The sequence below is a fragment of the Puma concolor genome, chromosome A2 (assembly GCF_028749965.1).
Source record: "Puma concolor isolate L17-30 chromosome A2, mPumCon1.1.hap2, whole genome shotgun sequence".
Lineage (NCBI taxonomy): Eukaryota > Metazoa > Chordata > Mammalia > Carnivora > Felidae > Puma > Puma concolor.
This window is the reverse complement of record NC_141668.1, coordinates 156009793-156149834: the sequence shown is the minus strand read 5'-3', so window position 1 is coordinate 156149834 and position 140042 is coordinate 156009793. Positions and strand designations below refer to the sequence as shown.

At 53.3% G+C, this 140042-nt stretch overlaps 4 protein-coding genes and 1 long non-coding RNA gene across 9 annotated transcripts; 3 read left to right on the top strand and 2 right to left on the bottom strand.

Moving 5' to 3' along the window:
* The first annotated feature begins 7392 nt into the window (after nucleotides 1-7392).
* On the top strand, nucleotides 7393-23302 carry CCR9 (C-C motif chemokine receptor 9). 3 transcript variants are annotated; one of them, XM_086698433.1, is made up of 4 exons: nucleotides 7394-7522; nucleotides 12376-12636; nucleotides 15461-15505; nucleotides 20968-23300. In XM_086698433.1, the coding sequence occupies exons 3-4, from the start codon at nucleotides 15485-15487 to the stop codon at nucleotides 22048-22050; spliced, it is 1104 nt and encodes a 367-aa protein (XP_086554559.1). In that variant the 5' UTR covers nucleotides 7394-7522; nucleotides 12376-12636; nucleotides 15461-15484; the 3' UTR covers nucleotides 22051-23300. The 3 variants fall into 3 exon arrangements, with proteins under 3 accessions (XP_025772290.1, XP_086554559.1, XP_086554560.1); XM_025916505.2 differs by lacking the exon at nucleotides 12376-12636 and having other exon boundaries at nucleotides 7393-7522; XM_086698434.1 differs by lacking the exons at nucleotides 7394-7522; nucleotides 12376-12636; nucleotides 15461-15505 and adding an exon at nucleotides 17591-17931 and having other exon boundaries at nucleotides 20968-23302.
* Nucleotides 23303-35293: 11991 nt separating this feature from the next.
* On the bottom strand, nucleotides 35294-109356 carry FYCO1 (FYVE and coiled-coil domain autophagy adaptor 1). Of its 3 annotated transcripts, XM_086698430.1 has the most exons (18): nucleotides 109225-109356; nucleotides 98141-98278; nucleotides 94297-94403; nucleotides 92423-92548; nucleotides 88582-88688; nucleotides 86514-86657; nucleotides 83180-83270; nucleotides 79711-82005; nucleotides 78566-78658; nucleotides 77822-77940; nucleotides 75399-75566; nucleotides 72379-72528; nucleotides 71474-71691; nucleotides 67401-67542; nucleotides 49343-49438; nucleotides 46367-46577; nucleotides 40574-40683; nucleotides 35294-38630 (listed from the first exon to the last, which is right to left on the bottom strand). In XM_086698430.1, exons 2-18 carry the CDS (start codon nucleotides 98193-98195, stop codon nucleotides 38555-38557), a joined length of 4308 nt encoding a protein of 1435 aa, XP_086554556.1. In that variant the 5' UTR covers nucleotides 98196-98278; nucleotides 109225-109356; the 3' UTR covers nucleotides 35294-38554. The 3 variants fall into 3 exon arrangements, with proteins under 3 accessions (XP_086554556.1, XP_086554557.1, XP_086554558.1); XM_086698431.1 differs by lacking the exon at nucleotides 49343-49438; XM_086698432.1 differs by lacking the exon at nucleotides 86514-86657.
* Nucleotides 56906-62120, top strand: CXCR6 (C-X-C motif chemokine receptor 6). Its single transcript, XM_025916014.2, has 2 exons — nucleotides 56906-57173; nucleotides 60205-62120. The coding sequence occupies exon 2, from the start codon at nucleotides 60226-60228 to the stop codon at nucleotides 61249-61251; it is 1026 nt and encodes a 341-aa protein (XP_025771799.1). The 5' UTR covers nucleotides 56906-57173; nucleotides 60205-60225; the 3' UTR covers nucleotides 61252-62120.
* Nucleotides 101538-103394, top strand: LOC147583630 (uncharacterized). Its single transcript, XR_015248418.1, has 2 exons — nucleotides 101538-101857; nucleotides 101985-103394. It is a non-coding gene; the product is annotated as an uncharacterized LOC147583630 (long non-coding RNA).
* A 7574-nt stretch (nucleotides 109357-116930) lies between the features above and the next one.
* Nucleotides 116931-124719, bottom strand: XCR1 (X-C motif chemokine receptor 1). Its single transcript, XM_025916605.2, has 2 exons — nucleotides 124571-124719; nucleotides 116931-117963 (listed from the first exon to the last, which is right to left on the bottom strand). The coding sequence occupies exon 2, from the start codon at nucleotides 117944-117946 to the stop codon at nucleotides 116951-116953; it is 996 nt and encodes a 331-aa protein (XP_025772390.1). The 5' UTR covers nucleotides 117947-117963; nucleotides 124571-124719; the 3' UTR covers nucleotides 116931-116950.
* Between the last annotated feature and the right edge of the window lie 15323 nt (nucleotides 124720-140042).

Here is a 140042-nt window from a genome sequence, read left to right as displayed (position 1 = left end):
GCTCTCTGCATCCAGAGGTAGAGTCTCCTTCCTCACTACTTGAATCTGGGCTAAACTTGTGACTTTGGCCATTAGGATGTGACAGAGGTGACAGTGGCCAGTTCTGAACCCAGACCTTGAGAGGCTTTGTGCACGTCTGACTCTTTCTCTTAGGACCTCATCATCAGCATGTGGACAGACCCAGGCTGGCCGGCCGCAGGATGGGGGACCACGTGGATGAGACCTCAGGCCATCCTGTACAGCCAGCCCTGGTCAGCTTGTTAGTGGACACAGACATATGAGCCGTCCTGGCTTTGGTCAGTTGAGGGTGGTTGAGACCAGAACTGTCCAGCTGAGCCCAGGTTTAAACTGTAACTTACAGAATCAAAAGCTAAATAATAAACATTGTGGTAAGCCCCTAAACTGCGGAGTGGTTTGTTATTCAGCAATAACCAACTGATACACCTTGTTTATTTCCTTTAGAGCACTCCTCAGGAAATTCAGCTAGCTGCTCAAAGACTCTGCGTCCTCATCTTTAAAAAGGACGCACTCTTTCTTGTAGAATTGTTATGGGATTCCATGGGATGATGTTTGTAAAGCTCCTGCACAGACTAGGTGCCCAGGACATTTGTTTATTTTCTCTTTCCCTGGAAAAGAGCCGAGATCACAGGCAAGAGGAAGCCTGACCCGTTCTCCCCCAAGAACAGGAGAGAAAGCCCCAAGAAAGCCCGAGAGACCTTGGAGCCACAGGAAGAAAGGTTGTTGGAAAGGGGAGGCCAGACAGACAAACAAAAAGCAGAAAGAGGCCCATAAGTACAGAGAAAGGTGATGGTTGCCGGAAGGAAGGGGGTGGGGGGTTGGACATGATGGGTGAAAGAGAGCTGGGCGGCGGGGAGGGAGAAAGGGGAGCCCAAGGCCTGCTAATTCCATTGAATTTGAGTGATGTTCCTGTATTGTCATTTATGGGATTTCTCTGTAGTGTTTAGAAATGAAGTCTCTTAACAGAAAAATGGCACCTGCAGAATGCCAGGAGCCCCCTATAGCAACCCGGGGCATAGATACCAATGTCCTGTTTTACAAAAGAGTAAACTGCGGCTCTGAGACAAAGAACACGCTGTGAGTAAGCGCAGCGTGGGACAGACCCAGATATAACGGTAACGCTGTGACGACACCGTTCAGCAGCAGTTACCGCTCACGGAGCATGGGCCAGGGGCCCCGGCTGGGCTCTTGCCCGAGTTAGCTCTTTTTGCCCTGACGGCAACCCTCCCAGGGGCTGCTAGTCCCACATTTTAGGGATAAGGAAAGTACTTCCCGGGACACACGGTCCACGGCCGTCGCCCAGCACTGCTCTGCTAAGTGTGGACCTTTCACTCTCTTTCTGGGCCATCTGGGGGAAGGTTGGGGGTTGGTTCGAGAAACGAGGTAGGCAGTAGGAGCCTTAGAGAGGAACGAGAAATGAGCAAAGTCTTTGAAGGCAGCAGGAAGGAAGAACGGGTCGTCTCAGTGGTAGCGGCAGGACCGAGGAGCAGAAGGGGTCGTGTCCCCCAGCCTCTCCTCAGAGCTCCCTGGTTGGTGGACAGCAGATGTCTCCCTCTCATGTCGTCTGGCGTATAGGGGAAAAGGCTTCATCAATACACGTCAGAGAGGGAGACGACACTAGGGGTCCCAAAGTCCTACAGCATGAGATACGCTAAAGAAACCACTCAACGCTACTGAAAAACAAGTTCCGAGTTTAAAAACTATCAAGCAGGTTTCTTTTCTGCAGGGCTCCTCCGAACCTTCAAAATGCTGCTTTGCCCGTTTTGCAAACCGTTTCACATTCTGCTGAGCACCTACCCACACTCTGGGCCGTCGGACTCCGATAGGTTGTTCTGGGACATACTTTTTCGAAATGTGGTTCGCATCAAACACTGGATGACTGTTTCTTAGATGGAACCCTGCAAATAATCTGAGGCCCAGGATGGCGACTTAATTCGTGGTTCCCCGCCGGAGGCTCAATAAGGGACTGTGTGCTTGACAGGTGTGCTGCTGAGAGGGAAACGGGGGCCCGGAGGCCTCAGGCCAACGCCCCCCCACCCCCCCAGCCCCAAGAAGCTCTACTTTGGGCTCCGTTGTAGGGACCTGATCTTTTCATGTGGTTGTTTTGATGTGGCCATTTTGAAACTGAGGACATTTTGACACAGCTATTTTAATGCCCTGGAAATTTTCTGACTTTTAAAAAACACCAGCCATTTTGAACGTTCAAAAATGTACCACATATCAGTGCATCACGGGGTCAGGGACAGGGCGAGAGTCGACATCATGGAGAAAACAGGGGACAGGATGAAGCTGTGGGATGGGGGGCCCACTTTTATTTACATTTCTTATAAGGAAAACAAGTTAAAAGTTTAATGGTCTGGGGCGCCTGGGTGGCTCAGTCGGTTAAGTGTCCGACTTCAGCCAGGTCACGATCTCGCGGTCCGTGAGTTCAAGCCCCGCGTCGGGCTCTGGGCTGATGGCTCAGAGCCTGGAGCCTGTTTCCGATTCTGTCTCCCTCTCTCTCTGCCCCTCGCCCGTTCATGCTCTGTCTCTCTCTGTCCCAAAAAATAAATAAATGTTGAAAAATAAAAAATTAAAAAAAAAAAAAAAGAAAGAAAAAAAAAGTTTAATGGTCTGATTTTTTTTTAGGGTCACCCAAAAGCCCCCAAGTTTATAAAGCCTGTCAGTAATCCAGACCGTGTGGTATTGGTGGGAAGAATAAACGAATAGATCAACGGAACACAGTAGAGAGCCCGGTGATGAGACCCCCATAAATACAGTCAAATAGCAAATAATCATGGGTCGTCGGCAAAGTGTCAATAAAAACGACGCGGCATTACCACACGGCGACAGGAACGCTTGCTCGTGGCTGACGGGAATGCAAGATGGGTACAGCCGCTTTGGAAGACAGTTTGGGGGTTTCTTAAAAAGCCAAATGTGTTCTTAACGTCTCCTCCGGCCATCGAGCTCTTTGCTATTTACCCAGAGGAGCTGAAGATTGTGTCCACCCAGAACCCAGTGCATGGACGCTTACGACCGCTTTGCTCGTAACTGCCCAAACGTGGAAGGAACCACGATGTCCTTTGGTGTAGGTGAACGGGCAAACGAGCTGCGGTCCATCCAGATGGTGGAGTATTTTTCAGTGCTAAAGAGAAAGGAGCCGGGAAGCCTTGAAAAGACGGGTGGGGAACTTAAATATATTTTACTCAGCGAAAGAAGCCAATCTGCAAAGGCGACACGAGGGAGGCTTCCAACTGTAGGACACTGTGGAAAAGGCACATTAAGGAGACCACGAAAGGATCAGTGTTTGCCAGGGCTCGTGGGGAGGGAGGGATGAACAGGGGGAGCACAGAGGATTTTTAGGGCAGTGAGACTGTTCTGGACGATACCGTAAAGGCGCTTATGTATCATCACAGGGTTCATTTGTCCAAACCCATAGAGTGTGCAACACCAGGGGGACGCTAAAGTAAACTACAGATGTAGAATGATCATGATATGTCCATGTGGGTTCATTGACTGCAGTAAATGTACCCTCTGGGGCTCCTCTGTGGGAGAGGGGATACGTGGGGACTCTCTGTACCTTCCGTTCGATTTTGCCGTGAACTTAAAAGTGCTGTAAAAAATAGTCTTTTTATAAAAAAGAAAAAGCGCCTCCAGCACATCTGGCCGTAGAAGTTGTCATCGTTTATTGCACAGATCGGCCCTCCCTGCATCTGGGGTGTGGGGAGGGAGGGAGGCGGTGAGGACTCTGAATTCACCCAGATGCCTCCCCGGAGGCGGAAGTCGGTGGAGGGACAGTGGTGGCAGGGCCGGGGGGGTTCTGGCTCCTGCAGTGGCCCAGCTAAGGGGAAGCTGTGATGCCTCTGGCCGGGGGTGCTCAGCCGACGGCCCACACACAAACCTGGTCTCGCCGTTTCTCCTGAGGTTTCCCACACAACAGCCTGTGATCTGTTAGAAGTGGAACTTGGGTCGCGACGTTGCCTACATGAATCCCTTCGGGGACTTTCCATCACCCTGGGCATCAGATCAAAACTACGGCCTCCTGGCCTCCAGTCCCCACAAGATCGGGCCCTTCCTGTTTCTCTGGCTGCAGACACTTCCTGCCACCTGTTCCCCCCGCTGGGAATGGCCAACCCAATCCCCACCTTCATGGGAATGCCCTGGGATTCGGGTCTTAAATGTCGCCTCCTTAGTGAGCCCTACCTCATCACCCCTCACCACTCCCGCATTTCTGCCATTTTACACCCCACGCCATGTGCGTCGCTGTCTGCTCAAACCCACGTTTCCGCTCACGTGCCCTCTCCATCAGAGGCATCTGCGTGTTTCCAGGGCCTCCCCATGACCTTGCTCCCCCACCCCTGCAACATCCCATCGTTCGCCAGCTCCTGTGGGTCACACGTCTCTCCCTCCCTCTCATTCCTTCTGCTGCTGCGTGGTGTGGACCCCACACCTTCTCCCCCCCACTCCCTGTCCCCCTTCCTTCATCTCTCTCTCTGTGTCTCTGTCTCCAAACATGAGCAATTTAAAGAATCTACAGGTGTCCTGCAAAACCAATGGTGTGAAAGCCTGTGCTGGATTTAAGGCTGCCGGGGCAGAAGGGACTACCCTTCAAGCCCCTCTGTGCTCTAGGAGAGGAGAGTGGTCTGCCCTGGGCCGGCTGCCCCCGGCTTGTATCAGACTGAGCCATCCCAAGGTACAGATATTAGCTGCAGCGTCGACCTGTCCTGTCCTGGCCACTATGGTGGCCACTAGCCCCGTGGAGTTATTTGAATTTAAATTTAAACCCACGGCGATAAAGTAAATACAGTGCAATGCAACATATCAGTTTCTTAGGCACGCTGACTGCCGTTTAGACCCGCATCAGCCACCTGTGGCTGGCGGCTGCCTGCTGAACAATAGAGATCTAGAACGTTCCCGCCACCGTGGAAAAGCTCGATCATTGGATGCCACTGCTCGACACCCCCAGCACTTCCGTGAGGTTTGTCTTTCCCATTAATGCAGTCAAAAGATGATTAGTAAGCCCCTAGATGCACCACGGGCAAGACGCCACGGGCCCCCGTCCTCACGGAGGTAGCAGACAGAGAGAGAAATGCCCTCCGCGAAAGGGAGTCGGCAACCTCAGAAGCACCCAGCTCTGAGTTCTAGCTGCACGTGGCGAAACAGGGAGAGGGAACAGAAAAGTCAGGGGTGCTCCCTGCAAGGAATACACCCACGCTGGGTGGCGGCCAAAAGAATCACCTTGGTCTTGGCTCCTTTGAGAAGTCGGCTCTCTCTTCTCCTTCTTCACGCCTCCCTGCCTTCCCAGCCTCCGGCCTCCTCTCGGCCGCGCCTTGGTGCTGCCCGAGCCTCCCCACCTCACCTGGACCACGAGGGTCCACACGGAGGAGGACGTCTCCCCACGACAGCACGTTTAGCCCTCTCTTCTTCCCTGAACCCCCTCCCCGACTTCCCTTCCTCTCGCCAGCCTCACCCCACCCATCTGCCTGGTGGCCGGCCGTGTCTACCTGGGATGCCCTTACCTGGCGAAGAGACAGCTTGAGTCGGGAGGACGTGGAAACACGGCATCTTCTTCGCCCCGGGGGCCTCTTGCGTCTATAGCAGTGTCTCAGCCTCCTGGGACTCCCCCAGGCCCCCGTCCCAACCTGGGGACAAGAAAGTGCCCTGCTCCGCCTGCCCGAAAGACAGCCAAAGATCAGCTCAGGGAGCATTTCCCCCTCTCCATTGCCCCTTCCTTTTCCATCAACAATTGCCAATGTAGAAGTGAGAGAGCCAGAGCCCTTGGCTGGTGTACCCTTTTAGACAAGACGTTCAACGAATATGGGCCAAGAGCAGGGAACTCACGGCTCCCTCGAGGCTGCTGAATCAACCATTGCTTTCGTTCTTACAGCTCATGGTCTGTAACTTTCGGATGTGCTGTTCATTGGCCTTTCCCATTTAGATAATCAGTCCAGATGCATCGAATGCGTCACTTTATTCTGTATGAATGGATGGTGATTGAGGGGCCACGCGTCCGGGGAGATCCACTCTGCCAGAGGGCACCGGTGGGTCCGCAGGATGACAAAAGTACCGCAAAGAGGAAATCGGTCTTCACTCGTGATTGTATCCCACAACAAAAATGAGAGAGAGGCCTCTGTTGCAATAACGACAAGGAACGGACTGGGGTCTTTTCTCTGTTAAAGACAGTAGACGTTACGGGCTGTGGCTTCTAGGCCATGATCATCCCCTAAACACCCTTCAACTACCAGGCACAGCACCTGACCCTGGGGCCCAGAAGGGGGTGTGACCGTGTTGTGACGGAGGGCCCTACCATAGCTGTGGGCCAGAAAACTTCACCTGTGAGCTTCATTAAGAATATAACTTCATGTATGCTTAGGCTTTTTTTTTTTAATGCTTTTTTTAATGTTTTTATTTTATTTTTGAGTGAGAGAGACAAGGTGCAAGTGGGGGAGGGGCAGAGCGAGAGGGAGACACGGAATCCGAAGCAGGCTCCGGGCTCTGAGCCATCCGCACAGAGCCTGACGCAGGGCTCGAACTCACGAACCGTGAGATCATGACTTGAGCTGCAGTCGGACGCTCAACCGACCGAGCCACCCGGCTGCCCCTGTGTATGCTTAGGTTTTTAAAAAAAATGTCATCGAAACACCCAACCTTAATCAGATGAAACGTGTTGTCAGGGTCTACGTACCTGATGTATGGTAGTTACGTGAAAATAAAATCTTACCGTATCTGACCCCAGTTTTAAGGTGTTTGTGACCCTCCAGCATTCCCCGTGTTCCTGGGTGTGTATCACATCCATGATTTTCTAAAGGAGTGCCACCGTTCAATAGGATTTTTAGACATCTGTGCTGCCTGCCATGGAAGCCACCAGCTACGGGTGGCTATCCAGATCTTATAATGTGGTTGGTGCGACTACGGGACTAGTTTCATTTCAATTAGTTTGAACTGAAAAAGGCACACGTGGCCAGTAGCTACCGCATCGGCTGGCCCAGCTCTGTGGGTTGAGGTCCACCTGTCAAGGCCAAAAGGGGGTTACGTGGTAGTAGACGGTCCCACATCGGCCTGTCCAGGCAACACCGCCCGAGGAAACCTTGCACACCCACACCGGTAGCCTGGCAAGGCTTGTTTTTCCACAGCCCCTCTTTTCCCCTTTTCCCTGGAGTGGCCGTGCTGTCTAGGAAAAGACCTTTTTGTAGACCATCGGTCTGCGTGTGCGTCTTCAGAGAAGATGGTTTCCCTTAGCCCAGCACGTCTTGGCTTTTCACTTCTGGTTGCAAATCATCGATTCTGCTGATTGCTGAGGTTGCAGCTGGTGACTCCCTGCTCCCCACCCTCCCAGGCCACCCCACCAGTGACAACGCAGGTAGGGGTGGCCTGACTTCCTCTCTGGTGTTTTTACCGATATTGCCTGCACAACACTCGTAGAAGCCTTGCCCCTCATCCCAGGCAGAGAGCAGGCCAGCCCTTGCCCCCCGACGGAGCTGGTGGGACCCACCTTCTCCCGGAGCATCTCCCGCTGCCCTCCACAGTGAGTATCACCCTTCTCGGTGTCTCCTGTGCTCCCCACTCTTGTGTTTCCTCGATGGCTTCTAAAACCCAGGCTCTCACTCATTTGTTCAGTGGTCGTGAGCCCCAGGCACTTTGCTAGAAGCTTCCAGGAAGGCAAAGGCGAGTCCGGTAGCGGCCTGCCCAGGTTTCCAGGGATGAGTCAGAAGACTCCCTCCCACCCACACGTGTGAAGTAAAGGTTCGAGGCAGTGAGTTCTGTGATTTGTGACTTACAGGAGGGAGAAGCAGGTGCTCGGGACAGGTGACAAGAAGGGGGTCAGGACTGGGAAAGCGAAGCCCCCAGGAGGTCCTCGGGTCCGAGAGGCAGCCCCGCGGGACGGATGTTTGGGGCAGCCTTCTCCGTAGCAGGGAAAAATCGGAAACAAGAAAACTCCGCTCTAAGCGGTGACTGGTTAAGTGAAGGGTGGCATCGCCAGACAACAGAACACCCCACAGCCATCCAGTCCGATGACAGCCCCGCGGTCACTGGCGTGAAACGTGGACCAGAAAGAGGGGTTATGAGAACGCAAGATAGAATATGGGTTGTGTGGTCCGATTCCCTTCCCACTAAGGGTGCGTGTGTGGGAAAAAGTGCAAAGAAAGCGAACAGAGGCTGACCCAAGCAAGGGGTGTTTGAGCGGTGTTTATTTTCTTCCCCGTATACATTTGCTTTGGGTTTTTTTTGGTTTTTCTGGTACATTACGAAACGTGCAAAATCTCCTTTATAATCGGAAGAAAAGCAAAGCTGCTTCGTTTTCAGTGACCCATCCGTGACTGTGGCTGTGTCCTTCCCAACACCCCAACCCTCTCCAGTTCTCTGTTCGCTATTGCTCTGCACCTGCCGTAGCTGCTGGGCCGGAAGGGCCACTGAGGAGCCCAGAGCTGGAAACGCGGGGCAACCACCAGCCCCCCAGGGCCCGGCCCATCTCCTCCTCCCCCTGCTGAACAGGCCCAAGTCCATCTGCCGTTTCAGCCCCTGGAGCTCGACGCCTCTTTTCTCCATATCCGTCTATCTGCTCTGAAGGCTTCCTCCACACCCCCCCCCCCGCCCCCTCCCACCCCTCCCGGCCAAGTTCAAGGACTCCCCACTCACAGGCTGCAGCGTCTGCTGGGGGGCAGGGAGGCGGGCGCCCGACCCAGGCTTGGCGAGCAGCCGGCCCGAGAGACGGCTCAGAGACCCCACTTTTGTGCGGGGGGTGGGGGGTGGGGTGGGGTGGCGGGCAGAGCTACCAACAAATAGATGATTCAATCTCAGTGTAGCGAGTCGGACAAACGTGGAAGTGAGACCTGAATTCCTGACTGCCGTCAGTATCTGTATCCAATTCACTGGCTACAGGGAGCAGGGACGGGAAAATGCTGCAGCCGCAGACGCTCCACGATGGTTTTGTTTTATTTATTTATTCACTTACGGAGAGCGAGCGAGCAGGGGAGGGGCAGAGAGAGAGAGAGAGACAGAGGATCCAAAGCGGGCTCTGCGCTGACAGGCTGACAGCAGTGAGCCCGATGCGGGGCTCAAACTCACGAACTGTGAGATCATGACCCGAACCAGAGTCGGAGGCTCAACCCACGGAGCCAGCGAGGTGCCCCTCGGTGATGATCTTCGTGGTGATTATCTAAGGACGGCAGGGAGCAAAAACGCATGGCCGGGGGCAGTAATGGATGTCAGCCTAACTTTTCTCATAGGTTCTTTTTTTTTTTTTTTTTTAAATGAATTAGCAGCCCTCCCTTCCCCCCCACCCCCACCAAGGTTCCTGTACACGCTTCCTGTTTTCTGGCCTTCATGCCTTTGTTGATATGTTTCCCTGTCCTCGAGCAGGGTTCCCTCCCCTCATTGCATGTCTCCATGCTCTCCAGCCTTCAAGGGGTCAGCAAAAGTGTCACCTCCTCAGGGAAGCCCTCCCGAGTTGCACTGGAGTCATGACTTCTGCCTCCTAATTCCCAAAGCGACTCGTAGCATTTAGCCTTGCTGGTATTTTGCAGCGATGAGGAGCTCATTACCCTTGAACGTGAGCTTCTAGACGACTTGGATCATGTCTCATACAGAGTTCAAGCCAAGCAGGTGTTTCAGGTGTCAAGACACATTGCAGGGGTGAGCCGGGCGGGGGGGATGAAGCATGTTCCCTCTCCTTCCCACAGAGCTCTCTGCATTCCGCAAAGAGCATTGCACTTGACCTTTGCCACGGGGCCCTGCAGGAGGCTGGGCTCTCACCTCCATTTTACAGCTGAGGAAACTAGGCATGTCACTTCTTGCCAAGGTCTCCCAGGCAGAAAGGGCTGGACCAAGGGACACACGGGGGCTTTCAAACGGGGGTCCATCGTGATCCCCCCACCTCAGCCCATTATGCTATAGCACAGGGGCAGGCTTCGCAGATCCCAGCGGTTGCAGAACCGTAATGGGGCCACCGGGAGCACCACCGGGGAGAGACTGGGGCCGCACTGAGCCAGAAGCCAGAGAGCACTCCCAGCAGACCGGAGAGGGGCCTGCTTTCAGTACGCTTTGTTGTGTGTGGGTGTTTGCCTCCTTCTCAGGGCCGAAGAGAAAATGAAAGCGAGCTTGGAGACTTTGCAACTGGTGCAATGAAATCTTTGGAAAGTATTCTGATGGAGGAGAGAGGGGATACGTGGAGAGCCGTCAGCAGCGTCTTTCTTTTAAAAAAAATATTTTTTTAACATCCATTTATTCTTGAGAGAGAGTACAAGCCGGGGAGGGGCAGAGAGGGAGGGAGACACAGAATCTGAGGCAGGCTCCAGGCTCCGAGCTGTCAGCGCAGAGCCCGACGCGGGGTTTGAACCCACGAACTACGAGATCATGACCTGAGCTGAAGTCGGACGCTTGACCGACTGAGCCACCCAGGGGCCCCTATTAGCAGTGTCTCCGTGAGCCAGAAACACATTTATCATAGCAGAAAAAGAAACCTTCACGGAAAGCTGATGGAGGCTCTCAAAGTTGCAAACCGAAGCTGCCGAGAATTTGATTACTAGTCCTGACTGCCTTTCAGTCCCTTCACTGGGGCAGCTGTGGGTACCTCCTGGGGATGAGATCTGCAAACAGGTGTACGGAAGGGAAGAGAACTGGGGCTTCTTAAAAAAAAAAAAAAAGGTTGACAAGTTATTTTTATGATAGTTCTTAAAATAAAATTTCATGCACAAAGGAACATATTTAAATAGTTTACATAACCTAAAGGAAAAAAACCGAAAGTCTCACTTTCCACGGGTCATAATTGTTCAAGCTCCTTGCAGAAAATGTTTCAGTACTGATGAGCAGTGAAGTGTGTAACTTTTACATTATTTTTTTCCTTAAAGACCGTGCAACACAGTCTTCTACCTTGCCTTTCTACCTAATACTCTTGGTGACCTCCTTATAATCAGCGTGAGGTCTATTTTATTCCATTTATGGGTGACTTCTGTAGGTTTTTTTTTTTTTTTAATGTTCACTTATTTAGTTTGAGAGAGAGTGAGTGAGTAGGGGAGAGGCAGAGAGAGAGGGAGAGAGAGAAAATCCCAAGGAGGCTCCACACCGTCAGCACAGAGCTCGAGGTGGGGCTTGAACTCACGAGCCGAGAGATCATGACCTGAGCTGAGATCGAGAGTCCGATGTTTAACTGACCGAGCCCCCCAGGCGCCCCCGGGCTCCTTGTGTTTTATTGAAAGCTGTATCAGAATATTGCCAATTGTTGGGTATTTAGGTTGTTTCCGGTTTTTTTTGTTCTGCAAAAAAATTGCCACATACATCTCCATATACGTATCTTTATTTAGGCTCTTTTGTGAAAACAGCAATAGAACATGTTCCCAGCAGATGAAGTGCTGAGTCAGGGCTGTTGTGCTTTGTAAATTTGACAGATGGAGCTTAATACTCCGAGAAGGTTGCACAGGGCAAGAGGGCAGGAGAGGTGCAAATGTCAACCATCCTGTCTCCAGCATTGGGGAAACCCAGGAGGGCTTCATTAAGGAGGTGACTTTTTTTTTTTTTTTTTTTGCCGGCCCTTGAAGGCTGGAGAGCACGGGGACACGCAATTTATACTCCCCACAGCAATGTGGAGGTCTCTTCCCCAAACCCTTACCAATATCATCATCATCAGTCTTTATTTTCAACCTAAAACTAAGTAGCTATAACGAACCATAACCAAAGCCACTCTTTCTTCTTTATGTGGCTTCTTTCCTTGGGAGCTTGTTTTCGTTGATGTTATCCGGCGAATATTCAAGTCTTTATTTAAATTTCTTTTTTAACGTTTATTCATTTTTGAGAGACCGAGAGACAGAGTATGAGCAGGGGAGGGGCGGAGAAAGAGGGAGACACAGAATCTGAAGCAGGCTCCAGGCTCTGAGCTGTCAGCACAGAGCCCGGACGCAGGGCTCAAACCCATGAACAGTGACATCATGACCTGAGCCGAAGTTGGGTGCTCAACCGACTGAGCCCCCCAGGCTCCCGAATATTCAAGTCTTTTTATGCAGCTACTAGAAATATATGTGGTTTTTTCTGGCTAATTAATGTCTCGAAAACCAATCTCTCTGTTCCCCAAGCTGTAATAAAATTAAACGAGCTGAGTGAGGAAGATCCAAAGTTAACTGGGTATTTCAAAAAATGATTTATTGGTTCGGAGCATGATTCAGGGAGGAAAAAAAAGAGGATGGTAAAGTCAATGGGATCGTATGTAATTTGGGGAGTCGCCCTCTGAGAGGAGGTAAACACCCTTTCCTCATCAAACATCCACCCGCTAATTTCAGCAGCCATTGGCGAGTTTCTAATCCCAGGATTCCTTTATATATGTATTAGTTGGCACTGCGAGAAGAGGTTTTTCACCTCTTTGTTCGTGTTTTCATTTATTTTCATTAGTACGGACTCCTGGATCCTCACGTAGTTGGACGTGCTACGAGGATGGCCATCGTGATTTAATTTGGTGCCCAAGTTGCCTCTGATTTGGCTGGCGGGAGCCCCATCGAGTTGGCAGCTATGTCCTTTTGGCGGGTCCTCCTGGTCCTTGGAACACCTGCTTGCTTCCTGATGCAAAAAATCAGTTCTGGGTGCATCTTGCAATTGCCCTAGCTGTGGAATCAGACATTTCTCCAGAGTCCTGCTTCCTTTCGGTGGAAGAAGGTATTTAGAGACCAAGATCAGGGCACTAGGTGCTTGTCTGCTGGGTCATTGTTTTGGGGCCCTCGGGGGACAGTGCCAGGAAATGTGTGTGAAACACAAATACATGTGCGTATACACATAAATTATCTGTCTGTATCATCTATCATCTATCAATCTGTCAGTCTATTTATCTCTAATCTGCCTATTATCTATCTCTCCACCTATTATCTATCTATCTATCTATCTATCTATCTATCTATCTATCTATCATCTATGTATCTGTCATCTATAAATCTATCAATATATCTGTCTACAATCTATTATCTATCTATTTATTATCTATCTATCTCATCTATCATCTATCTATCAATCATCTATCTGTCTGTCTATTATCTATCTATCTATCTATCTATCTATCAATCATCTATGTGTCTATCATCTATCAATCTATCAGTCTATTTATTTATCTCTAATCTATTATCTATCCACCTATTATCTATCTATCTATCTATCTACTATCATCTATCTATGTATCTGCCATCTATCAATTTATCAATCAACCAATCTATGTATCTGTCTATAAGTCTATTATCTATCTATCTATTATCTATCTCATCTATCATCTATCAATCATTTATCTGTCTATTATCTATCTATCTATCATCTATGTGTCTATCATCTATCTATCTGTCTATCTCTCTAATCTAAGCTTGAAAACCCGAGTTCATCTTGAGCCCTCAGTTCCGTGAGAATGGCACGAGGCACTCCAAGGCATTTTCAAGAAGCAGCTGGCAAGAAGGTTTCAAGGAAGAAGTTCTGGCTGCCTTCCTCCCCACCTGCTAAAGGCCAGATAGGACTCTGAGGAGGGAAGTAAGCCAGAAAATTTCCTTTAGCTCTCACTCACTTTCTTTTCTTTACTTGAGTCATTTTACTGAGGTCCAACTACAAAAGACTACATTTATAGTGCAGACTACAAGCTCTGACATACGTATACCCGTGAAACTTTCACATAATGAGTATCATGAGTATATGTGTCACCCCCGAAGGCTTCCTTGTGAGCCTTTGTGCCCTCGCTCACCTCACACCCTCCCCCGCCTCTTCTCCCTCTCTCACCAGGAAATCACTGGTCTGTGTTCTCTCACGCTAGATTAGTTTGCATTTTCTAGAATTTTATGTAAGTGGAATCACGCTGTATGCGTGCTTTGGTCTGGCTTCTTTACGTAGCATAATTATTTTGAGATTCATTCGTATGACTGTGAGTATCAGTTGTTCATTCTGATTCCATTGTGTGGCTATGCCCACGGTCCATGTATCCCTTCCTGATAATGGATAGGGTATCCAGTATTTGGGTTATTTCCAGTAATTGCTATTGCAATAGAGCAGCTATGAACATTCCTGCATCAGTCTTCGTGTGGACACATGCTTGCGTTTTTCTTCGGGAAGGACATCGCAGGGGGATGGTTAGGTCACGTGCTGGGTGTATGTATAACTTTTTTTTTTAATGTTTATGTACTTATTTTTGAGAGAGAGAGAGAACACAAGCAAGGGAGGGGCAGAGAGAGAGGGAGACACAGAATCCGAAGCAGACTCCAAGCTCTGAGCTGTCAGCACAGAGCCTGACATGGGGCTTGAACTCACGAACTCTGACCTCATGACATGAGCTGAAGTCGGACGCTTAACCGACTGAGCCACCCAGGCGCCCTTATGTTTAACTTTTTAAGAAACTGACAAACGGTTTTCCAAAGTGGTTGTACCACCGTTAGGTGCTCAAAACCACCACACTCTCAGAAAAGGAGGATGAGTCACGATGTTGTGTTGTAGAAAGGAAACCCACAGGTGAGGGTTGAATCTATGAAGGAGAATTGTTTTATTCTGAAAACTTGGGGTGTGGTGCTAGATGTGTTTCTTGGGAACTTTTCCTTGCTAAAAATATAAAAAGAAATGCCCGGCTCAGGCGGAGACACGTCCTCGAGTGAAGTAAGCTATTGTTCCCTTAGTCGTACAGGGGTGGGTTTACAGAGATTCAAAACACATACGCACAACAGCCGAGATTTATGGAAGTCAGCTTGGAGACCCTTCGCATTAGGGAACTGCCTTTTTTTTTTTTTTTTTTTTTTTTTTTTTTGCTAAACCAAATCTGGGACTTCCAGGAAATAGGGCCCCTTTTCCCATCCTGGGCTTACAAATGAAGCAGGTAGGTAGGTGCTGGGGCCCAGAGAGGTCTCAAGCCAACCTCTGTCCTGTGATCTTCGGGAGCCCCCTGGTTGGTAAAATAAGGGCATTTAGCAAAACAGATCCTGAGAGTCGAGAGCAAATGAACTCAGGTAAAAAGAACGCTGGGAAAACATGAAGTCCCCAAAAGGGCTCTTAGGGGAGAGGTTTCTCTCGTTTCTACGTTGACAACCAAGATCATTTGGGAATCTAGAATATTTGGCTTGGTGTCAATGTAATATGGACTGTAACTCTCGCCTGGGATTTTTATATTTTTTGCACAAGGACAAACAGATATAACCTCCAGTCTCCATCGTTAGGCGTTTATTACTGTTCATTTATTTTTTTATTATTTTTTTTTTAATTTTTTTTTTCAACGTTTATTTATTTTTGGGACAGAGAGAGACAGAGCATGAATGGGGGAGGGGGCAGAGAGAGAGGGAGACACAGAATCGGAAACAGGCTCCGGGCTCTGAGCCATCAGCCCAGCGCCCGACGCGGGGCTCGAACTCACGGACCGCGAGATCGTGACCTGGCTGAAGTCGGAGGCTTAACCGACTGCGCCACCCAGGCGCCCCTATTACTGTTCATTTATAAGACAGACCTCTTTTTGATTTTTGCCTTCTCTTCCTAGAAGCAAGCTTGCATCTGATCCATCATGGTGCCCACAGAACTCACAGTGAGTATCGCCATGTTCCTCAGGCTCCTCGAAATGCACTGTCAGAAAGCGGTCCAGGCTCATTCTTCTGCATGTCTCCGTCCAGTTTTCCCAGCACCACTTGCTGAAGAGACTGTCTTGATTCCATTGGATTTTCTTTCCTGCTTTGTCAGAGATGAGTTGCCCATACTTTTGTGGGTCCATGTCTGGGTTCCCTATTCTGTTCCATGGATCTGAGTGTCTGTTTTTGTGCCAATACCATACTGTCTTGATGATTACAACTTTGTAGCATAGCCAGAAGTCCGGGATTGTGATGCCTCCTGCTTTGGTTTTCTTTTTCAAGATTGCTTTGGCTCTTCGGGGTCTTTTCTGGTCCCACACAAATTGTAGGCTTATTTGTTCCAGCTCTGTGAAGAATGTTGGTGCTATTTTGATAGGGATTGCACTGAATGTGTAGATTGCTTTGGGTAGTATCGACATTTTAACAATATTTGTTCTTGTAATCAATGAGCATGGAATAGTTTCCCCCCACCTTTTTTTTTTTGTGGAAATGCACTGTCATCTTGCCTGTTTTTTTTTTTGGGGGGGGGTGGTGTGGGAAGGAACCTGCTGTGGAGGAGAGATTTCTCTGTGTGGGTTCCCAGGGGTAAGGTCTCTACCGAGCAGTGCCCCATATGGGCGGCCAACGCCAGCACAGAGGGCTTTACAAACATGAAAAACCAGAAGAGCCTCAGGGTTTGTGGTGAAGTGAGAGGAACACACTATTTTAGATCTCATTAACAGGTAAGAGTTTTTATGATTGGATGTGTCTGTTCGGAAACTAAGACAAAGGAGGATATGGGACAACCCTGAATTTGTGGGTTTTTTAAAATGTTTATTTATTTATTTATTTTTGAGAGAGAGCATGAGTAGGGAAGGGGCAGAGAGAGAGAGAGAGAGAGAGAGAGAGAGAGAGAATCCCAGGCAGGCTCCTTGCTGTCGACACGGGGCTTGAACTCACAAACTGTGAGATCATGACCTGAGCCAAGATCAAGAGTCGGACGCTTAACCGACTGAGCCACCCGGGTGCCCTCATCATTTGTTTTGAATAAACCTGTGGTGAGCACATCAGTTCTGTCTCTTACACAACAGGACATAGGCTTTTCAAAAACCACATAAGAGCCTATATTTCTCTGAACGAGACAAAGAGGCTAACGAAAATACTGGGTAAAGCCATCATCCAGAGAGTCATTTGGGATTTTGTAGCCAAATGTAATCAAGGACAGAATCACATCAGATTGCTCCGTTTTTTGCCGTCCTCATAAACGCCTCACAGAAATATCTAACTGGTTTAATTTTGCTTTTCTCAAAGAGAAAGTCTGGGTTTTACAAGTCGGTGGTTGAAATCAAGCCTTCTTAGTGGGGCTAACAGACTGCCCTTCAAGGTACACTGGTCTATGAGTTCCAAGGTCCACGGAGCTTGGTGGTCGCAATTGTTGACCTTAGACAAGTCGGCGATGCCACGCTAATGATGTTTAGTATTGCATGTGTATTGCTGCATATACCTAACAATAAAAGAGACGATTAACTTGGATCTGCTGAAGTAAACGAGGTAAGTCTACTTTTCTGACCAGAATCAGAACCAGGAAGGGCTGTGTGCCGGTCAGTACCCAGGACGCTGCCTTCCTTCGACTTCACAGTGAAGGCAGAGCCATGTTTGCGGATGAGGAAACTGAGGCTGGGAGGGTGGGGGAGGGGTCAGGGTCATGGCGAATTGGAGGAGGAGACCCGCAGAATGCTCTCAGTGCCCATAGCATCCCCAGGGTGCTCCCTGTAGACAACTGTCAAAGGCGCTGAGATCCAGGTCTTACCGTTTGGAAGTCTTACTTCCTCAAGTGTGGGGACAGGGCGCCCTAGAGACGGAGGCCGGCCATTCCCGCTCCTCCTGACTAGCTCACATCCCTCCCTCCCTCCCTCCCTCCCTCCCTCCCACCATCTTCCCTCCCGCACCCCTTCCCCCATGCAGGTGCCCACTTTAGTGCTGAGAAGAAATAAGGGATGTGGCCTCACAGGACACGGGCTTTGCCCTTGGCCCTGTTCTCTGCCTAGAGGTGCAGGCGACGGGCCTGGGGCTGATAGAAGCCTTCCAGCCTTCCGGAGATAACCTGAGTCAATGCAGGAGGCTCCTGAAAATCTGGAGGCCTTCTTCCTGCCCCAGAAGATGCTTAGCCCTTGATGCTTGGCCCTGCTTCTTCTTCTTTTTATTTTTTAATTTTTTTTTAACACTTATTTATTGTTGAGAGACAAAGTGCAAGCAGGGGAGGGGCAGAGCGAGAGGGAGACCCAGAATCAGAAGCAGGCTCCAGGCTCTGAGCTGTGAGCACAGCCCTGATGTGGGGCTTGAACTCATGAACCGTGAGATCATGACCTGAGCCGAAGTTGGACGCTTAACTGACCGAGCCACCCAGGTGCCCCTCTTTTTGCTTCTTTAACCAAGCTTAGCCTGGGGTTTCTGTACGTTTCTACTGTGCAGAGCTGGCCTAAGGGCTCTTGTCTGGTGACAGTAATTGGGCTACAAGCTTGGCTGAGCTTCCCAATTAAAAAGGGGCCCTGATATGGTTCATGAGGGAAAAAGAGACCCTTCCCTATTCTTCAAGAGATACGAAAGCCTTTCTTCACATCTCCTTTGTATTTAAAGGCCTAACGTCTTGGGTAGGTCTTAGTGAGTAGGACACAGATGTCTATGAAGAAGCCCCTGGAGGCCCTGCTCTCAGGGGAGAGAGTGGACCCCACGAGGGCTCCTTAGACACCACCTTGATGGAGACTTTAGGAAGGGTGCCCGGCAGAATGTGGGAAGTTGTTCTAGGCATTGCCCAAACTAGAAGGTTCTGGCATGGGCTCCTGGATGGGAAATAGACTGGAAACATGCAGATTAGCCTGTCATTCCACCGATTATCTCCTGGGATCTCTTCCTGCTGTGCAAGGCTCTGAGAGCAGCCTGCCTAGGTAGCTTCTCCAGCAAGAACAGTGTCTCTAGGACGGCTCAGAGAGCAGGCGAGCTGGAAGGAAGGAATTCATTATCTCAGAGTCCTCATGGAAGCCTGAGCCCTCATCTGAGAGAGGTCTTCCTGCCCTGGAAATGTGAGGATTACGTCACACACGCACGTCACGGCGTCGGCACTGGGTCTGGCATGCACTAGGCACCCCAGCTATGGCGAATAAAATACGTTGGTAAATAGTGCCGTTTACGTCTGCTGGGAAGTTTTCGAAGGATACCGTGTCTAACATCCAAAGGATATATACCCATCGCGCATGTCTAGAGCTAGAAGCGCGAGTCCCAGCATGGTGGGGGGACACGTTTGCCCAGGACTCCCCTAGCCTGGGAGGTGGACTCTTCCTCATAAAGGCAGCCAAACCTTTCATCTTGTACGGATGATGTAGGCCTACCTTGGTCTTCACAACAAATGTGGCCTTGACGACACGTATACAAATCTAGGTTTTTTTTGTGTGTGAGTCAAACCACTTTTAAAATATGCCTGCGGGGGGTGGGGGGGAGTCCCTAACTAAATATAGTTCTATGCTGGACCACCGGGCCCTCCACCCTCAGCCAACCGGAGAACACACGCCTTGGGCTTCAAGCGGGACACATTCTGGGGGTCAGCGCTGGGGAGTGGTGGTCGTGCCCGCTTACTGGGCAGTGGAGAAGGCTGGGTCTCCTGGGGCACTGGAAATGCTGAGGTCCCCCCCTTCCCCCCGCCACCCCCTGGGGCTGTATCTGTGGATGGGGACGCTGTTTCTCTCCCGGATTTATAGCTTGGGGCTCAGGTGCATGTGACAGTCTCTTAAAAGTATTTGATCACCCCCAAAAAATGTAAAAAAGAAATAAAAGAAGGAAGGAAGGAAGGAAGGAAGGAAGGAAGGAAGGAGGGAAGGAAGGAAAAAGAGGGAAGGGAAGGGAAGAAAAGAAAAAAAAAGAAGAGAAAAGAAAAAAAGAAAAGAACCTCTACAAAAGCAGTTTCACGCTTACTCATTGTGTGGATTCACAGTTAACACCTGCTCATCTGCACGAGCGGATGACTTTTCCCCAAAATGTCACCGTGCCGACCCATTAAAGCTACACTGATCCCCATCTTGGGGTCTCTGTGTTCTTCATATTCTTCCTTCCCACCCTAAAAGTTCTTTTTGCTCCAAGTCTATGCAAGCCCCACCTCTCAGGGGACAACCTCCCTGGGGGGCCACGACGATGCCAGGCTGCCAGGTTTGGCTTTGGGAGAAGTCTCCTGGCATCCTCACCAAAATATGTGTCTCCCAGGGAATCTGTCCTCCCAAGACACTGGGTTTCTGGGTAATGGCTGAAGCTGGAGGGAAATCTTTATTTTTTTTATTAAAAAATTTTTTTAATGTTTATTTATTTTTGAGAGGGAGAGACACAGAGTATGAGCAGGGGAGGGGCAAAGAGAGAGGGAGACACAGAATCTGAAGCAGGCTCCAGGCTCTGAGCTGTCAGCACAGAGCCCGACACGGGGCTCGAAGTCACAAACCGTGAGATCATGGCCTGAGCTGAAGTCAGATGCTTAACCGACTCAGCCACCCAGGCGCCCCTTAGAATTCTTAACAAAGTTTGAATAAGGGATCCTGAAAGCTATATAACCTGTCCCAGTGCTTGTGCATGTATGTGAAAGGGTATGAATGAGTGTGTGCGTGTGAGTGTGTGTGTGTGTGTGTGTGTGTGTGTGTTGCTGTTTCAGGAGCAGAGGATACATAGTTTGCAGAAGGCTCAGAAGAATCTGGACCCAGAAAAGTTTAGGAGCCTCTGAGGACCTTTATGGAAGAATGGAATAGAGAGGAGAGGGGTGCCTGGGTGGCTCAGTTAAGCGTCCGACTTCGGCTCAGGTCATGATCTCACAGCTTGTGAGTTCGAGCCCCGCGTCAGGATCTGTGCGCACAGCTCGGAGCCTGGAACCTGCTTTGGATTCTGTGTCTCCTTTTCTCTCTCTGCCCCTCCCCAGCTCGCACTCTGTCTCTCCCTCTCTCAAAAATACATAAACATTAAAAACAATGTTTTAAAAACTTAAAAAAAATGGAATAGAGAGTAGAAATCAGAATCATTCAGAGTTCAATACAGGTTTGTGCCCATCATTGGTCCCAAGGGGGTCCTACCACATCCGATCACTTGTCATGTGTCCTGTAACTGTTCATGTGTGCCCTCCACCAGCAGGTGGGTTCTGCGAGAGCTGGAACCACATCTGACTTACCCACTACTGTGTTTTTGGCATGCACGCAGTACCTGACACGGAATAGGCGTGCGAGAGATAGTCATGGACTGTATAAATCTGTTGTGATGTGGGCAGATGCCCTCAGAAGTTCCTGCTTGCCCTGCATGCATTTCTCTGCCTCGTCGCAGATTTTGGGGGCTGGGAGGGTCACGGGGTCCGGGCCCCTGCCGTTCTGAGATCCTCTGAAGGATCGTCCTTGACCTGATGGTGTCTGGTGTCTCCTTGCAGGGTCTTGTCTCTAACATGTCTGACGATTACAGCTACCATCCCACGTCTCCTCTGGATGACTACCTAAACCTCCCTGAACTTTACTGTAAGAAAAACAACGTCCGGCAGTTTGCGAGCTACTTCCTCCCGCCCTTGTACTGGCTCGTGTTCATCGCGGGCGCCTTGGGCAACAGTCTGGTCGTCCTTGTCTACTGGTACTGCACGAGAGTGAAGACCATGACCGACATGTTCCTCCTGAATCTGGCAATTGCTGACCTCCTCTTTCTCGCCACGCTTCCTTTCTGGGCCATTGCCACCGCGGACCAGTGGAGATTCCACACCTTCCTGTGCAAAGTGGTCAACAGCATGTACAAGATGAACTTCTACAGCTGCGTGCTGCTGATCATGTGCATCAGCGTGGACAGGTACATTGCCATCGCTCAGGCCATGAAAGCGCAGACCTGGAGGCAGAAAAGGCTCGTGTACAGCAAAATGGTCTGCTTTGCTGTCTGGGTGCTGGCGGCCATGCTCTGCATCCCCGAAATCCTGTATAGTCAACTCAAGAAGGAATCTGGCATTACCATTTGTACCATGGTTTACCCTAGTGACGAGAGCACCAAAGTGAAGTCGGTGGTCTTAACCTTGAAGGTCGTCCTGGGCTTTTTCCTTCCTTTCGTGGTCATGGCCTGCTGCTACACCATCATCATCCACACTCTGTTACAAGCCAAGAAGTCATCCAAGCACAAGGCCCTGAAGGTGACCGTCACCGTCCTTACTGTCTTCTTCCTATCTCAGTTCCCCTACAACTGCATTCTGTTGGTGCAGACCATCGATGCCTACGCCATGTTCATTTCCAACTGTGCCATTTCCACCAATATTGACATCTGCTTCCAGGTCACTCAAACCATCGCCTTCTTCCACAGTTGCCTGAACCCCGTGCTCTATGTTTTTGTGGGCGAGAGATTCCGCCGGGATCTTATGAAGACCCTGAAGAACTTGGGTTGCATCAGCCAGGCGCAGTGGGTCTCGTTCACAAGGAGAGAGGGAAGCGTGAAGCTGTCGTCCATGCTGCTGGAGACGACCTCGGGAGCGCTCTCCTACTGAGGGGTCTTGGCTCCGACGTGGATGGCCCTCTCAGAAGTAATGAGAAATACAAGTACAGCTTCTCCACTGATGGGACCAGAGGGAAACCAATGAAGAAAAAGAAAAAGGAAGTGGGGGGAGGGGGGGAGAAAAAGCCCAGAAAGGGATGATTTTGGACAATTACTTTAGTTAGAATTTCCAAGTCAGAGTTTTCCACATGGACTGGCCATCCCGTGAGACCATGGACTGGCTCTTGGCTGCAATGTGTACAATTTTCAGAGAAGGACCAACAGACAGCTCTTTAGACCACCCTGGCTTCGTCCCTCGTCTGAGCATTAATGCAACTGGAAAAGGCGTTCGATTTTCCCAGTATACTGCGGATGGCTGTGGCTTCGGTTCTGAAGCCACCCCTTCCAAAAGGAGACACGGACCCACTGGCCGCTGCCACCAGGAGTCCACAAAAGCACAAGGTTTCCTGAAAACTTCCATCTTGGGGGGAATTTCTACCATGACTTTGGGGCCTGGTGCCCATGCCAGGTCTTCTAGATTCTTGATCAGAATCTTTTCAAACAACCTCAGATTGTCTCCTCTGGTCTCCTTGATCTGTTCTGGGCCAGGGAGGGACCCTGAGCCTCTTTTGAACTACCTGCTTGACTAGCCAGCGAGCCCCTGGACTAGTAGCCATATCCGAACATCATCCCTATTCTCTCGGTGCTCCCGTGTCCATTTCTGGGTCCTTCCGGGGGGGTTCTGTGACTCCACAGAGTCTGCACAAGGACTCCGTGTGTCCACTTGTGTCACGGGGGCGGTCAGCCTGTGCGGGGACTCTGAGAACCCGAGCGCCCTGGCTCTGTTGTGGGCTCAGTCTGCCAGGTAGCTTTTGTGATGGTCCACTTTTCCACTTCCCATAAAACGGGTTGGTTTTACGGACCCTCTTGTTTCTCAGGCGGCTGGAAGTAGACCTGCGTCCACGCTGCTCCTTTTCTTAACGGATAGCGCTCACATGTTCAAAAGCTTTCGATTTAGAGATTAGGCTGGAAAAAAGTAATAGAATTCACTTTCGCTTTGTTTCTTTTAACTATTTGGCTAGCACATTTGAAAACATTTTATAGGGGCCCCTGGGTGGCTCAGTCGGTTGAGCATCCGACTTTGGCTCAGGTCGCGATCTCACAGTTTGTGGGTTTGAGCCCTTCATAGGGCTCTGTGCTGACAGCTCGGAGCTTGGAGCCTGCTTTGGATTCTGTGTGTCTCTCTCTCTTTCCTGTTTGCGCTCTCTCCCTGTCAAAAATAAGTAAAAATTAAAAAAGATTTGTATGTTAGAAAAGTGTTTTTGTTTTTTTTTTTTAAATTTTTTTTTCAACGTTTTATTTATTTTTGGGACAGAGAGAGACAGAGCATGAACAGGGGAGGGGCAGAGAGAGAGGGAGACACAGAATCGGAAACAGGCTCCAGGCTCCGAGCCATCAGCCCAGAGCCCGACGCGGGGCTCGAACTCATGGACCGCGAGATCGTGACCTGGCTGAAGTCGGACGCTTAACCGACTGCGCCACCCAGGCGCCCCCTGTCTCTGTATTTTAAATGTGTCCAACTGAAGATCCAAAAGCCATGTTAGAGGGTGAGGAATAAGGGTGGGATAAGGAAATAAAATCTCCAAAATACTTTAGAGCCATCTTGGCTGCCTGGTCTTCCTCTCTCCTCTGGTCAAACTTATTTCCCAGGCTTGTCCCAGTTAGCCCAGTGGGATTTCCAAGGGGGGGGGGGGGCTATTCGAGCAGCCCACGAATCACCCTGGCTTTGCTACTTGCTCTAGAGGAAGCATCTGATTTTCTAGGTGTGCTATGAATTACTGTGGTTTCAGTCCCAAGACCATGGCTTCCAAAGGTGGCACCGAAGCCTGGACTCTGCCACCTCATCTTCCCCCTCCCTGTCCATGTCTCAAGTGTGCGTCAGTGAGAAATGAAGGGAGCAGAACATGGGCAGTGACACAAAGACCTTGCTAACCTACCCTGTGTGCAGGAAGCTGGAGGTAAACAAGCATTGGTCTGGGACCAGCCCAACGACATGGGCCCCAGTTCAAGAAACACCACTTACGGTAGGGGGCAGGGTGATGTCTCCAAGGCCACTGTACGGACAGAGCCATCGCTCGGCTACCATTTCCAGGAGACCCAGGCGGCTTTGAAGGAACCCAGGAGAATAAGCAACAACTATGGGCCAAACCTAAATAACATGGCGCAGTTAGGTGGAAAGAACACGACCTAGTTTGGCTTTGCCATTCAGTGCGCTTCTGATACTGTGCTTCTGATATGTGTCACGGGGGCCCTGGTGGAGCTGAGGAAGTGGGGAGAGATGGGGGGAGAAAGGGGTGAGCCATGATGTGCTTGCTGGCTCTACGCTGGCTCAGATTTACCTAAGAGACACTGTAATGGAGATTTAGTGAGAGTTGAGACATAATGTACATTTGGCCAATGCCCATGAGTTGGAAAAAAATGCCGGTGACTATACTTTTCCCCTCTCTGATTTTTAAGGAGGGGGATGTGGGACACCATGAGAATGTCAAACCCTGGGTCGCACTCGGACGCATGGTGGTCATGCTTGGTTCCAAGGGTTTCTTTTAGGACATGATTGTCACTATTGCATCATCCCAGACCTAACAGCTCCAAAGGAGGATTAAAGACAGGCTGCAACTGAATCATATGGCAAAGACTGAAAGTATGTTTTGTGGCAAACTGTTTTCATTTTTAAATGATTGCATAAATAGGACCGTTTTACATTCAAACTAATCTAGGTGTTGGCAGCAGATTTAAGCCACTCAACATTTTGAGAGAATACGAGGTGTGAGTACCTTTTGAAATAAAGATAAAAGAGGGTTATCATATATGATTACGTTTGACTAGATAGAACTTTACAAAGGAGAACAACCAAGAAACTGAACGAAATGTGATGTGTTTTCATTGCCAAAAGAGAGATTGTCTTTTTTACCAAAAATTTTTTTTAGAAAACTAATTTTAAGTCCATACATCACAACGTGTACATCCAAGGGGGGTTGTTGTTTTGATGTAGTCGACTTGGATGACTGGAGATTTGGTGTCTTGGGCTGTCTTTCAGGCCTGCAAAATGCTAAGTCACTCAGCAAACATTTGTGTCTATACTAGGAGCCAGACCCTCTCTACTCACCCAACAGGGTTACAATATGCTTTCCCTCAAGATGCTTATACTCTAGCAATGTGGAAAAGCCAAGCGCCATGTGGTCTCCAACATGGAAGATAGTATGGAAGGCTCTATCAGGTGATATCCCTTGGCTGACAAACATGAGGTGTCCTTGTATGGCTTAAAGACTGGTGTGTAGATAGTTCCCAGGACAAGTTGCATATGGCGACCTCGTTAGGTTGCCCAAGAGCAAGGATGTTATGTCCTTAGGGTAGTAATGCAGTCCTGTTGTCTGCGGGCAGCCTGAGAGGAGCCAGTGGTCAAGGGTGGGCGGGCTGAGCAGGACTGGACACAGTGCTTTCCCACGGCCTGGTGAGTGGCCTGGGTTGCTGCCTGTTGGCTTTTGCAAGACAGGTGTGCAGTTATAATGTCTTCCATTTGCCCATAGCAGTTGTTACAAATAGTCCTGCTCAAGAAAGCCACCAGCTCCAGTGGACTCCTTCCCTGGATCTGGTCCCCCTTCTCTGGAGGCCATCACCACTGCAGTGTGGTGGTGATGGGTAGTGGCTCCACGATGGGCTTAAATACCCAGCAAAGGCTGTCACGAAGCATGAAACCTTTGGACATCATCGACTTTTGGCTCCAAGAAATGAAAAGCTGTCACACGTGTCCACACGGCCCTTTTGTGTTTATAATCTTTGAATGCTGTGCTTGGTTCTCTAATTCTGATTTGGCCTCATAAGTTGGAGCTTCCCATGGGGTCCAGGGCAAAGGAAGGGCAAAAGTATCCCCCACCTCCCCTGGCTCGGTGCCTGAGGATTTCTGTCGCGCACTGGACTTGACCTCTCTCCATTGGAGCGTCTCCTCCTTCTCCTACACTCTGGTCAAGGGGCTCCAGCACACTCACCTTATTTATTTATTTATTTATTTATTTATTTATCTATTTATTTATTTAGAGAGGTCATGAGCAACAGAGGGGCAGAGGGAGAGGGAGAGAATCCCAAGCAGACTCCAAGCCCAGCACGGAGTCTGATGCAGGGCTTGATCCCATGAACCATGAGAGATCATGACCTGAGCTGAAATCAAGAGTCAGATGCTCAAGTGGCTGAGCCACCCAGGTGCCCCAACCTTATGCATGTTAGATGCTCAAGAGAAATCTCTCTTTATTCAAGTTGTTTATTGTGCACGATCAGTAAGCACCGTGGCTGTAGAGTGCGGTTGCCATCACAACCAAGAGGCAACGGTGCTTCTGCCATACCATCCTTTCTCCCCCATCCCGTCGGCCCCTCCCGTTGCAGTTGAGTGTGGTCTGAGCCTGCATCCTCCCGGACCGGGACTGTTTCTCTAATCAGGTCTATTTTATGGGTACAGGTGCCCCAAGAGCCAATGTCCCATTCCATGTCTTTCTTTGCTTTTATATCATTAAAACCTACAAAAGATATGCAAATGTATCTCTCCAACATTAGACTCTCGATGAGCTCTCTTCCACCCTTAACGTGCTTACTTGTTACACTCGATTGTGGTACCAGGGGCGAGGTAAGAAGTCCCTCTGGTTGGGTGGAGGTTCCCCATCAACTGAATTTCCCCTCAAGGGCTTGCAGCGAATGTGGTCCGCACATAATCGCCAGCTGGCAGCTCCTCCAGGGTCCGCCTGTGCTCACTTGTGCTGCAGAGAGCAGCTCTGGCCAGAGCCGTGTCACCCCAGGCCACTGCAGCCAGTGCCTGAGAGGCGGGGGATAGAGGGCGTCAGGCTGCTGGGCGCTCTGATAGGCGCAGCTGCTCCAGAGCTCCCTGCCTGCCTGGCCCGCTGGCGGAGGATCGTCAGCCTCGCATCGCCCTTGAGCCTCCTTCTGCTCAATCCCGTCTCTTCCCACCTCCTTCCGTGGGTGTTGATCCCTGATCAATATCTTGCACCTTGAACTCCAGCTCAGTGTCTGCTTCTAGAGAAGTCAGCCTGTAACAATCTTTCACCGGGGGCTACCCATCCTGAGAGCCCATCTAAGACCTGATGGGTGCAGAGCACGGGGTGTCCAAGAGCTACGGGCGGTGAGCACCTGTCACAGAACCCATCTCAGAAGGCTGGGGGCTCAGGCTGTGTCTGATCTTAATTGAGTTGTCAGAGATCTTGTGCACCGACGGTAGGTCAGGGTCTCGGTGTGCAGGACAGACACGGTCTTCCCCCAGCCCAGGACCTTTCAGCCACTGTCCCCTGCTCACTCTCTCCAGGCCTGGTAGGTACTGTGATTAACCTCATTTTACAGACGAAGGGACTGAGTCTCAGATGTGTTAGTACCTCGCCCAAGGTCACGCAGTTCACAACAGGGTATGCCAGGCTCTCAAGCCTTGGCTTCTGCCCCGTGTTGCCATCCCGCCTTGCCTGCCATGGTCAGACAAACCAGCCATTGCTTTGGAGCGTTGACCAACACTTGGCCAAATACCAGACCGAGTTCCAGGGAGCACAAGGACAGATGGACAGATACCATCGCACGCAATCTCTAACTGATGCCGTGTGACCGCCGAGGCCCAGCTGACACCTCCCTCAAAACATGGTCCGGGGGGCGAACCAGCAACAGACGATGTCATCAGCCTCACAGAATCGAAAAAGGTTCCCACCTGCTCCCTCTCTTCAGGCTCCACCCCAAACACATACAGCTGTGGACCCTCAAACTCTGCCGGAGGGGTGTGTGTGTGTGTGTGTGTGTGAGCGTGCACGCGTGTGTGTGTGCACATAGGTGCAAGAGCACTGTACCCAAGCCCGGGCAGACACCTGGAACACAGAGCATCTGGTGGTGGCTTGTCCTCCCTCCCCTGACCCCAGCTTTCCTGACTACTTCCTCCCAAATAGACCTGCCCATCTGCCCCCTGAATACCACTGAGCGGCCTCCATCAAGACCACATGGAACGGAGGAATCACCCAGCTGAGCCCTGCTCACACTCCTGATCCACAGAATCCTGGGATGTAATAAAATCGTTACCATTTTCTTAAGCCATTGAGTTTTGGGGTAATTGATTTTGTAATATTTAAAATTTTTTTAAGTTTATTTATTTATTTTGAGAGAGACAGAGACAACATGAGTGAGGGAAGGGGGCAGAGAGGGAGAGAGAGAGAGAATCCCAAGCAGGCTCCTCGTGCGGGGCTCGAACTCACCAACCGTGAGATCATGACCTGAGCCGAAGCCAAGAGTTGGACGCTTAACCGAGCCCCATGATTTCCTAATATTTCTTTGCGCCACCCAGGTGCCCCATGATTTCCTAATATTTCTTTGGCATAAAATTCTCTTTGGCTCACTCACAAGTCTGTGAAGAGAAGTGATTTTACAAATGGAGCTGAATGTGCTCCATTCAGCTGTGGTCTTGTTACGGCTGCCACAAAACTTAGTGATCTAAAGCAGCAATCACTTAATTGCGTTCCCCATTTTGTGGCTCACCAATTTAGAAACGACTGGGCATCTGGGGCGTGGCATCTGTCATGTGGTTGCAGTCAGACATTGGCTGGGGTTGCGGTCACCAGAAAGCTTGACCAAGAGCTCTCCATCTTTCCATCTGTATGTGGGCTGCAAGTGGGGCGCCCACAGATGGCCTCTTCAGCATGGGGGTCATGGTACTTGGTTTCCACGGCCCTTGGTTTTCCCTGGGAAAGGGTCCAAGAGCACCAGGGGGAAGTTGCCTGTCTTTTTCTGACCTGGCTCTGGCTGTTCCCCACTGGTCAGAATGGTGCCAGGCTGGCCCAGAGTCCTGGGGAGCAGCCACAGGCCCCCACCTCTTATGGGAAGAGTGCCATATAACTTTGGGGTCATGTGTTAAAACCACCACAAACTACTCTGTAAGTTGTCTTTCAACGACCCCAGTCACTCAATCCCCCAACTGCCTAGCTGACCAGTGCCCAGGGACAAAAGAGCCTAGGAGAGGAAGAGGTATATGTAGGCAACTTTCTCAAGAACTGCTGTCACATTTTTGAGTGATTCTTATGGGAACCGCTATGCAAGGACCTTTGTTTTGCAAGTGACCTCTACACCCATTGTGGGGCTCGAACCCACAACCCCAAAATCAAGAGGTGCACACTCCACTGACTGAGCCAGCCAGGTGCCCCAGCAAGGCCCTTTTCCGATCTTATGTGGTCTCCACAGCATCCTTCTGAAGCAGCTGCTGTCAGGTCTCCCATTCAACAGGTGGAGAAACTGAGGCACAGAGTGACTCAGTCACTTGCCTCAAGCCATAGCCAGTAGGTAGTGGCACCAGGAATCCAGGCATGTTTTTCTGATACTAGAATCTGACCTCTGAGATGCTCTGTTGCACTTTCTCCTCCATTGGAGTTCAAGTACATTTAAATTTTTGTTAACATTTATTTATTCTTGAGAGAGAGAGAGAGAGAGAGAGAGAGAGAGAGCGATCAGCAGAGGAGCAGAGAGAGAGGGAGACACAGAATCCGAAGCAGGCTCCAGGCTCCGAGCTGTCAGCACAGAGCCCGGTGCGGGTCTCAAACTCACGAACTGTGAGATCATGACCTGAGCCGAAGTCGGATGCTTAACCGACGGAGCCATCCAGGTGCCCCGGAGTTCAAGCACATTTAGTTCCGGTGGTCCATTCACACCGTGGAATCCAGGCATGGCTCTGTTCCCGCACAGGCCCTGAGTCAGGAGGGTGGGGTGGCCCTAGACGGGCTGGTCCCCGGGCAGGGGAGCAGGAATCCTGCCCAGGCTTCGGCTTCCTCCCAGGCTCTCCTTTCCTGGCTTCATGTGGTCACGCTTGCTGTTGAGTAGGTGACCCTTTGGGTGAACGTAGAGACGTTAACTTCATTATGACTCGAGCTTGTAGGAACTGGGCATTTGGTTGTTTACTGGGAAACTGAGTGTCGTCATGAGCTGATGTGAATTTGTCCTCTTTGGAAATTAGTTTTCAGGGGCGCCTGGGTGGCCCAGTCGGTTAAGTGCCCGACTCTCGACGTCGGCCCAGGTCATGACCTCAGGTTTGCGAGCACGAGCCCCGAATTGGGCTCTGCATGGACAGAGCGGAGCCTGCTTGGGATTCCCTCTCTCCTTTTCTCTCTGTCCCTCCCCTGCTCTCTCTCTCTCAAAATAAATAAGCTCAAAAAAAAAAAAAAAAAAAGAAATTTGTTTAAAAAATTTTAAAGTCAGACTGGTGTGTAACAAAAGTAAGTCTGTGGTATAGAAGGGTATAACGAGAAAAGCAAAATTGTGCCTCCCCCCAGCACTACCTCCAAAGCCTGGACAGACCCTCCCCGCCGCCCCCCCCCAGCCCCATTTCCAGGGGAAGCCGCTGTGGAGCGTCTAGCGCCCTCGTCCAGAAACACGTGTCTTCTGCGGTGTGGGTGTGCGCTTTTTCCGGCCACCCCCTCTGACGTGGTCTTCCTTGCTTTGCTGTCACAGACGATGAGTCCTTGGAGAGTCTCGTGTGTGCCCTCATGGACCTGGACGGGCGTGTCTGGAGAAGATGGCAATTTTCCCGAAGGAGGGGAGACTAGGGCGAAAGGGAAAGTGCGAGAATGGGAGACGGTGACTCGGGTGGTCTCCACCCCTGTTGGCCCCGTGCCCTTTACAGAGCCACCTGGCAGTGCTCCCGTCCAGAACGGTCTCTCTTCCCACACCTCAAACCCGGGCTGACCTTGACACTGGCTCTGGGCCAACAGAATACGGCCAGAGTGATGTCGTGCCAAGTTCTGGGAGAGCACACGAGGCTGTGCTTGCCTTCGCTGTCCTGGAAACCTCCCCAGCACTCCGCTGAACGAGCCTGGCTGTCCTGCTGGGGGTGGGGGACGCCGAGGAGCAGGGCTGTCACCTAGCCAAGGCCATCGTAGACAGGCCAGCCCCGCCTTTGACCAAGCAGCTGACCGCAGGCGTGGGGGTGAGCCCAGCCGCCACCAGCTGACAGCCAGCCTACCGGCAGACGCGAGATCGCTCAGGTGACATGTGGCCGGCCAGGGCGGGCGCCTCAGTGACCAGCATGCGTCAATTCACGAGAACGCCCACGTCCACCTGCGGGTCTGGGGGCTAAATACATGCTTAGGGTTTAAGCCGCTGGTTTTGAGGTTGCTTGTTTTGCAATGTTATCGTGACCATAAATAACCGATACGGCCCTTCCCGTGGAGGACGATACACGGTTTGAAGGTCAAGGGCTGCCATAGCAAATCCTGGTTAATGAAGGAGTTTGTTTGTTTTGTTTTGTTTTCTTTTAAATCACTGGAATGTCTACATTCCGGTAAAATGAAAACAGTTTAGAGAAAACCATCCCACAGCCACCTCGGCATGGTGCAGTAGTAGAAACAAGCCCATAAATGGTTCAGACTTAACAGCTCCCCTGGGTCTTGGGCCGACTTATGGCAAGAGCCTGTTAGATTGATTATATTTGCTACTACTGTATTAGTGAACCTGCGAAGCAGGGAGCTGATCTGATCTTCTGCATAAAGACCTGCCGGAAGCCAAAGTTCCTTAACCTTTTTTTTTTTTTTTCTTTTTTTGTCTCATGCTCTCCTCTGGCAATCCTATAAAGCCTTCTGCCCTCTTCTTAGAATGTTTTAAAATGAATAAAATAAAATACATAGGATTCCAAAAAAAAAAAAAAACTCTGTTGAAATACAATCCTCTAAAAATCAGAACAAATTTACGAACCAGTAACATCTGTGCCTTTTTTTTTTCATTATTAATGCATTAAGTAAAATCGACCAGCGGGTGTGATGACAACCTTTGTTGTAGAGCGGAGATGAGATTTTGAGAGTCTGTTAAATATGAAAACATCTGTCATTTCCATTGGCGACGAAATCACAGCCCTTGCTGACATGTGCTAGTGTGACACGTTGTTTACATTCACGGTGGGGGGAAGATCTACATTTTAGTGCAGAGTCAGGGGAAAGAGGCCATTTTCCCCCTATCCAAGTTCCCGGACCTTCTGAGTTCTGTGTATGGGCCGGGTGAGGAGCCCATGTTTGACCCGACCTCCCCCGTCACGTATCCATCGGCACTGAACTCCCGTTTCTTCCTGGAACTCTGAAATTTTGGACATGGATGGAGCCACTTTGGATTTGGGGCAGGGGATGTTTCCCCATTGAGGAACGATCTGTCAGTGAGCAACATGTCCTTGAAGGCAAACACGAGCCGTGGAAGAAATGGCGGCTGTGAAAACGTTTGCCCGTAGAAGAGTTTCCTCCCTGGTGGTTTGTTTGGAAGTAGCTTCCTCTCCAAGAAGGAAGTCGCTGCCCCTGTGTCCTGGCGCTTGGGCCAACGGGCTGAGGTTGGAGAAGTCCCCGTTCCAAGGTTCAGGGGTCACTGGCGAAGTGAAATTCGAGGACAGATCCATGAGTTCGTTTCACCCCTTTCCTCAAGCTCTGACCGCAGTGGTGACACGGCAGTGACCCTCAAGGACCTCGGGGTGGCCCAGCGGGTCACCTGCGCTGATCCACTAGCAGGCTTCTGGGTGGCTCAGCCTGATGAACCAGAGTTGGCATGGCCGTGAGCGTGTGGTCCTCGTTCTGAGAACACTCGACGGTTCCATGGGGGTCCTTGCTGGTGGAGAAGGGCGGTCCTTGCCAAGACCTCTGGTCCCACACACGGACCCCGTCCCTTGTGCAAAGGCCTGGCGGCGGGGGGAGGACTCTGGCTGCCGTCCCTCCTCAGGGCCTTTCTGTGAGAGCATAGGAAGCCCTGAAGCCAAGCCCAGAGACACAGGAACAAACCCGACTACCTTTCCCGTGTCTCCAGCCACTGCCTTCCGTGTCTTTTTGGCAAACCGTCCAGGTCTTCCTTCTATTTAAATGTTGCCTCTGCTGGATGTGGTGGTTGGCCTTGGCCACACGGACGCTGCCATTTCCTCCGATGAGAAAGGTGAGTTCTGCTAACCCAGACTCCAGCCCGGCCCTCCCCGAGGCCTCTGGGAGGCCCCTCCCATGTACCTCTCTTTCCTCACCACCTCCCCCCGTCTCCCCTCCCCTCACCCCTTCCTTCCTCCTGGGAAGAAGACAGTACCTGTTCCACCGACCTGGCCGACGGGTATCCAGGCCCTTGCGGGAAACTTCCTTCTCTCCTCGTGGCTCAGCCGGAGGCTTCCTCCGCGGCAGAAAGCGAGGGAGGCCCTCCTGACTTGAAATTGCCTTCCCTTTGGTGATTCTAGGGAGCCACAGGCCCGCAAGCCCCACCTGGTCTGGGTCCGAGGCCTTCCTTTTGGTAAGGACGCTCACGTGCGCCGGGTTTGCTGATGCCTGACTTTGTTCTTTTTTTTTTTTTCTTTTTTAGCAAAGAAGACAGTTCATTCCAGGCTTCAGATGGGGCTGCCGCGTCTGAGACAACCGCAGTCCATACATGCCCGAAGGTGTGAGGAAACCACACCAGGGCCCCGTCCTCCCGCAGAGCGCCGGGGGGAGGGGGGGAGGGCAGGGGGGCTGGGGAGGGACGGGGGTACAGGTATCAAACCCCAGAGGCCGGCGATCACACTTGCGCTCCGGTTCACCCTCCTCCAGAAACCACCTTGTGGGGAACACAGAAGGCTGACCTTTCTGTCAACCCTAACCCACTTTGAACGGCTTTCATGATAGCTGTGCTCTCCGCCTGGCTTCTGATGGCTTCGGCTCAACTGCTCTCTCTCAAACAAACAAAAAAAAAAAGTCCATTTTCTCATCTGGGGTGACAGGTTTCGCCGATCTGCGTGGGTGGCAAACTCCTCTCGCCAGATTTTTCCCACGCATCTTCAAACCGAAAGGGCAGACCTGCCGAGAGTTTCCTTTTGAGTCCCCCGGGGAACCTGGGCGCCACAGGGCAACGTGACCAGAAGGGACAAGGCAGCAGCAGGTGCCACGGAGCCTGTGGGACCTGAGCTAGGCCGAGATCCCTGGAATGGAATGTGGGCCTTGGAGAATCTGGGGCAGACTCCGGTCATCTTGGGCTGCTCCGTGGTTTAGGCGCAATGGGGATTTTGATATGGAGGCTCCCGGATCCCAGCCTCAGGGGCAGGGACACAGCTACGTGTGTCTCAGCTGGTTGTCAGCCCCCAGGCCCATGTGGTCACCAAGTCTCTGGAGGGATTGGTACCCAAGAACTCCTGCTGCATTGTTTTGGGCATTTGGATAAACCAATGTTCCATTCCTTCAACCTGCTCACGGGACAGTACGAGGCTTGACTTGAGGGCATCGCTGACACAAGAGGGGGTGGGGGGGGCAGGATAGGGAGACCAGCTCACCTCCATTCTCCCCACACCCCCTCCTGGAGGCTTGTCCTTTGCCCTTCTGTGCCATGGGGGCTACAGGGGCTCCTGTCCCTGGCCAAGTTGGCCAATGGGATTGGCGATGGCTTCAGAGCTGACCAAGCATGGGGACCGGCTGGTGGCCTCATTGACTCGGTAACTGCTGAGCGCTTCTGTGTCTGGCATGGTGCTCGACGCTGTGGGGCTGAGAGAAAGGAAGGAGATGAAGGAAACACGGTGCCTGCCCTCAAGGGAGAACATGGTTACGGTTACAGAAAATAGAACTTATTCCTGTGTAACTGATCAGAGAAGAGGCCACATGAGAATCTGGGCGCCAGGGGAGGGTTGGAGGAGGAAGGGAGAGGGAGGGAAGGGGGGCTGTGATCCTCAGATGCGGGGTGTGGGGTGAGTGTGCTCCGTCTGACCAGTCCAGGGGTGATGGGGTCCCACCCCTTCTGGGTCTGTGTCAGGTCTCTGCTGATTCAGCAGGAGTAGGCGTTAAGTTACGGTGGGAATGGGACTCCTTCCTCCGCCAGCTGCCTTGGCCCTGTGGTTTTGCCCAGCTTTGTACCACAGGCCAACTGAGCATGGTTTTGGGGCATCCATGACCGTCCCCCCCTCCCCCACACCGTCCTGGTAGGTCACCATTGCGTTCTCTGCTCGTCTGGCGGAGAGCAGCCGGATCGGAAGGGTGCCTTGACTCCAGCAGGCCTGAACGCCGACCTCACAGTAGGCGGGGGTGGGAGTACCCAGGTGCCAGGCCACACGGCAAACCTCTCGGAGCATCTGGTGGCTCGAGCCCTTCTAAAAAGCCGGGGTACAAGCCGATGCTCTATGTCCCAGCAGGGTGACTCCACACCCCCGGTCCGGTCTGGGTAACTTCATCACTCGCCTCAGGTCCCGGTGCAAAGAAAGACGACGCTACTCCGTGTCATAGTGTTTGCTTTATTTAAATCCTGAGGTTAAAAAGAAAACAGTTCCAAACAGTGCCGCAGATGCTATAAAGAAGTATGTTTGGGGTACAGAAGTTTCTCACCTCCCCCCTCCTGCCATGCAGGTGGGGTGTTGGCAATTTGATGTGCTTCTGGGTAGTTCTTTGGCAGGTAAGAACGCAATGGGTCCCCAGACCCACCATCCCGTAAGGCCTCAAGAATGGAGGGTTAGTCAATTAAAGTGCAATTCTGATTTGGAAGCTGCCCAGCCAAGGCCTGGGCGTCGCTGTGCAGCCCCCAGAGGCAGGGGCATCTCTGGATAACACTCATCCTAAGGTTCTAAGGAAGCCTGTGTATCAGCGATGTCTCCCGAAATTTAAAGATAGACCTTAGGCGAGGGGATAACTGGAAACTTTCAGGAAAACCATTCCCTTTCTTCTTCAGGTGCAGCGTGTGGCTTCTTCCCTTTCTACTTTTCAAGCCTGGTGGGGTGTTTCAGCTCCAGATTCCTTCTTGGGAATTTCTTTGCCTGCTCGTGATCCAGGTGACCGGGAGTCCAGCGGGATCCAGCCACAAGGGCTCTGCAGAGGCCACGCTTTATCCCGACACCCTCCCTTGCTATGGGTGGGCGTGCCTTAGAGGCTGTGGCCTTGGGGAAGGTTGGTGGGGAAGTGGCTTCTGAGCCAGAGGTGGACCGGGCAGCCGGCAGGAGTACTACAGGGTGAGTGACTGTTATTCAGAGAGCCGGCCATCCGGGGGCTTCTGGGTTCTTGTTGCGTTTCGTTTTGTTTTGCATAGTGATCTGGGGTCCCAAGGAGGTCTCCTCCTGATGATTTCTAGTGTCATTCAGTCCCCTGGCTGGGGCTACCACCTTCAATGGTTGTTCTGCATTGTCATCTGCGGTTTTGGAAAACTCCCCCCACCCCCAAACCTCAGAAAAGTCGAGAACCTGTTTAAAATGAGAATAAAGCTATTCGTACAAGCCACACTGAAACAGGCCAACGTGTTCTCTCTAGTTGCGTAACGCACAGCAAACTCGAGCTCACGCTGCAAAGTAACGAGGGAGAAGAGTCTGTCCGGCACAAATAATAAATAGGATATGGAGCCAGGACGTGACCGCGAGGGATCGGGCGACCCTCTGAACAACTGCGGTCAGGGTCAGCGTTCCGGAGCGGGGGCGCTGCACGCCACCAGGGGCCCCTGTGCTCCTGGAGCAGCGGCTCTGGGCTGGCTTCGCAAGAGCCGGGGGCGCTAAGCGTGTTGTTGGGCCCCTGCCGGGCTGACTGACAGAGGTTCACGAGGGGGCTTGGGTGGAATGTTCCAGGCCTTTCTCAGGAAACACAGGAGCTATTAGCTGCATAGGATGGTGGGGGCACCATCAGCTGGCCAGTCAGCACGGCATCCTGGGAAAGCACTCAGAACAAGACTCCAGACCCCTCTGGCTTCTCTTTTGTGGGTTTTGTTATTACGGGCAGCCACTAATTCTGATTACCCTTTCCAGGGGAGAGGGTGGGCTCAAAGGCGGCATGGTTTACTCTGGAACCATCCTCAGGCCGTGTGGCACACCGGGGAGGGCAAGCGTGGGGCTCGGGAGAGTCTCTGGGAGCCCGGCCGCATCTTGCCTTGGCGCTGAGCACGGTCAAGGCCTGGGCCACTGGGAGATGCTAGAGACCCCGGTGGCTTTCTGCCGTGGGCGGCCGCTCCAAGGAAAGAGCCCGAGAGGCTCGGCTTTTCTCTGGGTTGATGTGTCCGGAAGGTTCTGTTCACCAACCCCCTTGCCCTGCCCAACCTGACTGCAAGCAGCCACGTCCCCAGTTAAGCGACAGCTCCAAGTCTATCATGGAGGTTACTTCCCCCACCCCTGCCCCACGAGTCCTCTCTGCTGGCTGGTAGCTGAGGGGTCTGTGCTGGACGTGGCCTGGGGTCCCTGACCTGTCCGAAGGGGGCCACTCAGATGCCCTGCTCACCTGTGGAAGTGTCTGAGCCCCGACTTCGGGCTCTGGCCTCTGTGAACCAGGCACAAAGAGGCCATCGAAGGTGAGCTCTGTACGGCGGGAGAAGAGGAGGGCCGTGGACAGTGGGAAGGCTATGTCCTTCCAGGAAAAGGACACAGGATTCCTCGGCCCCAAGGGGAGACGGCTCCTGGGGGTCAAGTGTAGGCTGAGCCACGGGCAGTGGGCAAACGGGGTGCTGGGGAGCAGGCGGGTGGCAAGTGGGGGCCGAGGAGTGAAGTCAAAGCAGATTCGTGAGTGATGCCTGTTACGCTTGGGTTACCAAAGACTTTTGTTAAGAAGGCCCCGAGATTTGAAAGTGGTTCTTACCCTGATTATGATCGTTACTAAACACGTCTGAAGGTGGGGCAGAAGCTCTTATTTATACAAAGAGCCCATTCAGCTGAACCGTGCGTCCTAAGGGCCAAGGCGCGATGCTGCCTGTCGGTCAGGCTGTCAGGGTTAGCCGACTTCGGGGCTTCAGCCGCCCGTGCAGAGACAGCGCCGCAGTGCGCGTCCTCAGGGGGGTGGCTGAGGGGCTTGCCTGAGTGAAGGGCTTTGCACGACGACAGCACTTTGCAGACAGAAGAGCCAGGAAGAAAGTGGAGCTCGAGGCCCCTCCAAAACTGTTGAGTTTGAAGCAGCCCCAAATTTACTGGGGCAGGAAGGGACAGAGGCATGATGGGAAGAGGCTGGAGGGAGTCGCCGGAGGGGCCCCTCAGGCTCCCTGACTCTCAGGATGGCCCCGTGGCCTCCTTTTCCTGGGAGGACCAAGGGCCTCACGGCCTGAGGACTCAACAGGGTCTGGCCAGGACATCCCGGCTCATGGTCGCCCAGGACGCGTGGCCCCTGCTGGGCAGAGTGGGGCCTTTCTCTCCCGGGCACAAGTTGGGATCATGGCCTCTGGCCTGTGCAACTCTCCACGGGGGCGGCCTAGAGCCAGCTGTGGCTCCGGGAGAGGCTGATGGTCTCCTGAGGGTTTAAACCTTTGGCAGAGTGAGTGTCCCTTTGGGTGTGAGGATAGTCGGGTCCCTAATCTCGGGAAACGGTGCTTGAGCCCTTAAAAGCCATGGAGGCTGAGAGTGACAGTGCGAAGTTCTGAGTACAAGGTGCTCCAGACAGAGCAGCTCTGAGGGGTGGCCTGTCAGCTTTGGAGCCGCTGCCTTTTTTTTTTTTTTTTTTTTTTTTTTTAGTGCTTTATGTGACAGGTGAGCAAGAGTAGTGTTTCCTGTGGATAAAGTGAAACTACTAGAATCCAGATGCTTGAGGCTACGGGAAATCACTTCCATCGTAGATCACAGGCCTGTCAACCGTCAAGTGATAAAACACTTTCTTGGAGACAAACCTGAGGAAACAGAAGTGGAAAAGGAGGGTGTCACTCAGACGCAGAAGCCCGAGGGCGGCGGCTGCCGCTGGGGCCTCCGCGGGGGGCTGCGGTGACCTGGCTGGGTGGGGAGGGGCCCCGCGGGGAGGCCTGGGCCCCTCACCCCGTTTGTCCGGCAGAGTTCTCCCCGGGCAAAGGGTCCGGGGGGGGGGGGGGTCCTGGGACGTCAGCACCGACTGCCCTGGGGCGTGGGTGCAGAAAAGCTGCAGGGTTGCTGCTCTGCAGCCGTCGGGGGTGGCGGGGGGCTGCACGGGGAGGGGGTGGGTGGAGAGAGCAGACACTGAGGTCGCTGGGGGAGCATGGGTTTCAGCCCCCCCGGCCACCTGAGCGTGTTCTGCCGTCCACGGTTCAGAACTCTCTGCAAGGCCGTAAGGCCAGGGTTTGTCACAGCAGCACGGCCACCTCTAGCGGTAACTGGGAGCCTGCCTGGGGCGCAGGACTGCGTTCCGCCCTCAGTGCGCCTCTCCTCCGCCGCGCCCACAACCCGCAGGGAATCCTCATGAGGTGGCATCTGTGCTCACGGCCACCGCACAGGATACGGGGCTCAGCTAAGGCCCACAGAGGGAAGGGCAGGGCCCGCACCTGGCAGACCCGCACCCACTCGCCTGACCGCTGCCCCATCCCGCTGCCCTGCAGGGGGCTGGGGCTCACGGTCACTTGGAGCTTCGGAGGCCGTTCTCTGGAAATGCTGGGCCTGTGCCCGTGAGTCCTGCTAATTCAAGGTGTGTGTGTGTTCATGGGGCAGGGGAGGGGCAGGAGAGGGGAAGGAGGGGGGCAAGGGGGGGTGGAAGTTCATGCTCTCAGCCTCTCGTGTGTGGACGCCCTTGGCCACAAGCCCTGGAGTCCAGGGCCTGAAGGTGGTGAGGGGTGGTATGGCTCTCTTCTAGAATATGCTATCTAGTCATTCTGCTAAAAGCCAAGCGGGCTGGGAAGGGTGCCCCGTGGGGGGGATGTGGCCACTAGCTCAGGGCCCCACTCACAGAGGGTGTGGCTGGTGCCGGTCAGGCAGGTCTCCTAAAAAAGGTGGCCCCGACAAGGGCTTAGGCCGAAGCCAGAAGACACAAAAGGGATGGGTGCCAGCAGCCTTAACCACCCCCGTCTCCCGTCTCCAGGATGTGGGGCCCTGGCGCATGGCACACACCCAACCGATGTGCTCTTCTCCTCCACTTCCTTCCTCGGCTGCCCCTCCAGCTCGTGTCCCTACATTCCCAACGTCCTGCCCTCCAGCCCTTCACTGCTGACCCATATCTGGTGCTCTGATGTAGTGCTTCCCAGAGAAGGCACGCGCTGCTCCCGTTGCCATGCTGAGAAGGCCCAGGGGCTCCTCCTCAAAGCTCCAGTCCTGCCATTCATTTCCCTCTTGCTTGTCCGTCCGTCCGTCCGTCCATCCATCCATCCAACCATCCACTGTTTCTACTGAGCCCCTTCTCTGGGCTGGGCAGTGGGAGCTTGGACACTCGCGAGAAGCAGGAGGGCATACGGTTGAGTCCAGAGCCTGGAGGCAGGCCCTCTGGGTTCCCACCTGGCTCCACCACCGCCAGCTGTGTGACCTTGAGTGTCACTCTGTTACGCATCTGGTCCTCAGTCCCCTAGCAGCACCGTGAGGAGAACGGTGGTCGCTCCGACATGGGGGCGTTGTCGGGAGTAAGTGAGTCAATAAGGGTGGATGGCCGAGAACCACCTGACATGAGCTAAGACTCTGTAAGTACTAGCTCGTGTTTTATAAAATCTATAACAGACCCTAAACCACCACCGTATAGGGGTCTAAGATATAAAACAAAACAAAACAAACTATTAATAATAAGTTACTGATAATTAAATAGTCTCTTTTAAATGTCCACCTCTGTTCTTGGGGCCAGGAGGCAGGTGAGTTGTTCTGGATGTTAATGAGCAAGGATCCCTACCTGGAAAAGGTGTTGTCGAAGATGAGCATGTAGATGCCTGGTGTGCGGACCTTGAGCTGGCCTTGGATGTTCTCCTTGTGGGAGCTGCATCGGGTCGTGGGGATGAGGACCTGGGAGGAAGAGCAGATTGGAAAAATTGTCAGGGAAGCTGAGAGGGCCTAAAGGTCTTCTGGGCAGAGCCTTTATTTTGGGGAGGGAACTAGGCCCAGGGAGGCTAGGCGCCCTGTCTGAGGTCGCAGCGGAGCAAGGCTGGGGCTGTGGTCAGCCCCAGGAGTGGGGAGGGGTCTTCCACATGCCCTGCATTTGTTGATAACCTGTGTTAGGGAAGAGGCTGTGAGCATGAGTTTCACCCGGCATCGTGAACTAGTCAGCGCCCCAAAGGAGTGCCCCAGACTCTCTGACCATGGCCAGTGCCAGAATGTTCCACATGTGGAGGACCACTCATTTTATGGATTCAGGAAGCTGGGACTTATTCGAGGTGAAGTCCATAAGTCTGGCTGGCTCCGATTGGACCGAGGGCTGACCTGGGGTCAGGTGAGCCCCACAATTGCCCCAGGTCTCCACTTGGAGAGAAGGGAGCAACAGCCAGATGGGACAAATGGAAAACAGAGAGGACGATGACAGACTCAAACATTACCTGATCAATAAGCCCACTAAATGTAAATAGTCTAAACATCCCAATTAAAAGGCAAAGATTATCAGGTTGACCCAACCCCATCATGCCTATAAGAAAAGACGATTTAAAGGTAAAGATACAGGGGCGCCTGGGTGGCGCAGTCGGTTAAGCGTCTGACTTCAGCCAGGTCACGATCTCGCGGTCCGGGAGTTCGAGCCCCGCGTCAGGCTCTGGGCTGATGGCTCGGAGCCTGGAGCCTGTTTCCGATTCTGTGTCTCCCTCTCTCTCTGCCCCTCCCCCGTTCATGCTCTGTCTCTCTCTGTCCCAAAAAAATAAGTAAACGTTGAAAAAAAAAATTTAAAAAAATAAAAATAAAAAAAAAAATAAAGGTAAAGATACAAATAGGTTGAAAATCAAGGGATGTAAAAAGATGTATTGTGATAGCATGAGTCAAAAGAAGGGTGAATTGACTGCCCTAATATCAGACGAAATACATTTTATATCAAGGGATGTGGCCAGGGATAATTTCCTAATGATAAAGATGTTAGTGCATCAAGAGGACGGGCCAGTCCTGACACCGATGCCCCTAATGACCGAGCTTCAAAACCCACGAAGCAAAAAGTGGTAGAATTGCAAGGCGAAATAGGTGAATTCACAGTTATGGTTGTATATTTCAATCATGGATGGAATAAAAGACAGGAGCTCAGTAGGGAAATGAAGACTCAAAGAACAGCATCAGCTAACTCAATCCAACCGCCGCTTATGGGACACTCCACCTGACCATGGCAGAACAAACCGTCTTTTTCGAGTGCGCTTGGGATAATACACAGTAGGCCATCTTCTAGGCCATTAAAAAAAAAAAAAAAGCAACACTCATATTTAAAAGGAGTCAAGTTATACAAAGTTGGTTTTCTGCCTGCAATGGACTTAAATTAGAAGTGAATAGATCTCTGGGGCACCTGTGTGGCTCCGTTGGTTAAGCGGCCGACTTCAGCTCAGGTCATGATTTCGCAGTTCATGAGTTTGAGCTCCGCGTCGGGCTCCGTGCTGACAGCTTGGAGCCTGGAGTCTGCTTCGGATTCTGTGTCTCCCTCTCTCTGCCCCTCCCCTGCTCATGCTCTATCTCTCTGTCTCCCAAAACTAAACGTTAAAAAAGAAATAAAAAAAAAAAAAGTGAATAGATCTCTAGAAAATACCAAAATATTGGGGCACCTGGGTGGCTCAGTCGGTTAAACCCCCGACTTCAGCTCAGGTCATGATCTCACAGCTCGTGCATTCAAGCCCCGCATCGGGCTTTGTGCTGACAGCTCAGAGCCTGGAGCCTGTTTCAGATTCTGTGTCTCCACCTGTCTCTGCCCCTTCCCTGCTCATGCTCTCTCTCTGTCTCTCTTTCTCTCAGAAATAAACATTAAACAATTAAAAAAAAAAAAAGAAAATACCAAAATATTTATAAACTAATTATCACACTTTTAAATAACCTGTGGGCCGAAGAGAAATAAAAAAATCAAGTGGGAGATCCCAAAAGCATGGGAGAGAATTGTGCACGGCACGTTCCGGATGCCACAGTACCTTTGCTCTGGCTGGGAGCTGCTGGTGGAGAGGCAGTAGGTAGAGCCCAAGACAGGCCTGGGTGGGATCAGGATGAATGAGGACCTACTGTGTGTAGGCTCTGGGGCGGCCACTTCTGCACATGGCCTCCTCAAGTTCCATTAACGGTCTCTCGCATTCTTATTTCCATCGGGCACTGAGAATTCTGAGAGGTTGAGAGGTTGGGTCTGCTTCTGTGGCCCGTAACCTACCAATTCTGAGCCTGGACATTCCAGCAAGCACAGGCAGAAAGGAGCCGCTGGACAGGAAGGCTTGCTGTTGACACAGGGGCCACTGGGCGCCCCACACCTCAACCTCAGCATTTACGGCCTTGATTGCAAAGCAACCACCGAGAGCTCGTTGGGCATTAGAAGTTTCTATTCTGTAGACTTTTCACGCGTCTTGATTCCTGTTTTCCCACCGGGGGCAAAATCTATGAGATTTTCTCTGGCCAAGGCTCATGCAGCTGTAGTGATAGGAAGATGATGGGGGGGCGGGGAGTGGTCTCTGGAATAAACCCGAGGCAGGTCTCCACTGTGCGAGCTCTGGGGGTGCATCACCAGCGCCAGTGCCTGGGTGGCCGTGCCCTGATTTACACCATGTATCTGCAAGACAGCACGAGTTGGTTTCATTTATATTTGGACGGGTTCCTGTGGCCTGGGGCTCCCGTGCAAAGTGAGGGTTCTATGCTACATGGAAGAAGTGAGTCACAAGAGGCCACAAGAGGCCACGGTGGTGGTTGCTGGGGGGCGGAGGTTTGAGAGTGACTGGCCATGATGTTTCTTTTGGGGATGATTAGAGTGGCAATGGTTACATAAGCTGTAATACACTGTATTTTAATGGGTCGATTATTTGGTACATGAACTGTATCTCAGTAAAGCTGTCTAAAAAATACAATGTCAAGCGTCCTTGCTGCCGGTGCTGGTCCCTCCCCTGAGTCTCTGTGGCCCCAGACAGGCTGTTGAGTTTCTCTGGCCAAACATGGGTCCCCGCCCAGAGAGAGGGCAGGGCCTGGGTCCCGTTTCCTGTTCTGTCCCCAGGCTTTAAGACAGCGGTCGGCACACAGGCAGCCTCAAGTCCTTGATTTACTGTTTCTCTGGTCAAGGGTCTTCCCAAATTCACAGCCTTTGATCTCAGTGCTGAGGAACGACCTTGTCCCCGTGGAAACACTCTGGAGAGGAGGGGGCCCGGGGACGGGGCAGTGTCTGCTGCGGGCTGCCAGAGATGGGCCTGGCCTTGTGCTGTGTGGCTCCCTCCACCAGGGCACGTCTCCTGGTGTGGCCCAAGGCCTCCTCCCCTGATCGCTGCGCCCCAGGTGCCCGCCCGTCCCCACCATGACACTCTACCTGGAATCATGGTTGTCTGTTCACTAGGGTCTCTCTCCTGAAGGGCAGATCTCACGTTGTCCCTTCTCTCTCTCTAGCTCTGATAGGCGCGACAGAGCCCGGGGTTCAGCAGAAACTCAGGAAGTGGCTGTGAGCAGACCCCGAGTCCCTCATGTCTGCACCTCCATAATCACACTTCTGGGTGCTGCAATTTGCTCTGGACCCCGGGGTTTCCTGTAAGGCGCAGGTTGGTCAGGGGATCCTAGGGGGAGTCCCTGAGACGGCCGCTGAGGACGTGCACCTGGAAACAGGTTCCCAGGCTGATGTCTGTTCAGGGGACCTCGGGGAGAAATAACAGCAGCCCCACGGCAGGCTGGGGATGCTGGGCTCCTGAAGGCAGACAGCGCCCGAAAGCCCTTCTGGCTTGCCCCGTGTACGGGCTCCTTCTGCCCCCTGGCGTCCACTCTGAGAAACACACGGGTAGTCCTGACCCCTGGAGGTCACCTGGACGCCAGAGATGAGGAAGCTTCCTCCGGGTCCCCAAGCCCGCAAGAACCACACAGATCTCCCAGGGCCGTGAGGGTTTGGCGGGTGAGCGACTGAACAAGGGGAGAGGCCCACAGCTCGGCCACGCGTGGACGGGTGGAACAGCAAAGGCCTGGACGCCTGATTGAGTCCCTTCCCCTGTCCCTGCCACAAACAGCCACCGGTGTCTGATGCGGGACGACGTGGTGCTGGTCCCTGGTAGGTCTTGGGGCTGTGGGGGCGAACGGCCCGGCTACCGGAGGCAAGTTCCTGCTGAGCGTGGCGCTGGCCCTGGCAAGCCACTCTGCCTCTTAGTGACCTCATCTGCCAACGTGAGCCCTGCACGCCAGCTGCAGGGTGGAGTCCGTGCCCGCTCCCGGACTGCAAGCCCCAGGACCGCCCGGGGGCAGCCTCGGAACCCCAGGGAGTAAGGGCTCCGAGCTCGGAACACGGCACGGCCAGGGGCCCCCCGAAGGGAAAGGGGGGGCAGAGCGTGAATGAGAGGCTCCACAGAACAAGGCCAACTCAAGGAGGCTGGAATTAAGTCGTAGGAGTGAATTTGGAGAGGGCGGGAATGACAGAGTCGTCTCTGCAACGAGCCGGTACCAACAGGGCAGGGGACACGACAGCGAGCCAGACAGGCACGGGGTGCACGGGCGAGCCTGCTCTCCTTCAGCTCGGGCCCGCACCCCGCCTCTCGCCGAGGGCCCCCCACAGCCAGCGCCCCACAGGCGGGGGGTGAGGGGGGACTCAGGGATTTTGTCACACAGACGTCACAGGAGGCTCCTTTCAGGCGATTTCAAACTGCTCTCCCCCACCCTTCTTCTCGCCATTGCTGGCACCTGGAAGTTTCCGCACGGTATAGCCACTAAGGGCCGCTCTGAGCTCTAGGCCAGCCTGGCCGTCCTCACCGGTCCTCCCACCCACAGTGTGTCAAACGGGACAGGAATTTCCGCCCAAACCAGCTCCTCTCCCCTCTGCAGAGTCAGTCAGCCACCCACGGAGTCCTGTTCAACCTCCTGTCCCGGGCTCTGGATCCCACCCATCCTTTCTATTCTGGCTCCCAAGCCCCTGGAGCTAGGCTCACCGGACGCACCTGGGGATGCCTGTGTGTCCACACTCTGCTACCCGCTGCCTGGATTCTGACCGAGTGATGTGGCGGTGGCCTGAGGACTGGGTGTTTCTAACGTGCAGACAACACTGAGACCCGTGGTCCAGGCCATAATCAGCATGCCACGCTGAGAATGTCTTAGGACTTCATGAGCTTGCATCTGCCACCGAGATTTCAATGGGACACAATGGCCAGGTGTCTCTGGCAAGGTCTCCGGGGCCCATGCCCCCTAACCTCCCCCACGGTGCCCTCCTCTTGCTCTGCACAGCCGGGCTAAAAAAGGATCCTTAAACCGGGTCACATGTCTGTATTCTTCGCAATTTCACCCACTGACCTGTCCCAAGGTCAGACCGGAGATGTCTGACACAGGAGCAACCTTCAGACGCCTGAGGACAGTGCTCTGGAGCCTCCAAGGTCTTTCCTTTCCCAAGCCGGCCAAGAACAGGAGCGTTGCCTGCCCCGTGGAACGCAGCCCGGAGGGCCCGCCCACCTGCTTTCTCTCCACGTTCCTCTCACGGCCGAGGCCCAAACACTCCAGGGGAGGCCTGCCCAGCAGAAGGCTGGACGGCCACGGCCCCGCACCAGGGAAGGTCTGCCCAAGCACCCCGCTGGCGGAGGGCCGGCCTTACCTTACACTGGTCCAGCGGTGTGTCCTCGGCCTCCTGGAAGACCACGCTGAAGGAGATGCTCTTGGGGTCGGAGGAGAAGACCCAGCTGATGGTGAGGCCCGCCTCAGCCACGGTGATGGGGATGACGCTGTAGGTACTGGACCTCACGAACAGCTCCCTGTTGCTCTCCCCGAAGTTGGCGATCTCTTCCACCGTCAGCGGTAACTTTATCCTAAAACCCAAGGGCGGAGAGGGCCCGGATCAAACGGGCAAAGTGCCTGAGTCCCCTGGCCAGCTCGTCTGCGGCTCAGAGGTGGCCGGAAGCCCTGGAGGCTCTTGGGAGGACAAGGCCTGGGTACCCTTGACCAACACGCTTAACTGTGCGAGAAACCTGGATGCGCAGTGTGGGTCGAGGCACCGGGGACGCGTGTAAAGCACGCAGGTGACAGTCCCGGCTGCGTGGGGCTGGCATGTCCCTGCAAGCCTGTCGGAGAGAACGGCCTGAGGAGATCCACGCGCCGCGAACGGGAAGCGGGTGCGGAGGCCTCGGCTTTCTGCAGCTTTCCCGGAGCTGCCCTGCTGCCCAGCACAGGTCCCCTCTCCAACTCCCTGCCGCCCTTCATGTCATTAGCACCAGCAGGAAGCACGCACGTCATTAGAAACTTCCCGCCCTCTGGAAATCTGGGGCCTGCTGTAAGACTGCAAGGGGGCACCCCGATTTTCTTAAACGCAGCCGTCCCAGATTCTTTATACGGCAGGGGCGGTGGGGCAGGGTGATGGCCTCGGGGACGCAGGCTTCTCGGGGACCGTGTCCCCAGTCCTAACGCTCGCCAGCTGGACAACAGCCGCTTCCGTAAGTTTAAGGGTTTAGTGACAGTGAGCTCCTCTGTTCCCGGGGTCCTGTGCGGGGCCCAGAGTGTGGAGCCAGAGGGACCCGGGTTCCGGTACCTGCTTTGCTTCCCTTCCCTCCTCCTGAGCCTCGGTTTCCTCATCTGCAAACGAGGACAACCAGGCCTGCCCGCTGACGGGTGTGAGGCATACATCAGAGGATGAACTTGGCGGAGGGGGACTGCTCCCTGAGGCTGCCTGTTTTCCGACTCGGTGGCGCCCCCTCCTGGACCGTGCAAGTCGGGAGCCCGCATGTGAGCACGAGAAGCGAGGACAGGGCCTCCAGTGCTGAGCCGCCACCTCAGGGGCGGCGTGGCCTCGGCCGAGTCGCATCCCCTCGACTGTGAAGTGAGAAGGTGGCGGCCACTACGTGCGGGGCCCTCTGCTCGCAGGCTTCATGTGCTATCACCATGGCCACGTGAGGAAGCAGGGTGCTCCCCCTTGCACATGAGGAAGCCAAGAATCACACAGATGAAGAAACTTGGTCCAGGCCCACACAGGTCTGACAGGAAGCCATTACCTGCCCACTCCACCAAACTGCCTTCCGTGGCGAAAATACGTTACTGTCCCCTTCGAGATGCGGCGGTGGAAACTGAAGCTCAGAGAGGTTAGGTAACTCGCCCAAGACTGCACAGCAAGTAAGTCACGGGGCTGAGAGTTCTATCTGCCTTCAGAGGTGTGGAGACGGATGGAAATACCACCCCCCCTCCCCCACCAAGCTATGCTAATGAGAAGAGGAATCAAGGATTAAAAAACCCAGAATGTGGGGCACCTGGGCGGCTTAGTCGGTTAAGCGTCTGACTCTTGGTTGAGCCTCAGGTCATGGTCTCGTGGTTCCGTGAGTTCGAGAAGGTGACCGCGTGGAGCCTGCTTGGGATCCTGTCTCCCTGTCTCTCTGCCCCTCCCCCACTTGCACTGTCTCTCTCAAAAATAAATAAACACCCTACTTTGTTTCTGTTTCACGGCCAGCGCCACCCTGTGACACAGTATGTAATTTACTTGTGTATTTCTGTTTAATGTCTGTCAACCCCTGCTGGAATATAAGCTCAACAGGGGGCTCTGTTTTGCTCAGTGATGTACTCCAAGGACCTAGAACATACCTGGCACCTAGTAGGTGCTGAATAAATACGTGTGAGTGAGTGCATGAGTATGGGACTCAATGCAGTGACTTACGCAGCCGTTGGACGCGACACAGAAGAATGGGATACGTGAAAATACTCACGCAGTGTGGGGTTTTACAAGACTATAAAATGAGATGTAGAATATCCGTTTGTGTTGAAAAATGAGGTACCTATGTATTTAAAAAAACCGGAAGGCTATCCCCCGAAGTGGTTTCCTTGTCTCTATTTTCCTATTTTTCTACAATGAAAACGTATTGCTTTTACAGTGAGAAAACAAAAAAGTTATTTTCAAAAAAGAAGAACACAGGGCCACGGGTGTGAGAACGGGATGACGCTAAGGGGACACGGGGGAACTTCCGACGGGGAGGGAACCGCTCTCCGTCTTCACTGTGGTCACACGGGGCTGAATCACTGTTCTTTTCTGGACCTACGTTCCCTCTTCGGCAGAACAGGGTCACGGAGCCAGGTGGGATCGGAGGCCCCTGAGATCACAGAAGCCACTGGCCGCGCCCGGCATGGAGCCTGGCGGGATGATTGACTACCGTGTATTATTTGTCAAAGTCTAAGCACTGTCCACATAAAGGGGGAAGTTTACTGTCCTTAGATTGTACCTTAAGAAAAAAGCACAGACTGGAGCGCCTGGGTGGCTCAGTCGGTTAAGCTTCCGACTTTGGCTCAGGTCGTGATCTCACAGTTCCTGAGTTCAAGCCCCACGTCGGGCCCTGTGCTGACAGCTCGGAGCCTGGAGCCTGCTTTGGATTCTGTGTCTCCCTCTCCCTCTTCCCCTCCCCTGCTCACTCTCTCAAAAACAAACACTACAAAAAGTTAAAAACATAAATAAATAAAAGCACAGACTGAAAGCCATCATGGGTGCCAAGTCAGCCTGTGGGGTGCCCCCGGCTCTGGCACTGGAGGCTGGGGCTCCCCCTGTGGTGCTCCTGTCCCCCAGGCCCCCTGGGAAGCCCCTGCTCGGGGCTCAGTCACTCACATCAATTCTCCAGACTTCAGCAAGCAGACCTCAGCATCCTGCCCCAACGGCATGTCTTCGGCGTCCTCAGGGGTTAGCGAGTTTGACACGGCGTCCCTGAAACGTCACACACGAGAACACAGCCATTTTAGCCATCGGCACCTGGGGGTCCCACAGCCTTGGAGTCACGTGGCCAAGCTCAGAATGCCTGGGATCCTTCAGTCACAGAGGCCACGACAGGGGCTGCGGCAGGCTCTCCAGGTAGGGGCGAGGGGCTGGGGCCACGCGGGCAGGATGGGGAGAAGACCACGAGGCCTCAGTGGTTTCCCTGCTGGGGTTCTGGTGGGCATAGGGAGGGGCCGCCCGCAACACAAAGGACCACCGTCCGACCCCGCGCCAGCCAGCGGAGCAGTGGGCAGCACCGTGGGTCCCGCCTGGGGACCCATGACAGCCAAGCCTGCTCTGGCCCATCTCGGGGGCAACAAGGACAGACACCCAGGGAACGGTGTGGGCCAGGAGGGAGCCGAGGGGCACGGCCATGGGCAGAGAGTGGACCTAAGCCACGTCCACATCGCCTCTTTCCCTCACAGCCCACTATCGGCTGCACTGAGAGCCGGCGGAGGGTGCCAGCTGCCAGTGAAGACACACCGTGCTTTCCGCACAGTGCCCTGTGGGACGCCGGGGCCAGGGGCGGAGGGCAGCACACGCCCTCTCGTAGAGAGTCCCCGCGTATTTACACAGTAAGTTCGAGGTTCTAGGAACCCTGCAGCAAAGTCATCTCCTGGATTTAAAGCTAGCGTTCCTGCATTTATTTGATCGTGGGACATTTGATTTTTTTTTTTTTTAAGTTTTTTATGTGTATTTATTTTGCGAGAGAGTGACCAAGCGCGGGGGAGGGGCAGAGAGCGAGAAACCCATGCAGGCTCTGCCCTGCCAGCACAGAGCCTGACTCGGGGCTCAAACTAACGAACTGTGAGATATGACCGAAACCAAGAGTCAGATGTTTAACCGACTGAGCTACCCAGGCGCCCTGATGGTGGGACATTTTAAGCCCTTCCTGAACCCCCTGCTCTGGGAGTGCAGACTGCAGGCCTCCTCCTCACTGACGGGGCCACAGAGGCACAGGCAGCTCCCGAGACGCGGGCCCGAGCCCCACGCCCCAACTCTAGCTCCCTGCTCACCCTGCCAGGCCCCAGTGTCCGCTCAGCCAATGGCCAAGTGGGGCGTCAGACCCAACCAGCTTGAGTGCGCGGTTCTGCTTAGAGAGAACTTAGGTCCAGAAAAGAAGAGCCATTTGCCCTGTGGGCAGGTGTCAATAAGGAAGATCTCCCACCCGGCACAGCTTCGTCCCCAAATGTCACAATAACCCCCTTCTCAACTGCCCGGAGGGCTCTCCCCAGAGGTCTCTGGGGTGAGGTCAGTGCGCCCCAAACCGCCCCCCTCCCACCACCAACAGGTACCCTTGGGTTCTCACCAGCCTGGCCCCGGGGGACACTCACTCGACCTCTGAGGCCCTGAAGGAACTTGAGTGAACTCAGTCCTGCCCCATCCCACCCCACCCCACCCCACCCCACCCCGCCTACTGCTGAAGTGCCTGGAGAGGTCAGCCCCGGTCCGTGGTGGGGTGGGCACCGCACAGGACACTGACTCGGGCACGGGCCGTGTCCCGCAAATGCTCTCCGTCTGAGGCAGACTTGCACACACACACACACACACACACACACACACACACACACACACGCACACACGCACACACACACACACAGCTGGAAGCATCCTGCTGGAAGAAGAGGGGGGTCTCAGCATACACAGTGGCACGTGCAAGGTCAGTGGCTGGCAGCAAGCGTCCGGACCACGTGCTCAGACAGCCCTCTGTCCACCAGCTTCACACCCACCTGGGCACCAAGTTCGTGGCTCCACCCGGAGCGCAGCCGTGATTTGTGCTGGAAAACCGGTGTGCCCGGCCGATGGCGCAGTCTGGGCGGCACGGCGGGCGGCCCTCAGCCATGCCTGGGGATCCTCGCGCTCAGCTGAGCTCGGGACCTGACCTGATACCGTCCCTGGGACACCAGGAATTCAAGAGAGCATAGCGGCTGAGGCCCAGAGCTTCTGCCTGGAGGCGGCAGCCATCACCTCTGCCTGCAGGGGAGTCTCCGCCCGCCGCTGCTGGCATTTCACTGCCAGGCGAGTCCCACGGCCAAGCCCACGACCACGACCATGGGGGCGGGACATTCATCCTTCCACAGGGAGACGCACCGACACGGACAGGTCGGGATGCAAGATGTGCCCGTGGGGAGCGGCTGCAGACGGTCTACCGGAAGGTCCCCCTGAGCAGCCAGGGGCTCTCCGCGTGGGGGCAGAAAGGAGCGGTTTAGAGCAGACAACACCCAGCGGGTCTCCGCGAAGCCTGTCCCGGCTGTCACTCGCCTATGGGGCCGCGGCGTCGGCACACGTGGTGGTGCGCCTGCACGGACGGCGCGGTGTGCACAGCGTGGGGGATGCGACAGGGCAGGGGGATCCCCGGGGGCAGATACACAGGCGGGTGCAGCCTGCTCCCACCCGCGAGCCCTCCTTCCCACTCCTCCCTGCACCCCGTCTACCACGGCCCTGGTCACCCCGGGCCTTCCTTCTCTTCTCTGGGTCCCCTCTCTCCCTGGGCTGAGGGCCCTTTGGAAGTAGGCCCGGCGCACGCGGGGCGGCCGCTGCCGTCTGCGGGAACCACGCGGTGCGCTCGCCGCCCGCTAAGCGACAGACGTAGGGGTGCAAACTGCTCGCGTGGAAGTTCAGAAGAGGGCGGAGAAATGCTGACAAAGGGAAGAACCGAGGACAGGTCCCGGAGGGCTGGAGACCAGGTCACGCATGGTGTGGCAGATGCTGGGTTCGCAGGGCGCCCACTGCTGACTTACAAGGCCCCTCTGTCCGGGGGAGAGCCGGTGCTGCCGGGGGAGAGGCCTCTGGCCTCCCGGGAAGCCTCCGGCACGAGATGGAGCTTCAAGACGTCACGCCCACTCGCCACCGGGCTCAGCAGCCCCTCTGGCATTTAGCTCTGTCGGCTGCCGGAGGGTGAGCCGGCTGTCAGGCACCGCCGCGAGTGGGTGGTGGCGGGGCCAGCACGGGGAGCTGCCTAGATAACCGGGCACCTACTAGCACCCAGCTGCCCGGCCGGGGCTGTCCGCACACAGTCCCCGTCGGCCGGCCGTAAGCGGCACAGCCCGTCTTCAGACACTCTGCCCTGCAGGGGCGGAGCGTGGCGAGCCCTGAGCAAGTGGGCACTCCAGAGGCAGGAGAGGCCGTGTGGCTCCGGGTGGGGTCGTCACTCCGAGGTGGTTCCAGCCTTGGCTTTATGGCTGTGACTCTGGTGCCCTTCCCTCCTCCGAGGTCTGTTGTCCCTTCTCCACGCGGGCGAAGGGGGCGGAACCAGATGGGCTCCAGGCAGCGCTGGCTTGAGGAGGCAAGGTGTTTCAAAGGACCCTCCACGGCCTTCTCCACTCTTGCCAGGGAAGGCACGGCGAGAACATGCCTGCTGCTACTGAGGGCAAGCCTGGTCCCTCGCTGTCCCAGTCTGACCTCCTCCCTGCCCGCCTCCTTCCGTTGCTCTAGCAGCCACTGGCTTGCAGATCCAGAATCACAGAAGGTCAGTCAGTGCAAGAGGGTGTTCAAGGGACTGACTATACAACCCCCACTTGACGCCCACGGACACGGGGCCCCTGAGGAGCAGAAAGGGCCCGATGCTGGTTTTCCAGCATCGAGGGTAAAAGATGTCCTAACCTGTCGTTCCTCTTCCTCCAGCTCCCCATCTCCGACCACGACAAGCCCTGATGACCCGTGGGTACATGCTTCCCAGGGTAGGTCCCCAGCCCCTGCCGGCCCAGGCTGAGACCCTGCGTGAGGGAACTGAGCAAGGCAGGCATGGGCGGGTGATGCCCTCTCGAGGGTAACGATTAGGGGCATAGAGGTTTCTTCTCAAGGGCTTTTCAAACTGTGGCCCGCGACCCGTTTAGTGGGTCATGAATCAATTTAGTAAGTTATGACCAACGCTGGCAGAACGTGAACGGAAAGTACCAATATGGGGCGCCTGGGTGGCTCAGTCGGTTGAGCGTCTGACTTCAGCTCAGGTCGTGATCTCACGGTTTGTGGGTTCGAGCCCCGCCTCGGGCTCTGTGCTGACAGCTCGGAGCCTGGACCCTGCTTCGGATTCTGTGTCTCCCTCTCTCTCTGCCCCTCCCCCACTCGTGCTCTCTGTCTCTCTCTCTTCCTCAAAAATAAACATTAAAAAATTTTAAAAAAAGTACCAATGCAACAGTATACCGCACGTTGTAAGGGTTAGTACTGTTTCACGAGGCTCTTGTTTTGCCTTTCTGTGCATGCACGCAACCCCTTGGGTGGTCCTGTAAAACGTGTCTCTTACTGTGGGGTGCGGTAGAAAAGCGACTTTTCTAGATCAGGATTAAAACAAAATTTAAAATTAAATCGGAGGATTACAAACAAGCTTGAGAATGCCGGGGAACAAAAGCAAGGCCACTAGGGGGCACCCTAACTCCTCCCAGAACAATTTCCTTCTGTTGCCACTGCGATGTTTTTCTCAGAGGAGACAAGTTCACTGCCCACAGGCCCTTCCTCCTCTCCTTGCTCTGGCCACAGGAGCCCACTGCTAGCTATGGTGACCGCTGACGACGTGTCACCCTCTCCCGCTGAGTTTCCATCCAGAGCCTGTGGTCGGGAGAGCTGAACTTGGCTCCAGGCACGCACACCTGTTTGTCAACTTGTTCCACCCTCTGGGGCTGGTCACCTTGGCGTCCCTTGGGGGTCCTGCCCCGCCAGTCTATGCTCAATAAATGTCTAGACTGTGTGCCCTGGGTAAGCTGGTTTCTGTCCCAAATGTCCCCAACAGAGGACATGACCAAGGTTCTACTCTAGAACCAAATTAAGAATAAAGGGGACCAGCGGACGGTGAGGAAATCCCTGCCAATGCAGTCCAGGGGTCCATGCCTGCTTGGGTGAGGGGTCACAGGTGGGGTCCCCCCCCGGCTTGGTTCTCTACAATAGTTTCCGCTCACAAATCAAAATGCCTGCCTTTTCATTTAATTACTGTATAATTTCAATCCTGCAAGCTGCCTGGGGAAGCAGGTCCTCTGGCTGTTGGGACTAAGGAAGGCAAGGGTGCCTGAAAAGCCCCCCGTGGCCTAAGTCTCTTGCTGACATCCTTCCTAGCCTCGCTAAGCAGCCCTTTTCACTGTGCCCGATTACCCAGGGTCCACAGTCCCCAGGCCAGCTTCTATCTGTGGTCAGGAGACGGCTCTCTGCTTACGACGTGCTGCCCAATTCAGCCGCCACCAGCCTCAAGGGGCCATTTGAACTCAAACTCACCAAAAATTTTAAAACGCCAACAATTTGGCTCCTTGGTTGCAGTGGCCACACTTCAGGTGCCCCACGGCCACTGTGTGGGGGCAGCGCGGACGCAGGACACGTCCGTCCTCACAGACAATGCTCGTGAACAGCACCGGCTTGCAGCACAGGGCTGAGCTGCGCGGGGAACCGCAGTGTGGGACCCGGGGGCATTTCCACATTTTACTATTCAAAGTAAATTCCCAGTAGTTTTCCTTTTAGTCAGTGGCTTCCTTTTTCACCCAAGTACCAAGCGATGAAGAACACTTGGTATTTTGATTTCTAATTACTTAGTAACCGCGGTCCGACCGCGACACCCAAAGCCGCAAGCCTAACCGCAGAACCAAGAGCCAGGCATCACCGGGCACGCCGCTCCCAGCTCACTGCTCGGGCTATTTCTCTGAGGCTTTCAGTCCTAACTCATCCTCCACGGCCCCCGTCATCCGCCAGTGCTTTGCAGCTAGACTTCTGCCAGCAGCAGTGACCGCCTCACTCCGGGGTCCTGGGATGGACACTCCCCCCGGGCTCTGGGTTGGTAATGTCAGGTGCCCGGGAAAAGCGAGCAGGTCGGCGCTGACTTCCAGGACAGATCTGCAGCAGGCGCGGCCGCTGCTTTCCGTCTGTCCTTCCCCCAGTTCTTAGAAAACGTTTCAGTATTCCAGGGAGAAGTCCAGGACCTATGCCTGGGTGTCTGCTCGTAAGAATGCTTAGAGCTTGGTTTCAGAGAAAAGGAAGGCCTTCAAAACAAAGAGCACTCCAAATCGGCAGACAAGAAGTTCCAAGCAGGCGCTTTGTAAAGTGGTTGAAATAAGGTTCTGTGCCGCTCCCCCGCAACGCCCCGACTCCGACGCTGTGAGCGGCTCCCTCCTCCAGCTCAGTTGCACGTCTTTCGCTGGAGAGCTTTCCCCTAGTGAAGGGTGACGACGTGCCCTCTCAAATACCTGCCCCCCCAGCAAGCGTGCGCACGGTGGTGGGGAGCACCGGGGTGAGCCCTGTCTCTTCCCACGGGGTGCAGACGCTTGCACGTCCGAGACAGCAGGGCATGGCCGCGTTGAGGGTGCTTGACAAGGCTCAGGCTGTTCTCTGTTCTGTGGACTGGTCCCAAACGACACAGCTGGCCTGTCCCCGGGGAAAGAAGCTCCTCTCTCCGAGCTCCAAAGGTTCCAAGATGAAAGGCTGGCTCACTCTGAAGGGATGTCTGCCGTAAAAGTCCTCTTTAAGAGGAGGGGTGCTTTGGCCCCACTCGCCTGCGGTGTTTGGTTCAGCTCGTTCACCGTCCACTGGCCCGTGTCCCCCCACCGTCTGCCCAGGGGCAGACACCCCGCATAGCCTCCCGGCTCCTGCCCTCAGGGGAACATCTCGTTCGTGTGTACCAGTGTGGCGGGAGCGTTTGAACTAGTTCGTTCAAAAGGCCTTGAACATCCACTGGCGGTCTCCCAAGCTTCTGCTGGGACCCCCCCCCGCCCCGGATAGCTTCACGCTCACACGGACCCTCGTGACCTGGCGGCTCCGGGGGACAGGAGTGTCACGGGCAAGCGAGCTCCTCTCTCGACCCATCTGCTTACTCATCTGTGAAGGACGAGGGCTGGACGGCTAGGTGAGAAGCACCCAGCGCGGAGCCTGGCTCCTAGTGGAGCTGAGTGCTAGTCCCTAGGTCCTAGGCCGTGCCTGGCCCCTGCTCCCAGTGCCTGACACCCTGCCCTTAGGAAGAGCCACAGGAGCCCGTGTGACCAGCAGACGTGCACCGGCCACGGTGGGGACCGGGCTGAACGCGGTGCGGGGTCAGGGGAGGGAGGCCTGGCGGCTCAGAGCGAGTCTGCTGCTGGGAAAGCAGAAATGGAGTCCACACCTCCAGAGACCTGGGTTTGTATCCGGGAAGCGCCAGTTTTTAGCTGTGTAACGCAGGGCTGTTATTCTGGCTGGGGTCCTCAGTGTTTCCATCTATAAAATGGGGACAGCACTGACTTTGCAGGGCTGCCGTTTTTTTGAGTGGGGGTCAGTGGCTATCAAGCATATCCAGAACCCAGGCCACGGCACGCACTTTGCAGTGGTCCAGACCCAAACGGTTCCAAAGGGACAGGACTAGCGAGTGAAGTAATCTTACGGTACAAATGCCACCATCGTCAGTGGGCTGCCTGGGCCAGACCTACTTACTGCTCCCCTTCGGTTTATAAACAGAAACCCTCTCAGGTCCTGACAGATGACTGCGTCCACAGCCAGGCGGCAGGGAGGGTAGCGCATCGGAGCCGCTGCTCTCTATCTCTGATCTCCCAAATTACGCGCGTGCAGGCAGGTCATGTGGATTCTGATGTACGAGGCAGGGGTAGGGCCGGGTCTCTTATGATCACCAACCAAGGGCTCTCAGAAGATATTCAACGGAAACACGGACCACATCACAGACAGGTAGAGGCAGACCTTGTGCTGTGAACGCTCATCTCTGCAACACATCGACAGCGCCTCTCCACTGGTGAGTCATCTGTCTTCTTTAGAGTTAAAAGGCAGGTGCTAACCCCGGCTTGCTGGGGTCCTCTGATCCCTGCCCGCGGTGCAGTACCGTGTAAATGCCCGGGCTTTAGAGCCCGACCGCTCTCGGTCTGAATTCTGCCTTTGCCCCACAACTAGAGAATTGTGGAAATAACTTAGCGTGGTTCGGGGCGCACAGTCCGTGCTCGTAAGCTGACGGCACTGGGGGTACCCTCCCCGGGAGACCAGGACAGGCTGGCCACTGTCCACATCTGTTCACGGAATAATCTCTCCATCTCCATTTTCGTTTCTTCTTCATTATAATTTACGACACTGGCTGCTCTCTCGGGCGGCTGTCTAGTTTCTTTTCTCAAGGTAAGTCAATATACCACTGCAGAGACTTCAGAAAAGGAGAGACTTAGGGGGAAGGGAAAGAAGTCAGCCCCGACTCCACAGCCAGACGCAAGCTGCTGATCAATCCTGGGCTTTTTTTTTTTTTTTTTTTTAATGTTTTAGAACATAGAGTCAAAACTGGGGTGCCTGGCTGGTTCAGTCATGGAGCGTGCGACTCTCCATCTCGGGGTTGTGAGTTCGAGCCCCACGTTGGATGTGGAGCCTACTTAAGATATCTGCACATCTGAGGAAAAGGTCTGTGGCTTTCAGGAGATTCTCAAAGGGGTTTATGATCAAAGGAAGTTCAGAATCATGACCAATTTTACATCCTTTTGGACATCCATTCATTGGAATACTTAACAGCCAATGCTAATTGTGCAGACTTACTCTGTTATGAGAAATTTAAGCGTACTGCTTTCTCCCGACTCACTAAAAGCACTTCCTAAACCTAAACAGTTTGAGCTATATTCTATTTTCTGTCTGAATGGTAACTTGCTGATTTGTTTATTATCAGACCTTTACACTGCTTCCAAAGCTGAATACTGTATTACTTCAAAAAAAAAAAAAAAGTTGCATAGATCAACACAGGGCTTTGGCTACTCAAGACAAAGAAATGAATGATCTTAACCTTTCTGGAAGGGAAACTCATTCTCAGCCACTCAATCTGCACAGAGCTGGGCGGTTTCCAGTCCGTCGGCACAGCACGCAAGTTTGCCAATTATCACAAGCGAGTTGGCACGGGCCCTTTGAGGGAACGTGTAATGCCAGCGCCAGGAGGATTTTCTTGTAAAAAGGCAAGAGGGAGGCAGGCAATAATGGAGATGCGACGTTACTCTTAAGGAGAGCAGAGCCGCCTGTGCACGTGCTAAGAGCTGAAAAAGATGTTTCTGTCCCCGCGTGAAGCAGGAACACACACACACATCATCTGACCTACTTAACCCAGGAGTCCGAACGGCTGGCGGGGTAGCGTTATTACGGCTGGCCTGTCACCCTTACTGATCTCACATCTTGTGGTTGAGGGGCAGGGGCTTTTCACGGAGGTGTCTTACCCCAAGGCGAGCTTCCTCCTTGCAGAGAAAGGGCACTCTGTTCCCAGGAGGACCGGCAGGGCTGATACCGTCTCCAGTCAGGACAAGGAGTCCTCAAGCCAATCCGAAAGGAAGACGTGATCTCTCCTTGTACACGCCCTTGTCCGGCTGGCTGACATTCTGCCTTTGCTACACCAAATGCCTGCCTGTCCTTCTCGAAACGCCTTCTCGAGGTGCTAGCGAGGTATGGCCCTGGGTCACCGGAAACGAGCCGCTGTGTGCCGGCTCTCTGCAGGTCAGTGACCTGGCACCCCAGGGCCGGTGCTGCCGTAGCCGCCTCTGCTCTCACGCCCGAGTACGTCACCCTCGCGTCCTGTCCCTGCTCCTCGGCAGGGTCACAGGGCAGAGGGAAGTGACGGCCCTGAAAGGCCGGGAGCCCCGGGCAAGAAAGGCGGCTGTGGTGGCCGCGGCCTGCCTCACTGCAAGGCTGGCCCCCCGCTGGCGGGCCTTCCATTTGTTCAAGGAGACCCCTTGGGCATAAACTGCTGGTCTCGAAAGCTAAAGTCATGTTCCCTTCTGGGGAGATGCTCCGTTTAAGAGGGTCCTGGGGATCAAGAAGTCTTCAGGAAACCAGGCTCCGGTGGAGGAGGGTCGTGTGACGGGCGGTGAGGGGCCGGCTGGGCTGGGAGGGCAGCTGCTCGCTTCCCCGGCCGTGACCAGCTCAGCCACAGTGCTGGGCAGCCGGGGCTTCCCATGCCTGTCTCCCCACCTCCTAAATCTAGGCAGCTAAGGGCAAGGAAAGACAGAACAGACCGTCTACCCTGGTGGGAGAGGGTCAGCCCGCGAGCCCCTGTTGGTCTGCAGAAGTCTCCTCAATGGTGGAGCCCCCGGGGAGGGGGGCTACTTGGCTTAGCTTCCGCAGTTAGCAGCTCAGGGCTCTCATTCAACAGAAAATGAGGCCCAGGATGGGCGGACAAAGGCAGGCCTGACCATGAGAGAGCAGTTCTTGGGGCGCCTGGGTGGCTCAGTCGGTTAAGCTTCCGACTTCGGCTCCGGTCACGATCTCGCAGTTTGTGAGTTCAAGCCCCGCATCGGGCTCTGTGCTGACATCTCGGAGCCCGCAGCCTGCTTCAGATTCTGTGTCTCCCCCCTCTCTCTGCCCCTCACCAGCTGGCGTGCGTGCGTGCACGCTCTCTCTCTCTCTCTCTCTCAAAAATAAATATTAAATGAAAATAGGTGAAAAAAAAAAAAGAAAGCAGTTCTGCACTTCCAGGGGGGCAATGCCCACACTCCACCACATGGTGACCTTTGCCTTCAAGGCCAGCTGGCACAGGATTTTATGGACTGTGCATGCGGGTCAGGTATGTGTTGTCTGTGAGGCGGGTGACAGCCTTAGAATCTTAGGGCCCATTCAGGGTCCCTCATCCCGCCCAGGCAATCGCCCTTCAGCTCTGGCTGTCTCCAGGGTACTGGAATGTGCTGCCACTGACCAGAACTCAGGTGGGTGGGTTCAGGAGATGACTACGCGCCCCCTAAAAGTGGGGCAACAGGACTGTGGGAGGACAGGAGGTGTCCCCCTCGGCCCTGACTGGAGTTCCTGTGTCTGCCTCCCAGGTGTTCATCAGAACGCACGCCATGGCTGAGTACGACTACGTGGACCCCGGCTTCTTCAACACTTCCAGCGACGGCAGCTGGGGGCACGAACGCTTCTTGGAGTTCCGCAAGGTCTTTCTGCCCTGCATGTACCTGGGGGTGTTCATCTGTGGCCTGGCGGGGAACGCGCTGGTGCTGGTCATCTACGTCTTCTACCAGAAGCTGAAGAGCCTGACGGACGTGTTCCTGGTGAACCTGCCCTTGGCTGACCTGGTGTTCGTCTGCACCCTGCCCTTCTGGGCCTACGCGAGCATCCACGAGTGGGTCTTCGGCGACGTCCTGTGCAAGACCCTGCTGGGCATCTACACCTTGAACTTCTACACATCCATGCTCATCCTCGCCTGCGTCACCATTGACCGCTTCATCGCGGTGGCTCGGGCCACCAAGGCCTACAACCAGCAGGCGAGGCGGATGGCCTGGGGCAAGGCCATCTGTCTGTTCATCTGGGGGGCCTCCCTGCTGCTTTCGCTGCCGCAGATAATCTATGGCCACGTCCTCTATCTCGACAAGCTCGTCTGTGGTTATCACGACGAGGAGATTTCCACTGTGGTTCTCGCCACCCAGATGACACTGGGGTTCTTCCTGCCCCTGGTCGCCATGATTGTCTGCTACTCGGTCATAATCAAGACTCTGCTTCGCGCCCGAGGCTTCAAGAAGCACAAGTCTCTGAAGGTCATCTTCCTGGTGGTGGCTGCGTTCCTGCTGACCCAGACGCCCTTCAACCTCGTGAAGCTAATCCGCAGCACGAACTGGGAGCACTACACCATGACCAGCTTCCACTATGCCATCATCGTGACGGAGGCCATCGCCTACCTGCGGGCCTGCCTTAACCCCGTGCTCTATGCCTTTGTTGGCTTGAAGTTTCGGAGGAACTTCTGGAAACTCGTGAAAGACCTTGGCTGCCTCCCTTACCTGGGGGTCTCAGGTCAATGGAAGTCTTCCGATGATGCCTCCAAGACCTGTTCTGCCTCTCATCACGTGGAGGCCACCAGCATGTTCCAGCTGTAGGCCTCGGCCGGGCTTGGAGAGCCGCTCAGGAGCTTATAGGAGCATGGCTGTGCGCTCTGGACGCCACGAGGAAGGCTTTGTTTAGGACTTACGCATTCTCACGGAGAAGGCATGCGGCGGCCGGTGTGGGAGCCTGCTTCTCGGGCATGAACGCAATCTGCTCTCCTTCTCAAACCCTCAGGCCTAAAGCTCAGGGTTGGGGGAAGGGCTCTAAAACCCGGAAGGGCTTTCCTTCCTCCATCCCCGAGAATGCTGGCTCCGAGGGAATGAAGTACGACCCTTAAGACCTTAGGCCCTCCTCCGTGGGGGCTGGGACCGGATGCTGAAGGGGGAGCATGGCCACAAAGCCGCTGAGGGCAGGTGACGCTCCAGGCTCTCCGGTACAGAAGGTTCTTCTGGCCACTGGGAAGCGGGGAGACGAGAGCAGCCATGAAAACGAGGGCTCGTCCATCTGGCTCAGACCTCAGTCGCCGGGTACCTGACAGAAATGAGATCAGGTTCTGCCTCACCTTCGGGTTTTGCCTTTATATAGAGAGACGATTATGTTCTCTTCGATTAATCTCGGAAGGAGGAACACCAGGGGACATGAACGGGCCCAAACGAATTACTCAGCCGAGGGTCCCAGCGGTCCACAGGATGGACTTCCCACAGAAGGTGCAAAGCAGAGTTTACGACCATCATGGATCTAAGCAGCAGTTCTGAATCGGATTCTTGGGTGGGTTTGCTCATTTAAAAACTAAGCTGTCCAACGCCTGACATGCTCGCACGCAGATAAATCATGTATCAGTGTATGTAGGATACAAACACACGCATATCAAATGGCATATGTCTTTCGTGGCTACGAAATAAAACCCTTTTAAAGTCTCCAAGCTATGTTTATCCCCAGGCACATTTTACTTTACCGTATGCTTGGCACATACTGGAGGTGATTACTTGTGGGCTCAGAGCATTGGGAAAGCAGTTAAAATTGTGAACTTTGAGGGCGCGGCCCGATCAAGGAAATGGAACACATCAGTGATAATGCTTTCACCGTGGCTTTCAACCTCCTGCTCAAAATGTGAGGTACGCTTGTGTCACCTCCGTAACATGGTCACACGATGAAGCAGTTCTAAATGGCAGACGCTTGTGTGTGGTTTTTAGATTAGATCCTTGTAGCCATCGGCTCTATCGGCTTAAAGTTGCCTTTCTGGCTCATGCTTCGCAAAACCACTCTCCAAACTGGAGAGGACCAATCACCTACGGTGAGAGAGCGAGCGAGCGAGCGCACAGGCAGGGCGGTGGGTCCGACCCGGCTGAGCGGTGCGGCTACGGGGCTGTCGTGGAGCCCTAGCTCCGGTGCTCACTGGTGAGCATGACCAGCTGGCAATCTCTTAACCTCTTTTGTTTTGGCCTCTGGGGGCTGGGGCGGGGTGGGGGGGGGGGGGACTTGGGACAGTGCATAACAGAACCGTTAGCACAGGGGGCACTCGGGGGTGGGAGGGCCCCAAAGACGGCAGTGACAGCTCAAGACCTAGTGACACATGGAGGCCGCAGGTCTGTCCCGTGCAGGTTGGCAGGGCGCGGGAAGGGCGCCTGGCATGTCACACGCACCCTGGTCCAGCTGCGCACAGGCCGGGCCTCGCAGGCCCACGTGACCCCCGTACCGTCTCACACTCGTGCCTAAATGCACCCTGGAGGGCGGCAGCCTCACGGGACACAGGCCCTGTGGACTGAGCGCTTCCTCGCACGGCAAACTCTGCCCTTTCTATGGTGACAAGCCTGACTTTTATCTTCTTTAAATTGGCTTCAAATACAAAAAAAAAAAAAAAGCAACAGGAAAAAAAATAAAAAGTACAAACTGGCTTCAAAGTGGGAGTTTCACATGCCCCCCCCCCCTCCTTTGTGCATTCATCTCAAGGGTTAGCACTTCTGATGGAGGGGCCCCCGGCCCCTCGCTTCCCCAGAACGAGAGACGGAGGCCCTGCCTGGAAAGGAGGACGTGAAGAAGCCGTAACCGGGGACCCCGCAGCCGTGTGGCGTGACGGGCAGAGCAGGGCTCCGGCCCTGTGCGTCCCGGGATGAGGTGCTCGGCCTCCTAGGGCCCAGTTCACCATCCGCACCACCGGCTGAGGGCGGCCCTCCGTCCAGGAGTGCCCGTGAGGCCCGGATGGCGCACCGTGGGGACCAAGCTGGGGGCTGCCTGGCCGAGGCAACGGGGCCACTGGGCTCTCCCCAACCAGGCGCCTGCCGGGCTGAGGCAAACCAGACCAGGCACCCGTCAGGCCGCACCCCGCCCCGCCCCAGGCCTGGGTTATATGCCCTCTCTCCAGGCTCCTCGCAAAAAGGCCGTGTGCGTCCTTCTAAGGCTTAGGAAAACCCAGGAATGGCACGGCAGCAGAATCTTCCTTTACCTTCTGTGTGTTCTCACTCACTGGCCCTATACTCCTCTGGACTCTCATCTGCTACGCCTGAGAGTCGGGACTCTTCCCAGCCCTCCCCTGGGTACAGGGCAGTGCTGGCAACAGAGGCCGGCACAGCCCGCGTCGGGAGCGGAGGCCTCTGACGACGTGACTTCGTTCTGTCCACACAACAGCCCCACGGGGCGCAAGTTCCCGGCCTCGGTCCTGCTCTGCCCCTCCCCTGACTGTGCTCACACGCAGCAGCACGCGATGGGGCGCAGGTGGGAACGGGGGCTGTAGAAGGGTGGGCCAGGCTGCCTCGAGCGCGGCCTCGGGGTCCGCGGGCAAGCTACTCCCTCGCCATGTCTCCGACACTTCAGGGCCGTTAGCGGTCCCGCGTGGCCGCACGGACGGGTGGTGAACATGGGGTGACCCCGATTCCAGGGGCCGCCCGGGAGCCAGAAGCCCAGGTGATCTCAGTGAGCATTCCGGACGGAGGGGTTGGTGCTGCGGGAGAGAACGGCTGAAGCCTCCCCTGCTGGCGGGGTCCAGGAGTGGAGGCAGCGGTCGCTCTGACCTCCTCCCCCAAGGGGCGCCCCAGGCGGTGCCTCTTTCATGAGCCCGGTCCTCCACGGTCCCTGGGGACTCCCAACACCGAGCCGCGCGAGGCCTGGCGCGCTCGTCCCCATGCTTCAGGTGAGGAAACTAGTTCAGAGAGATTAAGACCCGCCAAAGCTCACCCGGCACAGCCAGGGCTAGGACTCCGGTGAACAGCCTCTTTCTCTGCCCCCAAGCGTTGGCCAACAGAGGTTTCCTGCAGCGGATGCGCTCAAGGTACCCGCCAGCTCCGTCCTCCTCACGAAGGGGGAGAACGCTGGGCTAACCCGAGCACAAGGTGGCTTTTTGCCTTCACGGTCACTACCGTATCCTGTTCTCGTTTTGTGTCTGAGATACAGGCGTCCCATCTCCCGGCCAGTGATCAACCGACCCCAGCCCCCCAGCAAAGCACTCTGACCGGGAAGTACCAGTTAGTTACAAAGCGATTACTGGCAAAGGTGCCCCGACGGTCAGGGACAGTCTCGACGACTTTAGCTCAGCGTCACTGGGCACCGGGAGAGGTTTTCCTTGGAGAAATACTGGGGTACCAGGCGCAAGCAGGAGACGGGCCCGGCTCAGCGCCTGGCATCACAACGCACGCGGGACATCACAGAAATGAGGCGCCTCCACGGGAGGCCTCCCAGGCGCCAGGCACCAGGCTCGGCGCTTTACACACACCCTTCTCATCGAATCTTCCTGCCGGTCCCAGAGGGGGACGGTCCCCATCTCTCCTAGGGGAGGGCACTGAGTTCGGGAGGCTGCGGTACCCCCAGTCCACGGAACCTGGAGGTGGCAGCTTACGCTCCGACCAGGTGTCGGATTCTGGAGATCAAGCTCTTCACGGCCGTATGGCCCGTTCGTCTCGTGACCAGAAGGGGAGGCCAGGCCGGGGTGGAAGCAGAGCGGAGGCCGAGAGACCCAAGGCCCAGCCCTGCGACGGGCTGATGAGAGCTTTCTCTCCATCTCCGTCCGCCTGCCCCCTCGGTGCCGAGCACAGAAGGACACCTGGTCCCTGGAGAAGGCCGAGCGGGAGCTCGGCTGAGTGTGGGGAGCGGGTGCGGATAGGCCCGTCTGGAGGGCTCTGAAGAACGCCATCTTTTCTCCCCAGGGAAGGGGCTGTGCTTCTGTTTCCCATCGGTGGGGGCCAGTGGGAGGCTGCTCAGGGGTGTGGGGACCTCTGCCTGTCCCCTCACTGCCAGGAAGGGCGAGGCAGACAACTTCGTTGCCCGCAGGATGTGTATACGTTGCAGGGCGGGAGGCAGAGCACAGGCTTCTGATGTGTACATGGGGAAGTGGGGCCCTGAGAAGAGAAATGAACTCTTTGGAATGAACCTCAAGCCTGTGGACAGAGGGAGGGGTTCTGGGCTCAAAGCCTAGTGCTGACACTTACAACCCCGTGCCCTGGAGTGGCTTATCTGGCCTCCCGAGGCTTCAGCAGCTTTACCTGTAAAATGAGGACCGTAATCCCTAAGCCTCAGGGGTTGGGCAGGGACCGAGCGAGGCCACACACAGAGGCGGCCGGCGCAGGAAGGTGCCCGGCAGAGTGGCTTTCGACAACATGGCTTCCAAGCAGCCTTCTTTCCTCTGTGGATTTGGACACACCCGGTGTTCAATCCCTTCCGGATCACTCCTTACTTTGGACTTGCTGATTTCTTTCTCGAAGTTTCCCATCAGGGAGGCTTACGCAAATCCAGGCTTACCGCCCGCACTTTTTCAGGGTCCTGGCGTTTCTGATCGGTCTTAGGAAGAAAAAGAATGTACGACAAAGCTACCAGAGACACTTGGGTCTTCTCTGATGCATAGAGATGGCGTGTGAGGGTGCAGGCCCTTAGCTGAGTAGCAGAGGCCGCAGGGACCGCAGGCTCCCGACTGCCAGGCCCAGATCCACCCTAGGGGCCGCGGGCCAGCGCACTGGTGGTTTCCTTTCCCTGGGACACTTCCTGATTTCCCGGGACCGAAACACAGGTATTTGTCAGCAGTCAGAGCGCCTTCTGTTTCTGTTCTTACTGGCAGAGGGGAAGGTGAGGGGCGAGGGAAAGAGGGAGCTGCAGGGGGTCACTCTCTCCTGCAGGCGACAGCCAAAGGCCGTCCTCCCAGGTCTGGAGGCCCCAGTCCTGCTCACCTCACCACCTACCCACCTGGCGGGGAGTACAGTTGCCAGGTGATGGCGGCTCCGTGGCTCAGTGCCCTTGGGAGAACACTGCAGGCTGTGGGGTCAGGGGCACTTCAGGAGGCGGGGGTTCCAGGAAGGGAAAGGCAAGGCCCAAAGCCGCGGAAGCAGCACTGCACAGGGGCTGATGGGCTGGGTGATCCTGTGGGCTCTCTCCATGAGGCTACAACACGAGCGTTTGGTCACCCTCTAGTCAGAGAACAGGGGAGTGCGGAGGGATACACGTAAGCCTAAAATTTCTGGCACTGAGTGCTCCGTGAGGATTCAATACATCTCCTGCACGGCAGAAATCCTGGCTGATTAATCCTAGCCCTCCTCTGAATCCTGGGCAGGAAGAGAAGGGCAGAGATGTGAATGTGGGTATTGGCCAGGTGCATCACGAAACTCCCTAACTGGAGGGAAAGTGGGTCGAGAAATGCCTGGACCCAGGGGGGGCCATATAAATTCTTTCTTGGCTTTGGAGCAGTCTGTGCTTTGCTGCAGAAACCACATTTAAGCCCGATACCAGGGGCTGAGAGACGCCGAGCAGGGCTGCCGTGGGGGGTGGGGGGGCCTGACCTTTTCCTGTGGGTCCCCTTGGCATAAACTCTTGACACTGAAACACGGTGGCACTTCGTGAGGTTATCTCATATTATTTAAAAATTAGCCTTTGCAAAACTCTCCTCGCAAACCTGGTTGGAAAACAGCTGGCCTGGAAAAACGAGAAGACTGGTGGAGAGTAAGTACCAACGGACTAGCAGGACACAGAGAGACACGAGGGATGCACGTGCACGGCGGGGCAACCGGGTGAAGAGGCAGTGGGTGGGTGGCCATCTGCAAGCCCAGGACCCTGACCTGGAACTTCCAGTGTCCAGAACTGTCCCGAGCACTGTTCTGAGGCGCCTTCCCTTAAGCAAAGACAGCCGATCCTGCTTCCAAAGTCTCACTTTCCTGGTCCTTTAATCAGGGGCACAAGGGCCCGACACCCAGTGAGCACACAGGAAGTAAAGGTGAGGTCTACTCACTGTTCGGGCATGTTAGGGTCGAGGGAGTCAGTTTCGGTGGGTGTCTCAGGCGAGGAGCCCGACTCCTGAATCTGGCACAGCTCCTCATCGGTGATGATGTCAAACGCGGCATCGTCCGGCGGCCTGCAGTCCGCGTCTACACCTGGGCCACAGAGGCGGGTGGGGAGAGAAGAGACACACGCAGTTACGCACAGGATGGGGAGGGGACGCCGGGAGGTGAGGGGCTGTAACTGTGCGGGATGGGCCACCGGGACACGCTCTAAGTGCCCGCTCAACCCACAGCTACTCTGTCTAGATGGGAGAGAAATGGCTGCTGAGACATTCCAGAAAGTGGAGCCTACAGGGAAGCTGAACACATGAATTAAGAGATTTCTCTGAAGCTCCTCAGTCAGGTCTTAAAGAGATTCAAGCCCTTACATATTCTCTGAGGCCTCTTATTCAGAAACAAACAAACAAAAAAACCTGTCAAAACCTCATCAGGAAAGAACCTAACAGAAAAGTAAACACACTTCTCTGCTGCTGAGTCCTTGCTCCCGAAGACACAGACACGACTTATTTATGCCTCCTTTGAAACCAAGATTCTATCTGGATCCTGTGTTTCCATCTCCATCCACTGGGGGATGGGAAAGACCCTCCCTCTGCCCGAGGTGGCAGTGACCGCTGTGCTTCTGACTGGGGGATTTGTGTCTGACTTTGCAGGCCACTCAGTAGGAGGGACGCCGTATGGACATTCCTGTGCCGGCCACCTACCCACACGCACGCTCCTGCATACAGCATGGAAAATGTGACGGCAGGCCTGAGGCGAAAGAAAGGCAGGCAGAAGGGAAGATAGAAAAAAAGGAAAGACAGAAAGAAATGCAGATAGACAAGGAGACAGGAAATGTCAGAAATCAAAACAAGTGACCTCGGGACTCTGGCACAGTGCCACCCTCTGTCATCACTGGAACACCTGCCTGTGAATCAGGGCAGGGGAGATTCCTGGACTGTTTAGCAAGAACAGTTCACGAGAGCTCCGAGTTTCCAGCCGGCTCCACCACAGGGCTAGTGGGACAGGCCACGCTCTAGGAAGAGCAGGACGTGGGGCTTGAGACACAGGCTGAAGAAGGAGACCAGAGACTGGTTTCCTTCCATAGACCCAGTCACACTTCTGAATCTGCCTTCTGAGGCTGGTAGAGGGAAGGAAGGAGGATGACAAAGGAAGGGACAGTGAGCACCAGGTGCCCCAAACGAGGGAGATTCACTGAGAGAAATCAAAGAAGACTTAACCAAGTGGAGAGCTATACATGTTCACTTGTTGGAAGACTCAATTTTGTTAACATGTCAATTCTCTTCGACGTGATCTAGAAAGCACATCTCAGTCAAAATTTCAGCAGGATTTCTTGTAGAAGCTGACAAACTAAATTCTAAAATTTACACGGGTACAGGAAACCATCAAAATCCCACAGGACAAAACAGACAGCAACCTCTTTGACCTCAGCCTCAGCAACTTCTTACTAGACATGTCTCCAGGGGCAAGGAAAACAAAAGCAAAAAATGAACTATTGAGACCTCATCAAGATAAAAAGCTTGTCTACAGTGAGGGAAACTATCAACAAAACGAGGCAACCGATGGAATGAATGGGAGAGGATATCTGCAAGCGACATATCTCCTAAAGGGGGAGTATCCAAAACCTATAAAGAACTTGTCAAACTCAACACCCAAAAAGCAAATAATCCAGTGAAGAAACGGGCAGAAGGCATGAAGAAACACTTTGCCAGAGAAGACATCCAGATAGCTTAACAGACACATGAAAACATGCTCAACATCAGGAAAATACAAATCAAAATCACAATGAGACAGATGCCACCTCACACCTGTCAGAATGGCTAAAATTAACTCACGAAACGACAGCTGTTGGTGAGGATGCGGAGAAAGGGGAAGCCTCTTGCACTGTTGGTGGGAATGCAAGCTGGTGCAGCCGCTCTGCAGAACAGGATGGAGGTTCCTCAAGAAACTGAAAACAGAACTACCCTATGACTCGGCAATTACACTACTGGGCATTTATCCAAAGGTTATACGAGTGCCAACTTGAAGGAGCACATCTACCCCAATGTTTATAGCAGTGCCACCAACAACGGCCACATTACGGGAAGAGCCCAAGTGTCCATCGACTGATGAATGGATAGGGAAGATGCGTGTGTGTGTATGTGTGTGTATACACACATACGACAGGGTATCACTTGGCGATCGAAAAGAATGAAATCTTGCCATCTGCAACAACACGGAGGAACTCGACTGCGTTATGCTAAGCAAAGTAAGTCAGTCCGTGAAAGACAAGTATCATACGATTTCACTCATCCATGGAATTTAAGAAACAAAACAGATGAACTTAGGAAAAATAAAAACACAGAGGGAGGCAGACCATAAGAGACTCTTACATACAGAGAAAGACTGAGGGTTGCTGGAGGGGAGGTGGGGGGGCGGGATGTGGTGGGCATTAAGGAGGGCACCTGTTGGGATGAGCACTGGGTATTATATGTAGGTGATGAATCACTAAATTCTACTCCTGAAACCAATGCTAACCTATACGTCTAGTCAGCTAACTGGAGTTTAAGTTAAAAAGAAATAAAATAAAATTTACATGGATATGCAAAACACCTAGAATAGCCAACATTCTGATAAAGAACAAAACTAGAGGGGACCCGCTCTACCTGATTTGAAGACTCATTAGAACACCATGGTGATCTCAACAGTGCGGTATTGGTGAAAGAGAAGGCACATGGATACATGGGATGGGTCAGAAAGTCCGGATACAGACCCACATACATAAGAGCAATTGATTTTAGAAAATGGTGCAAAGGCAGTTCTATGAGAACGGACTTGTTAACCAATGGCGGTGGAAACACTGGACAGCCATATGCAAAAAAATGAATCTCTACATGTGGCCTGTAGCATACACCAAAATCAATTCAGAATGGATCACAGACCTAAAACCGTGAAATTTCTAGGAAAAACAAACAAACCAGGAGATCTTTGTGTCCTTAGGGTAAGCAAAGATAGATATGATCCCAAAAGATAAGAAAAAAATTGATCCATAAGGCAAAAAAAAATTGATGGATTGGACTTCGTGAGAATTCCAACCTTCCGTGTTTTGGAAAACGTTTCCGCTCTTTGAAAGGTGAAAAGACGGGTTTCTGGTTGGGAAAAAGGAATCTGTGAAACAGATCTATTAAGTAAGTTCTACCCAGAATCTATACAGGACTCCCAAAACTTGATAAAAAAGAATGAAAAACGCGTTTGAGGAAGATACTGTTTGAGGAAGGCTGTGTTCACGGTGCATCCTGCCAACTCGACGCGGTTCTTCGTACCCAATATACAGAACGGGGCCTGCCAACCTCCTTGATGGTCCAGTTAAACAAGAGGGGAACTCACGGGATCTCGGAAGGCTGGCTGACCTGCGCCCAGGCAGAGGCCAAGGAGGAGCCCAGAGGGACCAGCCGCGGGAGACGGTGCTGCCTGAGCCGGGCCCAGCCTCGCTCCTGCCCCTGCCCGTGTCAGGCCTGCCTCGCTGCTAGTCTGTATCCCCAGGGCAGTGCCGAGAGGGCAGCCTGGCCCGCCCGGCGGGGCTGTGCTGGGAGCAGGGCCAGCGGGAACCGGATCCCACTTCCTCTCCCCGAGCGCAGTGAGAGGGCGCGGGAGAACGCGTCCTCCTCGGCCTGCCGTGGCGCGAGCCACAGGGAGAAGGTGAAGGATGTGGTCGTTTCCACGCAGCTCCGGGCCCGTGGCTGCTCCGCTGGGAGGGCGGGGTTCTTGGGGCCGAGGCTCCGGAGGCAGTATTTTCCACGGTGTGGGGGACGTCCCACTGGTAGCACACTGAGTTACGAAGTACACGGACCTCGCGATAAATAACGCTGAATCGTATCAGGAGAAAGTTATTCACCTTTCAATTCTCTTTCTATCCTAACTACATAAAAACGGAAAGTCTCAAATTGGTGCAATACATTTTTGGCGCCCCTTTAACGCCCGGGTCTGGAAAACACTGAATCAAGCTGAGCAGCCACGGGGGCGGGGAGGGCAGGGGCGGGAGCCTGACCTTGGCCTCCGGCGGCCTGGGGCCCGGCGCGGCCTGGGGCCGGCGACAGCGCAGGGCTGGGCTCTCCCTGGCTGGTGCCCGAGCTGGCGCTGTCGGGGGAGCCGGGGCCGTCACTGAACTTGCGGAAGCAGGCCCTGCAGCAGCGCTCCTTCTTGCCGCCGTGCTTGGTCAGGACGTAGTTGTTGCAGCAGTAGTAACAGAAGATGCGGCCACAGATCCTGGGGTGAAACAAGCACGGGCCGTGAGGACGCCGCACCGCGGGCCTCGTGGTCTGCCCGGCACCAGAACCGGGCTCTGGAGGCCACACGGCTCCTCGGGCGGGGCTCCGCCCCAACTCAGGAACGTGGCCTCGCGGTCAGTTTGGTGAGATGCCGGCTGAAGCCATCCTGACAAGCCCACTGGGAGGCGACGTTTTATTTCCCCAGGTGCCGGGAGGCAGGGGACGGGGTACGTGGCTGAGCCCACCTTCTGGGACACACTGACGTGGGGGTTCAGAGGCTCTGAGGGGCCACAGACCCACCCGGGGCCGTGCTGATGACTTTCTATCTGCCTTGGCCCCCGCTGAGATTTATAGGAATAAATCTGCCTACCCTTCCTCGGGCCCCAAGAGGGTCTTTGCTGTCTGTGTTCTCCCAGCAAAGCCTCAGCCCCTGCTCTCCCTGGGCTCCAGGAACGCCGCTTTCCCTCTGGTCCCCGCAGCCTGAGGGAGGCCGACAGCTGCTGCTCTCTGGCTGCTCCACAGCCGGGTGGGTCCCCTTGACTCTGCCCGCGCCCCTGCACCCGACCTCCGCCCCCTTCAGGGATCCCTGCGCGGCCCGCCAGGACCCGCGCCTGGCTCCCCGAAGACCGGACGGCCACGTGCTCCTCCCAGACACACAGCGGCGCCTGCGCCCCACCCCGCTGACCTGCAGTGGTGCCTCCGCACCATCCAGCTGAACTCCCGCTTGCAGTCATGACAGTGGCTGGCCTCCGCGTCCCCGAGCCACCTCTCCTCAGCGCTGAGCTTCTGCTGGAACTCCAGGGCGTCTGACTTTTGCCAGAGAGCATCCTTGTCCCTGGGACAGAGCCACATCAGAATCAGAGAGGAATCCATGACAACAGCAGGGTGATCCCGGAATCACGTCCGAAGACTGAGTGCAAATTTCCCAAGACGTGGAAGGAAGATTCACTCCACTTGGAAACACTCGTCTGTCCCCTGCATCGGTCTCAGACTCAGCTGACGGCACGTGTGTGCAGGCAGAGGGGACCGTGATGCACGTACGGGGTGCCGGCGACCGCAAAGAGCTGCCAGCACCCGCACGGGTCACACACTGCTCAGGGATCTAAACGACGCTGTACACGGTCACCTGGAGTTTAAGGTGTAACAGGCTGTCATAATTATAGGACACACGGCGTGCTCCGAGCCCAAGGACCTTGAATGTACTGCCCACATGAATCGTACATGTATTCAGAAACCCTTATGTGTTTATGGTCTCCTCAAGTAACAAGTAATCGTTGGAGAAGACGAAAGCATCCTCGCCGGAAAGCCTGATGGGATGTTACTTTCCCTTACTCCTCAGGGAGACGCTATGCGCTCCGGGAAGCAAGACTGGAAGCACAGGGAAGCTTTCCAGAAAGGTCTGGCAGGTGTCAGAACATGCCTGACACACAGGGCAGATGCACACAGAGGTTTCCGTGTTGCTGCTATTACAGTTTCTGACCTGGGAAGGTTTCGTTCTTTCCTAGATGGAACCCCGGCCACCATCCCAAGGTCAAGGCAGCCCCGACAGCACCTCAGTCCCAAAGAGTAACACTAGAGCCACTGAGGTCCAGTGACAAACTGATGCCACCACCAGAAATGGACTCCAAGGCCACAGACTCTCCCCTTAAATACAAAAGCCAGGGAATGCAACTGACAGGCTCTTCAGGTGCCTGCTGCGGTCAGGAAGCAGGAAGACTCATGCCCTGGACCGGCATCACCCTCCCCGCGGGTCCACAGCCCATCCCTTCTGTCCCCAGGAGGCCAGGGACCCACTCCCTGAAATGCGGGAACGCAGTCAGGACTCGGGCTTCTCCATCACACGCCTCAAGAACATGACTGAGCTCACAGGTCTTGAGTGCCCTGAGTCCCAAATCTGCAAATCGATGATACGTGGGCAGAGGTTTTACATTTCCAGATCAGGCGGAATTTAGTGTCACCATTTTGCAACCCCAAATGAATTGGCAGATTTAGGCAGTGCTTTTAGGCTGCGAACATCGCAAAGAACGGGCTAATCAGATCTTACGTGGGCTCCTGAAGGAAAGACCCAAACTATAAACCAATTCTATGAGGCGTTCTTGAGAACATTTTGAATCTGGGTCTGAGCCAGCCTCTAGTAGAGCAGTGGTTCTCCACTCTGGCTCACTGATCCCTGGGCCCCGCTCCCAGAAATTCCAGTTTGGTTGGACTGGGTAGGGTCTGGACGTGGGTATCACTTTAACAGCTCCCCTAGTGACTGTAATGTGCACGTAGGGTGGAGAATCACGGCTCTGGTTTCGGCTAACAATTCACAAGAAATAACAAAGATTGGGAGAACATGTTACGTGGTGCCATGGAGACACAACTGGCAAAATCCAGGCTGTGGGAAACTCTACCGGACGAAAGACCTAGCTTCCTCAAAAGTAAATTGCGAAGAAAAAAAAAAGTTAGAGACACAGTGGCCAAATCACAGACTAAGTGAGAGAGATCTAACATCTCGCCATGCAACGTATGGATCCAGATTCTCATTAGAAAACAACGTAAGGAAAGAAAATAGGAAAAACACGAAACTGACTAGATGCTTAATAATACTGGGAACCACGGTTAATTTTTAAGCACGGCGATGACACCGTGGTGGCACAAAATGGAGAGTCCTTGTCTTAAGAGAAGCACGTACTGAAACATTTGGAGATGAAATAATACATCTGGAATCTGCATCAAGATAATCTGGGGAGGTGAGGGACACGGTGGGTCTCTGGATGAAACAAGACTGGCCACGAGGTGAAGGACGCTGAAGCAGGGGGCAGGTACTTGGGGTGCACTGTGCTGGCCTGTTGTTGTACATCTGCAAATTTCCATATGAGAAAGTTAAGAGTTTAGGGGCGCCTGGGTGTCCCAGTTGGTTGAGCGTCTTCTGACTCTTGGTTTCGGCTCAGGTCATTATCTCGTGGTTCGTGAGATCAGGCCCCACATCGGGCTCTGCGCTCATAGCGTGGAGCCTGCTTGAGACTCTCTCTCCCTCTCTCTGCCCCTCCCCAGCTCGTGCGGTCTCTCCCTTTCTGTCTCTCAACATAAGTAAATAAACTTAAAAAAACAGAAAAATATAAACAAGAAAAAAAACGGTTTTGAACCACTCTCGCCAACTTGAACAGGCAGGCCAGTTTCACGTGAAAGTCCGGGCTTGCACCTTTTCTTCAGAGGGGAGGTGATGTGGCAGGCTGGGCCCGATGCCTGTGCGGCACCAAGCAGCAGGAGCAGAGCACGTGTGTCCTCCGGGGCCCACACTTGCGATGCCACCTGCAGGTGTAGGAGTTTGGGAGGCCCGGCACTGGGGAAAGGTGGGACGCAGAAGGGGAAAAGGGCTCGTGAAAGAGGGGCAAGGGGATGGACAGATTCCCCAGGATACGCGACGGCACTTGCCGTCACTCTTGTGGCTACGCACACAGAGATTTGAAAAATGATTCCCCGGCAGTGTGACAACACAGACTCAGCTGAGCCCTGGTGGGAACGGTGAAATCCGCTCGTACGAGGCTGCCGAGGGCCCAAGCAGCCCCTGTCCGTGTGGGAGGCCTTAACAACACAGCACAGACGGACACGGGCCCCCTTCCCGCGAACAGACCTTTCGAGAACAGCTACCTTTCTTTACAGAGAAACCCAGCTCGGGGCGGGGGAGGGAGGGGCAGACAGCTGCTCGCCCCACGCTCTCACCTGAGCAGCTCGATCAGCCTCTCCTCCAGGTACTGCTTGGTTCTATTCAGGTCATCCAGGTCCGCGAGCATCTTCTGGTCATTCTTCTCCCGGTTCGTCACCTCCTGGCAGAGTCTGTTGTAATACTCCTGGATTTTTGTCGTGGCCTTTTCGAGTTCCTTCTGGGTCCTGGTGGAGGGGTGGGGAGTTTACTGAGTGGCCCCTACTTCCGGCTTCCCCCAGGCCTCTGGGCTAACCCAGCCCTCTAACGAGGGCTCCCGCCATCCTCCAAGCCTTTCCCCCTCACGGTGGGGGCGCCCCTTGGTACCACCCGCTCACAGGTTACGTACCCCCCTGGCCTTCAAAACGCCCTTCGCACACCCAGACTCTTCACACACGAGCCCCCGCAGCCAATACAATGGACATTCGGGGAGGGCAGGTGACCTCAGGCTGCTGGGAGCATCTCAGATGAGTTAACTCCACCCATTTGGTTTTCAGGCCGCGCTGAGGTTGTGAGAGAAGCCCCATGGGTATGGTTCATGGGCTGGGGCTGGGGGGGGGTTGTAAGAGGAAAACAGAGTCGGGACAGAAAGAACACAGGAGTAGCTCCCTGGAGGTGACCACGCGGACGAGGACCCGTCTCCCAGGTGTCTTTGGGGCTCTGTGCACAGGGCGGGTGCTGGGCACACAGTGGGCACTCGACGGGCAATGCCAGGTGCTGACCCGACAGCCCGGAGGCCTCAGGAGCTCTGTCCCCTCATCTCCGTGGTGCCAAATCACGGTCCTCCTGGCCCTGCCCGCCCCACCTGCGGCTCACCTGGCCCCAAGGGCAGTGGTTTCCCAGGGATGTGCTACAAATCCCCAGGCCTGGCAAGGCGTTCACAGAAGCTCCACGAGACAGAGGGCTCTTCGGAGACTAATTAATCTCTATCTAATCCAGTCTTCCCACGCCCAGTATAAAGCTGTCGGGAAGTGGTTTACTAGACACTGTCCACCAAAATGACCCCGTGGGTGTGCACATGTGTGCGCACACTCACGTGCGCGCGCACACACACACACACACACACAGACACCCACCCACCCGATGAGTAAAGTAAAATCCAATCCTGGGCAGGCGGATTATGCAACATCAAGCAGCTAAAACAACTACTCTGAGATCTTACAAACAAGCATTGTTACAGCATTTTTTTTTTTTTTTTAATGCCACCAACTTAGGAGGTTCTTGCTACTTTTATCACCGCGTGAACACGACTGGGCAGCAGGAGCCCTACGGGGTCTGAACTCTGGAGGAGTCAGATGGGAAGAGATGTACATCCGGGTTACTGAACACCCAGTGTGCTCTAGATCTCACACTGGGCCTGGGCCCACCTCAGAAGCCGGGCGGTGGGAGGCGATGAGGGACGGGCAGAGAATGGAAAGCCTCGGGACAATGCGGGGTGCCAGTCTTCGCTGGGGGCAGCCAGGTAACTGGGTCCCAGCATCCCCGGCAGGACTGGCTTGGCCTCATCACCAAATGATGCCCAACCCTAGCTCCCTTCCCCCCCCCCCCCCCAATCGCCTGAAAGTGAGGAGGCTCGCGGCGGCCTCGGGGCTGCACCAGTAGGGCCACCCTCCAAGGTTAGAACAGTCATGATGGAGGGTGGCAGCACCATGGACAGACACAGACGCGCGCAAGAGTCTGCAGGAAGACAAGCCCGCCTGGTGCCGGGCACACTCACTCACCCTCGGCAGGTGCCCGGAAGGCTTCCCCAACCCCCAACCCGCAGACTGTCATTTCACAAAAGAAACGAGGAAGAGCTTGAGTCACAGCTCGTAGCGCGCGCGCGCACACACACACACACACACACACACGCCAGTACCCTAACACGAGACCAGACGCAGAGCTATCTGTCCGAGTACTTTGGTGGGCAGTTGTCAGGGAAACAGACTCGAGCCAAACGGTCTGGCCTGCGCTCCTGTCGCCATCACCTACGTGCTGTCGGACGCTGGGAAAGTGACTGAGCTCCTCTGAGCCTCACTTTCCTCGTCTATAAAATGGGATAAGACATCACTCCGTCCTCAAAGGACTGTTGGGAGGATATAGGGGACAAAGAAATGCAAAGTGTTTAAGCGGTGCCTGCCCCATTTGGGGCGTTAAGTGTTTGCCGTCAGTGTTACGTTATCATATCCCAACTTTTACTTCGTGTCAGTTCTTCCAAAGCACCTGCCGGAGCTCAGAAAAAGGCACGAGGAGAAAGGCTCGGCCACCGCCTGCAGGGTATGTGAGGCCAGCCGCCGGCCCTCCGGGGTACGCTTCTGGCAAAGCCCCTTCCAAGCCTGTGACTTTTCTTGGAAAAGGTCTTCTTTCACCCAATGCAAGCGGCCGCACTTCTACGTGACTGCACCAAAGCCCTCCTTCCCCGAAGCCCCCACTGCTGGCCGTGCGGGCGGATGGTGTAACTAACCTGTCCAAGCTCTCGCGCAGGACAGCCCCCTCCTCGTCCTTCTTCCGCAGGGCGGCCTGGCACTCTGCGAGACGCTTGCCGGTGCAGTTCAGCTTCTCTCCCAGCTCTGCCCGGGTGGCCTGGCACAGGACATCGGGGAGAAGACGCTTAGCCGACAAGAGCCCTCGAGGCAGGCTGGGAAGGGACCTGGCTCTCCGCCCCATCTGGTTGGGTCTCTTTTAACTGGAGGGGGTTTTAAGTTCAAGAGGCTAAGAACCTTTGGTCTGCGCTGGCGGGGCGTGACACACTCCTGTTTGTAATTCTAGCCCCCGAGTAATAATTGCAAGGCGTTGGGGTGCTTGGGGGGGGGGGGGGCCGCAGGAATCCGAATCTCGGAGGGGTGGCTGGGGGCAGGGCTCCCTCTGGGTTCAGAACCACCGGCTCAAGAGACGCCTGCAGAGACGGCTGAGGAGCACAGTCTGTTTCCTTTCCATAGGGCTGGCTGGAAACCACAGCTGGCGGCCCCAGCCAGGGGTCCAGGAGGTAGAAGGCTGCGGTGCACACCCAGGATGCCTACAGGGCCGAACGGACGGGAGCTCCGGCTCGGGAACTGGGAGCCTTGCGGGCGGCCCTCCTAACGGGTCCAGTGGAAAGCATGCCGGGCCCTGCTCCCTGACAGGCGCACACACTGGGGTGGGAACGACCGGGCAGAGGTGGGCACCCCAGGCTCCCGGGCCGCTGGTCAGCACACTCCCCGGGGCCTACCTTCAGCCTCTCTGCAGCCTCCTCGGCGGCCTGCAGCTGCCGGCCTCGCTCCTCAAGCTGGGCCCTGAGGCTCCCGCAGTCTTCACTGGCAGCCTGGAGATGATGGGAGAGGGGTCGTCAAAGTGGGGTCCTGACATACGGAGAACCCCCTCCCCAGCCCCATTCCCCCAAATGGGTAAAAACAAGCCATCCCTCTCTTCTGCACCAAACTCAGTAAGCTTTGGGCTTCACTGGTGACAACACCCTTTCAAGCTTACTAAGAAACTGAGTTTGGTCCTCAAACTTAGGGTTTAATTTCTGCAAGGAAAAAAGTGCCCCATGAGCCACACGGAGGAGCACAGGATGGGTGACACAGCGCGGGAGGTACATCTGTGTCTGGGAGTGAGCACAGACCTCGGTGCAAACGAGCAAGTTTGGAAGCCCAAACCCCACGGCCATCCTGCTCGTGTCCTGGGTCGTAGCCACTCTTAACCCTTTTTCTCTGTGCAGTCCCGAAGGCACACGGGAGCCCGCTGTCTATCCCAAGGGCTTTGTGACAAACCAACTGAGCCAGTTTCTTACCACGGCGCCTGTCATCAGGATGGCACGTGAAGGGCCAGAAAACCCAGGGACAGGGCTCGCAGGCGGGAAGTGCTGGTGCCTGCAGTAGGTTCTAGAGGCTAGGGCAAGGGTCTCAAACTCACAGGCCCAGAGGGGCTGGGCAAGTACCTAAACGAGTGTAAGGAAAACACCAAAGGGTGCGTGTGTCCTTGAAAGGGGGCAGCCACCACCCAGCTCCTGGTGACTGCTGCCAGGTGGCAAGGAGGGTACAGTCTCTGAGATCTTCTGAGATTTCAAAGGAAGCCCCCAGACTGAATTTGTAAACATCTAGCTCTTTAAATGCTGGCTACTAATTTTAAAAAGCCACTCCGTATGAGCCAAACCTGTCTGCAACCACCTTGGGTTTAGACTTCTGGGCTAGGGCGTTGCTCTGGACACGTGCCCTAAAGCGTCCATGAGGGGGGGGAAGGGTGCTGCGACCCAACCATGTCTGCCGGCTGCCCGGTACATTCTTAGGCCGTCGCGTGCCACATGGCTGCAGACGCGTCCTATCCTCTCCTGGGCCCGTTGGGCCCCGCCGCAGTGGGGGTTGAGGCCGGGACTACCTTCAGTCTGCTCTGGTGGTCCATGATCTCGGTGCTCAGCTGGAACTTGAGAGCGCTGAGCTCCTCGCGTGCAGCCTCCTGGAGGCTCTGCGCCCGCTGCTCGGCCTGGGCCAGCTGGGCCTGCAGGCCGGGCAAGGAGCGGGCCGCCTCCTCGGCCACCTTCAGCCTCTCCTGCAAGCTGTCCTTCTCTCGCTGCAGCCCAGCCACTCGGTGTTCCAGGCCCTCCCGCTCCCTTGAGGCCGCCTCTCTGGCATCACGGAGCTCCTGGACGGTGCGGGCCAGGGCCTCCTCCGCCTGCTGTTTCTCCACGAGCTGAGTGCAGCGGTGGCCGTGGGGCTCGGCTGTGTCTGCGCTGGCCCCGGGCAGCTGCTCCCGCGGCTCGGCCTGTCCCAGCGGGGCTTCCCGGGAGCCGTGTCCTGCCTGGGACTGCTCCTCCTCGGCCCTGTCCTCCTGCAGCGCCCCTTCGTGCCCCGAGCCCTGCGGCGGCTCCCGACCGCGGGCCTTCTTGAGGGCCTCGTTCTGCTCCTGCAGCTGCTGCACGAGGGCCCTGTGCTCCCTCAGAGCGGCCTCGGCCACGCTCAGCTGGCTCTGGGCCTTCTCCCGGTCACCCAGGGCTGCCTGGAGCTCGGCCTGAAGGTCTGGCACCCCCGCCTCCCCCTGCCGGGCCTCTGGCTCTGCCTGACTCGGGGCCAGCTGGGCCCCCGGCTCCCGGGGGGCGGTGCCTTCGGGGGGGCCGAGCCCCTGCTGGCCTTTCTCTGCACGGAGGGTCTCGATCAGCTGGGTCTGCCGCTGGCACTGGCTCTCAAGAGCCTTGAGCTCCCTTTCCTGGGCCTCTGCCCGCTGCCGGCACTGCCCCACTGCCTCCTGCAGCTGCTGGCACTCGGCCTCCTTGCTCCGCAGGGCGGCCTCCTTCTCCGCCGCGTGGGCCCTCATGGTCTCCTTGGCCTTCCTCACGGCCAGGAGGCTCGCCTCCATCTGGTCTCCCATGTGCCGGATGCTGGCCTGCTCAGACTCCAGGGAGGCCAGGGAGCTCCGGATGGCCGCCTCCCGCTGCTGCAGCGCCTGGTAGTCGGCCTGCAGGGCCTGCAGCTTGCCCTCGAGGAGCTGGTTGCGTTCCAGTGCTTTCTGCAGCTCCTTCTTCAGCTCCCCGTCGGCCTGCTCGAGCCTCTCCTCCCGTCCGCTCCCTGGCGTCTCGGGGCCACCTGTCTGGCCCTCCTGTGGGCTGCGCTGCCCCTCCTCCGGCCCCCTGGAGGCCTGCCGCGGGGTGGCGCCCGGGGGCCCCGGCTGCTCGGCCAGCCGCTCCAGCGCCCCCACCTTCTGGCTCAGGTGGTCTCTGTCCCGGGCGAGCTGCTGCCTCTGCTCCTCCAGGTCACCCACGTGCTGGCTCAGCTGCGCCAGCTGGGCCTCCAGGACCCGCAGCTGCCGCGCCAGCGCCCCGGCCTCCTGCTCCAGCAGCTCCTTCTCCTGTCGCCGCTGCCGCTCCTCCTGCCTCACCTCGGCCAGCTCCTCCTCCAGGGAGCTCAGGTGGGCGAGGGCCTCGTGTAGCTGTCGCCGCAGCCGGGTGGCCTCCTGCCCCTTCCCGGCCAGCTCCTCCAGCCGGTGCTCCAGGCCGGCCCGGGCCTCCTCCTTCAGCTGTAGCTCCTCGGCCAGCTGCCCCAGCTGGGCGCTCTGCTGCCTGCTGAGCTCCTGGACCTTGGCGTGCTCTCTCTCCAGGGCCCGAAGCTTCTCCCCCAGCTCCTGGGTCTCCAGGGCCGGGTCCCCGGGGAGGGGCTTCCGCCGCCCCGGCGTGTCCGGCACCGGAGCAGGCACCGAATCTGCCTCCTGCTCTGCCGACCGCGGGCTCTTCCTGTCCGGCGAGCCCCACGCGGCCTCGAGCTCCCGGGCCAGGGGCTGCAGCACGGACTCCAGCCGCCGCAGGGCTGAGTGGGAATCCTCCTCCTTCTCGGCCGCCCCCCGCTCCAGGGCCCGCAGGCACTCCTGAAGCTCCTTCACGGCGCTCTGTGCGGCCTGGGTGACCTCCCACTGCTTCTGGAGCTCGGCCACCAGGCGAGTGAGGCGGGCGTTGTCCTCAGCCGCGGCGCGGCCCCTCTCCCTCTCCGTCTGCAGCTGCTCCCCCTGCAGGCTGACGGTCGCCCTCAGCTCCTGGTTCTCTGTGTCCAGCTGGTGCACCTGCTCCTGCAGCTGCTTCTCCCGCACCTCCAGCTGGTCCAGCTCCAGGCGCATCTCGTCGAAGCCCTCCAGTGCCTCGTTGTGTAAGGGGCTGCTCAGGTCAAAGCTGGAGGCCGTCTCCTGAGTCTGGGGAGGAGAAAGAGGACACAAGTGGCTTCGGCACGGAAGCTACGCGGCTCCTGGGAAAAGCGCTCGAGTTTAATGAGAACAAAAACCAAAATACAGCAATCACGGGACGTAAGGCTGGTCTATCGAGCTAGCCAAAGGGCTGGAAGCACGAGATGCAGGAGGTCAGGGCGCATCCTAAAGGCACAACCCACACACGTGAGCTCCGCCCGGGGCCTCGGAACCCGCGTGTCCCATCCAGCCTCCTGTAGCTTTGGGAGCGTAATGGACACTGGTGCTTAGATTCGTTAAGTTACATTCAAATTATTGTCCACCACTGCTCCAGACCTACAACTCCTGTTGTGATTCAACCACAAAACAGAGCTAAAGCTCCATTTATTCGCCAGTCTTAATGCTTTTCCTATTTTCACATCTTGTTTTTAACTGCACTGCTCTTTCCTATAGAACTACATGCAGCTATGATACATTCACTTTCTAACACTGTTAACAAAATTAACCCTGCCCACGAACACGGACTGAGCACTCACTGGTCTATGTCAAGCCCGGAAGCACTGTGCGTGCACTCCGTCACTCAGTCTGTGACATCACCTCGTGAGCTACGATGACTTTCATGCCCCCATTTTCTAGATGAGACAGCTGAGGTTTCAAGAGGGTGAGTGGTCTGCCCAGGGTCACACAACTCATGGGGGACAGTCAGCTGCTTTTAACCCAAGTGCCAAACTGCTTCGGGGCACCTTGGGTGGCTCAGTCGGTTAAGCGTCCGACTTCGGCTCAGGTTATCATGTCATGGTTCGTGGGTTCAAGCCCTACGTCGGGCTCTGTGCTGACAGCTCGGAGCCTGGAGCCTGCTTCGGATTCTGTCTCCCTCTCTCTCTGCCCCTCCCCAGCTCATGCTCTTCCAAAAATAAATAAATATTAAAAAAAAAAAAAGAAGATACCTTAAAAGCTTCTAACAAAATCTAACCTCTAAAAGGCCTAAATTCTCTTGGGTTATAAAAACCTGGACTGTAGGAAGCAGAGGGTATAACTGAGGGTTTACGTTGCTCTGGCTGGAACAAAAGGTGTCTGAGAACAGCCCCCCCCCCCCCCCCCCCCCCACCGCCCCATTGTAAGCAGCAAGGACATACGCTGGCTGACACGGTAGGGAGGAAGACCCCAGCCTTTCTGGCATTACCTGCAGGTAGTTGCTCACCAAGCTGCTCATGCTGGAGCTTCGGCTGGGGGGTCTCCACAGGTAGGCAGAGGAGCCAGCGGCCAGCGTCCTCCTGTGGGGCCACAGAGCAGACAGACCTGGGTCAGAGCAGGAAATACACACGCGCGTACGTGCACCCGGGGGCCTTGGTTATCACAAGGCACCCAGTGGTGGGAGGGGGCAGTGCCCTCCCAGATAGAGCGTAACAAGGCAAAACCCATCAGCTTCTGCCAAAGGGCAGATTTACGTGGGTCTACAGTGGATGCACTCCACTGCTGAGTTTCAATGTAAGGCCTCTCCACCCGCTGCCCAGAAAGAACGAAATGAACATGTCACTTCCCAATTTTTGCTTTAAATTTTCCTTACATCTTTGTTCCTGTCATAGTCTGCTCGTGAGGGAAAAGTGGCAATCAATCTGAGAAATAAAGGTGACATGGTGCTTGGAGGCAGCCCTGCAGTGGTCATAAAAGTACAACTAGCCTAAGTCTGTATCCCTAGGGAAGCAGATAAACTGGTTTAGTTGCGGGGCGCCCAGGTGGTGCAGTCGGTTAAGCGTCCAACTCTTGATCTCGGCTCAGGTCATGATCTCACGGCTGGTGGGTTTAATCCCCGCGTCGGGCTCTGTGCTGACAGTGCAGAGCCTGCTTGGGATTCTCCCCCTCCTCTCTCTCTGCCCCTTCCCCGCTCGTGCACACACTCTCCCTCTCAGAATAAACTTAAAAAATAAATAAATAAATAAATAAATAGACTGGTTTACTTGCACAAGAGAATACTCTATACCATGGCTCAAAGATCTCTTTTTTAGTGAAGGACCAGATAGAACGCATTTCACACTTGCAAGCCTTATGGTCTCCGTCACAACAACTCGACTCTGCCACTGTTGCAGGAGAGCAGCGGCGGACAACACGGAAATGAGTGTGGGAAGCCGTGTGGGCTGCGGCCTGTTGACCCCACTCTACAGCCATAGAACTCCATGTGTCTAAAACCATGCGAAATGAAAAAAAGCAGGTTGAAAAAGGATGGCTGTCTCACGGTTCAGTGTGTGCAAAATTTAGAAATAAATACAAAACAAAACCATACATATATAAGATATCTATGGATACACACACAGTGAAACACAAGAACACTTGGGAATGACCTGCATCAACTACAGGGCTGTGATTACTTCTAGGCAGGAATTGAAGACAAAAGCATGACGGTGGCTGGGGCTTTATTTGGAGCTGGAAGATTTTACTTCCTACAAAGATGGTATCAGACATGACAACAACCAACAAAAAAAAAATACCCCCAAAAAACAAAAACAACCCCAAACCCCCAAAATCCCAGCTTGATGGGGCTCCCACTGGGCAAATACGGAATAATTTAAGTTTCAAAATGAAAGATTACAGTGACAGACTATAACCCACTGAATAAAATAACCCACGAGTCAACACTGCTATCAATCAATCAATACATGAATGAGGAAGAAGGAAAAGATCTTTCTTATAATAGGGTGCTAGCTACTAATGTAGAAGGAGGAATGGAGTCAGAAAAATCACTCTGGCAATCATGACGGACTCAGGCAAGAATTACCAACGGATGCTGAAACTAACAGGTGGCAGATTTAGAAACAAAAAATGGGGTAACAACCTCATCGTAAAATATCTTCCCCTAAGAAACACACCGATTACTTGGGGCGCCTGGGTGGCTCAGTCGGTTAAGCGTCCGACTTCGGCTCAGGTCATGATCTCACAGTTCGAGATTTTGAGCCCCCTGTCAGGCTCTGTCCTGACAGCTCAGAGCCTGGAGCCTGCTTGGGATTCTGTGTCTCCCTCTCTCTCTCCGCCCCTTCCCCCACTCACGCTCTGTCTCTCTCAAAAATAAATAAACATTAAAAAAAATAAAAAAAACACACTGATTACAAAGGGAGATACAGTAACTTTAGGGAGATCTTGGAAACACCAGATGACTTAATAGTCACGGTTAACCACCCTGGTAATGAAACAAATCAACATCGTGTGTCTCCAGACGATATGCTGAGGAGGACACAACATCTGGGGTACTCCCTCTGGAAATACTTACCCTGAACCTCACAATGAGGAATAGCCAAGGCAAACACAAACGAAGGAACATTTTACAAAATAATTGGCTTGTGCTTTTCCAAAATGTCTACACTATCAAAGACAAAGACAGGGAAACTGTTCCAAGTTCAAAGAGATCAGAGAGACCTGGCATGAATTGCAGCATGTGTTTCTGGGCTGGCTTTTGGTTTATAAAAAACATTATTGGGATAATTCCTAAAATCTGGCCTATAAATCAGTAGCATTGTATCAATATTCATTTCCCAATCTTAATAACTACCCTGAGGTTATACATAAGAGGGTGCCCTTGACTTTAGGAAATACACCATGAGGTACCTAGGAATAGAGAGAGGGGAATCGACTCTGTAACTTACTCTCAACTGGCCTAGGAAATACACCAACATGTACCGATAAAGAGAAAGAATGATAGAAACAGTTGTAGTAAAACACTGGTAATTAGGGAAATCGAGGTAACAGCCAGATGAACGCTCTGTGGCATTTCGGGGGCAACTCTGCTGGTAATTATGAATTGATTTCAAAATTAAAAAGTTTTAAAAAGGACATGTGCAGCAAATACGGCAAACAGTTAGCTATTTGATCTGGGAGGTTGGCCCATGGGCATTGTCATGTCCAGTACTTTTCTCTACACAGAAAATACTCCTAATGTAAAATATAAAAATTTACATTAAAAGAAAATCTGTATCAAAAGAAAGCAAAACAAAGAACGCTGGAGTGGAGGTGAGCTCGAGTCTGGCACCTCAGCCCTGCTGGGTGACTTTGGGCAGGTCCCCCTGTCATCTGAGCCTGTCCCCTCCCATCTCCCTCCTGGAGTGGCACGGGAGTGCCACACTGGTAAGAAGTGAAAATCCTGCAGCTTTTCCAGCAACCCGTGCATGGGTGAGCTGTACCTCCCTCTCCTGCGGCCTGCAACTCTGCAAGGACACAACCAGGAAAAAACCTACTGGCTCCCCGCAGGCCGCCCCCGAAGAAACCTCAGGTTTTGCATATGTGTCTCCACTGACTCATTTGACACCTGGCTGATGGGGAGAGTTTCAGGTTGGAGCCTTCTGATGTTATCATCGTTAATCACAGACACGACAACGTCTGTTCCATCAGGAGGGCCTAAGAGAGCTGCCAAACCTTTATTTATGTAATTTACCGAGCGACCCAACTGCTGGCAGGACACTGGGGGCAATCTTGAGAACTTCAAGCATCTCTTTTCCCTGTCTTTTCAACCAAGCGATTCGTCCAAGTACCTGGCAAACGTCGGCCAGGCAGCGTCCAAATCGTAGCCCCTGGATGCCAGGTCAAACTGAACCTCAGTCAGCTCGTAGAGCTGGCCCACGATGTCAGAGCTCAGCTTCGGCTTCAGAAAGGGGCTCCGTGCATAATACCAGTCACTGCAGGGAAGCACAGATAGGGACTGATCGCAAGAGCAATAAAGGGTAAGGAAAGACTGAACCTGATACGGCTCTGCCTTAACAAATTCTAACTCCGGTGACTAATGAGTTAAATTCAGACAGACAGACACACACACACACACACCAACTTGATTTTCTTTCGAATGAGCTTGCTCTTCAGGGAAATTGCTGGAATGAACTAGACGCATATTCACTTACTGTTTACATCCTATCTATTTTCCCAAAAAGGATATGAGAAAACTTAAATCTCAATTATTTGCCCGGAAAGGGACAGCTGTTGGGGAAAGAACTCTTCTTTTTTGAAATGTAACCTCATCTTCTATTCCTTCTAGAGAAATCACCAACAGAACGGTGAGCTCACGGCTAAATTCTGTCCAGACGCCAATGTTAAAGCCAAGAAACAAAATATCCTCACTTGGAGGTGCTGGTTGTTTCGCTTCACGTGGAGCAAGAAGAATTTAAAAAAGGCCACACTGTGGGGCGCCTGGGTGGCTCAGTCGGTTAAGCATCTGACTTCGGCTCGGGTCATGATCTCACAGCTTGTGAGTTCGAGCCCCATCTTGGGCTCTGTGCTGACAGCTCGGAGCCTGGAGCCTGCTTCAGATTCTGTGTCTCCCTCTCCCTCTGCCCCTCCCCCTGCTCACACTTTGTCTGTCTGCCTGTCTGTTTCTTTCTCAATAATAACTAAACATTAAAAAAAAAAAATTTTTTTTTTTTAATTTAAAAAGGCCACACTGAGGGCCGCCTGGGTGGCTTAGCGGGCTAAGCAGTCGAGTCTTGATCTTGGCTCGGGTCATGATCTTGCGGTTTGTGCGCGGGCTGTGCGCTGATGGTGCGGAGCCTGCTTGGGATTCTGTCTTTCCTTCTCTCCGCCTCTCCCCTGCTTGTGCTCTCAATCTATCCCTCTCAAAAATAAACACACGCTAAAAAATTTAAAGTAAATAAATAAAAAGGCCACGCTGATGAGTGCAAAGACGCCTGTGAAATGGGACACATTGGAAGCCAAGCTGCTTGTGACAGTTCTCACCAAACACCTGGAACAAAATAATCTTCAAACCAAACGTGAGAAGATTCTTAACGCACCTGAATTCACAAAGCCCGTCACATGCATGAGACATACATCTTTATGCAAATCAATCTTAAAGACGACAAATGAAACACAGTATTTTCCCCCAATCTTTTTTTTTTTTAATCCACAAGTGATTTCTTTGGTTGAGTGGAAGAACCCTCCCTAGGGAGGGGGGAGGGGGGGGCTGGAAAAGGCTGCTGGGAAATCGGCAGGTTCTGCTGATAGGTGCCGGACCTGTAGCTCCTCTTTCCACACGCCGGTGACACGCTCAGTCCCCTCTCTCCCTCCCCCGCGGCCCAGGCTTCAGCACCAGCGCCACAAAGACCGACCCCCCGGACAACCCGGGCTCTCGACCTGGCCACCTACTTCAACGTCCAGAGAGCCCAGACACAGCCAGCAGGTGTCGACTCGGGGTCTCGGGCGAGGCCCCGGGCCCGGTGGGGTTAAAAATCCCATAGCTGATTCTGCCGAGAGGCCGAGGCTGCGGCCCGGTGGTTCAGGGTGGCCAGCGGGGCCGGTCCGTTCATCAGGGTCAGGCCCCAGGACACGCCAGCCGCGGGGGCAAACGCCCCGGCCTTACGAGCTCAGAGATCCGCATCCGAGCTCCTGCGTCGGGACTCAGCATCTGTGGGGCCCGGAGAAAGGCCCTCGGCCTCTCGGGGCTTCAGGTCCTCACCTGGGACTGGGCGGTGCTGCTGTCGGGCAGGTGGGAGAGGGCCGCGTGGGTGGGAGGGCCGGGGGGCCAGCCCGGCAGGCGCGTCTGCCATGGGCTCGCTGTCCCGAACGAGGGGGCCTCGTCTCGCGGCGTGAAGCCCAGCGCAGCCGTGCGTTTACCTGGTCACTTTGGTGTTCATGAAGCACTGCTGTAAGGTATCCGCCAACCGCTGGTGCACCAGGGAGTAGCGAACGAACGCCCTTCCTCTTCCCAGAGACGTCCGGAGCTGGAAGCGAGGAGAGCACGTGGCCACGAGGAGCCGGGCGCCTGACCCCCAGTCGCCCGGAGGGCGAGGCCTGAAGCAGCCAGGCCCCTCGGCGTCCTCCAGGGGAGAAGGACCCGCAGACTCCGGGGAGCACGGCAAGGAAGACGCGCTCACGGGAGGCTCTGGGACATCGCTTTCAGGACGCGTGCGTCATTCTCCCGCCCCGGCCCCACCCGGAGCTCTGGGGTTTGGCGTCAGGTGGGACACCGTGGGAGCTCACTGGGGGCACTTAGGAGAAAATGTGGCAGGTAGAGGAGGGGCCCCTCACACCAAGATGAAGCGAGCTCGAGGAAGGGGCCATCTCGGTTTGCCTCACGTCCGGCTTAGCTTTGAGGTGCAGGGGAAGAGGCCAGAAGGCCGGCTGGAGCCCCCGCGGGAGGGGAAGAGAGAGGAGGGGAAAGGCAGGGGTGCGTAGGGGGGACTTATAAGAAGTTCGGATGGATGTGTGATGGCCCACTCGGCGTTCTCACGAAACCATCAGTAAAATCGGGACGTGTCGACGCCGTCCCGGTCGGATTTAAGATGGGCCAGCTCTGCACTTGGTCAGAAGGTACCCAGGGGGTAAGAGAGAGCTGGGCTCTCTCGAGGCAGCCCGGTCACACTGGGGTAACAAAGAAAAGCATCGCGTGTGGCTCCGTTTCAGGAAGTCTGAAACAGACAGCACGGAAGGGTCCAGCTGCGGGCCCGCCTTGGAAACCTCACCCCACAGTGCCCGAACGTGGCTTCTCGAGAGGTTTCCGGAAGCTTATTGGGAGGGAGGTGGGTGTGCCGGCCAGAGACTCTGCTGTGAGGCGGCCAAAGCAGGGCTCTGCCAGTTGTGGGCACAGGCGGCCGGTTTGTGTAACGGGATTCATTCCCGATGTTTCGCCCCCAGCAGCTCCACGTGAGCGGGAAGGAATTCAGGGCCCCCTCAAGCTGCCATGTGTACCCTGCCCTGACAGGCTCGGGGGTCTGAGTGGGGTAAGTAGAGACCCCATACCCTCCTCACCCCGTCAGAGGTGAGAAATGTTTAGCCTGGCGGCGGGGGACAGGGGCAGCCCCGTTCCAACCAAAAGACGGTCCTGACACCCCACGCCATCAGGACGCCAATCGTGGCACGGGCTTGAGACAGGAAATCTGTGGTACAGCCTCAAGTACGGCCTTTTCGAATCGATGAGGTAAACATTCCAGTACGCAGCACCCCTGCAGCTCAGAGCTGGGGGTTTTTGGATTGCTGACTCAAGAAAACGATACCACAATATGAAGTAGCCTTAAAAAAATAAAAAGGTGTGAAGCGTCAAGAACAGGAGAGGCTGTGAGCCTCTTATTTTAAGAGAGAGACAGGGGGAGAGAGAGAGAGAGCTAGTGGGGGAGGAGCAGAGAGAGAGGGAAGACACAGAATCCGAAGCAGGCTCCAGGCTCCGAGCTGTCAGCACAGAGCCCGATGGGGGCCTCGAACCCACGAACCGTGAGATCATGACCTGAGCCGAAGTCGGATGCTTAACCGACTGAGCCACCCAGGCGCCCCCCAAATTGATTATATAGGTTACATATATGTGGAGTGATTTATTTAAAGAGGTATCTTGCAACATCCTTTGTACTCTGAGTGAAAACAGTGCACAGCTTTTTTATTTTTTAGTGTTCTGAGGTCATGGGTTCATTTTCCTTACCTAACTCCTTAAATGCTTAGCACCTAGTCCAAACTTCGCTGCACTGTATCGAGAAGGTCTACCACAGCTGGAGAGGGCAGGAAGTCCGCAAGGGACTCCAGAGCAGATTCGGTTTCCCGCCAGGCCACTGTGCTGACAGCCCAATGGCGCGCTGCACCCCGGAAGGGAGCCTGTCCATCTCGGGGAAAGACGCGTAGGCCAGGTTGAGCTTATTCGGAACCCCTGGAAGTGGCTGATTACAGCCTTGGAAGAGTTTAGCCTAAAGGGCTGATTCCCACCCCGAGGGGGCCTGAGGTGGGCCCAGCTATGCTCCTTACCCATTAACTTTTACCTTCTGGCTTGTCGGCTTTGGGCAACACTCCATCGGTACAGTTAACCCGAGCACCCGGCAGCCCTGTGGCCTGGTGCCATTCCCGGGAATCCCCACCAAGGGTGCCTGCGGGGAGCCCGGTCTACACAGCCTCCAGGAAACCGACAATGTCCGTACAAGCAGGGAACGCTTTTTTGCTTGAGAAGTCAGCTTCCCTGGCCTTGGATCATCTAAAGGTCTGTGTGCTATGCAAGAGGTAGATTTCAGCATTTTGTAACCCTGGGCCGTGAGGACTAAGCTAAACTTATTTGCAGACTTCAGCTGTCTGAAGCCGTAAAGTCAAAGGCCTCCGGTGCTCTGAGGAGTGGAAGACCGGACAGCGACACTGAGAACTTCTTCCAGACTTTCGGAGAGAAGGCAATGAGACCCTCTCTGGTGGGTGATGCATTAAAATGCTCAAGACCGTGGCGCTGCATGGACGTTATGGAAATCCAAGGAACAGACGCCTGACAGCCAAGGTCTTTCCTCCTTTTCTCAGATGTCAGAGGGTGGAAAACGCTCGACCCTCAGTGTCAACGTATCTAACGCTGTCATTCTCTGTAAGAAGAAACCCCTCGGGCTCCAGCTGGCAGGCGGCGGGAAGGGATCTCAGAGCACCCTCTGAGGGCTACCTCAGAGCCCCTGGGAGGGCCATCAGGGGGCACAGCTGCCGGCTTTACCGGGATTTGAACTGTACTAACGAGGCACTGAAAAGGAAGCGGAAAGGTAGAAACCCTTTAGGCCTCCCGCCCCACATCTAGGGGTTTAGTTGCTCCTGAATCTGCAAAATTCTTCACTCCCAGAGGGACTAGGCTGAAGACAGAGAGAGAGGGAGAGACAGGGGAGAGAGGGGGACGGAGAGAGAGGGGGGAAGAGAGAGTGAGGAATAGAGAAAGGGAGGAGAGAGGGAGGGGGAAGAGGGGGAAAGAAAGAGAGGGGAGAGAAAGAGAGAGGGGCAGGGAGGGAGGAAGGGGAGGGAGGGGGAGAGAGAGAAGAGGGGGAGAGAGAGAAGAGAGAGGGATGGAGGCAGAGAGAGAAGACAGAGAGGAGGAGGGAGAGAGGGGCAAGAGGGAGGGAGGGAGAGAGGGGGGGAGGGAGGGAGAGAGGGGGGAGAGGGAGGGAGAGAGGGGGGAGAGGGAGGGAGAGAGAGAAGAGAGAGAGAGGGAGAATGTGCTGTTCCAGAGTTCTCTAACACAGCAAAGCCCTGGCTTTCTGCTCTCCAGGGGTTCAGAACAGAACACAGGAAGCTACTTAGCATAACCAGCATTTTAAGAAACATCTCCTGAGGTCTCACATCACTCTCTTCATTACAAAAACAAGTTTCCTGGGCAAATTATAGGGAAAGCACCTAGTAAACTCTAAGAATTTTATCTAAGGAACTAATGTTTTTTAAAAGGCGGAGGCGTCCCGTGCTGCGTGCAACCCCTCCTCCCTCATGGTCCCGCGAACAGCCTCCAAGCAGGCAGACCACTTGGGGTCTAGGGAACAGGGTCAGGACCGAGCCACCCCCGGGCTTGGTAAGCGCTCGCTTGGGTGGCTTCCCGGAGCCCGCACTGGGCACCAATTTCCTTACTTCTTTACCAGCCGTCCACCCCCCACCCCCACGTCCTCACGGCGCCGTCTGCTGCGGGGGTCCAGGTGAGAGATGCTTCAGGCGGGGGGAGAGAGAGATGTGGGACCCTCAGCCACGCACTTACCTCCGGAATCGACTTGACGAATCGGATCCCATCATTGGCTCCTTTCACCTTGGCCAGGCAGGCACAGAAGTAATCCCAGTAGTCCTTCCTGTTGCCCAGAAGGGTGGCCTTCTCCTTCTGATCGAACTGCGTACAGGAAGGGACAGAGAGAGGAGGGCCACGCCCGCTGCTGTTCATCCCACCATTTAAACGATAAAGAACAGCAAAACCTTCTTAGTTACCCGGTGCTGGGCAAGGCCCTTCATTGGCAAAGGAGGGTGTTTTAATCCCCAATTTACGGATGAGGAAACAGAGGCTAGGAGAGGTTAGGTGGCCGGCTCAAGTTCACACAACTGGTGAGATTTAGGAATAACAGCCCCCCCCCCCCCCCGCAAAAAAGGTAACCCCTCTGTGCACCTTGTGGGAAGGAAGACCACCGAAGGGGATTTAGTAACACAGGATGAAGAAATACAAGTGGAAAGTCTTCAGGGCAACACATGAGGGTCAACTTGGTCTCAACGTAGGGAAATGGGTTGGTGACATCTCATCCCAGTTACTCAAGTTCCAACACTGTTTTAATATGCGTGCAGTTAAGTTCAAATTAATGCTGGCTCTGAGTCATTTCAAATCCAAAACTAAAACCTAACTGAAAACAAAGAAGGTCTGTAAATCATTTCTCATCGTGAACCAGAACCAGTTGAAAAGGCACGCGAAAGGTAAAATCTTCTAGCACGCTGGGGCCTCTCTCCCCAGGCCCCAGCAGGCTCTCATCCCTTACACAGGCTCTGGTGGGATGTGACGTTGCAAACTTAGGGTGTTCGGAATGATAAAGGTGCTTCTTTCTATAACATAGCATTTTGTAGTAGTTTTTCTGGTTATGGAAGTAAGACCGATAAATCGTTAGAAAATCTGGATAAAACTAAAAAAAAGAAAAAAACTATAATGCCCAATGCCCTGTCCCTCGGAGAACTTCCGTTAACATTTTGGTCCACTTCCTTCCTGCCTCCTGTGATTGCCTGTGGTTTTCCACATCTGCAGAGTTCTCTAGATCTGTGTGGTTGTGTGTTTTTTTTTTCTTTTAATGTTTTGTTTATTTTTGAGAGAGAGAGACAGAGCATGGGGTGGGGGAGGGGCAGAGAGAGGGGGAGACACAGAATCTGAAGCAGCCTCCAGGTTCCAAGCTGTCAGCACAGAGCCCGACGCGGGGCTTGAACTCACAAATTCTGACATCTTAACCTGGGCCAAAGTTGGACGCTTAACCAACTGAGCCACCCAGGCGCCCCTGTAGATCTGCGTTTCTTGAACCAAGCGGACAGAAGCATCACACCGCGAGCAAGTTCAAACAAAACTTCCCAGGTTGACCTCAGAGACCCTGATTCAGCAGGTCAGGGCAGGAACTGGGAATACATTTCTAACCTGCCCCCAGGTGATGCTGCTGCTGCTGGTCTGTGGGCCACACTTTGAGCAACAAGGATCTAAAACGGGGGCTTCTGGATCATCTTCAGTGTGGAGAACGTGTGACTGGGTGTGCATGCAATGCACGTCTGCCTGGGGACAGATTCCACAGCTTTTAACTAGACTCTCAAAGGGGTCTGTGACTGCCCCAAAGTGAAGATCCCTGCTATCCAGTGACCTCATGACCTGCCTTAAGATGACCTAAATCTCTAAAGAATGTTCTTGATTCCTACAATCATCCTAAGGGGCAACATTCTGACTTTTCAGAGGCTTGCACTTGGGAGGCTCAAGCTCTCGCCGGGGACTGCACGAACTTTCAGTCTAACCAGCAGGGCTTGATGGCTCCACAGAGCTGTCTGACCCACATCCTGAAGGCTGATGAGTCATGCAAGAGAGAAACAGAACAGAGCAGAAATCAACATGGTACGGGAGTCACTTACTTGAAGGAGATACTCGAGTTTATAAGAAAACTTGTGTAAGCTGGTGCTGTCATCCGTGATGGGCTCCCCTGCTTCCTTAAATTCTTTGCTTAGCTCTGTCACGGCATCTTTAAGACAACAAACAGGAACGCATAACTGACCTCAGAGGGAGAAACAGAATTACCCCCAGGACGCGCGAGAAGCAAGTGGTCGATGATGGCAGAGCCCCTTGGAAACAAAAAGCGATATGAAACGCTCGATGGACGTAATGCCGGGCCTGAAGGCATCCAGGTGGCCTGAGAGCCCCCAGGTAGGTATTCTAGAACAGCTCCCTGATGGGGCACACTTCTCGGCCATCCCTGTAGGCCTCTACCATGTAGGCCCGTAATATGCATGCAACACACATTTGCTATGTGCATGGGTCACTCAGCAGGCCCCTGCCGGTGACTTCCAGAAAGCTTTGCCCTTCATTCCGGCCACGTTCCTTGTCGTTCTTCCCCATAACCCTACTGCTCAGTACAGGGTAAGTCCCGGCTTCAAGAAGCCCCAGAATGTGCAAATAAGAGAACAATCCCAAGAACGACAACGACACCTGCTTCTGGGAGCTGAGGGCCCCTCAGGGGCCAGGCCTTTGCGCGGCCTTCTCACTGAATATGGCACTGAGGGGCAGGGTTGTTTTGTTTTGACAAATCTAACACGCGACTGGTCTTAAAATGATCCCAATTTCCAAACTGTTAAAATGTGAAAAAACAAAAACAAAAACAAAAAAACTTAAGAATGATGAAGGCTGATGGGGCGCCTGGGTGGTTCCATCGGTGAAGTGTCTGACTCTTGATTTCGGCTCCGGTCATGATCTCACGCTCCGTGAGATTGAGCCTCACGTCGGGCTCTGTGCTGACAGCATGGAGCCTGCTCGGGATTCCCTTTCTCTCTCTCTCTCTGTCAAAATAAACATTTAAAAAAAAAAAAAAAAAAAAAGACCGATGAAGGCTGATATCATCATCCCTGTTGGCGGATAAGGAGCCCCTGGGGAAGTCAGAGCACTCGCCAAAGACGAAGGGCGGTGAACAGCAGAGCTGGAATGAGAACCCTGGTCTTCTCAAGGGCTTTCTGACTCCGGGGCTCGCCTCTCCACTTCTGAGAGAACTGACCTCCCTGTGCACAAAGAAAGGAAAACCACCTTGACTCTCATTTACGGCCTCTGCTGTGGGACAGAGAGACTGTGAGAAGCTGTGTTTGGTGTAGACACTGGGCAAAGTGCCCCCAGCTAGATGGCTGGGGCCTGCTGGACAAAACGACCTTCCCCTGCGACCTTCCTTCTTCGTAAGGAACAGGAGCTCCCAGGCACCACAGCTGGAAAGCAGGCCGGCCCGGCACTGAAGCTGAGCCCGAGCCGCTAAAATGCAATCGCTACCAACCCCTCAGGCAGAGGTCAGCAAAGGGCAAAGACAGGCTCTTGGGACTAATTCTCACAAGTGACTGCTGTCCAGTGGCACCCTCTAGAAGTATTGGCCGCGGCTGGCTTTGAGAGCCGGGGGAGGGCCGGGGACCAGGGAAGGCACAAGCCTTTCCCCCCTCCACCACTCAGCCTGGGTTAATGCTCACAACCTGATCTGGGAACTCCCGAAATTTTGAAAGAAGGAGTCTTGGGTATGAAATACGAAGTTTGCCGCTCTAATCTCTGATAATCCAAATGCATTACTTAGGGATAATCTTAGTTTTATGTGAATTATACATCTATGTCTGCCAACAATCTTGAGAAGTGGGTGTTACCGTCGAGCTGACCTCGCGCACGAAAAAGCAACGGGACCTCGGAAAGGTGACGGGACTCATCCCACATCTTCCAGGGTTAAAAGGCAGAGCCAGGAGCTGACCCCAAAGCCCTCGTCAGTGCTGTCCCCAGGAGGACGAGTGGGCTGCCCTGTGCAGGCACGAAGGCTGCGCACTGCCCAAGGACCCCTCGCCTGGGGACGTTCCACTCCCATGCTAGATGCTGAAGATCTGTCCTGTGCCGATGAAGACAGTTACCAACAGATGCAAGGGAAGGGTCTTGAGAAAGTGGTGTTTCCAAGTGCTCAGCGGGCGGGTCAGATGGCCTTGGGATGCCAGAGATGACCAGGACAGTCGGGACAAGGGTGGGAAAGGGTACGTGAACAAGTGCCAATGTCTGGCCCCCTCCCTGGACCAGAGGCTCTAGCAGGGGTCCTCTCTTCCCTCGCAATAAAGACCCCTGGGTCCCAAAGTCATGCTGGAGAACCAGAGACTGACACGCAGAAAAGGTGGCCTCCTTTGTGGAGAAACTTCTCAAGGCCAGTGGTGAACTCAGATTTGCAGGGCCTGCCATTTCGCTTCCTCTGCGTGTGTGTGTGTGTATGTGTGTGTGTTTAGGCTGAAGGAGAAAAACCATCTACCGTTTTAGCTGGAAGTAGGCTGGTGTGGTTAAGAGTGTAGACTCTGACACCTGGTGTGTATGCAAACCCAGGCTCTGCCCAACTGGATGTGTGACCTTAGGCAAGTCACTTAACCTCTCTGTGCCCCTCTCTGCATCTGTAGAATGGGGATAATGGTTCCTACCTCGCAGACCAAATGTGAGGACATAACGGGCTACTAACATAAGGCCTGACACGTGTGGAACGCCATGTGATTCTCGGCTTATTCGAGGCCCGAAGTGCTACACTAATGGGAGGCAAGCCTGACTGACTTTTCTCTCACTGACCTTTGACCAGCAGGGTGAGAAGCGTGCTGCGGCCGCCACTAGCCCAGCGGCCCCGGGTGTGACCAGACCGCGGCTGCTCATCACTGTGCTCGCAGGTAGGAACCTGACTCAGGACGGCGTCGCCGTAATCTCTGTGACATGTTAGAAGCGGTCAGCTTCAGACCGTCTGTAGCAACCGCGTGGGAGCTCCGAAGACCCGTACGGACCAGCCCCGGTGAGCTCAGGCAGGCGGGAAGCTTGCCCAACTCCTGACCCTCGGCACGTCACCTAAAAGGGTGAGCTCGGTCCCTAGACTCTGCAGCCGGGAGAGAAAGCGGTCGGCTCCTCCCCAGAGCCTGCCTCACTCCGCGTGCACCGTCCCCGGCCCTTCTCCAGGGACACGGGAGCTGCGAGTCTCATCCCTGCGCTGAGCTCAGGGGCGTCGGGGAGGCGGCGGGCCCAGAACTGCAGTGCGTCACAGGAGACAGGCTGTCCGCCCGCCAGGACTGGGTAGGACGACAAAACAAGAGAGACGGGTGTCTGGCCATCCTGCTGAGGCAGGGAGAACGCGGCCTCCCCAAATGGGCCAACTCCATCGCGGCCCGGAGGCCTGAGATTCCGCCAGACCGAACAGGGGGCTTGTAGCACTCACGCCCACACGAACTGAAAGCAGACCCAGGCCCAGGAAAGGGTATTGGCTTGGGGCGCCTGGGTGGCTCGGTCGGTTGAGCGACCAACGTCGGCTCAGGTCACGATCTCACGGTTTGTGGGTTCGAGCCCCGCATCGGGCTCTGTGCGGACAGCGCGGAGCCTGGAGCCGGCTTCCGATTCTGTGTCTCCTTTTCTCTCCGCCCCTCCCCCGCTCATGCTCTGTCTCTGTCTCAGAAATAAACAAACATTAAAAAAAAAAAAATTTAAAAAAAAAAAAAAAGAAGAAGAAGAAAGAAAATGGTATTGGATTTTGTTGACAAACTCTTCCCAGGGCCCTGAGAGGAGGCCCGGGCCAGCCGCCCCCGCCTGACACAGGGCGGACACCCAAGCCCCAAACACCTCCACGCGACGTGTCCCGAGGGCTCCAGTTACTCCCCGTGTGACGAGGATGAGAGGGCGGCAGGAGCACAGCCCAGCTCCCCCACAGCCAAGCCTGGCGTGTCCCCTCCCCAACGGCACCTTGCAAATCGCGGATGATTCTCTGCAGCTGGCTCTCTGCGATGGGGGAGGCCATGGCCACTGGCTGCGGGCCGCCTCTCTCGGCTGTGCGCCTCCCGCCTGGGTCCGCTCAGCAGAGGTCAGACTCCATGGTGACACCTGGAGAGGGAGAGGGAGGCCGTGGAGGGCTCAGTGACAGACACAACATGAAGACAGGATGAGAGGGGCATGCCCCGGGGCCCAAAGTCGCCCCATCTGGGTGTCTTCCCTCAGCGGAAAGGGCTTGACCTTTCTGTGTGGGCCTTGCCCGGTGGGCATTCCCTGGCTGGCTTCTGACACACTTCTTTTCAGACACAATGACCTGGGTTGGGGCTTAAAAGGCGACAGGTTCAACCAAACAGCATGACTCACTGAGCGTCTCTCCTCTTCTCCCCTCTTAGGCGTGACTGCCTCACCCTCCTTCGACCTTGAGAAATGCCTCCCAGGGGCTCCCGTCACTCTGGGGAGGCCAGACCCAGCCCAACCCACATTCAGACGGCCTGCTAAGCTGATGGTGCCGGCCACCACCAGACCCCTGTCTCCCCCACGCCCGGCCCCTGTCCTCCCCAGGCTGGCTTCCTCTGACCAACAGTTAGTAACGTCTGGCCGGTGGCGGTAGAGGCGTAGAGGTGAGAGGCTGAGGACCCCTGGGGCTTCGGGACCAAAGAAAGCCAGGCTTGCCTTGTGGGGGAAGCAGCTCGCTCGTGGAGGCTCAGCAGCTCCAGCTGCCCAGAACCCAGCTCGGCCTGGCTGTGTAGACGCCGCCTGGCCTGCATCGGGGGCCCGGGCAACCCTCGGTCCAGTCAAGGGACACGGCTCTATTTTAAGCTTGGTTACAGTCCTCTTGCAGCTGGTGAGTCCTGAGTTACCAGCCCTGCTCGGACAGCTGCTAAAGTGATTTAAGGACACGGTAGTGGCTGAAGACCAGCAGAGGTGAGGACACACGAGTGGCACTGGAGACAAGTGTGGGTATGCACGGGGATGCTCCAGTGTCCCTTCTACAGAAGAAACGTCAGAAATGGACGTCTCTAGGGGCACCTGAGTGGCTCAGTCAGTTAAGCATACGACTTCGGCTCAGGTCATGATCTCGAGGTTTGTGAGTTTGAGTCCCGCGTTGGGTTCTGTGCTGATGGCTCAGAGCCTGGAGCCTGCTTCGGATTCCGTGTCTCCCTCTCTCTTTGCTCCTCCCCAGCTTGCTCACACATGCACGCGCCCACTCTCTCTCTCTCTCTCTCTCAAAAATAAATAAACATTAAAAAACAATTTAAAAAAAAAGAATCGAGCATCTCCAATTCATAGACATCCAACACCAGGTTGTGTCATGCTTGTTGGCAAAAGCAGGTGGTGAGACTAGAGGAAGCCAGAGCAGCCACCACTGAGTGAGGGCCTACTGTGTGCTATGCGCTGGGTCCTGATAGGGGCTTTACACGCGTGATCATTTTCATCCCACAACCACCTTTGTGGGGTAGAGAACACTAGCTGGAGAAGCCACATAAAACTCGCCCAAGGCCGTGGGCCAATAAGGAGCGAATCGTGGTCTGGGCCCTGGTCAGTCTGATTCAAACCCTGTGGATCTATAGCTCAGCATCGTCCCTACTACAAATGGCCAACCCCTTCTGCTGGCTTCTAGGAACCACCCTGAACTCCAGCGTCTCCCAAATAATGAGCCGCCACCCTGAGTGTTTCTCACACGTGCTGGCCCTCCCTTTCCCACAGCCCTATTCCCCTTCCCGCTCCAAGAGTCCAGGCAATATGACTCTGGAATAGAAACAGTCCCAGGTTTCAAGTTCCTCCAAATATTTACATAAGCATTCCAGCGTGAGCCTGAAGCAAGAAGGGCCTGTCACAGGGCGGATATGCCTTGGCCTATTTTTAACTAACAAGCTGGCACAGCTGGGACTCAGTGCAAACAAGGCCCAAAGAGGGCTTCTCTGGCCTCGGAGGAATGAGACAGGCACACACCAAAACCACACTCCCAGCGATTCCTGACATGGAGCCCAAGAGAGGCAGGGGGCCCACAGAGAGCCCTCCAAAGCCCCTTAAGAGGTATTAGATACCCCCTGCCCGCCACAGACACTAAACCGAGGGTGGGAGTGGGTTTCGAGAAGGCAGGCTGCCCATCCCTAGGCGGCTCTCTGGGGCATCTGCTGAGCACAGAGCCTGAGTAGGGGCCAGCCAGGGCCCTGCGGAGAGCCAGAACCCAGGCTCAGCCGGGCTTCTGCAGGGGGTCCGATGCCTCGGTGGGCACGCTGCCCCTCCCGGAGAGGTAGAGAGAGTCCAGGGTCCGCGCTGTCAATGCACAGCTGCCCCGACACCATGCTGTGTCAAGTTCCTTCCATGCGCAGGCTGGGGACACGGATGCACGCGAGGCACGGTCTAGCCCTGGAGGAGCTCGGCTGTGCACCAAGCAGACAGACAGAAAAATATCCCGCTATCTGGACACGGCAGAAGAGCTCCATGCAGAGATAGGAATAAAAAGCGAAGGGTACTCAGCGATGAAAGGGTTGGGCCATGGACACGTACAACAGATGCTTCCTGCTGAGCGAAAACAGCCAGACGGAAAAGGCTACGTCCTTTATGATTCCATTTGCATGATATTCTCGCAAAGGCAAAACGTGGGGGAGAGGTCACAGTGGTGGCTGCCAGGGCCTGGGCGGGAGGGGGTGGCGGTGAAGGGGGGGGCATGACTACAAGAGTCGGCAGAAATTGGGGGGGGGGGGGGCGGCAGTTCTGTTCCGTGTCTTGCCCGTGGTGGTGGTTACATGACCGTATCTGACAAACATACATTTGTCAAAACTCACAGACTGCAGATTGTATCTCAACAAAAAAGGCCGCACTGTGACGAATTTAGGAAGATGCCCTGGGGCCTCAGGAAGGGAAAATTAATTCCACTTGGGGGAGGGAGAGGGTGAGAGGCGGGGGCAACCGAGGTGTGCCAGGCCTGAAAAATGAGGATGAGGTCTTTTGAAGAGACCCAAGGAGGAAAGGGCACCGGGATGGGGCGGGGGGGAAGGGGGACAGCGAGCTTGGAGGCTGCTTCTCTCCCGAAATTCCTCTCATTTGGCTGTTGTCAATGGACAGCCTTGTCGTTCCTGGGAGAAAGACGCTCAGAGGAAAATGACAGACACCCAAGTCTTCAAAGGCCCTGGGCCTGTGTGCACGCTTCAAACCAGGCGGAGACCCAACTCGTGGAAGAGGGCAGATTCTGAGTTAGGCTCCATAATTTGCTAGAACAGCCCTCAAGATTTGGAAAAACATTAAGATGACTGGTTTATCTTAAAAGATACAATCTGGGAACAACCAGGCGGAAGAGACAAGAGGCGCAGAGTTGGCGGGGGGGGGGGGGGGGGGGGGGGGGGGGGGGGGCTGGTTTGAGGTTTGCGAAGCTTCTACGCCCTCAGGGCTCCCCACCCAGCAGCACCTCGCAGGACAGGCTCCGGCCGGGTGGATACCCGGACCCTGGGAACCAGCCGTCTCTGAGGCCTGCCGTCATGAGCCTCGACAGACAGAAACGTGCTCCTTCGAGACGTGCGGGGACTCTGGGGAGACGGCCCTGTGTCCGCACGGCCGGGCGAGGCCGCCTCCGCCTGACCCTCGGAGCGCGCTCAGCTGATGCCAAGTTCCCGGGTCACGGGGTGAGCTGTGCCCAGCTGCTGATTACACAAGCTGCTTTTCCGGAAAGCCTGAGTCACCACCCAGGTAATGTGCCCCAAGAGAACCGGCTGCTGGACCTGCAGGTCGCGGTGGGCTTCCCCACTGCGGATGGGGGTCCCACCTCACAGGGGTTTCTTTTGTTTTTCTTAACATTTATTTATTTTTGAGACAGAGAGAGACACCGTATCAGCGGGGCAGGGGCAGGGGCAGAGAGAGAGGGACACACAGAATCCGAAGCAGACTCCAGGCTCTGAGCTGTCAGCACAGAGCCCGACGCGGGGCTCGAACCCACGGACCATGCGATCACCACCTGAGCTGAAGTCAGACGTTCAACCGACTGAGCCCCCCAGGTGCCCCCACCTCACAGGGTTTCAGGCAGTTAATCAGAGCTTCCTTGGAAGATCATGGTTCCTATAGGAATGCTCTTTTCCTGAACTTTGGGGTGACGGCTCTTAGCAGTCTGCCCTCCCTCTTCCCTGGTCTGAGGTCATTATTAACCACCGGAAGACACAGAATGCGGCACTCTCTCCACACCACGGTCATGTGGCTTTTTTTCCACACCAATAACCAGTTCTGACACCGACTGGGGGTTCTCCAGTTCGGTTCAGTTCTGATACTAATGACCTGGAGTCAGTGCAGACCCCACAGGTCAAGGGCTCTGTCCACAAGACGGCCCTGGCTGTCAGACGCTGGTCCCAAGTCCCAGGCTGCTACCCGTACTTCTGACCAACCGGCTCTAAATTAGGGATTCCCACGATCCCCTCTCCTTAGGTTCCATAATTTGCTAGAACAGCTCTCAAGATCTGGAAAAACATTAAGATGACTGGTTTATCTTAAAAGATACAATCTGGGAACAGCCAGGTGGAAGAGACGAGAGGCGCAGAGTTGGGGTGGGGGGGCTGGTTTGAAGTTTGCAAAGCTTCTATGCACTCAGGGCTCCCCACCCAGCAGCACCTCGCAGGACCCCCTCACTTCGGGGTTTAATGGAGGCCTCATTCCGCAGACTTGAGTGATTAACTCCTTCAGCCCACTCCCCTGAGGTCTGGCGCGGGGCTGAAAGTTCCAACCCTCTAATCCCATGGTTGCCTCTTCAGGCAACCAGCCCCCACCCTGAAGCCATCCCAGGGGCTGAGGAGGGTCACCCTATTAGCATAAACTCAGGCGTGGCTGAAAAGAGGCACACTTAACAAAAGACACTCCCATCACTCAGGAAATTCCTAGGGTTCCAGAAGCTGTGTGCCTGGAACCTGGGACAACCACTGACTATCTGTTTCTTGTGGTATCACAGAGATGGCCTGAAGCAGCAGGATCCTGACAGGCCATCAGCCAGCTGCTCTCCTAACTCAGGAGACACGGAGAGCTTCAGTCTGCACTGCCTGGGCCTTGGCCTTGGCCGCTTCAGCACCAGGGGAACGACTCCAGGACTCCCACACCTCGCGAGGGCCCCAAAGAGCGTATCCCATGCCTCCATGAACCCAGGGCCCTTGCTGCATGGCTTGTAAAAACCTCCCTCGCTTGTCTCTGGCAAGCTCTTTCAAATGCCAGAGAAATTCATTTTATAAACTTTGGGGGAACATTGAAATCTCGTGCCAACAGCTCAAAATTATGTTTACACTTATCCAGCATGTCTGCAAGCATCCAATATTCTGGTAAAGTGGAAAAGGGACTAAATGCACCCGGGACTATTGCCTGAGTTCCTAGTCATGGCTTAGGTATTATATCAGAGGTAAAACTCTTCCCCGACCTCCAAACTCCTCCTATGTCTGCCCAGATGCCGTAACAATAGAGACAGAAGTCTAGTCCCAGATTAAGAAAGAAAGGCACCAAACGGCTCACGTAAACTTATTTACGCTATGGTGCAAATGACTAATACTCTTAACGTTGCCCAGAAACTGGCTCTGGCAGGAGCAATTACAGCAAACTGACTAGTCACATTAGGAAAGAAGGATCCAAGGGGGAGCAGGCTTGGGGCGTGGAAGACAACCCTGCCTGGTTTTCAGAACGTTCTGTGCTTGCTCCTCACCCGCTAGCTGAGAAGGGACCCAGATAGGGGCCCCCACTCCCAGACGAGGTGGAGCATGTCAGTTGTGAATTCCACCCTGACCAGGAAAGCACGTTGGCAAGGACGGTTCAGATGGGCCGAAAGCAGAAAGCCTTTCTGGAAAAGTCCATCGCCTCGGTCTGGTTGAGCACAGCCACTAGCATCTATGTAGTTGCCACCCCTGGAAAGGAGGGCACTTGGCTGGTACCTGGGGCTCCGAAGGCCCGGCGGTCCTGCTGGCTCCACACAAAAGGGTCGGGGAGCAGGCTGCCCTCAGCAGAGCTTCGAGAGGGTGCCGTCACAGCACTAATGAACAAAGCCTCACGAGGTGGCCCAACCCCTCAGACCTAATTAAAGTGTTGACCAACTGCAGGCCTGGGTCACCTTCCCCAAACACTCCTTCTCGCTTGCACTCTTCTTTCTTAAAGGGAAGGGGGACTTGAGAGTTGCCCATCGCTTTCTGAACTTTCTCTTGGCCCTCGCGTTCCCACCAACGACAGCCATCCTGGGTTTCTTGGTCATGCCTCCGGGACACACACAAAACTGGCCCCCCCGTTCCCGTCCACTGGCCCAGGAAGGCAGGACGGAGAGACCCGTGGGTGTGAGGTGTTGCCTCTGGGCCTGGGGAAACCGAACCATCTCTTTCAGGAAGGTGGAAGGCAGGCCGCTCTGGCAGGAGCCGCACCCCCATACCTGGGGCGGCAGGGCGGAGGCCTTGTCACCGGAGAGCCCAGAGGAAATGCCCGGGAGGTGGTGACGGCACGTGGGAAGCTCTGGGCAGCCTCTGGAACAGCTGCACGAACATGAGACACCATCTGGGGCATCTGTGGATTCCTGCCCCCGAACAGCACTAACCCCGCGCACATGGAGAACGTCACAGAGCTCCAAGATCCTATGCTCAGGGCGGGGACAATCCTGACCAGAGTGTCAAGGGGGCGAGCACAGCCAATGACGAATCATGAACGGAATCTCTGCCAGAACATGCTGTGCCAAAAAACACAGCCTTGAAGAAGCCAACTGTAACCCGTACGTGTTAACAAACCGCCTGCCGGGCGGTTTGTTGGGCACCACTGGTAAGAGGCGGGCCTGACCCAGGAGCGGGGGCCGCAGCCGTGAACAAGGCCAGTGGGCACTGGCCTTCCAGGAACCCCCGTCCAGAGGGGCAAAGCTCCTCCTAAGCTTATAGACCAAAAAGAGGTCACTGGAGGCCTGAGAAGTTCTTCGATGAACAGAACACGTGAGACCCCGGGTTCTACGCTGCTCGGGATCCTAAGCCACCACTGCCTTTCTTCCACGTTTGTGGCCATTCGCCCGTACGGTCATTTCTCGTTTAATCTGTTTTCTCCATGAGTCCGTAAGCTCCACTGCTACTCACCATCTCCCCAGCACAGAGTGCAGTCCTGACCCCTAGAGAGCCCTCAATACCTTACTTGGGGAATGAATGAACCAGTTAGACAAAACCGGACCCGTAGTCTCTTACTCCGCAGATCTAACTAAACTTTAGGCGTAGAAAGGCACCAACATGTAAATGATGAGAATTATCCTTCCATGGCGGGAAAACGTGGGCAAATTTTCAAAACATTCGATTTCTCTGATTTCTCAAGTTTCCTTTACTGGACATAAATTACTTGTGTAATTTGTAATTATAGACATTATACCGTCATTACTGTGGAAATATTACAGCATTACTATCCCAAGAAGAAAGGGAATAACGTAATTTAGGGACTGGCTGGATAAAGCGTGCCCCACAGCTCCGGCCTGAGGCAGCCTTATCCAGAAGCCTCCTTCACTCTATCTGGTCAAGGATAGCCACGGCCGTTACAGCCACCTCCCCGACTCACCCAGCCCACGCAAGGCCCTCTCCTCTCTGCATCCCTGGGACTTTGATCTGGAACCGTCAACCGGAACACTCCCAGGGTAGAGGGGAAGTATGGATGGGTCTGAGCACAGCCGTGTTTGGATGACAAGTGGAACATCCGGGTGCACACGGGCTCGGGGGTGGGGCTATGCTGGCAGACAGGAAGGGCAAGCAAGACCCAGGATGGCTCTGAGGCTGGGGCTTGGCGCTGGGCAAGAAAACCATCTTCTCTTTTACCAATTGTAGCGGAGGCTTGCCAATTTGAACCTTATTCAGATTTTGGAATCGGACTAGTCAATGTGAGATTTCCATTCCCTAACGTGCAACGGATTATGCGATAAAGATCATTCCCCAGTTGGTGATACTGTGCTATGTTTAGCTCACCAAACTCTTTTCAGGCAATTTTAGCAAATCTGTCTGTCCTGGGGAAGTTATTTGACCTTTTCCTACCTTGTGTGTGGCGTTTGTGGTTTTTTACTTTTTCCTGGTTTTTTTGTTTGTTTGGACTTTTTTCCCCCCGTGTGCAGTGTGGGGAGGTTACCCTTTACCTTCCTCAAGGAGGACGTAGGGGAGAAGAGCAGACGTTCCCAGTGGCTAACTTTGGTTGAGGCTTCCAAGTGCCCCCTCCCTGCTCTTGACCAAGGCTGCAGACGGCCCTGGAAGAAGCCCAAGGGGCTGCAGGTTCAGCTTGAGGAAATTCCTTCTGGCTCCTTGTGAAACCACCACGTCTGGTTCAGCTGTCCAGCCCACCCCGGTCCTCCTACGGGGATTCTCCTCCTGGCCTATCCCCCTGCAGACCAACAGCTTGCTTGGGTTGCTTTTTCAGCTCACATTTTTCTTCTGGATCCCACAGGCTCAGTTTTCTGCCCCAGGTCAAGGATGCAGTACCCCAGGCTCCTGAGGTGGTTAGCCAGACCTGCCCGTGGGGCCCAGAACAGCCGCAGGGTGACGTACTATAACCAGACCACAGATCCCCTCAGAACCACACTGATGTACATGTCCTCATCCCTGGAAACAGGATCTCTGTGTCTTTCAAATGCCACAAAGGCCTTTGTGAATGTGGAAGACCATCAGTGGTCACGAAAACCATCAGGCTGACCGGCTGCAACATGTGGAAAAGGGGGAAATGCCCCCCTGCCCCACGGAGCTCCGCTCAACCACCCTCATCTCATAGAAGCCATGAGCCCACGTGCTCTGAGGCTGAAGCTCTTATTACAGGGACATTACGGTGACAAACAATATGTCTACAAGCACCAAGAGGATAATATAGACCCAAGGAAACATTTCAGTACCCACACTACTGATCCATTTAGTTGCTCAGAGGCCCTTCTACCAATCAAGAGCTTTAAAAACAAAAACAAGCAAACATCCCCAAGCTGACAATGAGATCACAAATAGAGAGTCTTGCTTATCTCTGGAGCAACACAATGACTTTGAGGCCCAGGTGAGCAGATGCTGACCAGCTGGACCCCCCTCATCTCTGCTCATGGGAGGCCTCTGGCTGGTCACAAGGCACCAGTTTTTGACCCTCACCTGCTGTGTGTCCTGAGGCTGCTCCAGGGAATGTGGCCCCAGACACTGAGCTCCTATCAGTGATTTTCACTATGAGACCACAGCTAGACAACACGTTTCCTCTGCCTCATGTTTAAGGACATTCCAGTCTGGAGTCACCCAAGTTGTCCTTGGAATCACCAGAAAACACAGGTTACCCATCAGCCAAACCTCTCCCCTCCAGGGAAGGGAGGGACTGCCATTTCTTGAGTGCCTACTATGCGTTCTGGAGGCAGCAGCCCACAGCCTCGGTGACCAGTACAGGTCAAAGTCACCAGATGTTCTGATCTTGTCTCTTTTGGGTAGTTTCTCTCATCGCAAACATCTGGGGGGGGGGGGGGCGGGAAGTGTCTTCCTGCCCCCAAAGGACTAGTGTGGTTTAAAGTGTGGCTCTTGATCGCCTGCTTTTGCCCCAAAACCAGCCACACGGAGCAAAGACCATCCAAGGAACAGCCAGAGGACCGACATTAAAACAACTACAAAACTAACTGAAGTAAACTATCAGCTGTAGATTCTAACAGGCGAGCCAATGTTCACTATACAATCCTTTCAATGATTATGCTTCACTATTTTCCTAATAAAATACCAAAAACAACTTAAAAACGAAAGGAAGCACAACCCAGAGATGAACACTTGTAAGAGAAGCAGAAAACCTGTTTCCTAAAGCAAAGAGGCTTCTCAGATCCCTTTAATCAAAGAAGGCCGAGTCCCATCACTGAGACAATTAACTTTGGCTTCCAGGGTGATGAGAACAATGGCCCACAACTGGTACAGGGAATTCAGTAATTTATGAATAGCAGCTGTCACAGAAGGGAAAGTCCAGTGGAGCCCACTTGACATGGGCACACTTTGGATGGTGGGAGCCACTGAAAGCAGAAAACCTCAGCGAGACCGCTCTTTATTAGCACCAACACGCAGGGGAAGCCGCATTAGGCAGATGGCAGGGGAGTAAAGCTTGCTACAGAGACCACAAGGCTTGCAGGGGCAGAAGGGCAGTGAGCTGATTACAGCCTGATCCTCTGCCCTCAAAGAGCCCCTGACCCATTTCTCTGTGGGAAAGGAAACTGCCGTGGTAAAGACAAGCAGAGGGGCAGAGGCTGTGGCCAACACAAGCAGCTTCAGTAAATGCTCTTTTTTTTTTCTGGAGGGGGCAGCCAGTGGGAGTTGTGAAGAGTGACAAGGGGCATCAGAAGATACATGTGCACAGGACAGGGAGACGTGTGGTTAATGTGTCAACCACACACACACACACACACACGCTTTCCTTACACAAAAATAAAATCCAGGCCTCCCCCTAGAACATCCCCCAGCCGAGGTTCCGAATAGCATGGACTCTTTAGCGCAAGTCCCAAGCAGCCACACCACAGACAATCCCAAATCCACAGGTGTTTCAGGAAAGATCACGGGGTGGGGGGCGGGGGGGGTACTATTTTGAGCCCCTGCACCTGAACATAAGGTAAAGAGAACGGGCCGTGGCCCGAAGATGGCCCGGGATGAACAAACCGTCCCCTTACGGGAGGGAGGGAGAAACAAGGTCTGGGCTATCCCCGCCGGGCTGAGCCCGGAACTTCGCTTCTTATAGTCAGTGGCCTCTCGGACAATCCTGGCAGAAACTCCACGACCTGTCCTCCTGTGCCTAAATGATTCAAGGGCTGTTCTGAGACTCCTATATGGTGGGCTCCTTTTCGGGGGTCCTGGAACCGGTGTTTGGGGATCTGTCTTTCCAACTGACCACCAGAGGCAGCCAGGGTTCCAGGGTCAGTTTCAGCAGCGGACCGAGAGGTGCCTCCCCGGCCCTCTGGCCAAGGGCAAGGGCTCGGACCGGGTCTGGGGGAGACCCGGGATGGGCGGGGACGGTGAGGGCAACAGGTGACAAGCCGCGTCGGGAGGGAAGTTCTCCGCTCCGAGGCCGACAGCGGCCCAGGCGCCCCCGAGGCCCGGCCGGCCCCCCGCGGCACTTACGCGCTCGTGGGTCCACTGTTTGGCAGAAGCGAAACTTTCTGGGGCCCAGCGGAAGAGTGCGGTAGCGCGGCGCAGCCCGCCATGATACGCAGAGCCGCCGCAGGCGGGCGCGGACTACAACTCCCGGCACGCTCCGCAGGCCAACGCCTACAAGTCCCGTCGGACCCCACGGCAGAGGGGCGTGGACTAGGACTCCCGGCTCGCGGCGCGCGCTGAGGTTTGCGTCTCCTGGCGCCGCTGTGCCACCCGCCCTGGGCTAAGCCTCTCAGTCCCCGCAGGCTCGGTGTGTCCCCGAGTCATCGGTGTGGCACCTTGAAAGCAGCGCCGTCACCGTGTGGCTTTTGAGAACTTGCAGTGTGGCTAGTTTGAGCTGAACAGTACACGGGCTGTAAGTGCAAAATACACCTGACTTCCAAAGACTTCGTATGAAAACAATACCGTGAAGTAGCTTCTTACTACTTTTATACTGATTGCATGTTGAAAAGATAATACTTTTGGTAGGTTGGGCGGGCTAAATGAAAAAGCATGTGTCGCTGGGCTTCCCGGATCCCCCTCACTTCTAAACCCAGGGACCTATTTGAACTCAGTGCTCAAAAACTATGTGTTAATGAATGAACTACCACTCCTGACTTCTGCCCCGCTCTCGGCCCGATTTCTATTTGTAAGTTCTATTCTCTGTTTCTAAGTTGCAAGGCATTCTGAGGCTGGACTCAAGAGAGTGCATTCATTCATGATGTCTACTATGGATCCAAGGCAGGAGAGCAACCGCACCCGGGGTACTTCAGCCTGTGATGGAAGCCTGGGCTCTGCCATTCCTTAGTTCTGGCTGCAGCATCCTTTCCTCTGCCCTAGCTCCCACCATTTAATCGAGAAACACCGTTTTACCTCGCAGGACTTAGCTGCTGGTGTCCAGCCAAGCGCCACGGCCCCAGCCATTGGCTGGGTGGGATAATACGGGAAAGGAAATAGATTTCCTACTTAAGGTTGGGGTATGTAATGTCATCAGCCATCTTTTATAAATTAATGAGGGACAGACAAATCAGTGATGAGATGGATGGAACAGTCAATCTGTGGGGGGTGTGGGGAAGTGATTTCCATTCTTCCTGTTAAAAACTACGAAAGGAAGAGGGAACAGGGGGACGATGGCAAAGGGAAAATCGTTGTGCCAACCGCAGTCTGAATGGTTTTGTGACATACTGAGGGTGGGAGAGATTTTAATGTCGGATTTTAGTGCCACTTTCTCAGGACTGTGAGCTCACATCCTCAGGACTGTGACCCCACGTGACTGGGGCTGTGACCCCGCATGTTGAGAGCTATGGCCCCAGTGAATGGGTCATGACCCCATGTGCCAGAAGCCTTGCCCCCATGTCCCTGGGGTCATGACCTTACAGGCTTGCAGCCATGCCCCTACTTGATCAGGACTGTGAGCTCACGTCCTCAGGGCTGTGACACCTTGTGCTCAGGTGCATCACCCTGTGTCCTCTGAGCTGTGGCCCACTGCGCTCCTTGGAGCTATGACCTCTTGCCTCAGGCAGCGATCCCACGTGTTCGGGGCTATGAATGTTAGAGTGGACCTCTCTGAGCTCTGATGCCCTCCTTGGTCTAAGTGGGAAACAGAAATGTCACAGGGTGGCTGTGAGATGTGCACATGTATGGGCCTGGCACAGAGCAGATCTCAGTACAAAGTCAGTTTCCAGTCTCCTGTGGGTGTCTTCAGTCAGGAGTCGTGTTCTGTGTGGTCAAGGTAGACACTAAAAGCCCATGAGGGGCTCTGAGATGCACTAGGATTCCCTTCACACCCACTGAAATGGCGCCCCGTGTTGGTCTGCTCATGGTGTGCCGTAACAAAGTCCCACCAGCTAGGTGGCTTAAACAGGTCTCCAGGGGGCGCCTGGGTGGCGCAGTCGGTTGAGCGTCCGACTTCAGCCAGGTCGCGATCTCGCGGTCTGTGAGTTCGAGCCCCGCGTCGGGCTCTGGGCTGATGGCTCAGAGCCTGGAGCCTGTTTCCGATTCTGTGTCTCCCTCTCTCTCTGCCCCTTGCCCATTCATGCTCTGTCTCTCTCTGTCCCAAAAATAAATAAACGTTGAAAAAAAAAAAAAAATTAAAACAGGTCTCCAGGCTAGAAGTCTACGATCAGGGTGTCTGCTGTGTTGGCTCCTTCTGTGGCTGTGAGGGAACACCCATCCCATGCCTTTCTCTTAACCTCTGGTGGTTGCTGGCAATCTCTGGTGTTCTTGACTTGTGATAGCGTAAGTCCAGCCTTCACCTGGCATTCTCCCTTGGTCTGGGTCTCTGTCCAAATTTCCCGTTTTTATAGGGACACCGGTCATATTGGATTACAGGCCTGCCCTCACCCCTGTGACCTCATTGTAACTAATTACATATGCAGTGACCCTCTTTCCAGACAAGGTCACATTCAGAGGCACCGGGAATCAGGACATGAACACAAGGGTTTCTTGGGGAGTAGGAGAAGGACACAGTTCAACCGATAACGTGCACGAAGCTACAGGTTTGTATCCCCTGAAGAACGTCATGGAAATGCAACTCATGAAATTAGAGACTCATAGACTTCATTTCTTAATCACGGGGAGGGATCTTAGAGTTTAAACCTCTCCAGTTGAGTTGAATAGATAAGGAGAGGAAGTGGCTTGCTAAGGATCCAGTCAGAACGGGGGATGTGATTTCCTATTGAGGCCAATATTTGTGGGTTTCCTCTAACTTTTAAATAAACAAGATGCTTTGAGGGGCCCCTGGGTGGCTCAGTTGGTTAAGCGTCCGACTCCGGCTCAGGTCATGATCTCATGACTTGTGGGTTCGAGCCCCACGTCGGGCTCTGTGCTGACAGCTCGGAGCCTGGAGCTCGCTTCGGATTCTATGTCTCCCTCTCCTCTCTGCCCCTCCCCTGCTCACACTGTGTCTATGTGTCAAAAATAAATAAACGTTGAAAAAAATTAAATAAACAAGATGCTTTGAAAAATTAGTAATGTTCAGTGTTGTTGTTGTTGTTTTAACTCACATTATCCTTATTTTTGGAAAAAAACCAGAGGCAGATTGTTGAACCAATTGTAACCAAAGTGGGGGACAGATACAAGTGGGTACTTCCTTCCCCAAACTCCCATAGTTCATTGCAAGGTGCCTTGGAATAATAGTTTTAATGACACGTTTAAGGTGACGTGTTTAAGGCGTGCATTCCCAGTTGTGTGGACAATCGAGTCATATACTTTTCTCTGAGTCAAGGTTAAGTCATCTGGAAAAAGGACCACCAATTCCTTGGGACTAGAGTAATCCTATAGAAATCTTTCTCCAAATAAGAATGACCAGAGGCTGACCAACTTGAGAGTGGTGCTAATCCTTCTTTGCAATCTTACGCCCCCTAACATGGGCTTCCCTCTGCCTTCACACAGAGCAGGCCTGTACACACGTGGCCAGGAACATCTTGCAGGTCCACATGCCCCCTCTTATCCCCGGGCCAACCTCTAATCCTTGTAACCACCCAGTTCTCCATCCCCATCCATTGCCCATATCCTCTCTCTAACCATGAGTGATGCTCACCTCTGATTTTCTGAAATGGTCAAAGTCAAGGAACCAGGCTTCCATTGTCCTCCTTTGGGCCCTCTGGCCACACTTTCTCTTGTCGAGGAGCTGGGAGTGTGTGTGTAGCAGGGTGGGGGTGGGGTGGGGTGCGGGGGCAGTTACAACCACCCACACCTAAAATCTGGGCTGGCCCCAAAGTGGAGAGCATACTTCAGGATAATCCTTCTTCCCCTTCCCAAACTTCCCCCAAACCTGCAAAGTATCTCCCACCAAGTTCTCAGGATGCCCCAAACTCCCGGCAGGAAGCATAGCATTCCTTCTGATTAGAGGGCTGATCTCTGAAAAGTCCTTGTTCCAACACAGTGGCTCATGAAATGGGGGGGGGGGGGGGGAACCTTGGACTTGAAGACAGCCCAGGGGAGAGACAGGGACAGAAAACTCGAGAGCCACAGAGCACTCGAGACACATTGGCCTCCTGGATAATTTTGCCTAAGGCCTAAATGGAGCAAATTTCCCACCATCCTGACCCACACAAGGCTTGTTCCACACTCTATGCCCCATCCTCTTCCTGTATCCCTCCCTTCACCCTGAATCCTAACCCAGATCCCCCACAAGCAGAGGACTTTTAGGAATCTTATATAAAGACCTAGGTCGAAATGAGGGGAACACAGCCAGGGATGAGTCCATACACACTACTCTTTTATTTCTGCATATGATACAATGATGCTTTCTGTCTTTATGAGATGATTACAGTTGTAATTCCTATTTGGGGCTGAATCACTGGCAAAGCAAGTACTTTTACACACATGATCTCATGTGTATCTTCATTGTGTGAATAGAGTCTGTCTTTGTGTTTTTGGCATTTATACAGTTTTACAGATGAGGACGCGGAGAGTCTCGGAGGCCCATGGTCACAGTGATTCAGTAAAGGACCTTAGATTTGGGGTTTGGGTCCGAGGCTCACATCCCAAGGGCCTTCTCAGACAATCTACTTTGGGATCTGTTCTCCTGGTTTTTCCAGACTCATGGGCCTCTTTGTCCCGTCACAGGGAGGCTTTACAAATGAAAGCTGTCAGGAGTTCAGCAAACCAGGCGATGTGTGGGCTGATGGGCCATAGGGAAGAGTCATGGGACGCCATTGGGCAGTGCCTGGTGTTGACCAGAAGGTATAATGTAAGCAAGTGTGGAAAGAAAAAACAGAAGTAGGAAAAAGCCAGAAATATGGTCTCCTATTCACTTACTCAACCAACCACAAACATTGCCGGGCGTTGAGGGAGGTTCTAGATCGGCCACACGTGGCTTCTGCCCTTGAGGAACTTCCATTCTGGCTGGGGTCATCTGAGGTCTGGGGCTGCCCTGGGCTTGGAGTTCCTATTCAGAGACCAGCAAGGCTCCTCCCTTCCGGGTTTTGTCCAAGAGAGTGGGGTGGTGGGAATGCTGTGAAGACATCTTCCCTAGGAACTACCGTGGATTTTTTGTGTTCCCGGAGCAGCAGAAGGTCCGCAGCCCTGTGTCCAGGGCAACTTTTATTGACTCTCGTGGGACAGGCCCACAAGAGTGCAGCTGTGGTTCAGTGGGCGGAGGGAGGGGACAGCAGGAGGTTGCGGCCAACAGAGTGTGCGGTCAAGGCGGCCACTAGCGTGCAGTGCTCCGGCTGATTTTTTTCAGCAGTGTTGCCCATAGGCTCCTTTTCTGATAGGGCGTCTTCCCATCACGTCTCTGTTTCTCTGCGCCTCTTGCCTCGGTTTCCCAAGGAACTAAATTAAGAGAAGACGCTCTACTCTCTACCCTTGGAGATGACGAAACATCACGAGAAACGTAAGGACGTGGACACGACTGCGTTTAGTGAAGTGCTCTCAGGGGTACGGCTGAATGCGTCGGAGGAAATGCTTAGACGAACATCTTTGGAGGTGAAGGGAAGGGATGGGATGGGTGAGGAGCAAACGAGGCGAGCGTCTGTGGTGACGACCCCCCTCCCAACCTGCCTTCCAGGAAGAGTGGCGTTAAGACCGCACTGCGTTGGTTTGGGGGGTTGCGAGCTGGAATCGTCTCCCCTTCTCCCAGGGCTCAGCCTGCCCTCTGAATAAAAGTCAAACAAAACTTTAATAATACTAGTTTGAAGGGGGTGCTGAACGACTACCCCGATCAGAAGCCCGAAGGCTTAACTCTGAGCCACAACTACCTCATTACCTCTTTCCTTTTGCTGTTTCTTCTGTCCGTGGTGAGTGATGTCCCCACCTACTGGCTGGCAAGTCCATGAGAGCTTTATCCCTTCATGAGGGTCCGAGACTCAATGCGTTTGGTAACTGTGCAGAGGCGGGCTGCTGGTGAGACGGTCTGGCCCCTGCCTGACCGGACGGCTGTGCCGGCTGGTTTTGGAGGGGTTGGCTCCGCTCAGTCCTCGGTGACTGCCGGCTGAGACCGTCTGCAGGGCCAACGTGAGCACATCCTAAAATAAGCATAGTCAGAGTGCAATCTGGATGCTGAAAACCTGCAACTAGATGGGAGACGTGTTGCATATCATAGCTCCAGCTTCTTTCACGTGAGGTGGCCCCTGCATATTCGGCCCATGATTCTTTGGGGGAAGGAACGAATGGAGTAAGTGCCACCTTCTGCATGAAGCATTTACTTGGAGGATATAAAGATGATGAGATACCACTGCCTCCCTCCGAATGCCAAGAGCCCAGCTCCAAAGGTCCAGATAAGTAAACACCCACCTTGGCCAAGGCACCCAGGGTGAAGGTTCCTGCAACACCTCCTGCTCTCAGGATGGATATTGAGCTGACCCTTCAGATTCATCACTGTCACCAGGAATGTTCTCCACCTGCCTGGTGGGTGGCACCCGCCTTCCCTGGCCACGCCCGTTCCAAACCTGAGTCATCTTTGAGTCTTGCGCTTCCCCTCCCTCCACCCCCACGGCCCAGTCTTGCTGACTCTGCCCTTCCCCCATTCCCTCAGAGTTGTTCTTGCCCATGGTGGCTGCGTGTCCGTGGTTCCACCCCCAGATGACCTCGCTTCCTCAGCGTCCTTCTGTGGTGCATCTCTTTCCCCACCCAGTGTGCTCTGAATGGACCCCGGGGTGCTTCAAGACCCTCAGCGGCTCCTCATCTCTTGCAGATAGAGCCCCAACACCTCAGGAAGTCTTTCCGGGCCCCTGCAAGTTGGCACCAAGGAACTTTCCCAAACTTCCTGCGGGCAGGAACCTGGTCTTCCGACCTGCTAGGCATGGGCCCTGGTGTTCCATCACTGTGTATGAGTGGGAGCAAAGAATGACAGGTGTCACTATTCTTCCAATGTATGTATTTTGGGGGGCACGTGCCTCTTGCCCCAGGAGGCTAGTTTACAGATATTAACCTTTCTTCCCTAGTCTACACTCTCAGAGCACCACGCTTATTCGTCTCTGTGGCAATGGCTGTCACGTGACCTTGCTTTTTGGTTAGCAGCACACATGCCTGCCTCCTACACTGTCCCATAGCTTCACATCCCCAGGACGTACATGAAAGCCACCTTCTAACCTTTCCATACAACAAACCTGGTCCCGATCTGTAAACCTGATTTAGTTCTGGAGCGGGGCCTTTGGAAAAGCTCCCCAGGTGATTCTGGCGTGCACCCCAGTTAGGTACATTCGGCTGTAACTCCTTGAATTCCAGAGTCTTCCACAGTCCCCAGAGTGGGACTTTGCACACGGGAAGCATGGAATATATGCTTGTTGAATAAAGTAGCCACTAATAACAGCCCCCGGCTGGAGCTTAGAGAGCATGTGAAGCCTTCTCCACTTCACCTCCGGCTACAGGTTCCATGATGTATTTGCACTTGGGTGGCCAGGCTTGGAGGCGTTTTACTTGGCTGGGGAAGACTGAAGGTCCAATTTTAAGAATTAGGCCAGTAGCACCTGCTGGAAAGGACTGAGTCTCGGACCTTCATGAAGTCTTGGAAGATCCTCCTTTCTGGGACTCCTTCCAAGTCTCAGAGCCTTCTGAACGAAGCGATGTCTAAGCCAATGAATTAATAAAGGCAAGAGTGATGAAGTCAGAATTCAAGGCTTGTTTTTGTGGATGGCAGTATAACATTTCCAGCTGGGAGCCACTTTCTGCAGAAGGGGCGACAAGTGGGACCTGCTGGTGGAAAGGTACTGCTTTGGCCCCCAGCCCCATGGCCTTGGCATTCCTTCCTGCACCACCGAACTCCCTTTCAAAAGAAGGAGGCGCCCTCATAGTTGAAGGTGCCCAGGGTGTGAGGGGGGATGCTGGACGCCTGCTGCCGACAGAGCCAGAAGTGCCGGAGCAGACTTTTGAGATGCCTGCGGAACTTGACCCCGACAAAGACGTAGAGCACCGGGTTGAAGCAGCAGTGGGAGAAGGCAACGTTGCGGCAGATGAGCAAGGCGTAATCCAGCTGCTGGATGAACTCGCAGCTCTGGATGACCCTGAGTTTCAGCAGTGTCTGCAGAAACAGGATCAGGTTGTAGGGAGCCCAGCTGAGGAAGTACACCACCACGATGGTGAAGATGAGCCGGACCGTCCGGTGGTGCCGTTTGGACCGCGAGCGGAACAGGGTCCTGAGAATCTCCACGTAGCAGAACAGGATGATCCCGACGGAGAGCAGGAAGATGATGTTGTGCTGGTAGACCGAGGCTATGAACCATCTGACTTCCGAATAGTTGCAGCCCGAAGGAAACACCTTGTGGAAGATGGCATCGATGATTGAGGACAGGATGCTGGTCGCCCACACGGCCGCGGTCACCAGCACGCGGCACTGGAGGGTGTGGACGCGCATGGACGAGAGGGGCCTCACCACCGACATGTAGCGGTGGACAGTCATGATGGTCAAGAAGAAGATGCTGCTGTAGAGGCTGATGGAGAAGATCATGTTGAGGAGCTTGCAGAGGAAGTCCCCCAGCACCCAGCCCCAGTGGTACCCCAGGATCCACACCGGCAGCAAGAAGGAGAAGGCCATGTCTGAGAGGCACAGGTTGAGGATAAAGACGTTGGTGAGGGACTCCAGGCTCTCGAACTTCACCAGGACCCACAACACCAGGCTGTTGCCCACCAGGCTGAGGAGAAACACCAGGAAGTACAGGATTGTGGTGCTGAGGGTAGCAAAGGCGAAGTGCTTGCTCTCACACAGAAAGCTCTGATCGTCATAGTCAAAAGGAGTGGTGGACTCTGGGATGCCTGAGGGCTCCATCTAGACATGGAGAGCATCTGAAATGAAAGACATGAGGAGTTTCAAGCCACATGGTTAGGCTAGGGTCGATAGGACCCACGTTATAAAAAAAAGTGTGGTCCAGGGGCGCCTGGGTGGCTCAGTCAGTTGAGCATCTGACTTCAGCTCAGGTCATGATCTCACGGTCCATGAGTTCGAGCCCCGCTTCGGGCTCTGAGCTGACAGCTCAGAGCCTGGAGCCTGCTTCGGATTCTGTGTCTCCCCCTCTCTCTCTGCTCCTCCCCCCCCATGCTCTGTCTCTCTCTCTCTCTCTCTCTCAAAAATAAATGAAACATAAAAAAGAAAAAGTGTGGTCCATGGTCCAGCCGCCCATCATGAACTATTTGTAATGAGACTAAGAACTTTTGCCGAAACATGAAGCCACTAAGCAAACTGTATAGTTTGGTGGGCATTTTTTTTTTCAGCCAGGCTCTCTTGATAGGGGAAGTGGTGCATTCATTCACGTTCATTTACTCTGTCACAAGCCCACTTTCTCTTGAAGCCTGGCATTGGAGTAGCACTAAGCTAGACCAGTCTCCCAGTAGGTGTGTATGAGAAACAGCAGCGGAACCAGATTCAAAGAACTGAGGTCAAATTTGGGCCCCATTACTGTATTTCTGGGCAAGCTATCTAACCTTCCTGACCCTAAGGTCCTCATCTATAAAACAGGGCTAAGGATCCCCACATTGTTCCTTCTTCTATTTACCAAGTGTCTAAGTGAGCATTGACTCTGCCTGCCTGCCTTCCTCACTCTGTCTCTCCCCCATCTCTCCCTCCCTCCCTCCCTCCCTCCCTCCCTCCCTCCCTCTCTCTCTTTTTTCTTTCTTTCTTTCTTTCTTTCTTTCTTTCTTTCTTTCTTTCTTCCCCCTCCTCTCCTTCCTTCCATAAATCCTGATGGCAGGATTGTTTCAGGAAGCTTGCTGTCTCTTGGAACAGGTCCAAAAAGAAAGGAGCAAACATCTCCCATGTGAACTCAGGTAGGAAATAATCTCAAGACTCCGATGAACACTGAGACTCTGGGAGACCAAATCGTCACTAACACAGATGTTCTATGGAAGAAAGTATATGCAGAGTGACCTCTGAGGACCAAAGGAGCCATGAGGCAAAAAAAAAAAAAAAAAAAAAAAAAAAAAGCTGACTGGTCCAATTTGCCAAGAAATGGTTTAGTAAAGGATCTTATGGACAGAAGTCTGTCTTGGATGGCTGCGAGTCGAGTAGATCTCTGCACCCCGCCTCCCATAAGACCTGATCTTACAGCCCTAGAGGATGGGGAGTACATCCTGGGAGACTCTCAGGAGGAAAGGTTTGAGAATAGCTGTGTGTCATAGTCTTGTCTCCAGAGCAGGTCAAGGCCGCTATGCCCCAAGTGTATACTTACGAGTTCTTTATCATGCCCGTGGTTGGACAAAAAAGAAAGAATGGTGGTGGTGGTGGTGTGTGGGGGGGGGCTGGGGGGGGACTGTGCTCAAGAAGGCTCCAGGTCACAGAGTGGTCACCATGGTGGATTTGTCCAAGATGGCGTCAGGCCGGTTGACGCGGAGGATTAACTCCCAGAGCAGAAAGCCGCCTCACGCGGGAGTCTGGTTTACAGAACTTCCTACAGAGGCAAGCAAGCGGAAGCAACCTAAGTATCCGGTCGGAGGGAAGTCGCTAAGAAACCCGCACGGAGTCACATTGATTCAATCCTCGGCGCTAGTGAGGTTTTGGAAACGGGGAGACTAGAAGGCCGAGGAGAGGACAGGGAACGTGACGGAAGAGCCAGAACTCTCGTTGAAAGAGGTGAGTGAAGCTTTGGGGAGGAAGGCGGGAGACTGGGCGAAGCGGCTGCCTGCACCACGTAGGGGCCCCCTTGTCACCTACTAGGTGCCAGGCACCGCGCTGGCACAGGCTACTCGTCTGCTCCCTCTGTGCCGTGACTGTCTGCAAGGCCGTCAGAGACACTGAGGCTCCGACTGGTGAAATGGCCTTCCCAGTGTTGATAGAGCCAGGGAGCAGGGAGGAGGGCCAAGCCGGGAGCCAGACCTAGGCTCTCCTGCCTTGTATTTGGAGAAGGAGAATTGGAAAGGTAGCCCGAGTGTCTCACTTACCTAGTTAGGGGCGGGAGGAATAACAAAGGGGGTCTCCAACGTGTCCTATTTTTAATACTGTTTTCTTACGGATTTTAAGAGCACTCCTTAGTCTTGTCAACCCGTTGGGCCTTTTCTTTTTCGCCTTTGCTTTAAAGTTTATTTATTTAGGGGGGCCTGGGTGACTCAGTGGGTTGATTGTCTGACGCCAGCTCAGGTCACGATCTCGTGGGTTGTGAGTTTGAGCCCCACGTCAGTCTCCGTGCTGACAGCTCAGAGCCCGCTTCGGATCCTGTGTCCCCCCTTCTCTCTGCCCCTTCCCAGCTTGCGCTCTCTGACAAATAAATAAACACTAAAAGTAGAAAAATAAAGGTTATTTATTTTGAGAGAGAGAGAAAGAGAGAGACGGAGAGAGAGAATCCCAAGCAGGCTTCACCCTGTCAGTGCAGAGCCCGATGCAGGGCTCACTCTCACAAATGGTGAGATCGTGACCTGGACCGAAATCGAGAGTTGGAAGCATAACCCACAGAGCCACCCAGGCGCCCCAACCCGCTGTGCTTTTTAGCTTTTCATTCTGTCCGGGTCTTTTCATTTTTTTGACATTTAGAAAGTAGGCGCTTACATCTGATTCGATACAACAGTACCTGATGGCCTGTGACGTAGGGCAGGCCCTGTGACAGATGCTGGATTGTTGGGTGAAAACACGACTAATAAATAGTCTCTGTCTGCAAGAGGCTTGTAGTTCAGAATGACATCAGAAATCGTACAAAAGTCTGGGACCTCCTGTCGTGTGACTAGTTGGACGTGCAGGTAGTTTGGGACAGGAGCCTTGTACGCACCCCTTACGTCGTATAGGTGATCCCCAAGTCTGCTGCTTGGCTCTTGTCTTCCCCTGACCCAGACCCTGTGGAGGCCGACCCATCTTCTTAACATCAGCGCCCCAGCTGCGTGGTTGGAAATTTCTCAAAATGAAATGGCTTCTCCTGACAAAGGAGGTAGGTACCTTGTCCCTCTTTTAATTTAGTAAAAAACAAGTGGCTTTACACACTCTCGGTGTTGTGACATCTCTTGTGACCACCGAAGAAAGCACCGGAGAGACGGGGTGGCTTCCTGCGCTGATGATTTGTGTGGAATCACCGAAGCAGAATAGTCACACGTCTCTCCTTGTAGTGGAGTTCACATTTTCTGCTCAACTCTCCAGAATAAAAGAAGTCCTTGGGCTGGTCTGGGATGACAGGAAGCCAGTGACCAAAGTACTCAATGTCGATATCTCCCGCCTCACCTAGTCTTTTCCTGCTCTGTGGTCCTGAGTAGTGCAGCTTGAGTGGGTTGGTAAGAGAACTTTCCAGTTCCTGTTCTGCCAGGTTACCAAGTACTGAATTATTTACTATGGTGAAGATAACACTAAGTGGGTTTCACTTCTCAGTAAAGGCCGAGTAAGCTCCGGTGAACTATGTACAAACCCTGGAACAAAAATGAAAACCGAACCCAGAAACCTTCCTGTGGGCACTGCTGAGCTACCAAAACATGGTAAACATTGGAAGGGACTGGGCATCTGAAAAAGGAGAACGGCTGAATGGTGGGAGTCCTACTTTTATGGCTTTGGCCTCGGGGCAGGACCCGGTCACGAGGGGCAGCTGAAATTCCAGTAGCAAAGTCACCATTTTTTGGTCTTGAAAAACCAGAGGGCTGGGGCGCCTGGGTGGCGCAGTCGGTTAAGCGTCCGACTTCAGCCAGGTCACGATCTCGCGGTCCGTGGGTTCGAGCCCCGCGTCAGGCTCTGGGCTGATGGCTCGGAGCCTGGAGCCTGTTTCCGATTCTGTGTCTCCCTCTCTCTCTGCCCCTCCCCCGTTCATGCTCTGTCTCTCTCTGTCCCAAAAAAATAAAAACGTTGAAAAAAAAAAATTAAAAAAAAAAAAAAAGAAAAAAAGAAAAACCAGAGGGCTGAGTTTAGGACAACCACAGCCACTGGAGAAGAGGTGAGGGGACATCACAGAGAGGCTGTCCTCACTCTCTAGCTGACCTCTGAACCAGGAATGTCCCCTGGGAAAACCGGAGGCACCAAACTGAAATGGACTCACTGCCCACGTCAGGGGAGGCCGAGTTTAGAATGTGAGCCGGCCACATTGATTATGTGCGGAAACCAACAACATATGAAACAATCAAAACTTTTCAGAAGAATGAAACAGAATCTGGTCTGCACAGCATAACGTCCACGATGATGAGGCTACAATACCACCTGTGCAGCACAGGGAGAAAAAGCAGAACGTGGCCCCTCCTCAAAAACGTGGCGCCTCGGTGGCTCAGTCGGTTAAGCATCTGACTTCAGCTCAGGTCATGATCTCGCGGTTCGTGGGTTCAAGCCCCACATCAGGCTCGCTGCTGTCAGCGTAGAGCCCGCTTCGGATCCTCTGTCCCCCTCTCTGTGTCCCTCCCCTGCTTGTGCTCTCCCCAAAATAAAATAAATGTATAAAAAAAAGATAAGAAACTGATCCTGAGATGCCCCAGATATTAGAATCTACAGATATGCATGGGAATGCAACTCTTTTCACTGTGCCCCAGAGACTACAGGGAAATATATCCTTAATGAATGGACGGGGAAATCCCAGCAGAGAAGGAGAAAAAAAAAATCTATGAAAGAACCAAAAGGAAGTAGAAACCAATAACCATAAGATATCTGGAAGAGCCAAAATAATTTGGAAGGAAAACAACATACTTTTTTTTTTTTAATTGTTTTAGTGTTTTTATTTATTTTTGAGATAAGGAGACGGGGCAGGGGGAGGGAAGAGAGAGAGAGAGGGAGACACAGGATCCGAAGCAGGCTCCAGGCTTTGAGCTGTCAGCACAGAGGCTGACGTGTGGCTCAAACTCATGAAACGTGAGATCATGACCTGAGCTGAAGTCAGACGCTTAAAGGACGGAGCCACCCAGGTGCCCCCTAAAGCAATATGCTTCTAAAGAGTCTGAGTCAAAGAAGAATTCACAGGCAAACTGTGAAATATTTGGAACTGAATACTAAGAATAAATGGCACATGTTAAAACTCATGGCACACAACTGAAGCATACTTAGAGACAAATTTATACCTTTCAATGCTTAGGGTAGAAAGAAAAGAGGCCTAAAATTAAGGATCTGAAATCAATGATTCAGAAGCTGGGCAGGAAAAAAAAGGGCAAATTAAAACCCAAAGAAAGTAGAAGAAAGGAAATAAAGATAAAAGAAGAAATAAAGAAATAGAGAATAAGAAGAGAGAAAATGTGCAAAACCAAAAGTGGTTGCTTGAAAATTTTTTTTTGAAATATAATAAAATTCTAGCTACATTGAGAGCAGAAAGAAAGAGGACACAAATTCTGAATAGCAGATTTGAAAGAATGGTTATTGCTGTAGATTATTGCTCTACAGATAGATCTTACCAACTTTAAATGACTAACAAAGAAAAAAAAAAACAAAAAGAATAAATGACAAAGAACTATTATGATCAATTTTATGCCAGATTCAACAACTTACATAAAATTGACACATTTCTTTAAAAATTCAACCTACCAAAGCTGGCATGAAGTGATATGGCAAATCCGAAAAGTCCTACCTTTGTGAGACAAATTTAATTAACTATTAAAAAAAAACCTTCCCACAAAGAAAACTCCAGAACCACATGATTTTTTTCTCATACGTTCTGTCAAACATTTAAGGAAGAGGTAACACCAATCTTAGACAAACGATCTGAGATACAGGATGGAATATTGCTCAGATCGTTTCATGAGGCCACCGTCACCCTGATACCAAAACCAGACAAAACCAGCACAATAAAGAAAACTACAGACCCATATCCCTCATGAACGCAGACACAAAAATCCTTATCCAAGTATTAGCACATCAAATCGGCAACATAATTTAAAAGGAGGATACGTCGTGATCAAGCGGTGTTTACCCCAGAAATATGAGAATGGCTTAATGTCTGAAGAATCAAGCAATTTAAATCCTTTTTGCATTAACAGAATAAAGACAAAGGCCACATGACACTGTTTGATCAATGCAGAAAAGTATTTGACAAAGCTCAATACCCACTCATGATGCCAACTCTCACCACATCAGAAATTAAAGGGGTATTGGACGTCTGTAAAAGCGATTCCACTCTTCTGTTGGTTATTCATTCATTTACTCAAAAGCTTCTGGGCTGGGCTTGGGAGAATGGCACCAAGTGACTCTCCGAGTTCCTCTCTAGGAGCCCGGTTCCCTTTTGCCTGTCACTGCTCTCCCTCCCTGTCTCTGCTTGCCCACCTCAGCTCCAAGAGAGCAAATGTAGCTTTTCCTGTCCGCCATATAACTTGGATCGAGAAACCCAGATTTAAATTATCCAACCACTAAGAATAACAATGCCTGACCTTAGCGATGCAGATTTGGGGGAATCCCCATGAGGGCTTGGCACTCTCCATATTTACCAGCTCTCCAGTTGGTTCCGATGCCCACAGGGAGTTGAAAAACCCGTGGTACAAGCTATTAACATTAGAGGAAAACACAAGTTACACACATAAAGGAACTCACCTATATCTACACCTCCTGTGTGTCCTGAGGCAGAAATGATGCTTCCCTGTTGCACGTTGTGCTCCAAGAAACTGAAACAGCCAGAAGCTAGAGGAAGGTCGGAGAAAACTGTAGTACGCTGTGTCAGAGGGAGACAGGGAGCCTTGACTAATCCCTCCTCTCCCACCTCCTGGCTTCCCGCTTGACCCACCCCCAACCTCCTTATCCCCACCCAAGACCTCACGTCACAACCTGGCCCCATCACTGGTCACCCAGCGTGTCTCCAAAGGCAGGTGGGGTCGACAATGCAGGAGTCACCCGAGCCCCCGGATCCCACTGAGAATAGAGTCAGGCAGTTTTGGAGTGGGAAGGGATCCTAAAGGGTACGTTTTTAAAAAGCTGCATTTGTATGTTAGTCGAAATCACATTTTATTAATGTACCAGTTACGTATGATGGCGATGATGATGATTTTAAGTCGAGGTGAAATTCACGTAACATAAAATTTGCCATTTTAAATGGCAGGATTCGGTCGTTTCCGGCATATTTCACAATATTTATGAGCCATCATTGCTCTCCAATTCGGGGACATTTTCAGTGCCCTCAAAAGAAATCTCACACTTGTTAGCGGTCAGTCCGGTTCTCCATGTCCCTCCATCCCCTGGCGAACCACTGATCTACTTTCTGTCTTCATGGTTTTGCCTCTTCTGGACGTTTTGTCTAAGTGGAATCATACAATATGTGACCTTTGGTGACTGACCTCTTCCACTTAGTATAATGTTTTGAAGGTTCATCCACATCGTGGCATGTATCACTACTTCATTCAATTTTATGGTTGAATACTATCCCCTTGTGTGGATAAACCACATTTCCTTGGCCCATCCATCAGTTGGAGGACATTTGGGTTGTTTCCACTGTTTGGCTATGATGAACAATGTTGCTCTGAACAGTCACGTACAGGTTTTTTGCGTGGACATATATTTTCAGCTCTCTCAGGTTTCTACCCAAGAGTGGAATTGCTGGGTTGTAGGGTGACTCCTATGTTTAACTTTTTGAGGACCTGCCGGCCTGTTTTCCACAGAGCTGCACCATTTTACTGTCCCACCAGTAAGGCGTGAGGGTACCAGTTTCTCCATATCTTCACCGACACTGGCGAGTTTTCTATTTTTTAATTATAGGGTATGACATGGCAGCTCACTATGATTTTGATTTATGTTTCCGAAATGGATAACAAGGTTAAGTATCTTTTCATGAGCTTATTGGTCAGGTGGGTGTCTCGTCGAGAAGTATCCATTCAGAACTTTTGCCTTTTTGGGGGCGCCTGGGTGGCTCAGTCAGTTGAGCATTCGACTTCGGCTCAGGTCATGATCTCCCAGTTCGTGGCTTCAAGCCCTGTGTCTGGCTGTGTGCTGACAGCTCGGAGCCCGCAGCCTGCTTCGGATTCTCTGTCTCTGTCTCTCTCTGCCCCTCCCCTGCTTGTGTGTGCACTCTCTTTCTCTCTCTCTCTCTATCTCTCTCAAAAATAAATAAATAAACATTAAAAAACAGGACCTTTGCCTTAAAAAAATATTTATTTATTTTGAGAGAGAAAGCGTGGACATGCGTGAGTGGGGAAGGGCAGAGAGAGAGAGAGAGAGAGGGAGAGAGAGAATCCTAAGCAGGCTCCATGCTGGCAGCACAGAGCCTGACTCCGGGCTCGATCCCATGAACCGTGAGATCATGACCTGAGCCGAAACCAAGAATCGGACGCTTAACCAACTGAGCTCCCCAGGTGCCCTTGAACCTTTGTATTTTAAAAGGATAATACATCATGACCAAGTGGTGTTTATCCCAGAAATATGAGAATGGTTTTAAAATTTGGGTTATTTGGCTTTTAATTATTAAGTTGCAAGCATTATTTAAATATTCTGGATACCAGAGTCTTATCAGATATATGATTTGCAAATAACTTTTCCCATTCTGTGAATACTTTTTAAATGTGTTGATAGTGTCCTTTGACACATGAAAGTTTTTAATTCTGATGAAACCAAATTTACGTATACATTTTTTATTCTCATGATCAATTATATTAGGTTAATACTGGCTTCACAGAATGAGTTAAGAATATCCCTTCTGCTTCTACCTTCTGAATGAGATTGTAGAGAATTGATACAATTTCTTCTCTAAAGGTTTGGTAGAATTCACCCATGGACCCATCTGGGCCTGGGGATTTCTGTTTTGGAAAGTTATTAATTATGGATTCGGTTTCTTATTAGATATAAACCTGCTCACGTTGTCTGTTTCTTCTTGTGTGAGGTTTGACAGATTGTGTGTTTGAAGGAATTGGTCCGTAGGTTATCAAATTTGTGGGCCTAGTATTGTTCCGAATATTCCCCTAGTTTTCTTTTCATGTTGATGGGGTTTGTAGTGATGTCTCATCTTTCATTTCTGGTATTAGTAATTTGAATCCTCTATCTTTTTCTTAGCCTGATTAGAAGCTTATTGATTTTATCAAATGTTTAAAGAAACAGCTTTAGTTTTGTTGAGTTTCTCTCCAAAAATGGGATCACATTTATCCTTTTTCCTTTAAACAAAATGCCATGAACCTCTTTCCAAGCCTATTTTACTCCTTTTAGCTGCTGCATTGTGGTGTCATACTTTACGTATTTCCCTGTCCAAAGAAACAGGAGAGGTGTCCAAATGGACACCCAATTTGCTTCCAAATTTTCAAATGACCACAATGATACAGGGAACATCAATGTGTGTGTGTGTGTGTGTGTGTGTGTGTGCGTGTGTGTGTATGTGTGATTGTTCTTTGCCAAGGTAGGTAACGATTGAGAGGGCTCGGAAGTGTTCAACAAGTGTTTATTCCTTAAATATGAAGACACAATTGGAAACTCAGGTTTTCGCATTTCCTCATGTTTGATTTCGGTGTGAAAAAGAATCCGTGGTCATGCCTTAAACACAAAGTCCTGAAACACTGGTCGGGCTGGACAAAGGTGGAACTGAGTTCCAGCCTCATGCAGATTCGACATGCAGAAGGGGAAGTCCAGTCTTAAGTACAGCACCGTGCAGATGGGGGCCTGGTAACCACAGTTTGGGTCTGGACCCACACGTGGGGAAGTGGGATTCAGGGCAGAGACTAGCTAGCACCAGAGGCATCAACATCGAGTGGGACAGGAATTAATTGCTGTAATAGACACTGCTGATTCTAGATCTCCTGGGTCTCACAGCCTCATTGGACCGTATGGCTCTGTCTGAGCCCATCCACATGAGACCAGCCACGAGCAGGTGTATATCAAGGGTCTTGCAGCTTCGGGAGTCCTTGGAGAGATACACATTGGCCTCACTGGGTGGCCCGTTCCCAGGGGACATCTTCAGTCATGGAAGTGAGGAGTCCCAGAGACAAAGGATCTCACGGAGGGGTTACGAGGGAAGAACACCACAGTCTGTGGATGACCACACAAGACACCGCTGCAGGCACCTCATCATTAACTGACGTAGGCTTCGGGGACGGGATGGACAAGTGCCAAGGTTCTGTCAGCGGGGAGCGTGTGCTAGGGCCATCATAATCGGGACTTCGAGGTTAACATGCTTTTATTTGAAACTTAGGCTGGAGAGCTTGGGGTCTCTCTAGTTGTGCCAGAGTCTAGGGCAGAGTTAGATCTACAGGAGGAAATTAAATCATCTTAGCTTTGAGGGTTACAGGAAAGCATGACTCCATGGGGGTCACAGGGAGTCACTGTACAATAGGTCCTCAAATATTATTTTTATTATATTATTATTATTGAATGGGTAATGGAGTCACAGGAGTCCATGTAGATCATAGATCAAAATCAAAGATACACATTGAAAGAAGAAAACAGGAATTCACAATTCCGTATCAATAATAAATAAATCGGTGAGCGGGTAGGGCTCTGCTTGAGGGGAAAAGCCAGTAGGTAAATGTGGAGGCGGATCTGGGGTTGGAAAATCGCTGTGCAACCATCACGGAGAAGGCTGGTTCAGACAAGAACGTCCAACGGGTGCTAACTCTCGGGGTGGGGATTTTTGATGAGGGGCAGTATATCTGCATGGTTCTTTTTTTTAAAATAATGTTATTTTTTTAATGTTTATTTATTTAATTTTGAGAGAGAGAGAGAGAGAGAGTGCAGAACCAGATATGGGGCTTGAACTCATGAACCGCGAGATCACGACCTGAGCCGAAATCAAGGGTCAGATGCTCAACCGACTGAGCCACCCAGGCACCCTCATTTGCATAGTTCTAAAGTGTCTCCACACAGACTACTTATTAGTTATAAAGGAGATGATAGCAATTATACAGCAGAGAAATCAGACAGCCTTGACCAAATGATCACGTTTAACATCCCCAATAAGGGGCGGGTGGATGTCACGTGCCTCCAGATACGATATCCGGAGGAGGACACAATATCGGTGCCCCGAGGAGGGCACAGCAGAGGTGCCCAGATGTTAAGTCACTCACCCACAGCCAAAGAGCAAGAAAACAGTAGCTGAGTGGGCTTTATCCCAGCTTGTGTGGCTCCAAGGTCTCAGGTTGCAGGGCGGGGTGGGGGGTGGCTTGGTATAAGGTGGGCCACACCGCCGTCCAAGGTCGGGCTTGGGGCCGTGATGCAGTACCCGGTTCCGCAGGCTGGGGTGGACGGTCCCCCTCTACTCACCCTCCAGCCACTGTCAGAAATGCTGCCGCAGGCACAGCCCTCGTTATATGTGCCAGACCAGCATTGTGAGCTTTCAACACCAAGTTTTCTTTTCCTAGGAAATTTTTTTTTTTTAACTTTTAACGTTTATTTATTTTTGAGAGAAAGAGACAGAACGTGAGCAGGGGAAGGGCAGAGAGAGGGAGACACAGAATCCGAAGGAGGCTCCAGGCTCCGAGCTGTCAGCACGGAGCCCGACGCGGGGCTCGAACTCGCAAGCAGAGAGATCACGACCTGAGCTGAAGTCGGACACCCAACTGACTGAGCCACCCAGGCGCCCCATTAACATAGACTCTTAATCAAATACTTATACAGGTAAAGTTCTGGGTGTTCATGTATTTGGTATCTTAGGACATTTTAGCCAAACTAAGGTGTATGATGAGAAAGGGGACAAAGAAAAGGATGAACTCGGGGTTTCCAGTTGCCGGCTCAAGTTCTGCGTAAATAACCTGAAAACTTCTATCATCTGCCCTTAAAGAAACCCGATTTCTTATAGCCACAGGGCTAAGATTTCTGAACACTAAACCAATTCGCCACCTGCCAGTGGCTGAATTACAATGTAAATCAAGTCCACAGTATCACAAGGTGTCTTCTGTTAAAGGAGGGCATTGGTTGGGAAGGAATGGGATTCCGAAAACTGGAATAGGGATATACAGGAAGATCTCAAGGAAGCTGAAGGTATAGAACCCTAAATTCTCCTGAGTCTTCTTTGGTTGCTCTTTGACATGCAGGTACCACCTACAAATGGTGGCATCCTTCTCTGGGGCATTCCTGAGTGACAGGGATGAAGCGAAATCCTCTCGGTGAGCAGCATTTTGAGCATTGCACCTGGCTGTTCATTTTGCTTGGAAGGAGAAATGGGTACCCAGACACCCAGTCCTGCTATGTATAGATAGCCCCTGATTTCAGGGCCATGGACCTCATCCTGTACACGGCAAATTTGCTAGCTGATTTCAGAAAGAAAATCTTCCTTCCCTGACTTCCGGATTCAGGGAAGAGAAGTAAGGATTCTCACTGTCACTTCTATGGAACATGAATTTACAGGTTACATTTCCTATTTCTACCAAAAAGAAGAAAGGTTGCTTGGCCATTTTTCACTTCCACTTGGCTGAGGCCTGAATACCCATGGCCAAAGCCAACCCCCCCCCCCGCCCAAGGTTTTTTTTTTTCCTTTGATCCAACTTTTAATATCGAGGTATGTGTAAGATATATTGTACATTTACTAACATATGTGTTTATAATAGCAGACGTGCATGCATTTATAATAATAGTCATATTGCCACCTGACATGATACAACTGTCTATGCTAACCCTTTCCCCACGCAGGTTGCAAAGTCTTTGGGTGATATTCACTCTTTTCCTTGATACACTTGAAAATGCGATGTACGGTTAATTATTGTTAATACATCTTGGGTTGAAAGAGAATAAGAGAAGGAAGAAAACACAAATACTTGCTCAATACGTGTGTATACAAACATATTCATAACAAAATAGGGAAGAAATACTCATAATAATGATAGTTCTCACTTCTGTATCTTGTCACCTGGTCATAGCTGGTTATTTACAACTACCTTCTTCCACTCCCTGTTTCATATTCCCTTTGCCCTCAGTGAGCACCTCACGGGGTCACGGGTCTTTGCCTGGGGGGTGACCCACACCTTCATACCTGGAACCTGGACCATTAGCGTTCCTGCTTGAATTGGGTTGTTGTGGTTTCCCGCTGACTCGAATCGCAGGACGTGGTAATACGTGGCAAGAGACAGCCTAAGGGATCTCCTGTACTCCAGACACAGTCTTTCCTTCTTCTCATGTGTAGTAGCCGATCGGTTTCCTCTTGGTGGCCAGGACCAATCACCCAGCCAGCACAGTGACTGCCTTCTTTGCCTGTTGAGTCAGAGGCAAGAGGATCCCAAAGCGGCCAGGTGGTCGCCTCAACTTCCGGGCCAGTGGGATCGCTGTTGTGTCCTCTGGTGGAAGTGCGTGCAGCATGGCCTCAGGGCTCTCCCACCCCTGCTCCCTCCCCCTTTAGCCTTTCAGGAGTTCCCCCCCCCCCGCCCCCCCGAATAAACCTCTTGGACGTCTAATCCTTACTTGGTGTCTGCTTTTGAAATTCCAAGAGACCAGGAGCTCACGGGCCATGTATTTACGCCTCAGAATTTGACAAACGCTACAAATCAGGGCTCTTTCCTCTGGAGGGCAGGTTGTTCAAATTTACCAGCACACCGCTGCATGGAAGGTTATCCCTGTCTTGGGACTGCTCCCGAGAGAGAGTCCCCCCGGTTGCTATCCTAGCTGGTATAGGGCTAGCGTTCAGGATGCCGGTAAGAGACAGATGGCCCTCTCCACAGGGTGAGTGAGGACAATTCAAGGAAAGGACCTTCCCCAAAGGTGTGGGCAGGGTGTAAGGAAGTCAAACAGCAGGGGTGAAGTATTCCTGATCTAGCAATAGGGGGCAGCTGCCGCTGATCGATCGCAGGAGGGAAGGCACAGGAGGAAGTGTCACTGAAGGCCCTGGAGAGACCCGGAGCCCTAGGAGAGGGCTGGCTGCTTGACACGGGATGTGGCCTGCGGCTGCGGAAGTAGTCATTTGCACCCCTTGCCCGGCAGGGAGGGAGCCGGAGGAATAAATACACCGGCCTCTTTCTCCTCCTGTCCCACACCACCAAACTCCTGCTGGAGCCTTCCGCTGGTGCCAGCAAGGAGGCAAGAGGGGCTGTTGATGAAGCCCAGGCAGGTGGACGGCAGAAGGCAGACCTGGAGGGAGAGCGTGAGAGTCCCCGTTCCGAGCCTCGGGCAATCCATCCCAGTCCAGCCTCCTTGGGTGAGGTTTGCTCTCGCCACACACACTGTTTCCATTTGCACAAAGGCTCTCTTGCTTCCCCCCCTCCCGGTTCATTACCACCCCTCCTTGGCTCAGACGTCACCCTTTTGAACATGCCAGGCTCTTTGTTGATTGTTTTCTCTGGTCCCAAGGCATTTCCCCACGTATGGCAACATTTTTATCCAACGGTGACTTGTTTGCTAGTCATAATCCTAGGAGCCAACATTCCTGAGCACTTAACCACATGCCAGGCACCGTGTAACTCTGTTACACTTTATTCTAGGCTCTAGCCTCCATGAGGGCGGGGACCATGCTCTGTATCGTTCGTGTCTCCATCTCTCAGGCCTAGGACAGTGCCTGGAACATACGAGGAGCTCGACACACATGTGTGGAGTAAAAAGCCCCACTGTAAGCCCGGCAAGTGTTTCCTAATGCTTTTGCAAGACGGGAGATTAAATATGGCTGAAAATGTTTTACAGCTCTTTCCATCGGGAGGTGAAGTCTAATGCACCTCCTTGAACGTGGGCCGGTCTCGGTGACTTGCTTGACCGACAGAATGTGCCGGAAGTGACATTCTGGGGGTTTTAGGTTGTAAGAAGCCTTGCTGCCTCCAGCTGGGTCCTTGGAACATGCTCGTTGCGAACCCTGAACCATTACTTACAAAGTTCAACTGCACGCGGCCGCCAGGCTGGTGAGGCTGCATGTGTAACGTCTGGTGGTTCCAACTGAGCTCAACGATCAAGCCTTTTCTGCTGAGGACCAGACACAGGAGTGAAGCTGCCTCAGAGTGGCCCATCTACCAGCCCAACAGCACCAAAGGGGTCTCTGTTGAGGCCACGTGAAAAAGAAACCCTGCTCACGGGGTGCCCGCGTCTCAGTCGGCGAAGCGTCCGACTCTTGATTTTGGCCCAGGTCGTGATCTCACAGTTCGTGAGTTTGAGCCCCGCATCGGGCTCTGTGCTGACAGCGTGGAGCCTGCTGGGGATTCTCTCTCTCCCCTGCCCCTCTCGAAATAAATAAATAAACATCAAAAAAAAATTTAATTCGAAAAAGAAAAGAAACCCTGCTCAGGCTCTTGAGCCACAAAATTATGAGCTATAATTAAAGGGCTCTTACTTGGGGCCTCTCTCTATGGGGGGCTTTATCGCACAGCAACGGTCAGAGGACATGGTATCGGTTAGGGGGAAGTCCCCAGCCTGATTTTCCATGTCACCTCTCCCATCCCACACTCTTGGGTTCCCCTCGAAGACTGTCACCACCAGGAGTCCTGCAAACTCTCCAGAAACTTGCCTTTGATGTGGCTCGCTGAGAGGGACCTTTTCTAGTTAGCTTCCATTGGCAACACTGCCTGGAAATCCCCCAAATGCAGCCCCGCCTGCTCTCTGGCAAAGCTCCAACGGCCACGTTGTCCCGGGCCACCTGCCGCATCATCATGCAGCCCCCTCCAAGCTTGGGGGACGGTGAAGTCACCGGCTCCCGGGTAGAGGCCCTTTTCCTCTGAAGCCTGCTGTGCCCATCCGACCACACATGAACCTGGTTAGACAGTTTCACACTGAGAGTCGGGGAAACACAGGTAGCCGGCTGGGGCCGCCCCTGGTTCTGCTGTCGCCTCACTCCCCGGTCACACCTGTCCCAGGCAGAGCGAAGCCTTGCTGGAGTCCCCGGGGATTTGTCCGGGCGGCGCTTGGGAGGGCGGCCACAGGCTGCCGCGAGGGGACTGGAGCCCGGTGGGTGTGCTGTGACAGCATGAATAGTTCTGGATGGAGCCTCTGAAGCTTTCTGGAAGTACCGAGGACTCAACAGACATTCAAGAAGCTGGAGGGCTCTTGGCCTCTCCAGGGCCTCTGGAAGGGGCCGCGTGGGGGCGTCCCTGGTGGTGCTCGCGGCATTTGCCAGCTCATTCTGAGCAGGACGTCTACCCTCTTCTCACCCCCTCATGGCTCTTCAAACACACGTGGGTGGGCGGGTGGGTGGGGGTGACAGCATGCCTGGCAGAGGTCACAAGAGTTTGGAGAAGGGGGAGCCCAGGCAGCGTTTGTGATGCAGCGAGAAGGGCGCGGCAGGTTCCAGACCCCGTAGCGTCTTGGCCGCTCCCTGATGGTCCCGGGGTTCGGCCATCCTTTCTGAGCGGGAGATCCGTGTGGAAACTGCACTACGTAGGGCTCACGATGAATGCAACCCCCGAGGTCCTCCTCGGTCCTACAGAAACAAGCTCTTCGGGGGGAGTCTGGCCTCTGCGTTTGTAGCAGGTGGCGAGGTGGGCCAGAAGAGGGCAGGTGTGGGGATGCACATCATGGGCTCTGGGGTCCGCCTGGAGGGCGCAAACTCAGACCGCAGGACACAGGGGCCACGTAATTTCGGTGCCTCAGTTTCCCTATGCACGCCACAGGCAATCACAGCATCAGCCTCACTGACTTGTCACGGGGATTAAATCAAGGAAATGAGCGAGGCCCTCAGAACAACGCCAGGCGAGTGCCCCATAGCTGCCAGCTCCGGGGTACCTGGATGGGGGAAGTGAAACGCAAGGCAGGAAGCTGTACCTTCAGAACACGGTCAGATCTGGGTACACGTTTGAATGGAGGACAAGAGCAAAAAACACTCAGCCGCACCACGGGCAGAATTACGCCGTGAGCCTTCATTTTCGCAGCCAGCCCCGGCTGGCACTACTCCAGGTGCTGGGTGTTCAAAAAGGAACAAACCATTCCCTGCCCTCGAGAGGCCCGCGGGCTCACCGACGCGGAAAAGGACCTTCGGAGGCGGTGTGCTCAGTGTGATGTGAGGGAGAGACTCTAGACACAGCAGCCTTGGAGAGGCGAGGAAGGCTTCCTAGAGGAGGTGATATCAAAGGGAGATCTGGGGAATGAGGGGAGGTTGTCCAGGGAAAAGGGGGCTGGATGCCGGGTGTAGGGACGCTTATGCAGTAGTGCATATTCCGGACCATCCCGTGATTCGGAGGGGGGTGGGGGGAGGTTGTGCATAAGAGGAGGTGCTGTTGGGGTTTGTGGCTTGAAAGACGAGCAGGTTCTGCTGGTCGGGTTGAGTTGGCTCGCCAAGCGTCTTCAGTTCTGGCTAGCTCATCTCACACACTGTGCATCCTGACCACAAAAGTCACCTTGTCTCTCTCCTCTCTCTCTTTCTTTCTCGCCTTTGCTCAAACAAACTGAGGGTTACCAGAAGGGAGATGAATGGAGGGGGTGGGGATTAAGGAGGGCACTTGTGATGAGCCCCGGGCCGTGTATGGAAGTGTCCAATCACTATACTCTGCACCTGAAACTAATATTACCCTGTTATGTTAACTACCTGGAACCTAAATAAAAACTTTTTAATTTTTTTTTTAATTTTGTTTAATGTTTATTTATTTTTGACAGAGAGAGACAGAGCACGAGCGGGGGAGGGGCAGAGAGAGAGGGAGACACAGAATCTGAAGCAGCCTCCGGGCTCTGAGCTGTCAGCACAGAGCCCGACGCGGGGCTCAAACTCGCAGACCGTGAGATCATGACCTGAGCCAAAGTCGGATGCTCAACCGACTGAGCCACCTGGGCGCCCCAAAAACTTTTTCTAAAAAGTCACCTTGTGTGTCATCGAATAACACTCCACCTGGGTGAGTCAACCAGCACACTGTTTTGGTGCTCAGAGAATGAAAAGTCACAAAGGTTCAAATCCCTGCCTTGAGGAAATGTGTGACCCCATTCAAATGGAGGAGTGTTAGATAATTTGGGGTCTTCATTTCAAAACCACCACATGGAGACTCAGGGAGGATGTCCAGGAGGTAATGACACAGGCTAAGTCTGGAAAGGTGAGTAGGAGTGAGCAGAGAAAGAAGAGGAGGGAGAATGTGGCATCTGGGGACCACAAATGTAGAAATCAGGAGACAGGAAGCCCTGGGACTGGTTCAAAGGACTCTAATTACAGCCCAGGAGGAGAAAGTGTGTCCTGGCAGGAGCCGTGGGAGATGAGGCAGGAAAGGGAGGCGAAGCTAAGGAAATTCATCCTGAATGGAGAAGTGAAAGGTTTTAAGCAGAGAGGATGCTCTTGGCTGCGAGTGACAACTAAAGTGGCTTAAGTAACGGCAGGCTGTTAATTTCCCAGAGGAAGATGATGCTAGGGTGGGTGCAGTAACTCAGCAATGTCTTCAAGAACTAGGGCCCTTTCTGTCTCACGTACCAGCCTGAGCACCTCTGTAGAACCATTCCTCATGATCGCAAAATGGCTGCTGTGGCACCAGGCATCATGGCTTGGTACAGCGTCCGGAGCGGGGGATAAGGAGGCATATGTGTGAACAAGTCACTCTCATTTGGAGAAATTTTGCAATGTCCGGGAGGGCATTTGGGGTTATCACAACTGGGAGGAAGCCGTTGATATCTAGCAGATAGAGGCCAGGGACGCTGCCCAACAGAACAGACTCCCAGGAAAGAAAATTATCCAAGTGGCAACAGCACCAAGGTTGAGACACCCTGGTCTAAGCTGGCTGGGTGCCTTTGGCTTATAAGGGGAGGTGAAGTTGCCTCCCCTCCCTGTGCGTTTGAAGTGTAGAGCCCAAAGATCTTCTTTCGTGGCTCCGTTGCTGAGGAACCCTAGACACTGCCAGATCTGTCAACGTGTTATCAAGCTGCAACCATAGGGGGTTCCAGATAGACTGAAATGTAAGAAGTATCAGCAGAAAAACAGGAAACAGAAATAGTTATCAGACGGATGGGTAAAGACTTACTTATATGTTTATATCTGTGTTGCATATCATCATAAACACAGTGTATCTATGAGCCTCAGCACATAGCGTTCGAGAAGGGCATTATTATCTGTCGCGGGTGATGAATTGCTTTGCAGGACACAGCTTTCTTTCACTCTGATACATTGTTAGTTCCTGGAATTTCTGTTCCAGAGTTGTATCAAATGTAGTGTCTTTGTTTCCTTTTCAAAGCGAATGACTGACCCACCACCATAAAGGCAGTGATGGTGGGGAGTGGAGGAGGGGGGAGGATTTTGAAGGCAGGTGTTACCAATGTACCAGAAATGCACCTTGTCTACCGTCAACCCAGACCCTGAAATGTTTCTGATACTTCCGCTGGGGGTTTCTGGTTTGACCTAGTTCTGACTTGATACCTTTTTCCTAAACACCTTCCTTTTCCTGTTTCTGGTTTACTGTGGCGTCTGCCCCTTAGCCTTGTTTTGGAAAATGAGCCCTGCTGATTCAGTGTGGGTGTCAGTGGATCACGGGCATGTGTGTGTATCCATGTGTGCAGGGGTCGGGGGCTGGGGAGGGTTCACCTCTATTTCCGTGTCAAGGCAAGTTAGCGGACAAAGCTCTGGGCCCCTTCGATAACAAAGACGAACTTGGCTTCCAGCACATCCTTACTGTGAAATCAACAGCTGTGAAGAATATAATAAAATAGAATATGTAAAAATAGTAAAGCAACTTCCTGCTCCTGAAAATCTTCACCGAGGAAGTTATTGCAAAAGAAACAGCAGACTTTAAAATAACCCAAAGATCAGAGAAGTCTCAAGGGGAATAATAATAATAAAAAAAGCACACAGAATGGAATAAAAATGAGTCAGAAAGGGAGCACTGAGAGGGAAATTCATTGCCAATTGCTTACATCAGAAAAGAGAAACTCGCTCACAGAAATAATCTAAGCCCCAAGCTTAAGAGCCCGGAACAAGAAAAGCAAAAATAAACTCAAAGTAAGTAGAAGGAAGAAAAATAAAGAGCAGAATAATAAAATTGAAAACATAAATGGGGCGCCTGGGTGGCGCAGTCGGTTAAGCGTCCGACTTCAGCCAGGTCACGATCTCGCGGTCCGTGAGTTCGAGTCCCGCATCGGGCTCTGGGCTGATGGCTCGGAGCCTGGAGCCTGTTTCTGATTCTGTGTCTCCCTCTCTCTCTGCCCCTCCCCCGTTCATGCTCTGTCTCTCTCTGTTCCAAAAATAAATAAAAAACGTTGAAAAAAAAAATTTTAATTGAAAACATAAAGACAACAGAAAAATGAAACAAGAGTTTGTTCTTTGAGAAGATGGGATAAACGTGATACATCTCTAGAAAGACTGACAGAAAAAACGAGAGAGAGAGAAAGGCACAAATTGCTAATATCAGGAATGAAACAGACATGTCACTACAGACCTTGCAGACATCACAGGAGAGTAGTCAAATCCTACAGACAACTCTACAACTTGGGTGAAGCAAACCGATTACACAGGCTACCACAGCTCCCCCCAAATGAAATAAATTAACCTCAATGGCCTTGTGACTTTTAAGGAAATTGAAGTCATAATTTAATCTAAAAAATTTTTTATGTTTATTTTTGAGAGAGAGAGTGCACCAGTAGGGGAGGGACGGAGAGAGAAAGACACAGAATCAGAAGCAGGCCCAGGCTCTGAACTGTCAGCACAGAGCCTGAGGTGGGGCTCGAACTCAGGAACAGCATGAATGACCTGAGCCGAAGTCGGACGCTCAACCGACGGAGCCACCCAGGTGCCCCTGAAGTCATAATTTTAAAACTCCTGAGAGGGGAGCCTGGGTGGCTCCGTCGGTTGAGCGTCCGACTTCGGCTCAGGTCACGATCTCGTGGTTCATGGGTTCGAGCCCCGCATTGGGCTCTCTGCTGTCAGCACAGAGCCCACTTCGGATCCTCTGCCCCTCCCCAACTTGCGCTCTCTCAAAAATAAATAAAACGTTAAAAACAATTTACAAAAACTCCTGAAAAAAAAAATCTCCAGGTCCAAATAATTTGGATGGGGAATTCTTCCAAATGTGCAAAGAAGAGTAAATGCTAATTTTACATAATCCCTTCCGGAAAATAGAGGAGAATATTTCTCAACTCACGTTGTGAGGTCAGTATTACCCTATACCCAAACGAGACAAAAAATAGTACAGAAGATACATAGCAACTAATACAGTAAAAGCATTTGACAAAATTCAACACCCATTCATGACCAAACACTCAAGAACCGGGGATGGGGGAACTTTCTTAACTTGATAAAGAACATGTGTAACAATGACCAGCAGCTAACATCACACGAGTAGGTGAAAGACTGAATGTTTCCTGGTAAGACTGGGAACAAGACAAAGACACATGCTTTTAACACTCTTATTCAGTATAGTAAGGCAAGAAAAGGAAATAAAAGGCACACAGAATGGGAAGCAAGAAATAAAACTGTACCTGTTTGCAGGTGGCATAATAATCTGCATAGAAAATACCAAGAATATCCAAAAACAAAACAAGACTAACAATTCCTAAGCCAGTAAAAGAGTTTAGCAAAGTTGAATATAAGATCAACACATATGGGAATGCAAGCTGGTGCAGCCACTCTGGAAAACAGTATGGAGGTTCCTCAAAAAAACTAAAAATAGAACTACCCTACGACCCAGCAATGGCACGACTAGGCATTTATCCACGGGATACAGGTGTGCAGTTTCGAAGGGACACATGCACCCCCATGTTTACAGCAGCACTATCAACAATACCCAAAGTATGGAAAGAGCCCAAATGTCCATTGATGGATGAATGGATAAAGAAGATATGGTGTGTATACACACACACACACACACACACACACACACACACACACACACAATGGAGTATTACTCGGCAATCAAAAAGAATGAAATCTTGCCATTTGCAACTACGTGGATGGAACTGGAGGGTATTATGCTAAGTGAAATTAGTCAGAGAAAGACAAATATCATATGACTTCACTCATATGAGGACTTTAAGACACAGAACATATGAACATAAGGGAAGGGAAGCAAAAATAATATAAAAACAGGGAGAGGGACAAAACAGAAGAGACTCATAAATATGGAGAACAAACTGAGGGTTCCTGGAGGGGTTGTGGGAGGGGGGGATGGGCTAAATGGGGAAGGGGCACTAAGGAATCTACTCCCGAAATCATTGTTGCACTAGATGCTAACTAACTTGGATGTAAATTTTAAAAAATAAAATTAAAAAAAAGATCAACATATAAAAAGCAATTGTATTTCTT

Excerpts from the sequence above, each read along its gene's own strand:
- CCR9 (XM_025916505.2), top strand. The coding sequence starts at position 15,485 with ATGGTGCCCACAGAACTCACA. Across the intron at positions 15,506-20,967 it reads TGGTGCCCACAGAACTCACA|GGTCTTGTCTCTAACATGTC; the intron begins GTGAGTATCGCC and ends GTCTCCTTGCAG.
- CXCR6 (XM_025916014.2), top strand. The coding sequence starts at position 60,226 with ATGGCTGAGTACGACTACGTGGACCCCGGCTTCTTCAACACTTCCAGC.
- XCR1 (XM_025916605.2), bottom strand. The coding sequence starts at position 117,946 with ATGGAGCCCTCAGGCATCCCAGAGTCCACCACTCCTTTTGACTATGAC.
- FYCO1 (XM_086698430.1), bottom strand. The coding sequence starts at position 98,195 with ATGGCCTCCCCCATCGCAGAGAGCCAGCTGCAGAGAATCATCCGCGAT. Across the intron at positions 82,006-83,179 it reads TGGTGAGCAACTACCTGCAG|ACTCAGGAGACGGCCTCCAG; the intron begins GTAATGCCAGAA and ends TCTCCTCCCCAG. Across the intron at positions 38,631-40,573 it reads TTCGACAACACCTTTTCCAG|GTTTGTCTCCAAGAAAGTGT; the intron begins GTAGGGATCCTT and ends CTGTTTCCTCAG.